Source organism: Schistocerca americana, chromosome X (assembly GCF_021461395.2).
Source record: "Schistocerca americana isolate TAMUIC-IGC-003095 chromosome X, iqSchAmer2.1, whole genome shotgun sequence".
Classification (NCBI taxonomy): Eukaryota; Metazoa; Arthropoda; class Insecta; order Orthoptera; family Acrididae; genus Schistocerca; species Schistocerca americana.
In genome coordinates, this window is record NC_060130.1 from 237,838,516 (window position 1) to 237,982,694 (window position 144,179).

Genomic DNA, 144,179 nt, shown 5'->3' on the forward strand with positions numbered 1-144,179 from the left:
AATATCACGGACAAAGAAGCAGATCGAGGCAGCAGCAAAACTGTTTGCCACAGGGCAGTGTGCTGGCACCCACTCTATTTAATATTACACTAACGACCAGCAGTTACCAGAACGTACACAAAGCTTCACATATGCAGATGACCTTGTAATCACAGCTCAGGGATATAGCTTTGAGAGTGTGGAGCAGAAGCTCACTGATGCTTTGAAAAAAATTGTGTGTCTATTGCAGAGACAATCAGCTGAAACCGAATCCATGTGAAACCCAGACCTGCGTTTTCCACCTTAGAAACAAACAGGCCAGCAGAACCTTACAGATAGAATGGGAAGGAACACCTCTATAACACTGCAAGACACCAAAATACCTCGGGGTCACTCTGGACTGTGCTCTTACATAGAAGGAGCACTGCTTAAAAACAAAGCAAAAAGGGCTGCCAGGCACAATGTTGTTAGGAAGCTGACAGGAACAACATGGGGAGCACAGCCAAATACTGTGCGGACATCCGCATTAGCCCTATGCTACTCTGCAGCCGAGTACGCTTGCCCAGTATGGTGCAGATCCACACATACCAGGAAAGTTGATGTTGTTCTGAATAAGACATGTCGTATCATCACGGGTTGTCTGAGAGCAACATCCGTGAAAAAACTGCACTGCTTATCCGGGATAGCCCCTGCGGACATCCGACGGGATACAGCAGCACAAAATGAAATGAAAAATGCATTAACTTCTAAACCCCACCCTACACAGCAAAGATTTCTGTCTAGAAAGAGCTTTCTTTGCAGCACATAAGCACTCCTCACCAACAACGGGAGAAGAGATGGCGGGCCATATACCAGCATCTGGAGGAGTGGCTCATTCCACAGGAATCTCTCCCCCCAGGCCACACAGAGATGATCCACATATAAATCACTTAATCGCCTGCGTTCCTGTGTCACGAGATCGAAGAGCAGAGGTGGGGCTTCCAGGTGGAGTCTCTCAAATGTGACTGTGGAGCTGCTGGGCAGACATCATCACATCTGCTACTATGCACATTACCTCCAGCTGTGTGCACTACGGAAGATCTTGTAAATGCTACAAAAAGTGCACTGTATGTATATATAGAGTATGCATATATAGAGTGCTCCATTGATCGTGACCGGGACAAATATCTCACGAAATAAGCGTCAAAGCCCTATGGTTGGCCCGCTAGATGGTGCTGCCGTAGGTCAAACGGACATCAACTGCGATTTTTTAAAAATAGGAACCCCCATTTTTTATTACATATTCGTGTAGTACGTAAAGAAATATGAATGTTTTGGTTGGACCACTTTTTCGCTTTGTGATAGATGGCGCTGTAATAGTCACAAACATATGGCTCACAATTTTAGACGGACAGTTGGTAATAGGTAGGTTTTTAAAATTAAAATACAGTACATAGGTGCGTTTTAACATATTATTTCGGTTGTTCCAATGTGATACATGAATCTTTGTGAACTTATCGTTTCTGAGAACACATGCTGTTACAGCGTGATTACCTGTAAATACCACATTAATGCAATAAATGCTCAAAATGATGTCCGTCAGCCTCAATGCATTTGGCAATACGTGTAACGACATGTCTCACAACAGCGAGTAGTTTGCCTTCCGTAATGTTCGCTCATACATTGACAATGCGCTGACGCATTTTGTCAGGCGTTGTCGGTGGATCACGATAGCAAATATCATTCAACTTTCCCCACAGAAAGAAATCCGGGGACGTCAGATCCGGTGAACGTGCGGGCCATGGTATGGCCAATCCACCTGTCATGAAATGTGCTATTCAATACCGCTTCAACCGCACGCGAGTTAAGTGCCGGACATCCATCATGTTGGAAGTACATCGCCATTGTGTCATGCAGTGAAACATCTTGTAGTAACATCGGTAGAACATTACGTAGGAAATCAGCATACATTGCACCATTTACATTGCCACCGATAAAATGGGGGCCAATTGTCCTTCCTCCCATAATGCCGCACCATACATTAACCCGCCAAGGTCGCTGATGTTCCACTTGTCGCAGCCATCGTGGATTTTCCGTTGCCCAATAGTGAATATTATGCCGGTTTACGTTACCGTTGTTGGTGAATGATGCTTCGTCGCTAAATAGAACGCGTGCAAAAAATCTGTCATCGTCCCGTAATTTCTCTTGTGCCCAGTGGCAGAACTGTACACGACGTTCAAAGTCGTCGCCATGCAATTCCTGGTGCATAGAAACATGGTACGGGTGCAATCGATGTTGATGTAGTATTCTCAACACCGACGTTTCATAGATTTCCGATTGTCGCGCAATTTGTCTGCTACTGATGTGCGGATTAGCCGCGACAGCAGCTAAAACACCTACTTGGGCATCATCATTTGTTGCAGGTCGTGGCTGACGTTTCACATGTGGCGGAACACTTCCTGTTTCCTTAAATAACGTAACTATTCGGCGAACGGTCCGGACACTTGGATGATGCTGTCCAGGATACCGAGCAGCATACATAACACACGCCCGTTGAGCATTTTGATCACAATAGCCATACATCAACACGATATCGACCTTTTCCGCAATTGGTAAACGGTCCATTTTAACACGGGTAATATAACACGAAGCAAACACCGTCCGCACTGGCGGAATGTTACGTGATATCACGTACGTTTGTGACCATTACAGCGCCATCTATCACAAAGCGAAAAAAGTGGTCCAACTAAAACATTCATATTTCTTTACGTACTACACGAATATGTAATAAAAATGGGGGTTTCTGTTTAAAAAAAAACGCAGTTGATATCCGTTTGATCCGTTTGACCTATGGAAGCGCCATCTAGCGGGCCAACCATAGCGCCTTCTGGTTTCCCCCTTGAAGCTAGAAGAGTTTCGTTCTTTGAAGTTTTTTCGTTTGATGCTTATGTCGTGAGATATTTGGCCCGGTCACTATCAATGGACCACCCTATATATATATATATATATATATATATATATATATATATGTGTGTATATTCTTTGACTGGTTTAATTTATAAACCATAATGTATGTAGTAATGTAATGCAGTAATGCATGCAACAGTGTTTTAGTTTGCTTCTGACACGAAATAATAATAATATTACATACTGTTTCCCATGGCTCTAAGTTTGAATCTCTCCACTTGAATCTTGATGTAAACAAATACCTTGCCAGGGAGAGCTTCCTATTACGTGGTCAAAATGTTCACGACTACCAGACTGGTAGAGAAATCCGCCACCACCCTGTCCACGATACCCTTGCTAAGAGCTAAGTCGCCCTAGAGTCGCAGCACTATGCATCAGTGACAGCTCCGTTCCGAAAGAAATTACACACATACTACCGATTTGATAACCTAATGTGAAATGCATTATAGAAGTTCCGATTCCCAATGCAAATATGCTATTGTGGCAGCACTGCAGCCACAGCTTGCATGCCTAGAGTTAAAATGATGGAAAACATGAAAGATGCAGGAGCCACACTTGTACTTTAATCTTTATGAGAGGGAGTAAAAATGCACGTAACATGAAAATAATCTATTATCCATACATACAGAGGGGTCCAAAAAAATGTATCCACTGTTTAAAAGTCCATAACTGGCAAACTAATTGACGGAGTTGTCTCGTCTTTGGTAGTGTAATACTTTGTAGTTCCGACAATCGCCAGACAAGCGTTGTATTGCGTTGTTTTGTTTTGTCAGATGACAGTCGCCAGATAGTCAGTGTTTTGTTCTTAGTTGCTCCTAGTTACTCGAGTAAACATGGCTGGCGCAAGGCTTACATTCGATGAAAGGAAGTCGGTTTTGAAGTGGTATTTTAAGTACGAAAACATTAATGAGGTTCAAAGGCCATGGCGAAATGAGTATCAAACAGAGCCACCGACACGTTTAACGATTCGTCGCATTCCAGACAAATTTGAAGCCGAAGGCTGTGTTAAAGATGTACACAAACAACGATCTGGACGACCTGTAACAGTAACAAGTCCTGCTAACTCCCGTTGTGTGTTACAATTCATTCGCTCACCACAGAAGTTCAAATGGTTCAAATGGCTCTGAGCACTATGGGACTTAACATCTGTGGTCATCAGTCCCCTAGAACTTAGAACTACTTAAACCTAACTAACCTAAGGACATCACACACATCCATGCCCGAGGCAGGATTCGAACCTGCGACCGTAGCGGTCACGCGGTTCCAAAGTGAAACGCCTAGAACCACAGAAGTCTGTGAGACAGTGTGCCCGTGAAACTTGAGTGAGTCGTTCAAGTGTTCGGCGAATTTTGAAGACAGCAAAGTGGAAGTGCTTCATCCGACGATTGCTACACGCAATGAACGAGGACGACCCAGATCGTAGAATGGAGTACTGCGAGTAGTTTACTAACATGGTGCGCAACGATGAAGAGTTTGCAGAGATGATTGTGTGGTCTAATGAGGCACAGTTCAAACTAAATGGTACAGTAAATCGCCACAATTGCATCTACTGGGCCGCCGAAAATCCGACCGTCCACGTAGACAAAGCCGTGAATTTGCCAGGAGTAAATGTGTGGTGTGGGTTTTCTTACCGGGGCTTGATTGGGCCATTCTTCTTTGACGGCACAGTTACCGGTGAGGTGTACCTTCAGAAGCTTTGGCATCAATTTTACCTGCCATCTAAGAGTTGTATGGAGACGGAAGAGTTTACTTTCAACAAGATGGTACCCCAGCCCACTACCAAAATCGTGTTAGGGCGTATTTCAACGAAAATCTACCAGGAAGATGGATAGGCCGTAGAGGTGCTGCGGAGTATCCACCACGTTCCCCAGACCTAACTCCTCTGGACTTTTACCTTTGGGGAACACTAAAGGACGTCGTTTAGCGACAAAAGCCACGCACATTGGATGATCTTCGAGAATCCATCCTACATTCAAGTACAAATATCCAACTGAACACGTTGCAGTCAGTAGTTCGTGCTGCAGTTCGGCGTCGTCGTTTGTGTGTGGATGTTAATGGTGACCATTTCGAACGCCTACAGTGATATCTTTAAGTTGGACTTTAAGCTATACTTTCACCAAAAATGAGACAACTCCGTCAATTAGTTTGCAAGTTATGGACTTTTAAATAGTGAATACATTTTTTTGGACCCCTCTATATTCTGCATGGAAACTGGAAAATCTAGAGATGCAAATTCGTCCTCTTGGCGCTGGACCACTGGCAGCAACTCTGAAACCAAAATATAGCTTAGCATACTATGTTTGTAAAATGAGCCACAAAAGAATATAAAAATAGAAAGTGTATGGGGAATGGTTATTTATCAACAGTCAAACAACGAACAGTCGAAGAGCTGTAAAACACGCGAACATATGTATGCTATGCATGCAGTGGCAACATTTGAGAATGGAACACGCTTATACTTATTTACAAGTCGAATCATAGCCGTCAAAACGTGCCAAAAACACATGACAGGTAAGTATGGTACATTCTACGAGAACAGTTGTCAGTACTATACTTGTACATCACATTTCAAGGCCAAAAACTGAACTTCCATCTCCGTCAGACTGCAACACCTGCTAACGGCAGATTACTGTAGCATCGCGGGTGAAGGGAATATGAAAGCAATGCCTTGAGAGTCAGAGGCCTAGCAGGAAATCACAGGAGAAAGCGGAACCTCTTCATAAATATACATTGACGAGCGTGGCCCTGCCTGGGACGCGATATTCACGCTGCACAACAGTCACCGCTGTTGCAGTGTGGAACAGCACCCGAATTCACATAAGTCTACAGAACAGTGCCTCAGTTAACATAATTAGGGATACTTCCAATCAGTTTTTGAAAGTATCGAATATTGTACCTAAATCAATGGATCTTCCGTTGAATATGCTACAAAATAATCAATTTTCCATGTAAAACGGGTAATGTCCACATTAGACGCGGCCATAGGATTTCTGAACGGCAGCCACGGGCGTTCATACAGCAGGTCATTGAATTTTTTACGTCAGTTTTATGGTGAAATCAGCGAAGACTGAACATTTCTAGGAAATCTAAGACATCCATCAACCTATAGGTTACGAAGCTAAAGAACGTCTGAATTCTGGTTGTGAAAGACTATATTTCATGTTATTTCACATGTTTTGCGATACGACACCTCTCAAGTACATGATGTTTGCATATTTAGCTGTTGATACACGCTTCAATTCGTTGGAAATCTCGGCGATTTACGTTCCGACTTAAACAGCACGCTGCACTAACGCCGCTGGATAGATCACTAGATCACCACACTCTCTTTCCCTCTCTCACACCCAGTAGCCGTCAAGAAAGTGATTGGAGAAACGTATGCATAGAGCCGACAGAACCTTACCAAAACTATTTTAAAGCAAAATCAATACAGCAGAACAGCACTGGCGTATCTACCGCCTTCTGGGTCTCATGAATGAACGAAATGAGCTCAGGTCCCCACAATCAATGTTTATGGAATACATGTTGTTACTCTGCCCACAGAGAGAACATAAGACATTCTCCAAAACTGAACACCCGACCAGCGATGTAGAGCTTTGGTTGTTTGAATCAACTAGATGATACTTCGCAGAACACATTTTACATTCCTACTATAACTTCGAACTCGCAGAAAATGGATAGTTCTGACCTTTGATGGTACCATCCATTGAATTATCACGTTAAGGTATTCGCATTTCTACCACAGGCTTGAAATCACCGCATCTTGGAAGCTGAACTTCCATAGACATTCATGACGAGCAGAGCATTTTTTAACCAGTATGCCATTTTTCGTCTTTCTTGAGAATCAATCGTATGCAAAAAATGGTTCTGAGCACTATGGGACTCAACTGCTGAGGTCATTAGTACCCTAGAACTTAGAACTAGTTAAACCTAACTAACCTAAGGACATCACAAACATCCATGCCCGAGGCAGGATTCGAACCTGCGACCGTAGCGGTCTTGCGGTTCCAGACTGCAGCGCCTTTAACCGCACGGCCAATTCGGCCGGCAAATCGTATGCACACTAGGTGGGAATTCAGAACACAAAATGGTTCAAATGGCTCTGAGCACTATGAGACTTAACATCTATGGTCATCAGTCCCCTAGAACTTAGAACTACTTAAACCAAACTAACCTAAGGACATCACACAACACCCAGTCATCATGAGGCAGAGAAAATCCCTGACCCCGCCGGGAATCGAACCCGGGAACCCGGGCGCGGGAAGCGAGAACGCTACCGCACGACTACTTCTTTTTTTCCCCTACACCCCTTTTTTTAATTGTTTTTCCTAACAAAAGAAATAAAACAAAATCATAGCCATCCCTACGGGGCACCGTCACTTGTGTCCCTGCCAAACAAAAATGAACTCTTACCTCTTCAGGCGTTGCCTTCCTAACTATATGTAACCACCCCCATCGAAAATGTGAAGAAACTACACTATACGGAACTAACGTGTATGCATCAACCCACAAAAACACGGTGAAAGGAATGGGGGAAGGGTATTTCTAGTAGGGTGCGGAAGGTATTTTTTAAAATTATTTTTTATTGTTTTTTTATTTTTTTATTTATATAGATATCAATGTGCGAACAGTCATAGTTAATCAAGCCTGGAAAACTAAAACAGAATGAAGACACTATCGAAGATAGTAAACATAAATAACATGAAAATAAAGCCACCACTTCGGAGTTATGCTTCCCAGCGACTGCGTCCACTGATAAGGATTGTTCAATATATGATCGTTTGCAGTTCGTTCTGACCTCATCTACCACTGCCTAGAACATTCCAGCTATACGGCGGGCTGTGAAAGGCACTCCAGAGGTAGTTTGCGAAGCATTGTCGATATCTGGTATGCCCGGAAATAGCATGATGTCTTTCTTGCAAATAGAGACAGAAGTCAAGTAAGTTATTGTGTCCGTCACGACAGAGGTAATGGACCGCATGTCCACGTATCCAAGTGACGGCGTTGGTTCGAGTCGTAGGGTAAAATGTCTCATCCGGAAACAATAACGTGCGTGCAGATATATGCTTCGGCCTAACTCGCAAGAGATAAGCCAGCATCTGCCGCACAAGGTGCCAAACCGGTTGGGCCTCCCCACAGCTGAGGCGGTGCTCGTCAGAATCTACTGTATTGCAACCCACACAATTGGGAGGTTATGCCATGTGGATATTGTAGAGACCTTCTTGCGTCACCAGCTTCCCATTAACGACTACGTACCATTGGGAAACAATATCGGAATCAAGCATGGCATCGTGTACAGTCTTCCACACCACGCGCCACTGTACGTCAGGATATTTTAGTTCGACCACATTTTGGGGGCAGCGTTGCAGCATGTCGTGATATAGGCGTCGAGTTGTGGCCATTCGCGGTGTCGTAAGCGCTACACTGAAATAGCTTTGTTCTAAATAGAAACGTCCTATACAAAAGAGGGGCGCTGGAATGTCCTGTAATGGCACTGGCGCTCTTAGTGAAGCAGGTCGTAGCGCCGTCAGAAGCAGACTCGTGAGGCTCGTAGGACAACGGCGCAGCAGACATAAATGTGAGCTAACATAGAGGGCAATGGCCCTATCATGGACGTTAACTAGGCCGAGACCACCTTTTTCCTTGGGGAGGGTAAGAGATACGTATCTGATCTTCAGTAACATACCAGCGGTAACGAAGTATCCCAGCGCTGCCATAATGCTACGAGCCAAGGGTTTCGGAATGGGTAGCGTTTGGGCGACATGCGGTATGCGGGACGCAAGGTATACATTGGCATAATACGTCCGCTGTACGGTGTTGAGGGATCGCAAGCGCTGATTTGCAATTCCGGCCCTAATTTGGTTAAGAAGGCGTCGATAATTGAGCGTCGTCGCGCGTCGCATGTGGTTCATGAAATCTAAGCCCAAGCAGCGTACAGTATCACTGAAGCGTAAGGGGGCAATGTGTTCCTGCGGTAGCCCAATCCCGATGCTCAAGGCGACGGACTTGTCAACGTTGATTTGGCTACGAGAAGCTGTACTGTAGGTTGCAATCCAGTCCAAAGCCGCGGCCATGTCGTCAGCTCCACGTATGACGATCATCAAATCATCCGCATATGCGGTGCAACGATAGATGGAGCCGCCGAACTGTATCCCAGTGAGCCTGTCTCGGAGACCACACAACAAAGGTTCTAAGGCCAATGCAAATAACAATGTTGATAATGGACAGCCCTGTCGTACAAAATTTTCACTCGAAGGTAGTCTTGAACCAAGGACCTCTCGTTCCGCAGCTGCTCAGGCTAACCACGGGACCACGGCGCTCCTGTGTTAAGGTATTCGCATTTCTACCACAGGCTTGAAATCACCGCATCTTGGAAGCTGAACTTCCATAGACATTCCTGACGAGCAGAGCATTTTTAAACCAGTATGCCATTTTTCGTCTTTCTTGAGAATCAATCGTATGCACACTAGGTGGGAGTTCAGAACACAAAATGGTTCAAACGGCTCTGAGCACTAACATCTATGGTCATCAGTCCCCTAGAACTTAGAACTACTTAAACCCAACTAACCTAAGGACATCACACACATTCATGCCCGAGGCAGGGTTCGAACCTGCGACCGTAGCAGTCGTGCGGTTCCGGACTGAAGCACCTAGAACCGCACGGCCACCACGACTGGCTTGTGTGTGTGTGATTTGTAGGATAGAATAGGGTAGGAACGTTTATTTGTCCTAACAAACACTGTGTGTGGAGAAAAGCGGGAGATGAACATTCATTCTGTTGATGGTGGACCATTCCCTTCTTATCCACAACATTTCAACACGAAAAATAGCCAGCCACCAGTGCCAGATGATAAACCATAATGCACCCTATATTTAACACCAAGTAGAAGTCAGGCACACTTACTTTGTAGGCACACATTCGTTCACCCTTTACTCTATATGGACGTGGAATAGCATAGCAAAAGGTACCAACAACCAGTGGTATAAGACATTCACTGCAGTGTGTTGTAGGCTGGCTTACTATTTATCAAGTATATATTGTAGCGAGGCAAAATCGAAGTATTTAACACCAAACACAGTATGCACCAGAAACAACACAAACATATACGTGACAACATAGTCGAAGAGGAGTTTAAGCTATGTCTACTACATACACTCCTGGAAATGGAAAAAAGAACACATTGACACCGGTGTGTCAGACCCACCATAATTGCTCCGGACACTGCGAGAGGGCTGTACAAGCAATGATCACACGCACGGCACAGCGGACACACCAGGAACCGCGGTGTTGGCCGTCGAATGGCGCTAGCTGCGCAGCATTTGTGCACCGCCGCCGTCAGTGTCAGCCAGTTTGCCGTGGCATACGGAGCTCCATCGCAGTCTTTAACACTGGTAGCATGCCGCGACAGCGTGGACGTGAACCGTATGTGCAGTTGACGGACTTTGAGCGAGGGCGTATAGTGGGCATGCGGGAGGCCGGGTGGACGTACCGCCGAATTGCTCAACACGTGGGGCGTGAGGTCTCCACAGTACATCGATGTTGTCGCCAGTGGTCGGCGGAAGGTGCACGTGCCCGTCGACCTGGGACCGGACCGCAGCGATGCACGGATGCACGCCAAGACCGTAGGATCCTACGCAGTGCCGTAGGGGACCGCACCGCCACTTCCCAGCAAATTAGGGACACTGTTGCTCCTGGGGTATCGGCGAGGACCATTCGCAACCGTCTCCATGAAGCTGGGCTACGGTCCCGCACACCGTTAGGCCGTCTTCCGCTCACGCCCCAACATCGTGCAGCCCGCCTCCAGTGGTGTCGCGACAGGCGTGAATGGAGGGACGAATGGAGACGTGTCGTCTTCAGCGATGAGAGTCGCTTCTGCCTTGGTGCCAATGATGGTCGTATGCGTGTTTGGCGCCGTGCAGGTGAGCGCCACAATCAGGACTGCATACGACCGAGGCACACAGGGCCAACACTCGGCATCATGGTGTGGGGAGCGATCTCCTACACTGGCCGTACACCACTGGTGATCGTCGAGGGGACACTGAATAGTGCACGGTACATCCAAACCGTCATCGAACCCATCGTTCTACCATTCCTAGACCAGCAAGGGAACTTGCTGTTCCAACAGGACAATGCACGTCCGCATGGATCCCGTGCCACCCAACGTGCTCTAGAAGGTGTAAGTCAACTACTCTGGCCAGCAAGATCTCCGGATCCGTCCCCCATTGAGCATGTTTGGGACTGGATGAAGCGTCGTCTCACGCGGTCTGCACGTCCAGCACGAACGCTGGTCCAACTGAGGCGCCAGGTGGAAATGGCATGGCAAGCCGTTCCACAGGACTACATCCAGCATCTCTACGATTGTCTCCATGGGAGAATAGCAGCCTGCATTGCTGCGAAAGGTGGATATACACTGTACTAGTGCCGACATTGTGCATGCTCTGTTGCCTGTGTCTATGGGCCTGTGGTTCTGTCAGTGTGATCATGTGATGTATCTGACCCCAGGAATGTGTCAATAAAGTTTCCCCTTCCTGGGACAATGAATTCACGGTGTTCTTATTTCAATTTCCAGGAGTGTATATGCGATCTGTATTGCAAAGTACAAGTCGCACAGGTTCTCCACACTTGCAGTTACTTTACAGAGGTACATATTCGTTCTCCCACTGCTCCGTGTGCACGTAGAATAGCGGAAGGTGTCGAGTAGCAGTGATGTAAGAAATTCTCCTCAACGTGCTGTCTGCGGGCTTGCGGAGTATACATAGTAATCATTCTAAGGTTTGAGGCTTAGCAGGAGCAGCTTCAAAGTCTTTAGCACCACACAGAACACATCCCAGAAACCCCCAGTCGGCCGGTGTGACCGAGCGGTTCTAGGCGCTTCAGTCTGGAACCGCGCGACCGCTACGGTCGCAGGTTCGAATCCTGCCTCGGGCATGGATGTGTGTGATGTCCTTAGGTTAGTTAGGTTTAAGTAGTTCTAAGTTCTAGGGGACTGATGACCTCAGAAGTTAAGTCCCATAGTGCTCAGAGCCATTTGAACCAAACTCCACATCACTCCTCCCACTTCTGATGAATTGTAAGGTTGCTGATACCTGAAAATGTGCTATAATGGTATATATATATATATATATATATATATATATATATATATATATATATATATATATATATATAGTGGTGTAAAATGCTTGGGCATTTATAATTCGGGACAAATGCCCAGTATAAATGCCTGGGCAAATGCGCAAAATTCCTTATTTTCCAGGCTACCTGAGAGTTAGGGGAGAGTTATTAGAGGAAATAAATTGGACTGTAAACCAAACTTTTTACATCTTTAACGAGGTCAATTCTTGGGGTAATAGATGATTTTTAAAAAACTACACTCAAGTATAAAATCAGTTTTTGAAATAAAGTATAGTTTATATCAAGCAGCTAGCCTGTAGGTAGTATTTTTACTTATACTATGCTACTCCAAAAAAATTAAAAGTTTGTTCTCAATCACTGTACCTAACTCAAGCGCTTTTTCCAAATTGTCAGGGCACTTGAAACACTTTTTGATATGCTTTGCCATTTTGTTGGAGTGTGACTGTTAGTATTCCTCACAACAATATTTGCAAGATGCTCCCTTTCCCGTTTAAAGGTCCTTTTTTCTTAACCTTCTTGCAACTGTGCAATAGCCTCCTGTCTATAAAACTGTAAATAACGCAAAGACGAGGTTATTTTGCTGCTCACTAAACCACATAGACATGAATGACTGTCAGACGATCAGATCAGTGTTGCCAATTCCAATTAACTAAGTTACCCACAGAATTGCATGAATTACCTGAAATTACCAGGCAATCACTCACAATTTTATCTACTATATATTTGCAATAATAGCAAAAATGGTTCAAATGGCTCTGAGCACTATGGGACTCAACTGCTGTGGTCATAAGTCCCCTAGAACTTAGAACTACTTAAACCTAACTAACCTAAGGACAGCACACAACACCCAGCCATCACGAGGCAGAGAAAATCCCTGACCCCGCCGGGAATCGAACCCGGGAACCCGGGCGTGGGGAGCGAGAACGCTACTGCACGACCACGAGATGCGGGCAAGCAATAATAGCAACAGCACTTATATTCACTTAAAATAACTGGAATTAGAGTAAAAAAAAGTTATTCATATTGATTTAAGTTAGGAATGTGTCAGTGGCCGATTCCGATTCCACAATTCCAAGAGTACTGAATTCACTAGGAATCGACTAGTATCAGAAACAAAAGATAGCAGCGTTTTCTGAATCGATTCTTTGCTATTAAATCTTTTTTTTTATGTTAGTGTTCTCCTTTTATCTTCACAACAGTGCAACCATACGAAAGTAGATAAAGAAAGGAGCAGAACAGAAAACTATAGTCTGTCTCAAATGTCACCACATCTGAGAAGAAATCTTTGTTTCTTTTTTTTTCGCTGAAAACAGTTTAACGTTTAAGAATAAATTTATCATCAAGAAATATATGACAGCTGTTTAATACACTGGGTAATAATTTTTTTATCAATAATCATTCTTCAATAATATTCAGAGGTTTGGCACAAATGATAAGGTGTGTTACATTACAAACATATGACCTAAGGACAATGTTCTTTATACTAGCTTATCACTACACAGCTGTTCAACGCGGTGTGTGTGTGTGTGTGTGTGTGTGTGTGTGTGTGAGAGAGAGAGAGAGAGAGAGAGAGAGAGAGAGAGAGAGTGAAAAGTTGGGAAGTTTGTGGCAAGGTCTTATGGGACCAAACTGCTAAGGTCATCGGTCCCTAAGCTCACACACTACGTAATCTAACATAAACTAACTTACGCTAAGAACGCGACACACACCCATGCCCGAGGGAGGACTCGAACCTCGGACAGGGGAACCCGCGCGGACCGTGTCAAGACGGTTAAGACCGCGCGCCTACCTCGCGTGGCTAGAGAGAGTGAGTGCAAGAGCGAGAGACTGCGAGAGACTGAGAGTGAAGACTAAAACTGGTAAAAAAATTGACATTATAAATGATTAGCAGCTGTCAGGAACACATGCTCTTCCTTGGTACAGTAGGATGGTATGCTAGTAAACATGCTTCTCTCTTCCTTCTTTTTGCCCTTAGTAATTCAGACAAGTGTAAACATCATTTACTAATTTTTAATATCGGGAATATCATCCAATTCCCTTATTTTAATTGGTAAATTATACATTCTAGCACTAAAAACTTTAAAAAGTACATGCTCTTCCTTGGTACAGTAGGATGGTATGCTAGTAAACATGCTTCTCTCTTCCTTCTTTTTGCCCTTAGTAATTCAGACAAGTGTAAACATCATTTACTAATTTTTAATATCGGGAATATCATCCAATTCCCTCATTTTAATTGGTAAATTATACATTCTAGCACTAAAAACTTTAAAAAGTACATTTTTTATAAATGCCCGGAGTTTGGGCATTTAAAACTGGTTTGTGCTAATTCCTGGGCATATGACCGTTTTTAAAGGTCCTGTCCACTAGGAATTTGCCTGGCCCACGTCATTACGTAGATATGTGGGACACTTTGAATCGGTTGGTGTAGCACATTACTAGCATTTGTAGTAGTAGTAGTAGTAGTAGTAGTAACAGCAGTAGATTCAATAGATTCAAACTGTACGTCCCATGAATATTTAAGATTGAAGTAGGTTCCCAGCTAATTTTAGGAGTCTCAACCATCTGTACCATAGTGATCCACACCTTATTTTCATGGGCAGCAGTGTAAGTTTATAGCTAACATCGATTTACATTGTAGGCATGCCTTGGTGTGGTGGAAATTTAATATAATTGTAGATGGTTAATCTCCAACCATCCCTCCTATAAACAGAATGTGACCTAATTTCCTGACTGTAACTGAATTTTTAAGTGATTCCGCATATGAATTACAAGTGTTTGACGTTGTACATAGCACTTCTAATTTTTTCAGCATATTTATATCTGCTACTCGCCTGTGTCGTCCAGGTTCACTACCCAACTGTGTAATGATAAGCCAGTATAAAGAACATTGTCCTTAGGTCATATGTTTGTAATGTAACACACCTTATCATCTGTGGCAAACCTCTGAATATTATTGAAGAATGCTTATTGATAAAAAATTATTACCCAATGTATTAAACAGCTGGCCAACTATTGCTGAACTTGACCACCATGACAAAAGACATCATTGCTCACACATTGTGAGCTAGTATTCCCAAGTTTGGAATGCACACATGGTGAGAGTGCTGATGATTATGCTGGGAACAGTAGTATGGGAAGCTGGACGTTTTAGCACAGTTTGGAGATATTTTGATAGAATGTTTTTTTGCTGTAACATGTATTGAGTGATATTTTATGTACTCTCCACCGATAACTTTCCTACTTCATACAAATTTCTGAATGCCCAAACTTCATTTGAAATATTTCAGGATTATCGAAACACTTCATAAGAAGAAGAAGAAGTCTCTCCTACGAATTACTAGCAAGTTGTTCTCATGTGACATTTCAACACAGTAAACCACTCAGCAGGGTAGCTGTATTTCTGAGACATCGCCCTATGGGTGTATGATTCCAATTTTAGAATCCATGACATCCTCGTTGACATCAGAGTCCAAGATGGCTGACATGGGAGAATGGGTGCAGTGCTGAATACAGCAGAGTGCAGCTAATCCGAACCGCGATAATCCGAAAGTTCGGTTAATCCGAACATGAAAAATGTTAGTCTAAGTATGGATAACTGTGCGGTAAACTGCAATACATACACACTATTTTAATTTACACAGTACAGTAATCACGTATTAGAAAAATTGGCGAGAAAACATTAGGTTTAAACAACGCATAACAATGAAAGAAAAGCTGTCAAACTTACTAAAATACAGCGGACGTTTTATCCCTAGTTGTTAGGTGACATAAACCCAGTCATTGTTTTTCGGTGTAGTGAAGACAGTCTGTTATATGGCTCATAGTTGCGCCATCGTCTCAGAAACATCACATCAGCAGGTGTAGCAGCTGGCTGTTGCTCCAAATAACGTAGCGCGGGGTCAAGGGCTTCTGCTGCGTCGCTGTGTGGCACCAGCTCTCCTTTGTCGCTTTCAGGCTAATTGTCACTTCCGTCGCAGCAGTCCAGTTCTTCCTGGTCTCGAGTCACAGCAGCGACTAAATCAGCGTCAGTAAGGTTCTCCACACGTGCCCCATCCGCTGCCATACACTCATCTACGTCTCCTTCACTAGCTTCTTCTCATCCAGAAATTGTCTGTATCGTTTGTAGAAGATTTTCCTCTTCATTTTCAACTACATTGTCCTGAAATTCAAGAGATGTCCACAGTTTTCTCCACAATTTTCTCAGAGTATATTCTGAAATATTCCGCATGCCTCAGAGGCCCAATAAACAACATCCTTCACATTGGCCTTTTTTATTTTTTCCACTAAAGAAATGCTATCATCTCGGATCAGCATTCTTAAAAATTGTTTTCTGTAAATCAGTGATAAAGTCTGTAGCGCGCCCTGGTCCAACGGCTGTAGAAGTGGTGTAACATTCGGCGGCAAAAACTTCGCCATAATTTCTCCATCACATAATTTCTCAGTGCTGGGGTGAGAGGGCGCGTTATTTATCAAAAGTATTGCACGAGGAGACAAATGATTTTCCTTAGAAAACCGTCGAACAGAGGGAACAAACCGGCTGTGAAACCATTCTCTGAACAGCTTACCATCCATCCAGGCTTTTTTCTGGTTGCGATAATATACGGGCAGGGACTTCATGCTGCTGTTTTTAAAAGCTCTGGGGCTAGCAGATTCGCTCATCAGTATTAAAGGCAGCTTGTGATTACCAGCATCGTTGCTGCACGCTAATAAAGTCTTACGATCTTTGCACATTTTAAAACCAGGAGCATGGTCTTCTGCTTTTGATGCCAGGCTTTTTGTTGGCAATGCCCTAAAATTAAGGCCAGTCTTGTCAGCGTTATAAATTTGTTGGGGACAATACTTTCCCTCTTATCATTCTTTCAAACTCACCCAAGTATTCCTTCGCTGCATCACGGTCAGCAGAAAGCGTCTCTCCAGTAATTGTTAGCTGAAGGATTCCATGACGTGTTTTGAATCTGCCCAACCAACCCGTACTCGCACTAAAAGACTCATCACCATTCATTAACTTCTTCAGATAAACAGCCTTCTCCTAAACCAGTGCTACACTCAGATGAGTTCCCCTTTCTCTTTCCTGCGTAAACCAAAGGAAAAGAGTTTAATCCACTTTATCGTACTGCGTTTCAAAGTCTGCCGAATTTCGAGTGTTTTCCCATAGCCGTCGCACAGGACTGTTCAAGCTTCACTCGGTTCTTCTTCCAATCACAAATTGTTGCTTTACCAGTACTCAGTTCCGTTGCCAGTTTAGATACATTTTCGCCATTGCCTATCCGTTTCAAAGCATTCAGTTTTTCTTTGAGAGTTAACGTTGTATGTTTCCGTTATTCATGCCGAAAATACGTACCCCACTAACGAATACAATACAACTGTTCCGCGTGCCAGGGATCGATAACTAACATAACCATGCACTCTGCGAGACAACTGACAGTGCACGGACCTCAGACACTACAAAGGTCTCAATAATGCACAACAGCAAGGGCAGGGAGTGGGAGTGAGCCATTATACCCACACTTGTTCCCATTTGTTACCATGGTGTACCTATTTATCTGCTTGGTATACTACATTCTAGAAACTCGTCACCGTAATTCGAGCTAATCCGAACAAATCGGTAATCCGAACAAAGTTCGGTCCCGATTAGTTCGGATTAATGGGACTCTACTGTAGTTTCTCCAATTCCTGAAGAGCTTCAGTCGTCTACCCCAGCACTCATTCTCAACGTCTAGGCAAACTAACCATCAAGTGGGCCCACCACTTGTGCTCTGTACTCCATAGTGGTAAGCCGATCATCATCGTGATGTGTCAGCAGAGATTTACCACCTCCAGGGAGAAAAAAACTGACTCATATACTCTACTTACATACAAAACTGTACCTCTCTCTCAGCGTTTATCATTCGTTACATGTATACAGTATGTGAATGTATTCATTTTTCGTGGTTTTCTTTTATATCTTCCCTAGTTCAACAGCTCCCTGACCTATCTGATGTAGTGTCTAATACATTTGAGCAGTAGCAAAAGATATCATGCACAAGTGTACAGACACTCTCCCTGATGCAGCCCCCAACACACTGGAGTGGAAATTAAGTCAGCACGCAGAACTATATACATCACCTGCACCAGTACACAGACCAACTCCATGATGCAGTGCCTGATATATCAGAGCAAGGCACAGAATTGTTTCCATACTTCGAGTTGCCAATACATCCATCATATACACCGATCGTCGAAGTACCAGCATGGCATAATACACCTGATACGGCATAGCTGCGAGTTCATGAGCTACTGTAGGTAAAATTGAACGACGCCAAGATGTGAAATTGAGCCTATAGAGCAAGATACTGCAAGCCGTACTGTGGATAGTGCACCCGACATAATTGTTCGCCACACTCAAGCCTACAGCCACCGGATAAGATTTCTTTTTGGTATTTTACTTTGTACAGCGTGAACCATTAATTTAAACTGTGTTTTATTAGTGAATAATCATTCTTGAACTTTGAAGAAACTGGTTCACCCTGTTATTTCATCCTAGTCGTACACCTGTATAGGGTTCCTTCCTGGTTTGATTAATCCGAGTGTCCTGTTCGACAGACTTACGAAGTGCCAAGTTAATATAGAGAGGCACCATTTAAATTGTTTTTGTGTAAATGATGAGATATATGCGTGAGGGACTAAATCCTGTAGTAATGAAAATATGTCTCAGCAGTGGAAGAGTGTAAATTGAATAGGGTGAATTTAAATGTAATTTTGCATAATAAAGTTAAAGTGTTCATAAATATTTTCATCTTGAGCAACAGTTAAAGAAACGTTATCTTAGTTGTTTCACAGAAAGACGTAATGAAAACTTTAACTAGAGTAATAACACGTTACAGAGAAATAAAGTCAAACTACTCTTGTTTTAGAAGTTTCATTAACTATTGCAAAGTGTTATAGTAAAAGTTTGCTTGCATAAAATTCAGTCAGAGCGAAGCAAAGTTACTAGAATCTGTTAAATGACTACACAGAGTTAGTTCAAAGAGTAATAGCTTTTGAAAGTAAATTCCAGTAAGAAAGAGGTTTTCTTGAAGTGAAATGTTCAGTATAAAAAGTGCGTGGTTTAATATCTAAGTGTTTTAGTATTTAAGTTTGTTGGTTATGGAAAGTGCTTTTCTGATTTCGCCCTGGCCATATTTTTTTTAGCTTCCTTGAAGTTATCTACTGGACTTTTTCATCTTTTTAAAACATAATGTATAGGGGTATAGCAGTCAAATAATTCCAGTGTCTGCACTAACATTGTTTACGTGGAGTAATATTTATTTGAAGAAGCAACTTAAACAGTAGCAAGAAAGTAGGAAAAATTCATACTTCTGCTTTTCCAACACTTCACTGTTTCATTGCCTGGATAGTACACATTTTAAACCACTAAATGAACTTGGAACTGAGTTGCTCTACCTTAAATACAATACTATTCATATTGCGTTTCTTTCTAGCTGCTAGGTAAGATCTTAGGAAAAGAATTGAATAATCTGATTTACTTATCCATTAGACACAACACACGATCAAGTTCTGTAAAAATGGTAACTCTGTTAATTAGCTTTTCCTGTTAACAGGACTATCCTCCCATAGTGTACTTCATTTGAAAACTAAATTAAATTTTGCAAGAGGGCTATACATGGCAACATAGATAGAGGGTTTCCTGTTATTTTGATAAAAGCATACTAAATTACAATAGTAGTGGTAGGGTTATACGCGGGCGCTGGTGATAGGACCTTTTAAAGCAGTTAAGTGTCCATAAGTAGTTAAGCACAGTTATAGGTTTTACAGATAGGTAGGATTCTTTTGGAAGAAGTATAAAGGTCTCAGGGGCACAAATTTGGTAAAGCAGTTAGGAGAAAGGTACAGTAGTATAAATTATTATATATGTTGTTTAAGCAATTATTAAAAATGGATAAAGATAAGTATATGTAGCATACAGAAGTAAAGCAGGAGGATAAGAGTGATGACACTTCTGTAAACAGTGATCAGCAATAGGACAGAGGAAACGATTTTATTTATGGAAAAGCGGGTAGAGGTGAATAATTTGGAGGATGAGACTTCTATGCTGTTAAGCCCATCTCAGATTAAGGAAGAAGTAGATTCAATGGAGGAAGACAATAATCAACAAAATCAACGACAACTGATTGATTTGAATGCATTACTACACATTATGCATACACAGTTGAAAGCACAAAACAGGAACCTTTTTAATTTTAAGCGAAACAAATGCAGGCTCAAAATGAAAAACTTGAAAGTCAGAATGAAATTAGTCAGGAACAGTCTAAGGTTACTAAAAGTCTATCTGAAAAAATGGAAACACAGTGTAAAAACAGTGCCAGTATAAAGGAAAAACTTAAGAAACAGAGTGAACAAATGGAAAGGAATAACCAAAAGTTAGGAAAAGTTAATAATAAAATATGTTTTCTGAATAAGGAACTCAATAACGTGAAGAAAGTTGTGAAAGATTTAGGCGAAACTCTTAGTAATATACAGGTAGAAATTGTGGACATTAATGACAGGCTTGAAATCGAAGCAGAGAAAATACAGGAACAGGTCGAATCTATGGTAGAGTCAAAGGTTGAGGAAAAGTTTTCTCATGTTAAGAAAGCAATAATGAAAGCGAACGAAGAACAGATTTCCCAACTGAGAATGACTGTTCAAGAGACTGAGAAAAACCTAGAAATGAAAGTAGAGCATTGTGAAGAGAAGTGTTGCAGTAACACTTCCAGTATACAAGAAAAAGTTAGTTACCTAGAAAGAAAGATTACGTGTAATGGCCCTTATGTGGTAGACAGAACACCAATTTACAAGGTACTAGAGGGCGAAGCAAAATTCGACCCTTACCAAAAACACAGTGGATTATCCCCTGTGGATTTTAATAAGAACTGCGAAACGCTGTTTACTGAAAATATCACAGATCAGGAAAAAGTAAATATTGTAATTAGTGGTTTCAAAAATGGTTGCAATGGCTCTGAGCACTATGGGACTTAACTGCTAAGGTCATCAGTCCCCTAGAACTTAGAACTGCTTAAACCTAACTAACCTAAAGACATCACACATATCCATGCCCAAGGCAGGATTCGAACCTGCGACCGTAGCGGTCGCACGGTTCCAGACTGTAGCGATTAGAACTGGTCGGCCGCCCCGGCCGGCAATTAGTGGTTTAGCAGGAGATGCTGAACAATGGGGAATTAACTTAAGCACTGAAGCAATGACCTCCAGTGAATTTAGACAGAAGTTCCTGGACGAGTATTGGTCCGAGCATGTACAAAATAGCCTCTGGCATGAGGTTATAATGGTGAGAATGTTCGAAGGTAGAGAGCGAATGAACATGAAAGAGTTTTGTGAGTCATGGTATAGGAGATGGCCTCACTTAAGGAATCTAAGGAGTGATTCCGAGATCATATGGGAACAATGGAAGAAATTATCAGAAGATTCCAGAAGATATGTAGGCAGTAACTTTCTGCGTTTTTAGAAAAGGTGATTCACGAAGACCATTGGCGAGAAAACAGCTTAGTCAGAATAATAACCACCGGAACGAAAGGAACTATCAGAATAACTGGAATGATGAGCAGAATGAAAACCAGTATCAAGTTAATACTGCTCAAAGAGGAAGAGACCGAGGAAGATTTTCCTCTAACCATCATGGGAGAGGACATAGGCCGCGAAATAACTCCCATAGAGAGGAGTTAAACTAAATAACGCGAACTTTGAGGGTCGGACGGATGCAGGAAAAGATACAGGAGGCCCAAACGCAGGAAATATTCTCGACGTAGACAGAGATGGCTCGATACACTGAAGTACGGTGCTGATGAGTTGCCAGGCACTAGGCCTGCCGCAACACATGGTACTGCAGGTGAATCACAGTCAGCTAGCAATGGACGCATTTCGTGCGCTAACAAGCCGCTGCAGCGGACCGCTGTAGCGAGAATTAATTCTATAGCAGCGCAGGCCGCCAGGCCCACGAGAAAGACAGGCTGCGGCGCGTACGTCATGAAGGTACAGTCTTAGACAAAAAAACTGACCGCCGGCCGGCCACCACAGAGACTAAGTCCGAGTCGTTCACTTAAAGTGGCCAATAAAACTGACCGCCCCTGACAGCTCTAATAAGTCCGGCCATCTGCACAATCTGGCAACACTGTAAGATGCGGAAGTGTTGTCTACTTCCGAGATAATATGGTTGGCGTGAGCCTGTGGTCTTGCGGTAATCGTCGTGCATTCTAAACTTAGAGCCGCGTGTTCGCGTCCAGCTGATTTTTTTTTTATTTTTTTTTTAACCACATTTCGGTCTAAACTTATGAATCTGATTGAACACCGAAGACAATTCGCTTAACATTCTACCCAACCGCAATAACAAGTATTCCAGAAACAATTCCGCAGGACAGCTCGTGGCTGCGTCGCGATCATAACAGCTTACGCTCAGGGGTTTCCTCGCGCTGCAGCGGCTACCGGCCACCGGCCAGACGCCACCCGCCGCCTGAAATCCGGCGCCGCCCATGTGAAAACGGCGCCACGCTGTCAGTGTATGTATCAATGCCATTTTCGAATTTGAAGTTCTAGTTAGTATCTTGCAGTTAAGCATTGGATTTTGCATACCTGAAAATCATGAACTACGGTTAAGCATTGTGAAATTGAGTCGCAAGTAGAAAAATGTGTAACATCTGCAACACAATATTTACTTTGGTATAACAGAGGGGTGAATGTAGAGGAGGCAGCTAGAAAGATTTGAACTGTGGTTGGAGCGAGTGCTTTTGGGAAAAATACGCCAGAAAAAGATATTCTTGTTTCAACAAAGATCGTTCTGGCATGAATGATTTTCCACATTAAGGAAGTCTCGACTACTGATATATGTGACAGATTACCATTTTACCATCATGCGACATTTGCATTCAGAAGTCTGGTGTAGGAGAACATTGCTGAATACAGACATTTGCAAATATCCCCACTGCTTTAGGGGAAATCGTCATTGTTGCATTTTTTTCCATACCGTAATTAGCACAATAACATAAGGCTTGTTCTGGTGAAGAACTTGATGCCCACAAGTCCTTAAATAAGAATCTCCTAGTGGGAGTAATGCATGAAGGGAGACAGACTGTTGGACAAAAGAATGGACAGCTCCCTGCTTTTTGCGTTTCCGATAGCGCCTACGATAATGGCCCTGAGCACTATGCGACTTAACTTCTGAGGTCATCAGTCGCCTAGAACTTAGAACTAATTAAACCTAACTAACCTAAGGACAGCACACACATCCATGCCCGAGGCAGGATTCGAACCTGCGACCGTAGCAGTCCTGCGGTTCCGGACTGAGCGCACTAGAACCGCTAGACCACCGCGGCCGGCCCTACGATAAGAATCTGGTGTCATATTATGCTTCACAACCTTAAACTGTTTATTTTTTTTACTTCATACTAAAATAGAAGTTATTATATAAGAAGAGGAAATGACTGATATGCTTCTCAGGAACTTTAGTTTTTCGTGTTTATTTTCTCACTTCATACTAAAACAAGGGCGTTAATATGAGAAGAGGAAATGAAATATACGCTTCCAAGACATAATATTTCCTTGTGTGCTACTACTGCATACATGAAAGCCCTGCAGTTAATTTTTGTATGTTGGATAAATTTTGATAACACCTCACATTCCTTTGTGAGAAGGTTCCTATTTTCTTGGGATTCAAATAGAGTGGACATTTCATCACTGGTTAATATTCTGATGACTAATGACGTGATACCCGTTGCAAGTGCTCCATGGCACCTGTGAGTAGAGTCTTACGTTGGTTACTATAAGAACACGCAGGCAGTGATATCCGCTCACTGCAGTCAGAGCCAAGGTGATTTCTTTCTGTTTATGGCGAAGCGTCTGCTGCAGTGTCCACGCTCAGCTAACATAAACAAATCGCGGCGGCATTGGGCACTACTAATCGCTGCACTTGCCGCGAGCCTCGAAACACGAGCGCACTGTCTCTGCTAACTATACTATGGCGTTTATACATCTTACTTAACGTAATATGCAGGTCGTGGGTAGGGTAAAAATTCAGTTTGTCACTTCCCATCGCATTACAATACTTTACAGTCATATTTGATGCAATATTTATTGTTGGTTGTCTCTCTAATGTTAATAGTATTGATTCAGATTGTGCGTGAACACGAAAACACACACACACACACACACACACACACACACACACACACACAAACAGTCATTGATTCCAGTGAGGGTGACAACTACTATGTGTTGAACAACACATGCACCAGTCAATTCCTCAGTTGGCGTCGAGTGGGTGAGATTTTTCAATTACCTTGCATTGCAAGAATTGTAAGGAGGAGACTGAAAGCAAATAGACTTGTATCTAAAGAACTGCGACAAAGCAAAGCTTGACCGACTATCAGATAATTGTCCACATGGGTTTTGTGGACGAGTATACTTTTAGTAACCAACCCACCCACGATCATTACGTAAGATTTCTCGAAGGCGTAGGGGCATTGATTTCATCAAGACGTCGACAGTGTAGCGTGATGGTTTTCCTTCCCACCATACGTTTTCTATATTCGTCCAAAGGTCGCTTGCATTTGTAGGTCCACATGGCAATGACCTTGTTACCTCTGCCCACATATTCTCTATCTGGTTGATGTTCGGTGATCGTGGAACAAACGACAACAGCTTTATCATCTCTTGGCCCTGAAACCAATCTCGCACTGCTTTGCTATGATGGATGAGGCTCTGCTCCCGTAAATAAACTGTTACCTCGTTCGTTCATATATTCATATCTAAATACCATATTAGTAATAAGCACATTGTATTATTATTTTCCACAGTGTTTAAGAATTCAGGCCCTGTCATAAATAAGTGATCTAGATTCAACTGTCCCATTAAGAATGTGGTTTACCCAGTCTATCAAATGATGAGAGTCGTATTCGGATATCCACATTAAGCCTGACTGTCTGCATCCGATTAGAACGATCTGGTATCGAAATGAAATTACAGAAATCGGATAATTTGAACGTCTGTATTGCAACAATGCTGCGCACATAAATTCCTATGATGGAGTAACAGGTAGGAACTGCCTAAGAAAAAGTGAGAAATATGTCTACTAGCAGCAATGTCACGTAATTATAACCCATATTTATGTGACGGAAATACTGAATCGAACAATGCACATCTATTTCAGTGGTGGGAAGATGCACCATATCGGATTTGATGATGACATAATGACAATAATAATAATAATAATAATAATAAAAATCCCATGGGGCCGATAGAGGAAACCCTCCCCCATATGGGTGGTACCGAGGAAATAAAATACTTGGGGTGAACCAAATACTAACACAATCCTGAACGGCCACTCAATCCGTTGAACTCAAAATCCAGACACGTCTGAGTGAAAACCACCGCTACTCTGGTCACCGTCTGTTAGCTCAATGAGCTCGGCTGAAAATATTTGCTTCCAAAGGCTTCAACACCCTCTGGTCCCGTACGGTCCTGGAACCACCCAGGCCAAACCAATGAAACACAACCAAACATGAACTGTGCAAGCAAAGTCAACTATACCCCAGGTGGTACACAACCCGGCTGTCGACAGGCGGCAGTTGGAATTTCGGATTCTGGGGAGTCCTGGTTAGCACGGCAGAGAATATTGAAGATCTCCTGTAAATTTCCCTACAAGCAGAAAACATGCATTTGAAAACTACACGCCGCGCGGGATTAGCCGAGCGGTCTGGGGCGCAGCAGTCATGGACTGTTCGGCTGGTCCCGGTGGAGGTACGAGTCCTCCCTCGGGCATGGGTGTGTGTGTGTTTGTCCTTAGGATAATTTAGGTTAAGTAGTGTGTAAGCTTAGGGACTGATGACCTTCGCAGTTAAGTCCCATAAGATTTCACACACATAAGAACTTTTTTTTTTTATAACTAAACATCGATACATTGATCCAAATACGATAACTAAATAATCTCACATAATAAATCGACCGACAAAAAATTCTCATCATTGCTCTTCAAGAACCACAACTAACTGACAATGAAACCTTGCATTACGGAAACCATTTCATCTTCAAGAGCAAAATACAACAAAAGGTAGCGAAAGGCGTACCAATCTTCAGCATCGCTTTTCTCGAACACAGATCTATCATCAGCTCTGTCAAAGAAATCACAGCCATCAACAATCGACTTAGGACTATGCTCATTCAGAGCTCCAGTAAAAAATATAAACTCATCAATGCACATGCCCCCACCAACATCGAAAATAAGAAAAACACCAAAAATGTCGAAAAATTCTGGAACACACTCGAAAATACTATGAGCAAAATTCACCAAGATGACGTGAAAATACTAATGGGAGACTTCAACTCTCTATTTGGGACAGAAAAAACCTGTAGAAAGATCATTGGTACAAATTCAACACACTGAAACGCTTAGACCAACGGCACACGTCTGACTGATATTTGCCAGGAATTCAACCACAAAAGAATGTCTTCCCACTTTAGGAAAATACCATTTCTCAGGTAACATGCTTGGCTACCAGGTGCAAGCTGCTGTCGTTCGCCTTTCTAGACTCGCTGAAAGCCAGATTTTTAATTCTTTTGTAGTAGAGCTACAAGCAGGCAGATACAAACTCAATAAGGGAATCGTAAGATAACGCTCGAGCAAAATTCGTCCTGCTACTTACAGTAACCCTTAATGTCAGAGCGAAAACCTTACGGTACTGCCAATTTCATAATGCCACTTTTGTTTTCTGCCGACATATTTTTTGTTGTTGTTAATACATAATTTTATCTATGAAATGCCACATTTTCATAAGACTAGCTGTGGGCCATTTTTGAACTTAATGCTTTATTAAGATAGACTGCTGTCGTGATGTTTCTGTAGTAAGCTGAATTTAATTTGTATTAGTAAAATGAATATTTTATTTGCATTCTCCATTACTTTTCTAAACGCAACAGTAATCATCAAAGAGAAATTAATCAGCAGCTGAATTTTCTTTCACGATATCTAAAACAATCTGACAATGCAACAGTTGTTTACAAATTCTACGCCCGTAGAAACCTACTTGTTTTAACGAGGTCGTTAAAACATAGTAGTTTTAAGAGTATTTTCGTCTATAAATGAATTGCCTTGACGGTTGATGGATCAAGAGCGGGAAAGGTAATATTTTACGAATACATGACGAGAGGGACAAGTGCTTGAGAGAGGTCTTCCCTAACAATACAAGTGTCTGAGAGTCGACTTTCCTATCAATCTCCTGGATAGTTTTGTTTCTCAAATCAACAGAGTGAGTTATCGTGCAGTAGCAAAGGTGATGTGGTTTTGTTGCTCGACTTTCTTACACTGCGACCGAAAGGTGTCTCAATTGTTGACAACAAATTCCAGCCGTGTTGCACACACCCTTGGGGCAGAATTTGTAGTCCAAAACACACTTTTGGAGCTATCAAATGTAAAACATTATGTTCAGACTACTCTTTGCTCTAGTGTACGTCTTTTGGTGGGGCTCAGCCTTTATTTCTTCTTAGGAAGTTAACGATAAAGGCATCATAACACGTCACCAGTAACAGTACTGCAAAGGAATGCTCAATGAGCGACCTGATGACGTTCAATAATAGTCACTCCGTTGATTTTTGTTGTTTCGAATTATAGCATGCAGTTCTCCTACACCAGACTTCTGAATGCAAATGTCGCATGATGGTAAAATGGTAATCTGTCACATATATCAGTAGTCGAGACTTCCTTAATGTGGAAAATCATTCATGCCAGAACGATCTTTGTTGAAACAAGAATATCTTTTTCTGGCGTATTTTTCCCAAAAGCACTCGCTCCAACCACAGTTCAAATCTTTCTAGCTGCCTCCTCTACATTCACCCCTCTGTTATACCAAAGTAAATATTGTGTTGCAGATGTTACACCTTTTTCTACTTGCGACTCAATTTTACAATGCTTAACCGTAGTTCATGATTTTCAGGTATGCAAAATCCAATGCTTAACTGCAAGATACTAACTAGAACTTCAAATTCGAAAATGGCATTGATACATACACTGACAGCGTGGCGCCGTTTTCACATGGGCGGCGCCGGATTTCAGGCGGCGGGTGGCGTCTGGCCGGTGGCCGGTAGCCGCTGCAGCGCGAGGAAACGCCTTAGCGTAAGCTGTTATGATTGCGACGCAGCCACGAGCTGTCCTGCGGAATTGTTTCTGGAATACTTGTTATTGCGGGTGGGTAGAATGTTAAGCGAATTGTCTTCGGTGTTCAATCAGATTCATAAGTTTAGACCGAAATGTGGTTAAAAAAAAATAAAAAAAAAATCAGCTGGACGCGAACACGCGGCTCTAAGTTTAGAATGCACGACGATTACCGCAAGACCACAGGCTCACGCCAACCATATTATCTCGGAAGTAGACAACACTTCCGCATCTTACAGTGTTGCCAGATTGTGCAGATGGCCGGACTTATTAGAGCTGTCAGGGGCGGTCAGTTTTATTGGCCACCTTAAGTGAACGACTCGGACTTAGTCTCTGTGGCGGCCGGCCGGCGGTCAGTTTTTTTTTTTTGTCTAAGACTGTACGTCTGAGCTCGCTCGCTCGCTCGGCTCAACAGACAAAATGCGTTGCTAAGCCTGTTACAAGATATAGATGGTCTATACAAGGGCGTCGTACTTGAGGGCAATATTATGGAAATGGGAGTTATGATACTGCATGGAGAGATTGACACAGCACTGTAAGACCTAAGCCGAAACAAGGCCCTGGGAGTAGACAACATTCCATTAGAACTACTGACAGCCTTGGGAGAGCCAGTCCTGACAAAACTCTACCATCTGGTGAGCAAAATGTATGAGACAGGCGAAATACCCTCAGACTTCAAGAAGAATATAATAATTCCAATCCCAAAGAAAGCAGGTGTTGACAGATGTGAAAATTACCGAACTATCAGTTTAATAAGTCACGGCTGCAAAATACTAAAGCGAATTCTTTACAGACGAATGGAAAAACTGGTAGAAGCCGACCTCGGGGAAGACCAGTTTGGATTCTGTAGAAATGTTGGAACACATGAGGCAATACTGACCTTACGACTTATCTTAGAAGAAAGATTAAGGAAATGCAAACCTACGTTTCTAGCATTTGTAGACTTAGAGAAAGCTTTTGACAATGTTGACTGGAATACTCTCTTTCAAATTCTGAAGGTGGCACGGGTAAAATACAGGGAGCGAAGGGCTATTTACAATTTGTACAGAAACCAGATGGCAGTTATAAGAGTCGAGAGACATGATAGGGAAGCAGTGGTTGGGAAGGGAGTGAGACAGGGTTGCAGCCTCTCCCAGATGTTATTCAATCTGTATATTGAGCATGCAGTAAAGGAAACAAAAGAAAAATTCGGAGTAGGTATTAAAATCCATGGAGAAGAAATAAAAACTTTAAGGTTCGCCGATGACATTGTAATTCTGTCAGAGACAGCAAAGGACTTGGAAGAGTAGTTGAACGGAATGGACAGTGTCTTGAAAGGAGGATATAAGATGAACATCAGCAAAAGCAAAACGAGGATAATGGAATGTAGTCGAGTTAACTCGGGTGATGCTGAGGTAATTAGATTAGGAAATGAGACACTTAAAGTAGTAAAGGAGTTTTGCTATTTGGGGAGCAAAATAACTGACGATGGTCGAAGTAGAGATGATATAAAATGTAGACTGGAAATGGCAAGGAAAGCGTTTCTGAAGAAGAGAAATTTGTTAACATCGAGTATAGATTTAAGTGTCAGGAAGTCGTTTCTGAAAGTATTTGTATGGAGTGTAACCATGTATGGAAGGGAAACGTGGACGATAAATAGTTTGGACAAGAAGAGAATAGAAACTTTCGAAATGTGGTGCTACAGAAGAATGCTGAAGATTAGATGGGTGTATCACATAAGTAATGAGGAGGTATTCAATAGAATTGGGGAGAAGAGGAGTTTGTGGCAGAACTTGACTAGAAGAAGGGATCGGTTGGTAGGACATGTTCTGAAACATAAAGGGATCACCAGTTTAGTATTGGAGGACAGCGTGGAGGTTAAAAATCGTAGAGGGAGTCCAAGAGATGAATACACTAAGCAGATTCAGAAGGATGTAGGTTGCAGTAGGTACTGGGAGATGAAGCGGGTTGCACAGGATAGAGTAGCATGGAGAGCTGCATGAAACTAGTCTCAGGACTGAAGACCACAACAACAACAAGAAGCCTGTTACCTCGCAGCTGGGCTAACCAGAATTGCATCTTCTACTGGAACCTGCTATTATGAAAGCGTACCGATTAACGGTACTACAACAAAATGTAGTTTAAGGTCATTACTGATATAAATGATATAACGGCTTCTTTATAGCATTTAGTCTCTTCTGCTTAACTGCCCTCATTTCATGCAAGAAGTGGTACCTTATTGCAACTGATAATAATTTTGGCATGATTTTAGTTTTGTTGTACCCCAGTGCATCCATAACAAATTATAAGTATGCTTATGGACTTCCGATCACTGTACGACTAATAACAGTAAGACTCCATAACAGCGGATTCCAGTAGAAGATGCAATTTTCGTTTGTACCTACATACCCAGTTACGAGGTAACAGGTGTAGAAACGTACAGTAGTTTGCCTGCTGAAGTGTGCGAGCGAGCGAGCAAGCTCAGGCTTACCTTCGTGACATAGACGCCGCGGCCTGTCTTTCTCGTAAGCCACGTACAGACAAAAAGTGATGTCACAGGTCAATCAGCTGAGGCTGTGAGTAACCCAGTAGGCGGCGCATCGTCCACTGTAACCAATTCAGAGGCTACAGACAGACAACGTGCTGTAACTGAGTAACTGAGATGGAGGAGAGTTTGTACGGAATTGATAATTGGCGTATACAGATGAGTAATCTGTATGACGGTATAAAGCAGTGTAACGAAAAGGAAGATAGCGTTACTACCACCGGAAAGAAGATAAAGGAGAAAGGTTTATTGTCTGGATCCGCGCAGAGTACGCGAGCTGTCAATATAATTGAATAAAAAAGCACTGCGCAGAGGACGCACGTCGCTAAAGTTAGGGAAAATGAAGAGGTCGTAACTAGACGTGAAGTAGGAGATGTAGATTTACACTTTGCTGAAGAATCATTCCGTGACAACGAATCTGCGGAAAATGTTTCTGTCATTTATAAGCCTAATTTGAAGGAAAACGGATTTGTGCGATTGATAGAAATCCACAAAGATTGTAATGTTTATGAAGTGCAAGCTGATGACGTCAGGGAAGATAAGGAAGACAGATGTGATGAAGATTAACTAACAACAGAGGTAAACAATCTGCCTGTTACAAAAGATAAACAAGAGGAACTCGTTACTATAGAACAAGTCGAAAAATGCATGAATTTCGAGACTAGCGACGATCTAGAGTTCTCAAAAAATTAAGAAGGGCTTTCACGTTAGAAGCCGACAGTGATAGTGAAGATGCCGAATTAAATGAAAATGAAGAAATCAGTTAATACAGTGATTCAGAATCGGAGGAAATGAAGTTTATTGAAAAGCTCTGCTGATAGAAATGAGAATATCAGAGAATAAGAATATTTCATGTGAAAAGTTGCCGAAACTGGACAGTAAACAGGAAAAAGAAGTTAGTCAAGAGGAAAGAAAATCTGTAAATGATGATACCTGTGAAGAAGCAGTAACGTTAATACAGGACCCGGAAGACATAACGGACCCTAAGGAAAAGGAACCACTGGACGAAATGATTAGTAAACAGCAACAACTAAAGATCGTGAAGGATTTTTCGATCGGAAAGAAGAAGGAATCACCCGACTTAGAATGTATAGAGATTAATGCCATTTCATGGGAAGATGTAATGGTAGACCAAGAATTATTGTGGGAGGAACAAGAGGACAAGGAAGTGAAAGTGATGAAACAAACCATAATCCCGATTGAGGTTTATGGTTACAAAATGAGAGCATTATTGGACACTGGTTCCCAGATTAGTGCGATGACTCGATCTTTCTATGAATACATTAAAGACAAGCTAGGAATAGTCGTAATATCATTACAGGGAATCAAAATAGTGGGTGCGACTGGATGAAAAGGCAAACCAATTTAGAAAACAATGAGGATGGAAATTTTAAAATGTTATACTTAAAAGCGGTAGCTGGTAGTAAAAGAATAGCCAATATATGTAAAAATATTGGGAGATTTCGAAACGAATACGAAGTGTGGAAATCAGTGAAGGTCGAATTTGACAGTAATGATTGTCCACATATAGCAAAATTTTTCAAAATATTTAGAGGGCACTGTTTATTAGATAAGGGAAAAACAGTGAAGAATGGCAAGTCTGGTGGCCATCGCAGTTTGAAATAAAATTAATTCCCTACTTTCATTTGGCATATGGACACTGTGGGGTGAAAACGTGCCATGAGAATATTGCAAGTGTTGTCAAAATTGGGAGTAACAATTTGAAAAAAAATTACAGAACGTTTAAAGCCATGCGATGTTTGTTACAGTGCAAAAGTGCCCAACCAATATCAACAGAGGTGCTATTCAGAGTATCAGACTATTCTCAAACTATTAGATACACTATGTGATCAAAAGTATCCGGGCACCCCCAAAAACATACGTTTTTAAAATTAGGTGCCGCCTATTGCCAGGTACTCCATATCAGCGACCTCAGTAGTCATTAGACATCGTGAGAGGGCAGAATGGGGCGCACCGCGGAATTCATGGATTTCGAACGTGTTCGAGTGATTGGGTGTCACTTGTGTCATACGCCTGTACGCGAGATTGCCGCACTACTAAACACCCCTAGGTAGGTTCACTGTTTCCGATGTGATAGTGAAGTAGAAACGTGAAGGGACACATACAGCACAAAAGCATACAGGCCGGCCTCGTCTGACTAACAGAGACCGCCGACAGTTGAATAGGATCGTAATATGTAATAGGCAGACATCTATCCATACCATCACACAGGAATTCCAAATTGCGACAGGATACAATGCAAGTACTATGACAGTTAGGCGGGAGGTGAGAAAACTAGGATTTCATGGTCGAGCGGCTGCTCATAAGCCACTCACGCCGGTAAATGCCATACGACGCCTCGCTTGGTATAAGGAGAGTAAACATTGGACGATTGAACAGTGGAAAAACGTTGTGTGGAGTGATGAATCGCGGTACACAATGTGGCTATCCGATGGCAGGTCGTGGGTATGGCGAATGCACGGTGAACGTCATCCGCCAGCATGTGTAATGCCAACAGTAAAATTCGGAGGCGGTGGTGTTATGGTGTGGTCGTGTTTTTCATGTAGGGGGCTTGCACCCCTTGTTGTTTCGCGTGGCACTATCACAGCATAGGTATACGAGTACATTGATGTTTAAGCACCTTCTTGCTTCCCAATGTTGAAGAGCAATTCGGGGATGGCGATTGCATCTTTCAACACGATCGAGCACCTGTTCATAATGCACGGCCTGTGGCGGAGTGGTTACACGACAATAACATCCCTACAACGGGCTAGTCTGCACAGAGTCCTGACCTGAATCCTACAGAACACCTTTGGGATGTTTTGGAACACCGACTTAGTGCCAGGCCTCACCGACCGACATCGATACCTCTCCTCAGTGCAGTACTCATTGAATAATGGGCTGCAATTCCCCAAGAAACCTTCCAGCACCTGACTGAACGTATACCTGCGAGAGTGGAAGCTGTTATCAAGGCTAAGGGTGGGCCAACACCATACTGAATTCCAGCATTACCGATGGAGGGCGCCACGAACTTGTAAGTCATTGTCAGCCAGGTGCCCGGATCACATAGTGTAACTTATAGCTACTGTCCGTGGACCTATATGGGCCCCTACCTACAACCGCTGGAAGTTTCACCTACAGTCTAATTATCTTAGATGTATTTTCCATGAAATATTGAAATACTTTAATGAGACATGAATACCAAGGAGAGTACTATCTGACAATATACCGCAATTTATTGCAATATTATGGTTAGAAGGAATGTAGCAAAAAGGAATACGAGTAACACACATTTCAGCCTACCATCTACCTAGTAATCCCTTGGCACGCTATGCCAGAATTACGAAGACTATGCAGGACATGCTGTCACCAAAACCATAGAACTTGGAGCAAATTTATTCCAAAATTTGAAGTAATCATGAACTCATTACAACATGAAACCACTGACATCGTACCTGAAGAAACTATGTTAGGCCATGAAACTAAAAGTTTGATAGAAGAAGTGTTAGAATACCCACCCAGCAAAGAAATGGATTTGGTAAAGAAAAAGGAAATGGTGGGAGAACTAAATGGACGGAAAGCAGAAGCAAGAGCCAAGAGGCATGATGAAAAGGTAAAAATTTCAAAGTTTAACATTGGTAAAATGATACTTGTTAAAGTCCAAGAAAAATATAGTGAGGTAAATCACGAGATTTCAAAATGTAAATACGTTTACTATGGTCCTTTTGAAATTCAAGCAACACCACACCCTAATGCATACTTTTTTGTTTATCCTAAGTCTGCATCAACATTGTTTACGTGGAGTAATACTTATTTGAAGAAGCAACTTAAACAGTAGCAAGAATGTAGGAAAAATTCATACTTCTGCTTTTCCAATACTTCATTGTTTCATTGCCTCGATAGCACATATTTTAAACCACTAAATGAACTTGAACTGAGATGTCCTAGCTTCAATATAATACTATTCGTATTGCGTTTCTTTCTAACTGCTGGGTAAGATCTTAGGAAAAGAATTGGATAGTTTGATTTACATGGCAACATAGAGGCAGGGTTTTCTATTATTTAGGTAAAAGCATAGTAAATTACAATAGTGGTGGTAGGATTATAGGATGACTCACATTTCTTGGAAAGATTATGAAGCCGCTACATCGCAAGCATCAGTATTCATCAGGAACGTGTGTGGGACTCTCAGTTTCCTGGTTATTGGTACTGTATTCACTATTTCCTATGTGAAATTCTGTGTTTTCCGTACAATATTTATTTTCGGTGCATAAGACTGCTCCAGGAAAGGGGTTAACACTTATGTAGGTGAAAACTCCGTTTAGTTCGAGACGTTATTCACTGATTTATCCATAAAATTGAAGTGAAAATTCAATGACCTGCTGTACATATGCCACTGGCCGCCATTTTGAAATCCTATCAGGAGCACCGATGTGAAAATCAACTATTTCATGTGGAAAATTCATTATTTTTTAGTATATTCACCGATTTTAATGCAAGATCCACTTATGACAGTATATTATTCGGTGCTTTAAAAATTGCTTCGGTTTCTTCCTAACTGATGTTAAGTGCAGGGCTGTTCTTTGTTCTGTGCTATACTAGTGGAACGAGACTCGCTGAAGTGAGACATTTACTTTGCAATAACAACTCTTTATTAAAAAAAACTAAGCCAAGTGCAACTTATGGCAATAATTTCTACGGTACTTGAGATCAGTAATGTATTGAGGAGCAGGGAAGATTAAGAAAGACACAGTCCCACAGGACAGGTAACTCGTAGGCAGTCTCGTGATGAGCAGCAGGTGGTGTGACGATAGGGTCCTATGACTCTGAGAGCTCGTAGGCAGTCTGCTGGTAACGACATGGTCCCGCAACACGATGGGCACGTGGGCAGTCACCACAAATACTGCCCCCACAGAGTGGCTGTTGGAAGTGCAGGATGAGGGCGGCATATCACCTTGGTGGGCAGCGATGTGGCAGCTGCAGGCGGTGTCCATAGCGGAGGCATGAAGCGGCTTGCAGTTCAGTCTTGAAATGTGATGTACAAGTATAGTATTGACCACTGTTCTCGTAGAAAGTAACATACTTTCCTATCATATATTGTTTGCTCATTCTGGTGGGTACGACTCGACTTGTAAATAAGCATAAGTGTGTTGCGTTCATAAAATCGTGTGTATGAGGCTCTGTTGTGGTTGAGTATGTTACTGTCGGCAAATAGCCACAGACACGTTTCACACTTTTATACTTTTGTTTTTATTTTTTTTTGTTTCTCTCTCTCTCTCTCTCTCTCTCTCTCTCTCTCTCTCTCTCTCTCTCTCTCTCTCTACCTCTCTCGCTTCTGCTCATCGTCCACTATTTGGAGGACAAATGTGTATCTATAGCTTTTTGAGTTTCCATGGAGAATGAATTTTGACTCTCTGTTGTTCAGATTAGCACATTTTTACATGTACTCCATTTCATGTTAGGTTACAGACTCGGTAGTATGTGTGTAGTTTCTCTGCGAATAGAGCTGTCACCGGGGCATGGTGGTGCAACTCCAGGGCAACTTATTTCAGACGCGGTACTGCAGACTGGGTTGCTAGTGGACTGCTCGACCGCTCTGGTGAACATGAACTCCATGACTGCGCACAGGGAGCTCTCCCTGACAAGGTATTTCGTTAAGTACGTGAGTGTTCCTGCTACAAAGCATACATTTTGGACTTTAACTCTGGGGGCATGAGTCGGGGTGGCAGCATAGGGGTGTTTCCTTTCCCCTGGCGTTTGTTTAATTCAAGATGAAAGTGGAGAGATTGAAATTTAGAATTAGTAGAAACGGTATTCAGTGACCATACATGCCTGAGTAACTTAGGAAAACATATCAAGTAGGACATTCTTTGCACAGCAGACAAAACTGAACTTCCACAAAAATTCTTTCTCATAAGTCACAGAGCCAGGGCCAGTATTGCCGGAATTCATACTCTGGCATAACGGCTTGTCCTAGTATGCCTTGGTCGGAATGTTTGATTGACATCTTGTATTGCAGGTCACCCATCCCGGATTCTGACACCATAGTAGAGCTACACCAGTATGTGTGGGTCTGTATGTTGGAACTCCACACTGTTATAAATAGGTCAAAAATGGTTCAAATGGCTCTGAGCACTATGGGACTTAACATCTGTGGTCATCAGTCCCCTAGATCTTAGAACTACTTAAACCTAACTAACCTAAGGACATCACACACATCCATGTCCGAGGCAGGATTCGAACCTGCGACCGTAGCGGTCACGCGGCTCCAGACTGAAGCGCCTAGAACCGCACGGCCACACCAGCCGGCTATAAATAGCTCAGCAGATCTTAGCAAGATTGTGATGCCATAGATCCAGGGCTAGTATTCCAGCTCTGGGACATATACCAGAATTCTACACTATTAAAAATAGTCCAGCAGGTCTGAACTGGATTTTGGTGTCAGAAAGCCTATCCCAGTATTCCAGGTGAGCCAGCATGACGATGCACCATTCTGAATTTCCCACCAATTTATATTTAGCACAACAACCCTCCTTCCATAGGTAACAAACTAATACAGTTGAGCTATTTTTTTAGTTTCCCTCCATTTTTGAATTTCCTACCAAAAACTGAATTTAGCACCATTTTACACATAGGGCGATTGCCTTGTCAGTGGGCTAGGAGTGGGGTGGGGAAATACAATGGTGATGTCATCAGTGACAGACCTTGGGTCAGAATTTACCTAGTTATCTTTCTTACATTGTATATAGAAATGATAAAAACAATATGAAAAGTGATGATGACAAAAATGTATGTATTGATAAAAAATATTATCAGCTGGCTATAGAATGAGAAAAAACAATCACAAAATAGAAATTCATTGGGAGCTTAGTACTTAAGTTCTCTCTACAAGGATTTAGTGTACAAATGTACTTGTTACTATTAATTTCACAAATGTGTCACTGTGTATAAGTCATCAAAAAGCATTTTGTATGATTTTTTGTTAGTGAAAACGTAATTGGAGAAGCTTGAAAAATGTTAATAGACTAATGTCAGTTATTGCTAAAAATAAGAAAACTTTAACTATCAGACCATAAGTTACTTTTTAATATTATTATCATTACTTACAAAAAGAACCTGCCCCCCTCCCCTTTCACTACAGGGTACAACTGAACTATATGGAGATAAACCCATAGTCAATAGTAATTAAAAACTTAATTTTATTATAACAGACCTGATTTTGTCACTATGGAGCACAGAACTTAACTGACGATACTGACGTATTTTTTCTGTTAATAAAAGTGGGAGGGGAAGGGGGAGCTTGAATCCAATTGGCCCATAGAGAAAGGTGAACGGATGACCTTGAATGTACCACATACAAGTGAGTGAGCTGTGATCCTGGAAATCTTATTAGTGGTACTGAATCAGTAATGAACGATTTGACACCAGAACTGGCATTGCCTGACATGCGTGGGCAGACCTCATGGGGATGGGGGGGGGGGGAGGGGGGTGACCTTTCCTGTACCAGATTCAAGTGCATGGGCAGGCCTAGAGGGGAGGGGAGAATGGGTAGGTGACACTGAATATGACTATAACTATCCCAGTTGACACTTCTGTAACATGGTAACCCTTCACACGGTGAAGTGTTACCTGGCGCCAGAAAGACTTACCAGTGAGCTAGAAACGGAGCTGCAAAACGTCTACTTATCAGTTACAGCATTATTTTATCACGGGTCATGATGCTGCACTGGATGTTTGACTGATTCGGAACTCTCACTGCTACACTACTCATGTCGTCCCATATTAATGCGGTTCCGGACTGAAGTGCCTAGAACCGCACGGCCACCACGGCCGGCCCATATTAAGAGGATTGCACAACAAGAGTGGTGCATTGTCAGTAAAGAGTACTTGTTCAGGGTTTCGTGCAGACACAGTTCTGCTGCTGTATCTCTAATAAATGTGTCTCTGTGTGCGAGTGAAATGGGAAGGCAATTGGAAATGTGCTCCGAAGTTGAAATACGTAAGACAATATGATTCTAATAGCAAAACTTCTGGATTACACACAGTTTCGGGCATGGATGTGTGTGATGTCCTTAGGTTAGTTAGGTTTAAGTAGTTCTAAGTTTAGGGGATTGATGACCTCAGATATAAAGTCCCATAGTGCTCAGAGCCATTTGAACCATTTTACACACCGTTTCACTGTGCAATTCTGGCAGTGTATAAAGAAAATTCAATGTCATATCCAACCCTAGTGAAATAATGGTGACAACAACATGACAGAGGCTGCACAGATGTCTGTAATGCTGACCAGGCCAGTAAGGCCATTGACATGGACAATAGACGACAATATCCAGGCAATAAAGGAACCTACTCGCAAATGGTTCAAATGGCTCTGAGCACTATGGGACTCAACTGCTGAGGTCATAAGTCCTCTACTCGCAAATATTTCAGATTTTTAGTTATGCTTCAGACAAAGTAGTGTGCGATCATGTTGGGTTCTCTGGTCCACTAAAGTTTTCGTCAAGTTTTGTGCCACCTGCATTTGGTTCAAATGGTTCAAATGCCGCTAAGCACTATGGGACTTAACATCTGAGGTCATCAGTCCCCTAAGACTTACAACTACTTAAACCTAACCAACCTAAGGACAGCACACACATCCATGACGGAGGAAGGATTCGAACCTGCGACCGTAGCAGCAGCGCGGTTCCGTACTGAAGCGCCTAGAACCGCTCGGCCACAGCAGACAGATCTGCATTTGCTGCCGAAAAAATAGTGCACCTGGAAAAGCGACAACGATTTTCATCCGATGACCGCATATGCCACCCAAGGGTTGTTAGATGAACTAAAAACAGTTTCAACATCGAGTAGTAGCATAGCTACTAGAGTGCAATCTGTATCTACACGTTAATAGGGAATGCTCACAGCCAGATGGCTCATGGTGGTGCAAACGTGTGAAACAAGCTGGCAACCATACCATGGAAACGTTGTTCTGACAGCCAACTGAGCGAGTCTGAAAGGGGTCAAATTGTCCTTTCGGAGAATTGCCACACAAGTTGGAAGTGCTGCGTCAGTTGTACAACAATACTGGTATCAGTGGTCACGTGAACATTCTCATAGTAAAAGACAAGGTTCTGGACACCCACGCAGCACAAATGCCCCCCAGGATTGTCATATTGTAAGGGCAGCAGTGGCAGACCGTACAGCTGTCACAGCACAGATAAGAGGGCTTATGAGCCCAGACGTATCAACAAGAACTGTTGCGAACTATTTATTAGCAGTGCGACTACAGGTGCACACACTTCTAGCCTGCCTTCCGCCCGCCCCGCAGCAAGACGTGCAGGCTCGAATGGTGCCGTTAGAGGATCATTTGAAAGATGGAATGGCCCACCGTGGTCTTCAGTGATGTAAGCATATTCTGCCTGCACTTAAGTGCTGCATATGACATAGACCTGATAATCACTGTCTAGTAGAGTGTATTCATGCAAGACACACTGGCCCCACCCCACGCCTTATTGAGCTGGGGTGCGATAAGCTACAACTCTCGTTCACCTTCTAGTCCTTAGGAACACATTGAGGAACAAATCTCCAAGGTCATGAAACGTGTCAGTACACGAAATTACAACATAAAAGTTGTGAGGTCCTGCGCACTAGTCCCTTATAGGGTGCCTACAGGATGCTGCGTTCTCAGAATGCCGTACAACAATTTAAGCAGACCCATTAATAGTTTTTATTACAAATAAGAAGATTGACAATACTTAACTTTAATTAATTACAGTGCCACAAGTGACGGGCGACAAAAAAATAGTTCAAATGGCTCGGAGCACTATGGGACTTAACTGCTGTGGTCATCAGTCCCCTAGAATTTAGAACTACTTAAACCTAACGAACCTAAGGACATCGAACATATCCATGCCCGACGCAGGATTCGAACCTGCGACCGTAGCGGTCGCGCGGTTCCAGACTGTAGCGCCTAGAACCGCTCGGCCACCCTGGCCGGCGATGGGCGACATGCAAACAGTCAAAGTACTTTGCTGTATACAATGTCCATGTAAGCGGTTGATATGGAGCACACGTCATTGCTATCGTAGTGCTATCCTCGTACTGTGCGAATACTGTGCCAATACTGTGCCTCTAATCTCGGATCGAGGCTGGCAGAAGCCAGCGAGCACGCTGAAGTGCCGCAACACGGCGTGTCAAGTAGTCCTGGAGGGAACAGACACCATGAATCATGCAGGACTGTCCATAAATCCGTAAGAGTACGAGGGGGTGGAAATCTCTTCTGAACAGCACGTTGCAAGGCATCCCAGATATGCTCAATAATATTCATGTCCAGGGAGTCTGGTGGCCAGCGGAAGTGTATAACTCAGAAGAGTGTTCCCGGAGCCAGTCAGTAGCAATTCTGGGCGGGCGGGGTGTCGCATTTTCCTGATGAAATCGCCCAAGTCCGTCGGAATGCACAATGGACATGAATGGATGCAGGTGATCAGACAGGATGCTTACACAGTCGTATCTAGAGGTATCAGGGGTCCCATATCACTCCAACTGCACACGCCCCACACCATTACAGAACCTCCACCAGCTTGAACATTCCCTTCTGATATGGAGGGTCCATGGATTCATGAGGTTGTCTCCATACCCGTACACGTTCATCCGCTCGATACAATTTGAAATGAGACTCGTCCGACCAGGCAACGTGTTTCCAGTCATCAACAGTCCAATGTCATTGTTGACGGGCCCAGGCGAGGCGTTAAGCTTTGTGTCGTGCAGTCATCAAGGATACACGATTGAGCCTTTGGCTCCGAAAGCCCATATCCATAATGTTTCGTTGAATGGTTCACACGCTGACACTTTTTGATGGCCCAGCATTGAAATCTGCATAGCGGAAGGGTTACACTTCTGTCACTTTGAACGATCCTCTTCAGTTGTCGTTGGTCCAGTTCTTGCAGGATCTTTTTCCGGCCACAGCGATGTCGGATATTTGATGTTCTACCGGATTCCTGATCAAATAACTGCGCTAGATACTTGTTGTCTCACATAGGCGTTGCCGACCGCAGCGCCGCATTCTGCCTGTTTGCGTATCACTGTATTTGAATACGCATACGTATACCAGCTTCTTCGGCGCTTCAGTATATATAGTCAGTTTACAACCGACAGTTACACTACTAGTAAGTTATGGTCGTGTGTGTGTGTATAAATATGTAGGTCCTATAAAATTACTGTAACTTTTGGTTATAAACTGATGATATACAATACAGGGTATTACCAAACGATAGCGACAACCTTTGAAACCGTTGTACAGGATGCCTTGAGGAACGTGTTGAGGACGAGGACCTGAGAAGAGGGGATTTAATGTTCATTCTGGTGCAGTCTGCATTGTTCCCAAATTTCTGAAAGTGATCTTCTGCTAAGTAAAATCAGTCTCATGTAGGAAAAAATTGAAATATTACTTCCCACGTAAATGAGATCTTTATGCTAGTCATCTCATTGTGCGTCGATCCCCCACTCTGCCCCCGACTGGTTGGAAGCAGTACCCTGCAATGGATAGTCTCCGCTTTGTGTGTGTGCGTGTTTGTGTTCTTGTATACTGTGGAAGAAAAATGGTTCAAATGGCTCTGAGCACTATGGGACTTAACAGCTGAGGTGATCAGGCCCCTAGAACTTAGAACTACTTAAACCTGGCTAACCTAACGACATCACACACATCAATGTCCGAGGCAGGATTCGAACCTGCGACCGTTAGCGGTCGCGCGGTTCCAGACTGACGCGCCTAGAACCGCTCGGCCACTGCGGCCGGCCATACTGTGAAAGGATGAGACACCTGCTGCACATATGGCAGAGCAGTAGACGGTGGAGGAATTTTGCACGAATCACTTGCTCCTCGTGGAGTAACACACTAAATGTCTGCTGGAGCTGCTGCCATTCTTAGCAGCTCGACTGCTGTAATATCAGCTGATTTATTTTAAAAAAATGACTGAATAAACAAGAACACTCTTTTGTTGCATGAAGCATTACTAATGTGTATCCTCCAGGTGTGATTCTTATGCTTGCTACAACGAGTATTGTGCCGTCAAATCTCACTTCACGTCGTGTCAAGGGTGTAGTCTTATGCTTAAAAAAAAAAAGAATACTGTGACGATGCAAATAGTGGTTATAGTACTTAAATCAATGAAATCTCCAGCTAAATAAGTGTAAACTCACTGTCTAGGTGTGGTTCTTATGCTTGCTACAACGTATATTGTACCGACAGACCTCACCTCACATCATGCAAGGTGTGTAGTCTTACACTTTGAAAACGAATACTAACCTGTTTCCGGGGTCTCCTGCACCGCCACAAGCCCGCAACGTAGCGCCGCTCTGTGGGTCATCGCTCCAGCTCCGCAGGCGCACCAGCCAAAGGTAGCCAAACTTCACCTGGCCTGCAGGAAGCAGGCTAGTTTCAAGGGCGCGCACAAGAGCAGTAGAGGCTGCCATATCTACAGACCTTTTGGTGCTTCCGCCTTGTCATTTTCCTCAGCCAATCCGACCCCACATCGCTAGACGAATAGTTATCTGGTAGTCATCCGCACGTGTGCATAATTGCGCTTTTCTGGCGAGCAACAGGCAGTTCTGTCTCCACCAGCAGAAGCAGAAGACCGCCAGCACAACGCCGCCGACCGGACTCGACGTCTCCCTTGCCTCCTGAAAGTTACATTCAGCTACCAAGTTCCACACAGTATAGCGAGTAGAAGACTACCAGTAATACAGTGCTGATAGAGACTAAACAACAAACCGATAACCAATACTGAGAAAACAATCTGGAATGGATAGACGTGATTTTCATGTGACTGGTACCAGTGTGCCTTAGGGGGAGAGAGACACAATCCACTTATAATCGAACAATTGTTAAAAAGAAAATTGACTATGTTACAGTACGAGTAAATCCTGGCCTTGGTTGTACAGGACGACAAAACACGTTAATAAAATCACACAACTATCGAGAAAAAAATCTTCTATTAGAGCAGTACATGCTACCTCACCTCTGTGTGTGGATACAGACTAAGCAGCTTAGAACCAGTCTTACCTCCGTTCCTACCTCCCCTTCTCCCTCCCTCTGTAGGTAGGGATACTGGTTTTCAAGGCCGGTTCTACCCTGTCGCTAATGGTACACAAGGAGCTCCATCAACTGTAGGTGCTCTGTAATGGTCGGTGTTAGATCGACAATGATATGTTTCCGGTCTGCAGCTGGACCCTCTCATAGGTAGTGGTTCTACTTTCCCAGGCCAGCCCTAACCTTGCGCTGACGGTACACAAAGAGATCCATCTGTCGTCGATGCTCTGCTTTGGTCGGTGTTGGGGTTGACAATGATTCACTGTTTCAGGCTGAAAAAGCAAACGTAATTCTAGGAAATGCTGATTCCCGGAGCAATAGTGAAACATTTGACTGTTCGTCACGTAATGGCCACCAGCATGCTATGGCCCTCGGCTACATCTCACGGTGTGAAGAGGCAGCATAATGGGTTGCACTCACTAAAGGGTCAGGTGTCTTCACTGGGCAGCGGTTCTAGGCGCTTCAGTCTGGAACCGCGTGACTGCTACGGTCGCAGGTTCGAATCCTGCCTCGGGCATGGATGTGTGTGATGTCCTTAGGTTAGTTAGGTTTAAGTAGTTCTAAGTTCTAGGGGACTGATGACCACAGATGTTAAGTCCCATAGTGCTAAGAGCCATTTGAACCATTTGAACCATCTTCACTGGGCACACGCTGTAACCAGGGGCTGTTTAGCTCGCTGTGGGCAATCGCTGTTTAATAAGCAGTTTCTTGTAGCCCGTGGGCTCAAAATTGGTGTCTGTGGAAGTCTTAGAAATAAACTGTCATGAATATGGATATTAAATACATTTCAGATACAAAAATGCAATACAGAAGAGCGCCTTTCACGCATTCTATTCACGTGCTAGAAAATAAACATTGTCATTTTTTCACCCAACAGTGAGCTACAATTCGCATCCCTCCTTCCTCGTTATTTCGTAACATTCAACTGAGTAAAATTACCAACTCGGTCTACGATACTGTTGTCGCTGACCGATGATCAAACTGTCAGGGTGTTATATTTTCCTCAGTTTTACGTATTTTCCATCAGTTATCGCAATTTTACCACTTTTTTCCGTAATTTCAACGCAGAAAACATCTCATCGGAAATATGTAGAAAGCCCTCTGCCGGTCGTGATAGTGGGAGGTTTGCTGTTAACTATCGAAGATAGATAACGCTCAAAGTCACACCCGGAAAACACGGTTGTCTACTAGTCGAACGCAGGTAATACCACACAACTGATCCAGTCCCAGAGGAAAACGAAAAAAAATAGTTAAGTGTGCGATAAATGACCAGCCACAACATTCTCCCCTCTCTAGAATGCATCATCAGTCTATCACGTTACAGCCACTCTTAACCAATTACTCCATCTACTTTATTTCATCCTTTAACACAGATCCATGTCAACTTAGAGGCAGATGGTTCTCTTTTCTAGGAAAGCATCCGAGACAGCAGTCAAGTTTCATGTACTCCTTACCTGAGTAGATATACTTCAGGATGTTGTGAAAATCATGCAGCAACTGTTCTGTAAGGTATTTGTTAGCTGACACCGCATGTTTGTGATTGGTAGAGAGTACTGAGAAGCACATTGTAATTAGTGTTTGTTAGAGTTTAAAGCTCTTAAACAGTCTTGCACATGGTCAAACACGGGTTCCATTCTGTAGGTTTATATTGCAGTCCTCTCACTAGTATGCTCTTCAGCAAAGAAGGAAGTAAATTTTATCAAATTCATATGTCCAGACACTTTACAAAAGGCTATAAGGTGGTTGCCGAGTGCTTTGAGGTGCCACCTGGGGTTGTAGTTCGAGGTATGTAAGTTTGTTACTCAGCTTTCGAACAGTCTATTCCGGCCGTCTTATCGCTGTCCACGATGAGTTATTGTTTCCCCTGTTCCCAGTACTTGCATGTAGACATTTTCTCATGTTCCTCTTGATGTCACACACTCGTTCCCATGAACAACAATTTTCTTGCAACAAGCAGACATGTAACTGCTCTCTATTCTATCTCAATTTTCTTGCATTTTGTTGTGATTTCGCTCAATTTCTACGTATTTTCAGTCAATTTTCGTACCTTTACCGATTTTATGTAATTTTTACGCATTTTTCGATATGTATACAGGGTGTTTCCATAAGGGCTTGCAAAAATTCAGCAGGCCATAGATTATGCTCCACTAATCAATTTGAGGTGGGGAACCTGGGGTCGGAGAAGCCAGCTTAACGCAGCAATAGGTATAAAATCACATTACTTTGTACTTTTTTACGTTAAGTACAGTTAACTGCAAATATCATTATTGATAGATATAATGAACGTACCATTTGTACTGTATCTTACAAAACGTGATGAAAGTGACGGCCATCAGCTTCAATGCATCCATGACATCGGCGAACAAGATTCTGACGTACCCTGGTAAACATCTCTGATGCGTTTCGAATCACATCACAGACAGCTACAATTCTGGCAACTAATTCCATCTCCGTACCCTCTGGGGTCTCATAGAAAGATGACTTTAGATACCGCCATGGGAAATAATCAAGGGGGTTCAGGTCAGGTGACATTGCAGGCCATGGAATAGGACCTCCACTCCCAATCCAGCGACCAGGAAATACAGCATTACTGACATCCACAATGAAGTGAGACTGTGCACCGTCATGTTGTGTCCAAATCCTCTCAAGAACAAAAAATGGTCAAGTGTGTGTGAATTCCTAAGGGACCAAACTGCTTAGGTCATCGGTCCCTAGACTTACACACTACTTGAACTAACTTAAACTAAGTTATGTTAAGAACAACACACACACACACACCCATGCCCGAGGGAGGACTCGAACCTCCGGTGGGAGGGGCCACGCAGTCCGTGACATGACGCCTCAAACCGCGGGGCCACTCCGCGCGGCTCTCACGAGCAGCTAAGGGTACGTTCTCCAATAGCTCAGGTAGAACTCTTTGCACGAACCTCAAGTAAACAAAATCTGCATCATGACTTCATAGTGATCAAGCTCATCCACCTTGTCTCCTTGCAGGAAGTAAAGAATGTATATATAAACAAACAGCACAGTACGTGTAAACCTGTAAGCATGTTAGGTGTAAATAAGCTGAAAAACAGTAATGCTAAACAAAGCGGCAGACAAGTTTACTTCCACATCTCCATAAGCTGGCTTTTTCGACCCCAGGTTCCCTACCTCAAATTGTTCAGTGGAGCATTCTCTATGTCCCGCAACACTTCTGCATGCTCTTAAGAAAACGCCTTGTATACTCATGTTGCTAACATAACCAGATGTGGGTTGATTTTATACCGTTAATATTCGTCAACTTACTAAAAATTCCTGATAAGTTTCCTATTTCCAAAGATCTGCCTGTCTGCATTTCGGATAGGACAAGAGCGAAAGTAAATAAATAGTTGAAAGTATAATAACCCTCGTTTCACAGCTATATGAGACTCGACGAGTGTTGCATGAGAAGGATATAGCGGAAACTCGAAGTCTGGAAACAATTCATTATCCTTCATCGATGCATCAGAGAACGTTTCTGCACACTCATGTAGTGATTCAGTTGAAAGAAACAGTATACCATTTTCCTGTCATAACTTGGACATAAATAGACTCTTCAGCTTCATAACTGCAATGATTGTTAGTCAGTGATACGAGTTTTTTGAGATACTGCAATCCCTGTGTATACATTCGCTTGCCAGTTGTCGTGTGTAGAAGAGACTGTGCTCTGTTCACTAGGTTAGTACAGAATGGCGTATAATGTCACATAACACCGCTGCTACGCATTTGTCTATTTCCTCATAAGATGTTGTTTCATGCATATTTCGTTGCTGATGATCATTTTATGATACTGATATAAGCGTAGCATAATATTCAAACCGTAATCGGACGCGAACAGTGGATGCTATTACACCTATGGAAACCTATATATAGCGTGTATCACAATAAATCTATGTTTTTTTTCCTCGGTGTAGAAAGTAGTAGTTTTATCGCTTTAAAGTTTGTCACCGTAATGAGGGGAATAGAAAACTTGCAGGGTGAATGTACGTCAGGTGTTGCAAGCATATTTCCTTCATTGGAGTATTAACAGCGTTGTTTTCCACGAATAATGTATCGGAAACCACACTGATTTAACCTTTCTCTCTCTCCAAGACCTTATTGGTATGGACTCCAAGCACTAGAACAATACTCTGGAATTGATAGCACAAATGAGTTACGTAAAATGTTTCAGACTCCTTTCTTCTATAGCTCCATCATTCATAAACCATAGTTTCTTTTTCTTGATCGTCTGTTATATGATCACAACACTCTCCATTGTATCAGGTTCGTATCTACAGTCTTCGCAGAACAACAATTACTTTATTGGAATGGGAATACTGGCGTATATCACTAGCATCGTTGGGTTGTGCAAGTTTGGAACACGGGCTTTGCTCTTTCCGAAAGCAAATTGCATTCTACTTCTCGTCAGTCCCAAATTAAATCAAAGACAATGTTGGAGGGAGGGTTGGTCAGAGACAGAGGAAGAGTTACAAGATCATCCATCTTGTAACCATCTAGAATTTTGCTCATGATCCTTAGACGATATCTTCAACAAAGGGGCAGCTCTTTTCGAAATAGGAGACGTAGTGCTGTTACGGAAATGATTCGTTTGTTTTGGTGGTAATCATCAAAGTTGTTATTGAGATCTTTCAATCTCTGACCTTATGCTACGAATGCGAGAACACTCTCTTCAAATGCAGCATCCCGACGTGCTCGAGGTCTTCCAGCATCGCGATGATATCCCGCCAACGAGCCTGTTTCGCCAAGTCGCCGGTGAATATCTGTAAACGTTTGTGGGTGTGGGTGGCGTCTTGCTAGGTACCGTTCCTCATACAAGAGAGGACTTCCATCCACGTAAGGAGAGATGGCAAATCGTAATAAAATCACACTGAATTTATAAACTGTTTCGACTAAGGAACGTAGTTTTGTCACCTTCTCCCTGCTGCTGCCTATTTCCAACTCTACAAGATAATATTTGTGTCATGCCATGTAAGTAGTGTAACAGGGTTCACGAGATGTCAACATGTATACAAGGTGGACAAAATTGTGTCACGACATTTTAACCCCGGGCAGCTGACGCCAATAGGAACCAAAATTACTAATGTTGTGTAGATCGACAACGCACTATTTTTTAAGTTCGGAAACTTGGCGCCACACGTTCCAATTAGCCGTGGGATTGCCCTGTTGCCCTTCGTCGGTTGACGGGCAGCGCTATGGTAGTCGATTCACACATACAAACGTCCCTCACCCCGTCACTGCCACTTCGTGAGACGCATACGTTCGAGTACGTCTTGCTATTTGTCTCCATCTCACGTCAGAAGAATTCACACATAAGCTTCGCTTCGGAGCACACTCACGTCACCTGCGATTTAGTCAGACAGTAAGCATAGCGGCACAGTATTCGTCTGAAGAACGATGAGATACGGTTTTCGTTTATGGACTAGCCGACGGTAATCCGCATGAATCTCGACGGCTGTACGAGGAACGGTACCCAGCAAGACGCCACCCACACCCGCAAACGTTTACAGAAAGTCACCGGCGACTTGGCGAAACAGGCTCGTTAGCGGGATATCATCGTGATGCTGGAAGACCTCGAACACGTCGGGATGCTGCATTTGAAGAGACTGTTCTCGAGAGCTTCGAGGAAGCACCCACGACAAATACTCGAGCGGTTGGACACGACATGGGGGTCACTCATCTGAAACTTCCTGGCAGATTAAAACTGTGTGCCGGACCGAGGCTCGAACTCGGGACCTTTGCCTTTCGCGGGCATGTGCTCTACCAACTGAGTTACCCAAGCACGACTCACGCCCCGTCCTCACAGCTTTACTTCCGCCAGTACCAATCTCATTCTGGGGTCAATCATCGGTTAGTCGAGGGATGACGGCCAAAATTCCATTTAGTTTCCACCTTGTCCAAGACCTAAATCCTGTAGCGGACTATGAACACAGGCTAGGGTTTTGCTGGTGGTTTCTGCGACGTGTTGCACAGATCCCGACTTCCCCGCCATTGTGTTGTTTACCGACGAGTGCACCTTCCATCGGGCAAGAGGAAATCTTCACGTCACGTACGTCGACAGACACCAGGAACGATTTTCTCTCAACATTTGGGCAGGCATTGTGGGTGACCATCTGATTGGGCCGGTCCGTCTACCTTCTCGACTTACCGGGGCAAATTACCTTCACTTTTTGGAAGAAACTCTATCCAGCCTGCTGGAAGATGTTCGCTGAATATACGGCTACGCATGTGGTTGCAGCATGATGAGGCGCCCGCACATAACAGTTGTGCTGTGCGCGGATATTTAAATGAACTCTTCGACGGCCGGGTAATTGGCAGAGGTGCTCGTATGATATGGCCCCAGAGATCACCGAGCCTCACGCCACCGGACTTTTTCCTGTGGGGATTCTTCAAGGTTCTAGTTCATCCACCCGGACGCGAACCACCTAGAAACGAAGAGGAATTAATGTATAGCATTCAACATGCGCCAATCACATCAGGGCAATGCCAGGAATCTTTCCAAGAGTTCGGCAAAACACGGCGTCAAAGGGTCGCCAGTTCAAGCACCTGCTTTAAGTAAACGATGTCCTTGCTGCAGAAAAGGCCCTTCTCAGGGACGACACAATTTCTAAAAGACTTTCTGTACGCGAAGTAACAGCTGTTGACTGGTTTGTTCCCGGTACGTCTTATCGTGAATCTACAATGGATGTGTTGGGACCCCGGTGGATTCGCCGCCAGAGTGGAAGGCTGGCGCGCTATCAACGAGCGACGGGCCGCCTTGGATACATCGCCATCTCCGGCAGGCAAAGCATTCGCAGTCATGCGTTGTCCAGAAAATCCAGCAACAGGGCAATTCCGAGGTCAATCGTAGCGCGTGGTGCCAAGTTTCCGTAGTTTAAAAACTGTGCGTTGTCGACCTACACAACATTGGTAATTTTGGTTCCTACTGGCATCAGCTATCCAGGGTTAAAATTTCGTGACACAATTTTTCTCCACCCTGTATAGCACTCGCAACGTATTGGACGGGGTAGTTCAGCAACGATATAGATGTTGAGAACCATGCTGCAGTGTCACTGATTAATAGCATCATGAGATCGACGTGATGAGACGTTTTGTTGACGAGAGAAATCCTCGAAAACAGAGGCTTGGAGCTCAAGTAATCGGGTAAAATACGTTGAAATTACGGAGAAAAGTGGTAAAAATGCGATAATTGATGGAAAATCCGTAAAATTCAGGAAAATTCAACACCTCGGCAGTTTGCTCATCTGCCATTGACAACAGTATCATAGACAGAGTTCGTAGTTTTACTTGTTTGGATGTTATAAAATAACGAGGAGGGAGGAATGCGAATTGTAGCTTGCTGCCGGGTGTAAAAATAAATGTGTTTATTTTCCGCCAAGTGAGTAGATAGTGTGAAAGACGCTCTTCTGTATTGATATTCGTGTATCTGAAATGTAGGTAATATCCACACTCATGACAATTTATTTACATTTCCACAGACAGTAAATTACTTTGAGTGTACGATTTACGGGAAGCTGCTGCAGGCAGCGGTCGTCGGCAGATGGGGCAGTGGGTGGCCGGTGGAGGGGTTGGGGGGGGGGGGGGGAGGGGAGGGGGTGGCCGGACCCAGCGTCTTGAATAGCGATCGCGCACAGCGAGCTCAACGTCCTCTGGTCACAGCGCCCACCCCTCTGGCAGGTACAACGCATAGAGCTGTCCCTTCTCACCGCGAGACGTAGCCGAGGGCCACAGCATGCTGTTGGTCGTTCCATGACGAATAGTCACTTGTTTTGCTATTGTTCCATGGGTTGGAATTTCCTAGACATACGTTTTGTAAGTACGCTGTTTAGGTTTTTATGTTGGTAACGTCACGTAGCGATCTGTATGAAAATCACTAGCTGTGCTGTGTGCAGCCTGTGGCTGGTTGGCATTGTTGGAATATTCGCTATTGTAGTGGTGGGCAGTTGGATGTGAACAGCGCGTAGCGTTGCGCAGTTGAAGGTGAGCGGCCAGCAGTGGTGGATGTGGGGAGAGAGATGGCAGAATTTTGAGAGTGGTCGATCTGGACATGTGTCCATCAGAAAGAGTAAATTTGTAATATTGGATATCATGAACATGTATATATGATGACTTTTGAACATTATTAAGGTAAATACATTGTTTGTTCTCTATCAAAATCTTTCATTTGCTAACTATGCCTATCAGTAGTTAGTGCCTTCAGTAGTTAGAATCCTTTATTTAGCTGGCAGTATTGGCGCTCGCTGTATTGCAGTAGTTCGAGTAACGAAGATTTTTGTGAGGTAAGTGATTCATGAAAGGCATAGACTATTGTTAGTCAGGGCCATTCTTTTGTAGGGATTTTTGAAAGTCAGATTGCGTTGCGCTAAAAATATTGTTTTTCAGTTTAGTGTTGATCAGAATAAGTAAAGAGAGAAATGTCTGAGTACGTTCAGTTCTGCTCAGCTGTTTGAAAAACAAATAACGTAAGGGGTATACCAGAACAGTAATTCATAAATTTTTCTAAGGGGACGTTTCAGTTTGATTTGTGAAGACCTGAAACAGTATACCGTTGTCAACACAACACCGACCAAAGCAAAGCATCGCCATAGATAGATCTCAAGATTGTCAACACAACACTGAGCAAAGCAGAGGACCTGCAGTGAATGGAGCTCTTTGTGTACCATCAGCGAGAGAATAGAACACGCCTGGGAAACCAGTATCCTATCTATGAGAGGAGGAAAGGGAGGAAGGAGGGGAGATAGAAGCGGAGGTAAGACTGCTTCTAAGCTGCTTAGCCTATATCCACACATTGAGGTGAGGACACATGCACTTTTCTCATTGATGGCTGTTTCTTCGATGGTTGCGTGATGTTGTTGCAGTATTTTATCTTCCTGTAGAACCAAGGCTAGGATGTGCTTGTAACTTAATATATACGTCGCTGTTGTATTGCTCGTTTATAAGAGGATTACGTCTCTCGCCTCTTAAGACACACTGGTACCACTCAAAAGAAAATCAGGTGTATCCATCTCGGAATGTTCACTCAGTATTGATTATCGTGCTGCTGATTGGTCCTACCAGCATAATGTTATTGGTGAAGTCTCTTACTCACCATAGCATATGGAACTTGCTAACTAATTGTAGCCGGCCGGTGTGGCCGTGCGGTTAAAGGCGCTTCAGTCTGGACCCGCGTGACCGCTACGGTCGCAGGTTCGAATCCTGCCTCGGGCATGGATGTGTGTGATGTCCTTAGGTTAGTTAGGTTTAATTAGTTCTAAGTTCTAGGCGACTAATGACCTCAGAAGTTAAGTCGCATAGCGCTCAGAGCCATTTGAACCATTTTGAACTAATTGTATGTTTGTATGATGGATGACTGTTGGATGGCTTAAGTGCTTATTTTGTGGCATATTCAATGCAAGATTCAATTTTCTCGGTTCAATGTTCATTGTAGCAAGCATAAGTAAATATCGCTACTGCGAGTTTGCACTGATTTAGCTGGAGATTTCATTGATTGAAGTACTGTATCCACATTTGCACCGTCACAGTATTCGTTTTCTTTTAAAGCATAAGGCTGCACCATTTACACGCTGTGAGGTGATGTCTGTCGGAACAATATTCGTTCGGAACAATATTCGTTGTAGGAAGCATAAGAATCTCACCTGGAGAATACACAATGGTAATACTCCATGCAGCAAAAGAGTGTTCATGTTTATTCAGTCACTTCTTTATAAATAAATGAGTTGATATTACAGAATTTTAGCTGTTAAGAATGGCAGCAGTTCCGGCAAATACGCAATGTGTTAGTCCACCACGGGCAAGTGACTTATTTAAAATTCCTCCACTGTCTTTCCCGTCGCCGTTTGTACAGCAAGTCTCTCATCGCTCCACAGTGCACAACTCACACCCACCCACCCACCCACCCGCCCGCACACACACACACACACACACACACACACACACACACACACACAAAGTCGTTGTGGACCGTTGAAACCTCTACCACACATCTTTCGGACAGATTACCTGAAGAAGTAAAATAGACGCAAGTGAAGACGGGTTAATGCAACAGCGGAGGTTATCAAGTGCGAGGCACTGTTGACCGCCTGTCAGGACACAGCAAGGAGGTCAGGTCACAATAAGATGACTAGTATAAAGATCTGTGTGTATCTCATTTATGTGGACCATATTTCGACGTGTTTCCTGCAGGAAACTGATTTTACTTAGCTGAAGACAACTTTCAGACAGTGTCGGCACATTCAGAATGTTTGAAAGTACACTATTGTTGACCGTTCACTTGTTCATGCATGACGAATAGTCAGACATTTCGCTATTGTTGGAAAGGGGGGGGGGGCTTTCGGAGAAATTTTTCCAGATGGGCCCTTCATTCCAAGGAATACGTGTAACGTCTTTCTGGAACCGGCCTGTTCTTCTAACTTTTGTCCATCTGTGACTTATTTATGCAGACTGCAGACAGTATATCATTGCCAGTAGATGGATCTCTTTGTGTACCATTCAGCAACAGGTTAGAACAGCCCTGGAAAACCAGTATCGCTACCTACAGGAAAAGAAGAGGGAGGGTAGAGAGGAGGTAGGAGGGGAGGTAAGACTGATTCCAAGCTGCTTAGTCTGTATCCACACATTCAGGGTAAGTACACATGCAGCTGTCGTCATTTGCTCCTGGGGAGATCATTTTGCAGTAGTTGTTTTATTGCAATGATTTTTCTCAATACTCAGCGCAAGTGTTGCAGTATGAAATGTTCAAATGTGTGTGAATTCCCAAAGGATCAAACTGCTGAGGTCATCGGTCCCTAGACTTACACACTACTTAAACTAACTTATGCTAAGAACAACACACACATCCATGCCCGAGCGAGGACTCAAAACTCCGGCGGGAGGGGTGGAGCAATCCGTGACATGGTTCTCTAAACCGAGCCTGCCGGAGTGGCCGTGCGGTTCTGGGCGCTATAGTCTGCAGCCGAGCGACCACTACGGTCGCAGGTTCGAATCCTGCCTCGGGCATGGATGTGTGTGGTGTCCTTAGGTTAGTTAGGTTTAATTATTTCTAAGTTCTAGGCGACTGATGACCACAGAAGCTAAGTCGCATAGTGCTCAGAGCCATTTCCCTAAACCGAGCGGTCACTCCGCGCAGCTTGCATTATGATCTGTTGTTTATGAGTGGTCGTATTTTCACAACAATTTTGATATGTAATTAGAGCAGTGAAGCATTTTCCATCAGTTATGGTAGTGTGTACTGGCCTTCCTACTCTTGAGTTATAGTTTGCTGCCCTATCCAAATGGTTCAAATTGCTCTAAGCACTATGGGACATAACATCTGAGTTCATCAGTCCCACAGACGTAGAACTACTTAAACCTAACTAACCTAAAGATATCACACATACACAGCGACCGTAGCAGCCGCTTGCTTCCGGACTGAAGCGCCTAGAACCTAGAACCGCTCGACCGCAGCGGCTGGTCTGCCCTATCCCTTCTTACCATGTATGTGTGTGTGTGTGTGTGTGTGTGTGTGTGTGTGTGTGTGTGTGTGTAAGTTCCTCAACAGCAATACACTTATGTACCGGTAGGAGGCAACTTCTCCCACACTTCAGTTATAATTTGCTGGCCTGTCCTGTCTTACTATCTATGTACTTGTGTGCACAACTTTCTCAGCAGCTACACTCCTGGAAATGGAAAAAAGAACACATTGACACCGGTGTGTCAGACCCACCATACTTGCTCCGGACACTGCGAGAGGGCTGTACAAGCAATGATCACACGCACGGCACAGCGGACACACCAGGAACCGCGGTGTTGGCCGTCGAATGGCGCTAGCTGCGCAGCATTTGTGCACCGCCGCCGTCAGTGTCAGCCAGTTTGCCGTGGCATACGGAGCTCCATCGCAGTCTTTAACACTGGTAGCATGCCGCGACAGCGTGGACGTGAACCGTATGTGCAGTTGACGGACTTTGAGCGAGGGCGTATAGTGGGCATGCGGGAGGCCGGGTGGACGTACCGCCGAATTGCTCAACACGTGGGGCGTGAGGTCTCCACAGTACATCGATGTTGTCGCCAGTGGTCGGCGGAAGGTGCACGTGCCCGTCGACCTGGGACCGGACCGCAGCGACGCACGGATGCACGCCAAGACCGTAGGATCCTACGCAGTGCCGTAGGGGACCGCACCGCCACTTCCCAGCAAATTAGGGACACTGTTGCTCCTGGGGTATCGGCGAGGACCATTCGCAACCGTCTCCATGAAGCTGGGCTACGGTCCCGCACACCGTTAGGCCGTCTTCCGCTCACGCCCCAACATCGTGCAGCCCGCCTCCAGTGGTGTCGCGACAGGCGTGAATGGAGGGACGAATGGAGACGTGTCGTCTTCAGCGATGAGAGTCGCTTCTGCCTTGGTGCCAATGATGGTCGTATGCGTGTTTGGCGCCGTGCAGGTGAGCGCCACAATCAGGACTGCATACGACCGAGGCACACAGGGCCAACACCCGGCATCATGGTGTGGGGAGCGATCTCCTACACTGGCCGTACACCACTGGTGATCGTCGAGGGGACACTGAATAAATGGTTCAAATGGCTCTGAGCACTATGGGACTTAACAGCTATGGTCATCAGTCCCCCAGAACTTAGAACTACTTAAACCTAACTAACCTAAGGACATCACACAACACCCAGTCATCACGAGGCAGAAGACACTGAATAGTGCACGGTACATCCAAACCGTCATCGAACCCACCGTTCTACCATTCCTAGACCGGCAAGGGAACTTGCTGTTCCAACAGGACACTGCACGTCCGCATGTATCCCGTGCCACCCAACGTTCTCTAGAAGGTGTAAGTCAACTACCCTGGCCAGCAAGATCTCCGGATCTGTCCCCCATTGAGCATGTTTGGGACTGGATGAAGCGTCGTCTCACGCGGTCTGCACGTCCAGCACGAACGCTGGTCCAACTGAGGCGCCAGGTGGAAATGGCATGGCAAGCCGTTCCACAGGACTACATCCAGCATCTCTACGATCGTCTCCATGGGAGAATAGCAGCCTGCATTGCTGCGAAAGGTGGATATACACTGTACTAGTGCCGACATTGTGCATGCTCTGTTGCCTGTGTCTATGTGCCTGTGGTTCTGTCAGTGTGATCATGTGATGTATCTGACCCCAGGAATGTGTCAATAAAGTTTCCCCTTCCTGGGACAATGAATTCACGGTGCTCTTATTTCAATTTCCAGGAGTGTATTTCACTTGCAGGTCATTAGGAGGAAATTCTTGTGGCAGTGGCTATAGGGCAGTTCCCCGCCAATTTCGAGTGTTACTGTAGACTAGAGCACACATACACAAACATGATCGGAGAAAGGAACAAAACCTGTTTCCTGTGTCCTTAGTTGATCCTCATAGACCAAGGCGAGCACTTATTTTTCATTCCTATGCTGTGGGTTGACTGGCCATTTCAAAAAAACGTGACGAGCTCCAGTACAAGCAGTAGTCTCTTTGAGTCGCAAAATGCATCCTCAGTATATCGAGCAACATCACTATTATTTGATGAAATGTATTCCCCCTACACTCATCCATGATCACTTCCTTCCATTCTTTGTGTAGGAGGCTACAGACGCGATCCTCAGCTGTATGCTTACAGGTAGTACAGTCATTAAACTCCTCTCTGTCCAACGCCAACTTCTCATAAACTGAGCACATTTCCCGCCAATTTAATTAATATTTAAATTAATAAACAACAGATTGCTTGAATTTGCTTCTCATTTCGTGTCATGATATCTGTTTTTTCACGAGAACGATTTGCTATCATCCCACCAATTTTGTTTGAATTTTATGCAGCAAGGCTGAAAGGTAATTGTCAGTTCGGTTTCCCCACCAAAATTTAGAGTCTTCCATCTGGATAATACACATATAAATAAAAAACACAATTCCCAAGACAGTACCCTATGTCCTTCCTCTCCAACAGCTCAACACAGATTGAGTGTTTTTTCCTGCCAGTTCACAAGTGGCGGAGGGGAGGGGAAGGGGGGATGGGGAAGAGTGGGGGTGGTGAGGTCAACAGTGTGACGTTGCTACGTCCACCCTCAGGGAGAGGATTTGTGGGACCATCCAAGAAGAGTTGCCATCTCGAATAAATTTGGGAACAGTGCAAAATGCACCAGAACGAACATTAGTTCCCTACTCCTGTGCCTGGAAACGTCGTCCAGCGACACTACAGAGTGTGGAGGTTACAGGTGCTAGCGCGTACTGCTAGGTCGCTCCTTCCGCAGGAAATGTCGCTTTATTCACTGATGGATCATAGGTGGAACGTCCTATAACAGACCTGTCTTGTGTGACATTCGGTGGTTATGATTATTTGCCTCGATCGCCAGTAGAGAAGATGGAGCAAGCTGTTGCGTAAGCAAGCCTTGTCTCCCATGATGCAATGCTCTGTTGCCTTGGTGGCTGACGTCTTCCGACACGGGGCTGCGTTCGAAGTTTATTATCCTGGACCCTCTAAAATCACCAACATTTTTCAATGTACAGTAGAAAAATAAACTGTGGATGGAAATTTGTGTCCGGAAATGTCTTCCACTGAGGCAACAGACCACTGCATTCATAAGAGACAACAACATTGGTGACGTTCCGACTATGCTCCCACAGTGCACAAAGTCACGCTTGCTGCGCCAGCTCCTATAACTTAGACGTTCTGTAGCGTCATTGGATGATATTCTGGTCAAAGGTTCCTATCTTGAATTTGTTGCTCAAGACGCCCTCTATAATCTTTCGAAGTTTAATGGCATCGTTTTGTAACACCTGTCTGTGTGCTTCACCTCTGTCTTGTTCCACTACCACTGCCATCTTCGAACATGTAATGATGACTCTAAGTAATTTGTTATACGTAGTTCTCGTGGTGTATTACCAAAATGTGCAGCTGATGTGATGTGTCACAATAAAAACATCCCATCTAAACATCTTCCTAAAAAATGTTTCGCAATTGCGTTCCTACTGTTGCTGTGTTGTGTGTCCAAATGTTCAAATATGTGTGAATTGCTAAGGGACCAAACTGCTGAGGTCATCGGTCCCTAGTCTTACACACTACTTAAACTAACTTAGACTAACTTCCGCTAAGGACAACACAACACCCATGCCCAAGGGAGGCCTCGAACCTCCGACGGGAGCAGCCGCACGAACCGTGGCAAGACGCCCTAGTCCGCGCGGCTACCCCGCGCGGCTGTGTTGTGTGTCTTCTTTTTCTTACATTGCGTATTCTGATTACATTTTGATGTTATTTAGTAGTTGGTTGTAGGAAATACAGTCCGTAACCGTCCTAGAAAGCCTTGGACCCTAGTTGTGATTGCAGTCTTGCAGAATCCCTCCAAAGTTCTTTCGCTACTTAACCTCTAGTACACCTTGTTTAAATGCAAGTAACGAACAATAGTAGATTGTTTTTCTGGTATAGTACTATACGCATTATCTATCACCCCCCTCCCAACCCCCCCCCCCTGCCCCCCATGGAACTTGCTATGGTGAAACATTGCTAAAAGGTTTGTAAAAATAGCACCAATAAGGATCCCTTACATTCTAGACATGGAAATTTTACTGCAACACTTGACAAGCTTCATGGGATAATTTATGTATGGAAATATTTAATTTGACGGTGCATTGTGTCTTACACCAAGTGGTGGCTTAAGTAATGGAATGAATTACATGTTTCCTGTACCTGACAGTAATTCAGACTGCCTATTTGTTTGTGTGGTTGCCTGATTAGCGTAGTAATTTCAGTATAAATTCAGTCAGGTTAATTTTGCTATGTCGGTGATTTAGGCCTTTCTCGAAATGTCAAATGACTGTTTCGCATGAAATTTTTTAGCCGCGTGTGTTTATGCCTGAAAATAGCATTGAGGCTCTTACTGTGAGGGGTCTTCGTTATGTTTTAGACATCAGTATGATGAACATGTGTGTGTGTGTGTGTGTGTGTGTGTGTGTGTGTGTGTGTGTGTGTGTGTGTGTTGCTGCATGGTATAGATTCTCGATAGAAATTTTTGAATGTTGTACAAACATTCAGATTATCCAGATTCCTTAGACCAAAGCCAAGGTGATGGGCTTCTGATTTCGTTTTGATTCTCACTAAAATAGGTCGCTGTGACACTGCTTCGCTTTAATACTACACTAATATCGACTGGAGAGGGACGGGCGAGAGGGTAGTGGACGGGGAAATATGGCTTGTCAGGTGATCGATAAGGGGCCCTGCCTTGTCGCACGATAGATAAGGGCGGCGTGGCGGCCGCCATTCGACTTTTTTAATTCCTGCAACTCCAGCCCTGCAATAGAAGAGACTCATAGAGGAAGAACTTGAACTACCGCATGGTTGAGGTAGTACGTTGATATCCGACACCTGTCAGGCACAGACTTGTTCCTGTGGCCGTCTGTAGCTGTCAGAGCGTCTGTAGTGCGTTTACATCTAGCTGCGACTTTTGACAGTTCAGTACGGAGTGAGTTGAGGAAAGCTTAGTTGTCAGCGTGAGCTGAGCGCATCAGCAGGTGACAATAATGCCAGGTCTACTTGGCGCGGAACCTTCCGGGCTCAATTGCCTGCGTGAACTGCAAGATGCGTGAACCGGCCGATCTGCCATCTTTCTCAAACGATTTTAAGGAAACTATTTGGTAGTAAACTCTGATTCTCGCACTTCTTATAGTTTTTGTCAGCTTCATGATGAACTACCTATCATATGGCTAATGGTGCTAGTTACTGTGATACTTCGATATTAGGTAAACTACTGCAAGAAATTCTTATAGTTTTCAGTGGAAAATAACGTCGCTATGAATTTCCGTTTGGTGCACGTTATGTCATACGTTGCTGCGTATGAAATGTAGATAGCATATCGAATTATTCTTTACACTTGGAAGAATATCGCTATCTGTCTCCAGTCTTGAGAAAATGGAGTGTATGTAACGAGCGCTCTGTCACGAACACATGTGCCAGTGAAAAAGCCAGAATGAAATATTCACACATCCTTTGTATCTCATAAACGGCGTGAGATATCGAAACAAGATTTTGCCAATGATAGCAAGCAAAGATGTGAATATTTTACCATACTATTAGTATGTGAAACTTCCATATCTACCGCGATTCAAGCAACTACAAGTTTTTTCAGTGAAATAATGCAATTTTTAAAGACCATCGATATCTGGTGAAACGAGATTTACTGTGATTTTTGCAACAATATAACTGATGAAGTTACACTTTGATTTTTATACTGAGAATGGCCTTTTCTCTGAACTTTTGACCTGTCGTGCCCTCGGTAGCTAGTTTAATATTATACTGTTTCAGGATTCTGTCGCAGTTTCCTTTTCAACTGCGTTAGTATGTCAGTGACAATCTGTTGTGTTTTGGCAAAAGGAGTAGATTTTAACAAGGCAACAAGAGAAGTTATGTATTACTCAAAACTCGCCGCAGACCATGAATCCCTCTCTTCAACTACCTTCTTGGTATGGGTGACCACTCGAGACCAGTCATTGCAGTGGCTTCTTTTGCCAGCATTTCAACCTCAGTGAGCCTAAATTTCTTGTTGTTTATTGCCACATTACTTTTCACTTAGGCCCATATATCCTCAGTCAGGTTTAATTGAGCATGATAATGGAGAAAGCCGGATTAAACTATGCCCTTTAGCGTTAGCTAATTCGTCGACTTCGCAGCGTGGAGTGTTTGGCTTGTAGAAGGCTACAAGTTCCATGACTCTGTCTTATACGTGCTGCGTTCTACTTTATTCAGTGTAACATTTCTTTCAACCCAGAGAAAAATATCTGGTTTCCTCCATTGCATTGTTGGAGCTTCATCCATCACAACAGAGTGGTATGCACATTGACCATCACTATTGTCGAATTCGAAGGAATATTTTACAGCAGAATATTGTCTTCACAGCCAGTGAACGTGTTCTTCGGCGACAACTGTTAATGCGAACCTCGTGTTCAGACGTATTGCGTTGCTATTATTAATACAACGTCAACACAAAACAATTGTTCACAATACCTGATGACTGCAGAACACTTCAACGAAAGAAAATACCACTTTACAACGAAAGCCGACGAACGCAGATATGCATCTAACACGCGACTCTACATGGTACTGCTTATCCACAGAGTGGCCAAAGGGGCGCTGTACCAATCGAAACGCTGGCGGCGTGGTGGGGAAAGCGGGCGCGCCATTTGTATTGCCTGGGCAATGGTGTCACATCCCCTCCAGTGAGCCAAACGTCAAAAGTCGCAACTAATTATAAACGTACTATAGCATCGTTATGGTGGTGTTAGTGGGCAATAATATACGTCCTAAGAGACTTTATCTGAGGGAAATTCGTCAGCAAACTGCAGACAATCGACGCAAAATTAGTAGACCCATATATGGATTCTGTATGTAGTATTACAGCAACATATGTGGTTCATAGGAAAACTTTGCCTGCTAAATGTAGTAGAGGAAGAAGAATTAAATTTAGTTCCCCGTGTAGGACTGCGTTAAAATAGTGTTCTGTCTATGACTCGATTTGACGGCTTGGCTTAAGCTGCATCGAGTGAACTGTGGGACAGGAACTGTAGAGAGTGCCGCGCGGGATTAGCCGAGCGGTCAGTCTGCCTTCGGCAGTGACACAGTGCGGACCGTGTTGCCTGCCGGCCGCGCTGTGGTGCGAGCGCCTGTTTGTTTACGCCGGAGCGGCTTCGCGCGTGCGGTGTTGTGAGTCTAGAACGAGATGGCACACTCGTACAGAAAAACGACTTTGAAGTTCAGTTTTGCGAACGACTACACACGACCAAAGGCACACGAGATTAAACGTTTCTTAAAAGAAGAGGTAAAAATCGATCCACAGGAAATCGTGGGAATCAATTTATCGATTGTTTCAAGCGTCGTCTATGTCAAGCTTGTTGACGAGGCTGCTTGCGAAAGACTTCTACAACGATCACCGAACGGGTATCGTTTCTGTCACGCCGACGGCAATGTTGGTGCAGTTACAGTCGATCACGCGGGAATGGGGATCCGCACTATACGAGTCTTCGAACTTCCGTTTGAGGTCCCGTCTGAACTTGTTACCGACGCCTTTCGACCATACGGTACAGTTCTATCCCATGTGGCCAAGAAATGGACGAGTTTTACCACGTACCCCGTTTTATATGGGGTGGGACAAATACGGATAGAACTGCGAAAGCACGTCCCCTCTTATTTGTACATAGGAGGTTGTCGAGCGATTATAATCTATGATGGGCAACCTCGCACTTGCTCGGGGTGCGGGAAAGAAGGTCACGTCCGCTCGGAATGCCTCCAGCGACGTTTAGTGCAAACTCCACGGGATGACGTTCAGGCGCCACAACAGATGACTGTCTTACCGTTGACCTTTGTGGAAGCCCTGAGAGGCGATGTGAGGGAGATTTCCGATGGGCACCAGTAGCTGCCCCCTATAGAGAACATGGACCCAATGGACTGGACCTCCGACCACCGGTTCCACCACAGCAGCCACAGGACACCACACAAGAGATACAGCGGACCGCCGATCCAGGCTCATCCGTGGTGGCTGCCAGTGCTTCCACCGAGAGCGTGATAGGCCAGGACCAAGACGGAGGATACGCAACCCAAACAGCCGATGCGGAAGCAAGGCAACGGAAACAGCGTTCGCCGAAGAAAAGAAAGAAGCGTCGGCTGACTTCTGCTGACGATAGCCATAGTCCCGAGGGGACAGTGGACGACAACGACTGTATCGACCTGAGACCAGTGGATTCAACAGATACCGAGATGACGATGCAGGAGTTCCACAGCGACGATAACTTGAACTCTCCTTCTGGTGACCGGAAGGCAGAAGTGGAGATGACAACTGTCCAACATCAGAGCAGTGACGACGTTGCCTCCCACCCTTCGACCAGTTCCGGAAATATGCTGGGGGACTGGGCGCAAGAAATGGACCAGCAGGAACAGAATGAAACTACGAACGCGACGATTGAGGATAGTCCTGGCCAGAGGCCGGGAGGGATCGGGAAATGTTGAACAACTTAGTGTGGTGAGGAGCGCCGGGGGTGCAGATAGACGCCTAATGGCACCGCCCTACAACTGATGAACACACGCCAGGCGTACCGCATTGCCACGATAAACATTAATGGCATTCGGACACCACTTAAAATTCAAATGCTGAAAGATATGTTACGCGCTGCGGACGTGGATACTGTATTCCCACAAGAAGTGCGTTTCACATCGCCGCCAGAGTTCTACGGCTACGAGGCACATTATTCAGTGCACGATGAAAGTGGATGCGGTGTGGCGATTCTCACCAGGGAAGGAATAGGACTGGAGGACCTCATGTATCTCCCTTCGGCACATGGCATAGCGATCACTGTCGACGGAGTTCGTTTCATCAATTTATACGCGCCATCTGGCTCCACAAAACGAAGAGAAAGGGCGACCTTTTACACCGAAGAGATAGCACCGTTGTTCGCTGGACGCTATGATAACTATATAGTGGGCGGCGACTTCAATTGTGTCGTCGACAAAAACGACCAAGTACCTCATTATGTGCCATGCATGGAACTGCGTGCGTTGATTACCGAAATGGCGCTTCTGGATACCTGGGAACTGCAGCATGGCGACAGACCGGGTTATACGTTTGTAACGGGACACTCGGCGAGTAGACTTGATAGAGTGTATGTGACACGAGCTCTACGGGCGGCGATACTGGATGCCGAAATCTGGCCAGCGGCTTTTACGGATCATATGGCGTACGTCTGTACGATTTCACTAACGCGTCAGAAGATATGGCGGAGTAAGGGTCACTGGAAAATGAATTGTGCACTTTTACGTGACACTGAATGTCACCGGACGACAGAGGCGGCCTGGGAGACCTGCGTTCGCCGCCAACGAGCATACACCTCGGTTCTCCAGTGGTGGATTAAATGCGCAAAACCAACGTTACGGAGAACGTTGATACGATACGGGCGGGACAAATCGCAGTGGAACCGCACGACGGCTGATTTTTATTTTACAGCCCTGAAGGAGCTGATGACCCAACAACCATCGCCGGAAAGGCACACGGCCATGCGCAGGATAAAAGCCAAGTTATTACAGCTGACGAGACTAAGAATGGAAGGTATAATGGTCCGGGCGAGATTGGCGGACACAGTTGCTGCGGAAACCCCCTCCATGCACCACGTAGTACGTGAACGCCAACGACGACGCAGGACATTGATCAGGGAACTAATCTCTGAAACTGGCCAGCAAGTTGTGCACCAGCGTGATATTGCGCATGTGTTTACTGACTATTTCCGCCAGTTATATGGACCAGTACAAGTGAACCAAGAGACACTACATGATGTCATCTCGGAAATGCCAGATAGAGGACCACCACTGGATGCAGAGACTTTCATCACAGCGATAACAGAGGACGAGCTGACAGATGCAATTACCAGGGGGGCTCCGAACAAGTCCCCAGGACAGGACGGCTTCCCAATTGAATTTTACCGCGCCTTTGCATACCTCATGGGACGGACCTCGATTCAGATGTACACCGAACTCCTGTTACCGCAGACTGAGATACCTGCCGAATTCACGGAGGGTATCATCATCCCAATACCCAAACCACGCGGTGGCAGAAGGCCAGGAGATTGTAGACCACTCACTCTCTTGAACTGCGATTATAAGATTTTCGCGCGCATCCTTGGGGCTCGCCTGCGGTCTTCAATTTCTGATAGACTCCTCATTGATCAAACTTGCCTCGGCGGTAAGAGTAACGTACATACGGCGCTCGGCGACTACCGAGATATCATCGCATTAGCAGCGGCATGCCGAGTGCGTGGGGCACTCGTCGCTATTGACTTCGATCATGCGTTCGACAGAGTGGATCATAACTTTTTGCATGCGGTGATGGGCAGATTGGGAATCCCACAGGCCTTCATTCTAGTGATCATGCGACTGATACACGGCGTGCGATCAAAGGTCTCGGTGAATGGGCGGGGCACTGACTACATTATTATTTCAAGGTCAGTTCGTCAAGGTTGCCCCCTTTCGATATTTTTGTATGCAATGGCTTTGGAACCCTGTCTATATGGTCTCCGAAGACGGTTGGAGGGAGTGCCGTTGCCACAACTGACATTTCATTGCCGCGCTTATGCTGACGATGTGATGCTGGTGGCACGGACAGGCGAAGAAGTACGTACGGCATTGGCATGGATACAGCGATACGGGATGACGGCAGGAAGCGTGCTCAATCTACAAAAATCACGCTGCATGAATGTCGGTCGAGGAATACAACCGGGGGAGGAAGGCCCGCTCATGTTAGTTAAGACCATAAAATGCCTAGGTATTACGTTCCACACGGATGTGCAGCGGACGGCAGCGGATAACTACCGACGCATATTAAAGCTGATGCGGACAATGGTGCTGTTACAGAAATTAAGAGCGTTGGATATGATTCAGAGAGTGACCTATGTTAACGTATACCTAGCACCGAGACTCACTCACGTAGCGCATGTCCTGCCTTTAACGCGCACAATGGCATCACGGATACAAGCAACTTTCGGAACCTACGTGAGTGTGGGACACCTGTTTAAGATCCAATACACAACGCTTACGCTACCACCTGTAGAGGGTGGACTTGGTCTAGTGAACGTATATGCAAAGGCACGGGCGTTATTCGTCAGTACGATTTTCCGACGGTGGCGCGGTCAATTTCGCAATATCTCGGGTGCGCTGGCCGATGTACTAGCGCCCACTTCAATGCTGCCCCCAGTCAATGTGGGCCATATTTCAGCGAAGCTGTCACATTTCAAGTCTTTTTTTTTTTTTTGGAGCTTAGTTATGTCAGAGATTCCTTCCCAACAACACGACTACCGACGACGCGAGATGTATACCAACTCTTACTGCGCCGGTGTCCCAGGAATACCCTGGAAAAGAAGTACCCAGACAAGAACTGGCGACAGATATGGTGCATTATACGGAACGTTTACCTCCCAACGTCGGTACGCTCAACATGGTATGTGGTGGTAAATAGGAAGTTCGCAACGAATCAACGGCGGCACGCGATTCATTTGGCAGACACTCCACTATGTTTAGGCTGCGCAACAGTGGACACTGATGAACATCGGTTAGCATGTAGCGGGACGGCTCCAGTGTGGAACTTGGCACAACAGATATTGGCGTTCCTATTACGCTCCGCCCCTCACACAATTTCATCAGACACACTTTTTTTCACCCAAGAATCTTATTTTCCGGTCCAAAAAACCAATGCAGTGACATGGGTACGGGGAATGGTGGTGGGCTACGTGTATAACGAATCGGAAAAGGACAAAATTGATTTCTGGCATTTTCTCCTGGATGGACACACGAAGCTGCAACAGCATAAGAAATATGGGCAAGACTTCGCTAATTACTTGCGACTTACATTTACCGACCCGCCGGCCAGATGGGGTGTGACGGGTGAGAGATGAGATAGACGACGAAGCCGAAATAGACATCGATCACACTTACGGACCCTTAGTTAATTTCGAGAAGACGACCCAGTCTTACACCAACGTCTGGAGAACGAGTCGATAGATGGCTCTCTTGCTCTATCGAATGTCGGGTCGTGAGCAGGTGTCGCCCCCGACACGAATCTCATTTCGTTGCTACAGGAGCATGTTTCTTTTTGCATTTGTACTATCCGCAATGTCCTCATGTCTTTCATTTGGGCATTTTCAGTTTTATTCATTTCCTTAATTCATTAATTTTCTAATTAGGCACTACTTGTCAACATATGGACATTGTAGACACTATTTATGCGGTAGTACAACACAATGTATGTCAGTAAAGGTGGTAAGCCTGACATTGAAGAAAAAAAAAAACAAAAAAGATGGATGGAGCGTAAAAAAAGGGTAGCGTCTAAAAAAAAAAGAAAAAAGCGGTCTAGGCGCTACCTTCATGGACAGTGCGGCTGGTCCCGGCGGAGGTTCGAGTCCTCCCTCGGGCATGGGTATGTGTGTTTGTCCTTAGGATAATTTAGGTTAAGTAGTGTGTAAGCTTAGGGACTGATGACCTTAGCAGTTAAGTCCCATAAGATTTCACACACATTTGAACTTTTTTTTTTTATTTTTTTTTTTTTAACTGTAGAGAGTATACATTCATGGTAGCACAGCATTTGCCAGATCTCTCAGTCCACACTGCTCGTGCTCGCCAGACTAGTGCTCGTCAGATTTGTGTAACTTGCCTGAGTCGCGCTCGTGTTGCTTCTGTCTTCGTCCACACCACCCCAGTTGCTTGCCAGGCTTTGACTCATGAGGATCAACTCCGTACTCCCAGTCGTGACCAGTGCCTACTTCCTAATTTAAAAATGGAGGAAATGGTTATAGCAAGTGTCACCTTCTTTGTAATGTGCGTGTGATGTCCTTAGGTTAGTTAGGTTTAAGTAGTTCTAAGTTCTAGGGGACTTATGACCTAAGATGTTGAGTCCCATAGTGCTCAGAGCCATTTGTAATGTGCCTGTTAGCTCACGAACGATATAGAAGAAGAAGCTACAAAGACCTGGGAAAACGTGAATAGCGGGTGATCGAAGTTTTCAGAAGCAAAGAAAGATATAGTGGGAGTGATTTGAGGTATGATTTGGATGCTGAAAACATACACTTCAAGATATTTTGCCGTATGTCCGCATCTGATTTCGAATATTTGATAAATTTGGTTTGACCGAAGGCAGTAAAGGGTGACAGCAAATTTCGGAAAGCTATACCAGTTACTGAGCGGTTGGCACTTAAGCTCTGATATCTAGCAACTGGTTATTCCTACTCAAGCTTCAGTTAAGTCTCCGAGCAAGTAGCATCAACCATTGTGCCCGAAGTATGGGCAATATGGGAGTTCTTGGCGTCCCAGAACACAGGACATTGTTCATAAATATTTACGAATTTAATAGTAAAATTGTCGGTCCACTCCATTTTGAAAGGAAACCGGACGTCCACAACAAAGAGAAAAGAAAAATGGCGAGACGGATGTGAACGAGTGCAGCTAGCCAACCGATCGCGGCTTTCTGCCGTTGACACCAGTCGCGCAGTTCGCCGCGCGTCCCTTTGATGTACTGACAACAGGCGGAGCCAGACGAGCCGTAGGCTCGGGCGGCTCGAGAGCCCGCCTAGTGGAGTCGTCGAAGCCTATCTCTGTCCACATTACCCTTAAGGCTCGTGAGTCTCATGAGCACACGCGTCACTCGAGTAGTGTGGACGCAGCTTTACACATAAGGTGAACACAGATGGATTGTTTCAGCAACGCTAGATCCACAAATCGTAGAGTACCGACAAATAAAAACATCCAGTGTTGCCCAGAGATTGTTTCTTAGCACAGTATGCAATTAGATACCGATTTGGGCGACAGTTCATTCAGTGCTACAAGATTTATCGCAGCAAGAGCATTAAATATTCCAAAATAATTCCCTAATCACTCGGCTGAAAATGTTTGAGACTGGTTTCACAATCATGAGGCTGTATAACACGTCTTCTCTGGTTGCAGAATGTCCGCATTTGAATGTCAACGAGTCTATAGTGTACAGAGTAATAGTAATGATTGGCCTATTACTCGTCCCAGACATCTCTTATGTAAATGAGGCTTAGCACACTGGACTCGCATTCGGGAGGACGACGGTTCAATCCCGTCTCCGGCCATCCTGATTTAGGTTTTACGTGATTTCCGTAAATCGCTTCAGGCAAATGCCGGGATGGTTCCTTTGAAAGGGCACGGCCGATTTCCTTTCCCATCCTTCACTCACCCGAGCTTGCGCTCCGTCTCTAATGACCTCGTTGTCGACGGGACGTTAAACACTAATATCCTCCTCCTCTAGGGGACTGATGACCTGAAATTTAAGTCCCATAGTGCTCATAGCCATTTGAACCATTTGTAAATGAGGCAGTTCTTTTGCGAGCAATGGTAGAAAGAAATCACATTTAAGATTTACATGAATAAATCTCCAGTACAATGCATGCTATTCCGTTTCCCAACTGAGGTTCTGCAGAATATTATATGGGCATTAACATTGTCTTTTCCAACCCCTGTATATGCGCTATGCTATCTTCATAATGTAGGCCTGCTGTCTGTAATTTACAATAAAATTCTTTCATTACTTGCACACAGAACAAATATTAAGTTTCGCCCCTAGATCACTACATCAGGTAGCAGACTGTCCTTTTCTAATCTTACTTGCCAGTTGAGACGAGTCAGCTTGTAGCCCCCTCGCATTTCATTCTGATTACTGCAGGTTCATTGAATCAGTAACATGATATGCAGACGTAGTTTCCGAGAGTGTAAAGTACACGTATGTAGGACTTAATTCTCAAGTGGCATGTGTGATGATTGCTGAGATTACCCATTTCTAATTTTAGTACGTCTTGCTGTTCCGAATCTCCGTGTAGTTAGAAGGCAGAACAGCAGGGCGGTGGCCAGGGGATGACACTAGAACAGGGCGGTAGGCCAGGTAAGCGTCGGAGGTACCGGTCGCACGCAAGCCACTGTAAAGAGAAATGGCTGCAGGACATTTTGCCACAGTCCTTCAGATGGGCCGGCACTTTCTCTCTCTGAGGGGGTTAACTTTTCCTCGAAATGGCTGCTCCTGGGCTGGCGAGACCTCATGACATTAGTCAGTCATGCTCTCTTCTTGACCTTTTGGCCACGGGTTTGTTGTCGCGTTATCGGTGCAGTCATCCCACTGAAAACATCCCTGCATATAAATTCAATCAGGTTCAGCAACAAGCTTTCTTACTAGAGTAGTTTCAATTCTTTTAAGAGCCGTACCGCTCACCCTAACGCTCAACGTTATTATTTCGTGAACTCAGGTTCGGCACACATTTCCTCACAGGAACAGAATCTGATCATCTATTTTTGTCCAGTGATAATTTACATGCGACTATATTGTCAGTGGATCATATTTCTGAATTCCTGTTTCATTCCCCTGGCCACCTGTCCCCAGTGCTGCTCCCATATTCATTAATTTTATAAAAATCCCACAGCTATGGTTCATACATCAGGGCCATACTTCCCGTCCGTTGCGCCTACAGCATTACTCCACATTTTAGCCTAGTAGATAGATTTACATATCGATAGCGGGTACTCGGTGCATATCAGAGGCTCATTTTAGTGAAGAATAACAAAACCCCAGTGGCGTCTTGAGTAGAAGAGGCGACCTTTGGCAAGATCTTTCTCTTAAGTAACCTTCTGATTGAGATAGATCAATGTGATGATAGCGTGGAGAGTAATGGTGACTGAGGAAATATTTTAAATTCGTATGGAGAACTTAAAATTAAGTAACGGCACGCATTTCTTAATTTGAAGTTTGTCTTTTAGCTCCGATGTATCTGTTTTTTTGTTGTTACCATTGTGGTTATTCTCTATTGCTTAAATCGGAATTTTGGAGAGGATTTTTTTTTTGGTGTCTTGTGTATCGGCGTTTGTTGAAGCAGGAAGTGAGAGGGGTTAATCGTGTAAAGGGATTTTTTTGGCGGATTTTTATAGTTGTCATAGCCAGACGAGAGTTGAGGGATCTCTTACGCTGAGTAAACGATTTAATATGGTGTCAAACTGGGTAGTGAGGATGACGATTTAGACGCAGTAGTGCCTCATATGAATGATGCCGTGGTTATAATCAGGGACCGTGGTGAGGAGGATTGTGTAGAAACGACTAGCACATGCCCGTGCAATGCTCATTTCAGTTCGCCGACCTCATAATTACCCGAACTGGTGGTACAAGGCGAGCTGCTACGAGAGAATAGCAAGGTGAAGAAGGATGCGAATTCGAAAGGTTAGCCTAGAATTCCGCTATTGTGCGTAAGTTAAACAGAGATAATTCTAAAATTATAGACTGAAGTAGTACTCCATAGGCCTATCAAGAGGAGGTTAAGAATACTATGGGGGGATTTTCGAACTTGTTTCGCTGTGAAGTATTGGCACTGACGAAGCAAATAGGGTGTGCGGTGCCACGCGCAGCTCCAGAGGGAAGTGAGAGGAAATACATAACTATGAATCGTGACGAAAATTATCAAATGTTCGTTTCACTTGGTATTGTAATCACTGAAGTAGTATCAAATAACCTCCCAACACGATAGGTTATATTTCGTTCCTTATTTTTTTTCCTTTTTTGCGAGTCAGCTTTTCTCTTTCAACCAACGATAAGCGACAAAATGCGGCCAGTAATCGACTCCTAAACCACTGTTTAGTAATGTTAAAAAGATTTATTTCAGTTTCTTCTAAAACGTCTTAAGTAACAACGTCCACAAATTTCTCTAATAAGAAAAGCTCATTGTCCAGGAAGTAAGGGGTTTAAAAGCACCTCACAGTCTGGGCCAGGTCGGATGTTTCGTCTGATAGCGCTACAAAACTATTTAGTCTAAGAGGTATCACTAGGTGTGATGGTGTAACTGGGAAATCATTAATTCAAACCGTGTGTAACACCTAAGGCTACGATACTGCTAAAACTAGAATGCGATTATCAGCCAAATGCTGGGTTCATCCTCAAATTGAGGAGTATTTACACTGAAGCGCCACAGAAACTGGTATAAGTATGCGTATTAAAATACAGAAATATGTAAACAGGCAGAATACGGCGCTGCGATCGGCAACGCCTATATAAGACAAGTGTCACTGCCGCTACAATGGCATGTTATTAAGATTTAAATGCGTTTGAACGAGGTGTTATAGTCGGCGCACGAACGATAGGACACAGCAACTCCGCGGAAGCGATGTAGTGAGGACTTCCCATTACGACCATATCACGACTGTACCGGGAATATCAGGGATCCGGTAAAACATCAAATCTCCGATCGCTGCGGCCGGAAAAAGATCCTGCAAGAACGGGACCAACGACGACTGAAGAGAATCGTTCAACATGACTGAAGTGCAACCCTTCCGCAAATTGCTGCAGACTTCAGTACTGGGCCTTCAACAAATGTCAGCGTGCGACCCAATCAATGAAACATCATAGATGTGGGCTTTCGGAGCCGAAGGCCCAATCGTGTAACATTGATGACTGCACGACACAAAGCTTCACGCTTCGCCTGGGTCCATCAACACCGACATTGGACTGTTGATGACTGGAAACACGTTGCCTGGGCTGACCAGTCTCGTTTCAAATTGTATCGAGTGGAAGTAGACAACATTAAGAGTCCACGAACCCTGCATGTCAGCAGGGGACTGTTCAAGCTGGAGGAGGCTCTGTAACGGTGTGGGTCGTGTGCAGTTGGAGTGATAGGGGACCCCTGATATGTCTAGATACGACTCTGACTGGTGACGCGTACGTAAGCATCCTGTCTGATCACCTGCATCCATTCACTTACATTGTGCATTGCGACGGACTTCGGCCATTCCAGCAGAACGTGCGACGCCCCACACGTATAGAATTACTACAGAGTGGCTCCAGGAACACTGAGCTTAAACACTTCCGCTGGCCACCAGACTCCCCAGACATGGACATTACTGAGCATATCTGGGATGATGCCGGCCGGTGTGGCCGAGCGGTTCTAGGCCCTTCAGTCCGGAACTGCGCGAATGCTACGGTCGCAGGTTCGAATCCTGCCTCGGGAATGGATGTGTGTGATGTCCTTAGGTTAGTTAGGTTTAATTAGTTCTAAGTTCTAGGGGACTGATGTCCTCAGATGTTAAGTCCCATAGTGCTCAGAGCCATTTGAACCAATATCTGCGATGCCTTGCAACGTGCTATTCAGAAGAGATCTTCAGCTCGTCGTACACTTACTGATTTGTGGACAGTCCTGCAGGATTCATGGTGTCAGATCCCTTTAGCACTACTTCAGATATTAGTCGAGTCCTTGCCACGTCGTGTTGCGGCACTTCCGCGTGCTCACTGAGGTGCTACACGATATTAGGCAGGTGTACCAGTTTCTTTGGGTCTTCAGTGTGTAATATGGAAGCTAGTGGATACTTTTCGTCGTTGCCTTCCTCTAGCAAGCATTGGAAGCCATATACTCAAATGAGTACAACCTTATGACTAGTTTGAACGCTACAATTACGTTCACATCCTACACTAACAATTCTTAGCTTATAACGAATAAAAGTTTGTAGGTCTGACAGAATTCGAACGCGACAGTTATAGATTACAAACTTACCGCTTAAATCGCTACGCCATTCTACCACTTGTGTGCAGTTTTGTTACCGTCTTGTAGTCCGCCCCCGATAGCTGAGTGACGCCGGCACGGTAGCTCAGCGTGTTCAGTCAGAGGGCCGGTTGTCCTCTGTAATTAAAAAAAGAAAACGGAGTTAAGTAATCAACAATCACCTTGAACGGATGTCATATGACGTCCGCCCAGACCAAAAGAAACGAACAACACCGAACAAAAAAGAAGAAGAAGAAAAAAGTGGTCAGTGCGACAGAATGTCAATCCTAAGGGCCCGGGTTTGATTCCCAGCTGAGTCGGAGATTTTCTCCGCTCAGGGAGTGGGTTTTGTTTTGTCCTAATCATCATCATTTCATCCACATCGACTCGCAAGTCTCCGAAGTGGCGTCAAATCGAAAGGCATGTACCCGGCGAACGGTCTACCCGACGGGAGGCCCTAGTCATACGACATTTTTATTTACCGTCTTGTATGGTGTAACACGTGGAGTAACAAAATTGGCTTAAAACATATGATAGCTGTAGCAGCATCACCTGTATCTCTAAATTTAACTTTTAATCTCTGAAAACTCTGTCTTTTACGTTTCTGTGACACTTGAAGCAATAATTACGAGTAACTTATTTACAAAATCTTTTTCAAAGCATGTAGTTGGCACTGAATGTGAACCCTGCGGCGAAGGAAGTACTCTCCACCTCGTATGGCACTTCGTTTCTTCTTGCTTTGTCACTAGATTCTCACTTGCGTCAAAGCAATATGTCGCAGCTGAAATAATTTGTTGAATGACGCGTTCTTGCTCTTTATGTAGGTGGGTACTGTAAGAGCGTCATTTACTGTGCCCTAGGATACAGAAAATCTACGATTCATTTCTGGCTGAAGTGGATGACGGGTGAAGCCCATGTCTATGTTCCTCGCCGTGGACGTCCAGACTACCACTGCCGGTCAAGACATTATTGTGCTCCATTGCAGTAATGAAGACCGTTTCATCACCAGCACACAGATATTAGGAACATCCTTCAACTAAGTGTGAACAAGTCGCTTTACGTTCTCGTCTCAACGAGAAATGAATGTATGAAGGAAAATCGGCTGTTACGGAAGTGTCGAACGAGCAATATACCAGACTAAACGCCGCAACGGAGTAAAGAAGGAAGTCGCCCTCATAACGGGACCAAGTTTTATTTACGGACGAGAACGTATTTTATACTCCACCAAATGGTTCGGTCCATGTATATCGTCTAAGTCCATAGAGTTTCGACAGAAACTATGTCGAGGAGAGACAGAAAGAAAGGTGTTGGAAAACTTCTGTCACAGTTTGGGATTGATAGTGTCAAATGGTTGCAGCGTCTTGTGGGAACTCTATCGCCCGCTTTTTAGCGATAACTACTGCAAAAATTCTGGAAAACATAATACTTCCTTCTATTCGTCACATATTTTCTGGAGGCAGAATAATGTTCCAATGTAACAGTTCCCCAGTCCACACAGCTTATTATGTAAAACACTGATTTGAAATTATCGGAGACGTTAACATCAGGGTCTCCGACTAAGCACGTCTTTACATACTAGCCTACTAACTACACCACGAGTATTTCCAAATGAACACTCTGACAGATTCACGTTAACGACGACTTTTAGGCATAAAAAGTGAGGATAATTACATCCAAAGTCAAAAGGCGGTTGTTGGATGATGATGTTAATTTGCAGTACGCTTAATCCAGAAAAAAATGTAACAACAGCTGTATAGGAGACCTACCTAAAAAACTTTAATGTTCTTAATTTGCGGATGTAGTAGAGTTTCGTCAATTTAACCTCTTAGCCTAGTTACAGAAAAGGAAATAAATCTCAGTGGGATACTCGTGTAGCTACTTTGTACTCTCTCGATGTGTGAACATCCACCGGATTAACCTAGGGTTGTCATGCGCTTACTCTCTAGTACGCTCGGTTCTCGGAGCCACTCGAGAACTTTAGATACGGAATCTAGTGTAGGTGGGAATTGCCAACATTGCAGGAAAAGTTTGACAACGGTGTGGTCTTCCACTTAAGGCCAGATGTACACTTCACTATCCTACATTCACTTTATACTTCATGGTTTTCCATGAAATCTTCCGAATGATTTTCATTTAAGATGTGACAACGAGTATGTAAAACTCATTGTTTGAGCGCAGGACAAATGTTCGGCGCTGACCTAAGAATGCTCTCTTCTTTCTAGCGACCTTCTTTGGCCACCATGGTAGTAACGACAAAAGGTTTGCTGCAGCAGTGTCCTGTTGGTAATGATGCACTGGCCGCTTTAGATTGAGGTTCGAATCTCGCTAGAGAAATTTTGCGGTTCATAATATTGTTTTCGTTCTCCTTATGCGATCTGCAAACAGTCAGGACGAAATACAGCCAAGAAATCTTAAGATAATCTCTGCATTTTCAGCCATCTCAAAGACTCGAATCTGTATCTTATAGAAGTGAGCAGAAGTGTCTGGTTTGGAAACAATGAGTTCAACAAAAATGGCTCTAAGCACTATGGGACTTAACATCTCAAGTCATCAGTCCCTTGACTTAGAACTACTTAAACCTAACTAGCCTAAGGACATCACACACATCCATGTCCTAGGCAGGATTCGAACCTGCGACCGTCGCAGCAGCGCGGTTCCTGACTGAAGCGCCTAGAACCGCTCGTTCACAGCGACCCGCTGAGTTCAACACGAGACTAACTCTGCAAAGGCTTGATGGGATCATTAGTGACAGTGAATTGGGTTTTGTTCGTTATTCAGGGAATCAAAGCTCTAGACAAATGTTATGGGAGGAACGAACACGCTGAGTAACATTTGAATGTGGAAAGTCTGGAGATGAAAAACCTGTGGAATAGCAGAATCACACCCTTGTTCATACCTTTAGCTTTATGTCTGCATCAGAAAACACAAATTTTGCTTGTGAATACCATATGATTACTGTATTATATCAATAAATATGTCTATAGATTTTGCTTGTGCTTCTACTTATACCACCATGTTTTTACGCAACGGCGACTGTCTTGAACTGTTATCACTATATGACGACTTTTAGCACCTACAAAAATTGTGCAATATAATATTGCTTTCTGAAATTCGGTTTAGCTGTTACTTTGTCTCCACACGGGTAGATGTTTTTCCCATTCCGATCTTCATGTTTTGATAACCATCTCGGTGACGAATTTGATTGATTGGATGTGTGCATGGGCTCTAGCAGCCGAAAGCGGTCTTGACGATATGAAGCATTTCACAATTGTGACTGAAACAGATTGCCTTTCTCTGTCATTACAACTGAGAGGCACCCACATGCCTTGCTCATACTGTGGCATCAAGCACTCAGGCTTGCAAGATGAGTGGTCTGCCAAGCGAGTGGATTCATTCTTATTTATCGAGTAGCATGAACTCTAGTACTCACACTTAAGTTACAAGTTATCCTCCTATATGATTAATACGCAACGGAAACACGCATCTGACTATCAGTAATTTACAGAACTCTGACTGTACACTACGCATTGGCAATACCACATTTTCTTTCTTTTTTTTTTATTTAACGGCTTTTGTCAACACGTGGCCACCGCACTGAATATGAATGGCGCACACATTATAAATTCGGGACATTATGACAACATACAATTCGAAGGAAAAGTCTACCAATCTTTTTCTTTTCACTATCTTATTTATTCCGATAAATTCTCTAACCTAAACACACAAATTCTATAACTTACAACAACAACACATGAGAGATTGACGTGAAAAGAAGTATTTCATGTTGGTCTTGGTCTTCTTGACCCATGGTCGTAAATCAATTTACAATACATAGTCGAGTGAACGACTGAAGGAAAGTGAAATGGAGTGATAGTGACTTATATGTATATTCTGCTTCTCTTATTTCATATAAATATCTTAACCATTGTTGCACACACGTTTGTGATTTATTTACATTGCACCTTAATGTTACAGAAAGATTAGGATACAATAACTTTACTTTTGTTTTAGTAACGTAAATATTCCAGAAAAGTAATCGAAGTGAACAAGCATTCATTTGTCTTAAACACAGTTTCTTCCATAATAAAACAATAGATTCGGTACCGTGTCTGTTTCCATCCTTCTCTACAACAGTATGCAGCCGCCGGGAAAGAGTGGCAACACGATTCCGGATTAATCTTTTATTGTGTGACATCTCTTCCCACGCATTTTGAACTGCTTCAGACAGTGCTGCCTTGATTGTTGGTGCAGGTCTTCTACTGCTAATAATTTTCTCCGTATCTGGCCATGCTTTTGCTGTACACAGATGAGGTCAGCACCTTTAGGAGACCAGTCCGGCAGATAAACGTCTTCAATAATTTCAAACCAGTGTTTTACACAATTAGCTGTGTGGCACAGGGAAGGATGTTTCTAATATCTGTGCTGGTCCTGGAACGGCCTTCATCAGTATATGGAGTAAACTAATGTATTGATCGTCAATGGTACTCTGTGGACGTCCACAGCCAGGACAACGGTAGACGAGGGCTTCATCCGCCATCCTCTTCAGCCAGAAATGAAAATGAATAGTAGACTTGCTGTATACTAGGGCACAAGAAATGACTTTGATACAGTATCCATCTACATAAAGCGTAAGAATGCGACATTTATCAAATTATTTCACCTGTGATATACCGCTTTGACGCAAGTAAGAATCTAGTGACAAAGCAAAAAGAAACAAAGTGCCATAGGAGGTGGAGAGTAATTCTTTCATCGCACAACACAGATTCATTGCCAACTACATGCTCTGAAAAAGATTTTGTAAGTAAGTAACTCGTAAGTATTGCTTTGAATGTCATGGAAATGCAAAAGACAGAGCTTTCAGAGATTAAAAGTTCAATTTAGTGATTGAAGAGATGTCGCTACAGTTCTCGTATGTTTTAAGCCAATTGTACTTTCCCTTGTGTTACGCCATACAAGACGGTAATAAAACTGCACACAAGTGGAGGATGGCGTAGTGATTTAAGAGGTAAGTTTGTAATCTATAATTGTCGCATTCGAATTCTCTCGGATCTACAAACTTTTATTTTTTGTAAACGAATAATTGTTAGTGTAGGATGGAAATATAATTTTAGAGTTCAAAGTATTCGTAGTGCAGTATACATTTGTGTATATGGCTTCCAGTGGTCGCTGGAGGAAGGCACGGACAAATAATACCCACTATCTTCTACTCAGAGGATGAACTCAGCCTTTGCTTGATAATCAGATTCGAGTTTTTGCAATACCGTAGCCTCAGATGTTAAACACTGCTCCGACTAACGATTTCCGCAGTTACAGACACACATCTCGTGATACCTCTCATTGAAAGTAGTAGTGATGCAGGGCTATCAGACGAAACCGGGCCGAGACTGTGAGGACTTTGTTATTAATCCCCTTACTACCTCGACAATGAGCTTTTCTTATTAGAGAACGTTGTTACTTTAGACGTTTTTAGAGAAAACTAGAGTCCTTCAACTACGATGAAAGTTAGAATCAATCTTCTTAACAGTAGTAAATTGCGGTTTGTGAATAGATTCGTAGTCGCACTTAATCGCATTTCTTTTGTTGCAAGAGGAAAGATGCTGCCCGGCTGAAGAAAAGGTGGAACCGAGTGAAACCTCTCGTGTTGGAAGGTTATTTGGTTTTACTCCATTGATTACAATATCAACTGAAACGAACAATGAAGTTGCCAGTAAGACGGCTCTGCAAGTGTTAATACTATGCTTCAATATCTGCGTCGTGTCCCTAACACAGGATAGAGGGAAGATAGGGGATCACAGGTCAGTCTGCAATTTCGGAGGTGTTAGGACAAAATGCAGAAAGACAGACTTCCAGCGATGGCAGGTTGATTGTTTGCAGTAGCACCAAGCACTGTCACAAGGCACGTATGAGAGGTGGGAATTTTACACTGAAGTGCCAAAGAAATTGGTATAGGCATCCGTATTCAAATACAGAGATATGTAAACAGGCATAATACGGCGTTGCGGTCGACAACACCCATATAAGACAATATAATGTATGGCGCAGGTTTTAGATCGGTTACTGCTGCTACAACGGCAGATAACCAATATTTAAGTGAGTTTGAACTTGGTGTTACAGTCGGCGCAGGAGCGATGGGACGCAGCGTCTCCGAGGTAGCGATGAAGTGATTTTCCCGTACGACCACCCGGTGAAACATCAAATCTCCGACATCACTGCGGCCGTAAAAAGATCCTGCAGGAACGGGGCCAACGACAAGTGAAAAGAATCGTTCAACGTGAAAGAAGTGCAAACATTCCTCAAATTGCTGCAGATTTCAATGGTGGACCATCAAAATGTGTCAGCGTGCGAACCATTCAACGAAACATAATAAATAAGCGCTTTCGGAGCCCAAAGCCAGCTCGTGTACCCTTGATGTCTGCACGACACAAAGCTTTATGCCTCGCCTGTACCCGTCAACACCGATATTGGACTGTTGATGACTGGATACTCGCTGCCTGATAGGAAGAGTCTAGTTTCAAATTGTATCGAGCAGATGAACGTGTACGGGTATGGAGTCAACCTCACGAATCCATGGACCCTGCATGTCAGCAGGGAACTTTTCAAGTTGGTGGAGGCTCTGTAATGGTGTGAGGTGAGTACAGTTGGAGTAATATGGAACCCACGATACGTCTACATATCACTCTGACAGTTGACACGGACGCCTGATCACCTGCATCCATCAATGTGCATTGTACATTCTGACGGACGTGGGCAATTATCGCAGGACAATGTGACACACCACAAGTCCAGAATTGTTACACAGTGGATCCAAGAACACTCTTCTAAGTTTACACACTTCTGCTGGCCACCAAACTCCCCTGACATGATCATTATTGGGCATATATGGGATGCCTTGCAACATGCTGTTCAGAAAAGAGCTCCATCCGCTTGTACTTTTACGCATTTATGGATAGCCCTGCAATTCCCTCCAGCACTGCTTCATACATTAGTCGAGTCCATGCCACGCCGTATTGCGGCACTTCTGCGTGCTCGCGGGGTCTCTACACGATATTAGGCAGGTGAACCAGTTTGGCACTTCAGTGTAAAACTCGATAGCATGCTCGCAGCAGGAGCCTCAGGGATACTCAGGAGTCTCATTAACTATGTTTATTTACAAATCAAACAAACTACTACGCTGAAGGTTAATGCTAGACATCATAAAAAGCAAAGTGTGCAACTGGTTGCACAACAGAAGTCAGTGTCTGAGGCCGAGGAGTGAGCGCTGACAGAAGCAGCGAACACTAGCAGCATTTTAAGTGAAAACTTCCAGAGCAGCACTCCAAGTGAGAGAAACAGATCTGTCGGAGCTTACTGCGGCTGGCAACAAGCGATGCGGAGTTGGCGTTCCAATGATCTGACTGAGAACTGTGAGTACGAAAACAACGGTTTTTAAAGGATTTTGGTGGCGCACTGTTTCTCCTCTCCTATGATCGGTATACCAATCCACAAGGCATTTAACAGGCCTCAGCCAATCTGGAAAGTGGCTCTGCACCTCCAGGGAGCATCTGGCCAATCTGATTCAGTTTCCTCCCATCTCCTGCTTAGTAGGTAGGGATGTATCTAGACTTTACATTAAAAAACTCCAGTTTTTGTAGTAACAGCTTTCAGCTTAAAACAAAACGTCACGGTTCCTCCTCTTATGGGCAGCATCAACATTGTTTTACGTCACTTGGCCCCACCCAGAGGTCTTTCGCCAGTAGACACAGGTGTTGTAGCATTCTAACGAGTGTAAGCCCACAGACATTGCGGTTCTCAGGGGCAAGTATCAAGCTTGCTGCCTCTGCTAAGACGTGACTTTTGTGACCATCCTCTACTGTGACGCGATACAACAGAATCTAGAAGGTGGATCGAATTACCAGTCATTCTCTGAAGTGGAACTTCTACGCTAGGACAACTGTCCAGAGTGTCTGCAATTCGTAGTCCTCTAGCGTTACTGTTGACCTCCGATAACTTAAACGCTACTGCTTTTGACTGCTCTCTGCGTTGTGTCTCTGATTTCCTATCTTGGATTGACCTTGCTGGTTTCCAACAGCCTTACGTTTAACAATATACAAGTCATTACATCGTCAATGTATGATATATCCCCCCATGGGGAAAATTTGTTGGCAATCACTTGGCAACAAATTTTTAATCTGGCTTCTGTTGTGGTAAAAACGTTTTAGTTCTAAATATGACATTACATACATTCTTCGTTAATCACTTTAGTCGTTTTTCCATTTTTCACTTTTTAAAGTTCAGTTGCCAGTCCATTTTTGAACACATGTCAACATCAATATAAAACTTTGCTTAATTTTTCACAGTACTTATACACACACAGATACATACGCATTGAAGCATCAATGTAAATCATTGGTTCATTTTTCACTGTACTTTACAGATACACAGAAACATCAGTTTAAATCTTTGAATACATAACTTTTGATCTTTACATAATAAATTTTTTTCACGCTACATACTCACATCAATATTTATTTACTTATTTTTCTTCGCATTACATGTACATAAACACTTCAGAGCAGAACATTAAATACGATCATTACAACAATTAATGTGCAAAAGAACACACAAAATTTTTGTTTACGTTTTCCTCAGGCGATTCACAATCATAATTTCTTACGTATAAGGAAGTTTTGCAGTATCTTGCACTATCTTTGATCTCTGCGTATAGCTGGCGTAGGTAACGAGGCTCTTTCCTCATTGAGCTCAAGCGTGATTGGGTTTTCATCTCGCTCTTCACTATTTCCTCTGCTTGAATGAAGAGGCCGTGTACTACGAATGTGTGTCATCTCTGACTCTTCACATGTCTTGTAAGTAGGCTGTTTATGTTTTCTCTATGTAAGTAGGCTGTTTATGTTTTCTCTATGTAAGTAGGCTGTTTAGGTTTTTTTATTGGTAACGCCACCTCTGTATGAAAATCACTGGCTGTGCTGTGGGCAGTCTGTGGCTGCTTTGCATTGTTGTAATACTCGCCATTGTAGTGTTAGGCAGCTGGCTGTTAACAGCGCGTAGCGTTGCGCAGTTGAAGGTGAGCCGCCAGCAGTGGTGGATGTGGAGAGAGAGATGGCGGAGTTTTGAAATTTGTCATAAACTGCTATATTTATATATGATGATATCAAGGTAAATACATTGTTTGTTCTCTATTAATATCTTTCATTTGCTAACTATCCCTATCAGTAGTTAGTGCCTTCCATAGTTTGAATCTTTTATTTAGCTGGCAGTAGTGGCGCTCGCTGTATTGCAGTAGCTTGAGCAGCGAAGATTTTTTTGAGGTAAGTGATTTGTGAAAGGTATAGTTTAATGTTAGTCAGGGCCATTCTTTTGTAGGGATTTTTGAAAGTCAGATTGCGTTGCGCTAACAAAATATTGTGTGTCAGTTTAAGCACAGTCATGTATAATTGTTCAAAGGGGACGTTTCAGTCTGTACTATGGTCTTCCTCACACACACTCTGCCACAACAATCATTTCCATGTATACAAAAACATTCTCTAAAACACTTGCAGTATCTATTCAAACAACATACGAACATGGTTAGTATTACAAATCCTAGGTAGGACCAGAATGGATAATAATACCAAAAGAAATCATGCTGCTCTTGGACAACTATTTCCTCTTCTATTTCCGCTATTTAATGACCTGCTACTTTAAGGCCATCTAAATGTTGTATTACGTGTTCCAGCGGCAGGTCTAATCGTAGCTCAGAAATGTTCCTCTTTTCCTGATTAATAATACTCAATAACCAATCACCATGTTTAAAGCTGGCACTGTGTCTTCGCTTATTATTTGCTCAGACTCTAAGAACACCTGTGCTCATAACATGTTAGTTTCCCTGTACCTTTGACCAGTGTGATTGTTGGCTTGTTGTCATTCTTCCTTTGGAGCAACGAATAAACACTGTTTCTGACTCAGTGAAGACCAAATACTATCATTTAGTTTCTCAAACTTCTTAATACAATACTTTGGAATTTCCCTCACTGGCTGGAACATTGTAGCTTCACACGTTTCGTGATCATATGCGGCCGCGCGGGGTAGCCGCGCGGTCTCGGGCGTCTTGTCACGGTTCGTAATGCTGTCCCCGTCAGAGGTTCGAGCCCTCCCTCGGGCATGGGTGTGTGTGTTGTCCATAGCGTAAGTTAGTTTAAGTTAGATTAAGTAGCGCGTAGGATTAGGGACCGATGACCTCAGCAGTGTAGTCCCATAAGACCTTACCACAAATTTAGAAAATTTGACCATACATGACATTAAAACAAACTTTTGTTTACACATATTGCAAACGCGGTCTATCTCCTTACACAACAGGGGGTCGTTACTCAATTTTGCATAGTGCTGCTTGGATTCATCAGTTACCAAATAATCTTTCTCTGGTTGCATGTACATAAACAAACGTTGATTTCCATCAGCTTCGGAAGGTAGGGGTAGTTTCGTAATCTTCTTAATACAATCGTTGAGAATTTCCACCACTGGTTGCAACATCCTAGCTTTACACGTTTTGTGATCGTACGGGGACATTAAAACAAACTTTTGTTTACAAATTTTGCGATCGTGATCTATCTCTTTACACAACTGTTGGTCGTTACTCAGTTTTGGATAGTACTCCATGGATTCATCAATTAAAAGATTATCTTTCTCTGGTTGTATGTACATCATCAGGACGCAAATACAGTGGCTCATGTCCTGGGGGAAAGAATAATTCCAAAATTTGGGATGCCCTCAATAATAATCGGTGATAATTGTAGCATTTTTTTGAGTAACGCATTGAAGAGAGTGTGCAGATAATTCAGAATTGACAGGGTACAGACTTCCTGTTACCATCCACAATCGAGTGGAGCATTGGAAAGACCATACCAATATATAAAAGAAATCCTGAGACGCTATGTAAATAGGACTCAATCAAATTGGGACGAATGGTTTCCATTCGAGGTTTTTGTATAAAGTTCCACACCCCATAGCTCCAAGAGTTATACACTACATTAGCTAAATTCCGGTAGAGCTGATTGTCCTTTTCTTATCCACAACAAAGCATCTGCTACACAGTTGTTCTTATCCCTTCTGTATTCAGTTTCATAACAATACTCCTCTAATTTCAATCTGAACTGCGTTAAACGTGAAGTCGGATCGCTAACCGACCCACTGCAATGGTTTATTATCTGTACAGATGGTAAACTTATAGCGAAACAAATATGGTGTGCAATGTTTGAAGCACATACTACAACCAATAGCTCTGTCAGTGGTGCTATATTTTCGCTTTGTCTTTTTCAGAGTTCTCACAACACATGCAATTGAAACGTCATTACCTACCTTCCCTTGGCCAATAGCTTCCTTGCTTGCATCAGTCGTAGCTATAAACTCTTCTGAAAAATTTAGATACTATAATATGAGAGGAGTGAGTAGCGTCTCTTGTAGGACTTGGAAGTCATCTTCTTGCTTGGCGTCCCATTCATACTTAACATTTTTCTTCAGCAACTCATGTACTGGTTTTGCCACTTTACTAAAGGCACTTAGGAACCATATATAGCACCCGACTAACCCGATTAATGTTTTTTATGCTTTTGTTGTATTGAGCTTCGGCTACCCCGCCACTGCTTTTTATTTGGGTCTGGCTTTGATCCATCCTTGGCTGAGACATGTCCCAGATATCTGACCTCTTTCCTTAAAAATTCACGTTCATCCACCAGTAACTTCAAATGAATTGTGTTGGTTGAAATGGCTCTGAGCACTATGGGACTTAACATCTGAGGTCATCAGTCCCCTAGAACTTAGAGCTACTTAAACCTAACTAACCTAAGGACATCACACACATCCATGCCCAAGGCAGGATTCGAACTTGCGACCGTAGCGGTCGCGCGGTTCTAGACTGAAGCGCCTAGAACCGCTCGGCCACAACGGCCGGGTGAATTGTGTTACCTTAGCCCCTGGAAACCACGCCCAAGCGGGCACTGTTCTTCCAGAGATGCACCAAAAATTACTACATCGTCTAAATAAATAGACATTTCTTTACCCTGTTGGGTAGACCGTTCGCCGGGTGCAAGTTTTTCGATTTGATGCCACTTCGGCGACTTGCGCGTCGATGGGGATGAAATGATGATGATCATGAGGACAACACAACACCCAGTCCCTGAGCAGAGAAAATCTCCTACCCAGCCGGGAATCGAACCTTTTTTTTTTTAACAATATCATAAAACTTTATTTCTTGTAACGATGTACAAAGATAACAGTGAGGTATAAAATTTATGACTTTCGTACGATTCAATTTATTCCATGTAGTAAATTTTCCTTTTACATTCCTTTGTTGTTTGTCTTCATGTCAAGAGTTCATTGCATAGTTCATCTGTGTTATTTGCTTGTATTCAGTTTCAGGCACACAGTTCGCTACAGTCAATGTCAATTTTGTTAATTTTGTGGTGTGGCAGTAAATACAGTAAAAATAGTGGCAAATATACAGTACAGATTATTAAAATGAAGGTTATTATGTTTAACGAGGGTTACAAGCTACTTGGAGCGAAGAGAGATAATACGTATTAATGTCAGATAAAAAAAAAGGGGAGAAGGAAGGAATATAAATACGAGAGCGCTATTTCACACATGAAGTAGTAAAATTCGATATGAAGGACTACAGGGGTAGGTGGGTTTGGCACGATTTTAATTTTTGTCGAATCGAGTTTAATGGCAGATAGTGGCACAGATTTGAGGTTAGCACTTCCGTGGGTAAAAATCACTGTGTATCACTTTTGCATGAACAATCACTGGGGCACTTTGATTATTATTGCGCGCTTCACTAGGGCACTTATACTGTGATGCGGGCGGAGGGCGGTTGACGGGGCGTGGCTGGGGGCGGGGGCGGCGGCCGCTGTCCTCCCTCAGCTGTGTCTCCATCTGCAGCATTCGGGGCGACCACCTCACGCCGGGGGGGGGGGGGGGGGGCTTTTCTGAAGGCCGCCTCCAGGACTATCCGTAGGAAATTCACGAATTCTGTTTGGTAGCTTTTGGACACCATGGCTTTTCTGTTTTCGTCCCATAGGTATGTGAGATATTCAATTTCGTTTTTGTGTTTGAGCCCTTAAGCCCTCGGCACACGGACCGTGCATCCGAACGTTGAGCGTTGAGCGTGCCCAGTTTCTGACGTCATTGCGTGGAACAGCACGTTCGGGAGTCTTTCCGAACGTGCAGAGCAATATCTGGCATGTCAGATACTCTGAGCGTGCGTCTGAGCCTTGACCAATGAGATGGCACAACGCCACCTACGTCACACGCACGCCGTCTCCCTTCCGTAGAGTTGTGAGGCGCCATATTGGCATTCATTTCAAGCCTATGCGTATATATGCCGTTTCTGAGCACCAGCAAGTTGAGAATCACTGGAAAACCCGTTGTTAATTGTGTGATTCGTTCCAATAACATAATGAGAAACATCATATTCGTGGCAAAAGAATTATTGTAACTTGCGTATTATCAGAGTAGGCTATTTGAAGGCAGCGACACACTGAAGATCCACCCAAAACGCAGTGTTCTTGGTACAATTTGTTATAATTAAATTTCAAATAGTAACATATCTACGATTAAGGTTTTCAGAAAGGCGTAACATAATATGATTAGATGCACTGGATGTGGCGTGGGTTTAGCGCCGGCACGGTAGCTCAGCGTGCTCGGTCAGAGGGTTAGCTACCCTCTGTAATAAAAAAACTGAGCGAATGGATCAAGAAAGAACATGAACGGCTGTCATCGGACGTCCGCCACGAACATATTCAACGAATAATATAGAACAAAATGAGATAAAAAAAGCGTGATCGGTCAGAGATCTGGTTGGCCTGTGTAATAAAAAACTGAGTGAATGGATCAACAACGAACTTGAACGTATATCATGTGACGTCCGCAACGACCAAACACAACAATCAACGATGAACAAAAGGGAAAAAAAGCGAAATGAGTACCGTCACTGTCCTGTATAAAGTTGTTTGTTGGTGCGGTGGTTCTCGTCTTGACACTTCCAATTTTTTTTCCTAACATTCGCGTTTTTATTAGGTTCTGATACTTTATTATTAGTTTAATATAAGTATATGATATATCTGAAATTATGTAAAAGATAAGTTCACCTTTTTTTGAGGGGTGACTTTGTTCGATTGGCTTAATCGACAGGACAGCTTGCGCTACTTGTATAACGATATTTTGCTCCTTTTTCTTTTACGTTTCGTAATTCACATGTTGCAAAGATTCTGCTACTGGGTAGGAACAGTGATCAAGTAAGACTGACCTTGAGGCTTTACTAAAATGTGGGAATGATGAAATAATGTTTATCTTATGCAGAGAAGTATTCCAAATTTGTACCGCACTGTTTGCAACGGAACTTTTATAAGTCTGTGTCCTTAACGGTTGGACATGGTACTTTCCTTTTCGTGGACGATGGAGGAAATGTGCGTTTTAATAGAGGTAACGTGGTGTGGTGTGCGTACTTTAAGACCTTCGGTACACACACCATCAGATTATTTGAGTGTCAGCAATATGTCTCGTGGTCTTATCGTGGCGTGTTTATCTTCTGCCGTTAGGTCAGACAATAGAAATGCCACTTGCACGCTTAGAGTAGCAGATTGACGGTGAGCAACTTTAAACAGAACTTGATTAATTTTCACACACATTTATTAAAATAATAACGACATAAAATTACTTAACTTGATTCTGGATGGTATTTACAATTGACAATCTGAAGTTCCTTTGGTATTGGTACATTAATCTCATTTTCACATATCTCTGATATTTGACAAAGTGTCTATACATTTCTCTTCATGTCTATGTACAGGAATATGATAATCTTATTAGGCGCAGATTGAAACTTGACTATAGACTAATGCAGACTGATGCAGACTGACTAATCGGAGGTCTGAACACTCTTTATAATACCTCGAGCGTTCAGGTATCACTGCGCGAGTGTGATCCGCGAGGAGAAAAGGTTCTAATGTTAGCAGCAATCTCATTGGCTGCGTTACATATTAATACGCGGATCGGTGGAAGCAGAATTTGGTCCGTCTCTAAGACAGCGCCATCTCCTAGAGCGGAGACGGACGAGCGCTGCGCCTGTGCTGTTGTGCTTAGCGGGGCGCGCTCTATTGGGAGAGTTGTGTACGCGCTGACTACGCGGAACCATGCACACAGCACGTGGGAAATTTACGCGCGCCCGTTGAGTAAATAGTGTGATTTACGAACTTGAAACATCCGTCAACTGCCGCTGGAGTGCGTTGCGATCGCGTATACCACGTTGGCTCCAACGTACCGTATGCACAAGTCGCATCGTTCCTAAGAGTTCAACAGGACGTTGAATTTGGCACGCTCAACGTTAACGTTCGACAGCACGGTCCGTGTGCCGACGGCTTTAGGATCGACATTCTGTCGCGCTGACCACTCAGCTATTGGGGGTGCAAGCGTTGTTAGGTGAGGACGTGACTTACTTTGGTTACTGATGAGCTGTGTAGAGGCGGGGCAAGGCGAGTCGAGTCGAGTGAGGTGCGGCGCTAAGGTGAGACGGGCAGAACGTTGCTTTCAGCTGTGTTGCCTGCTGCCGGCTACTCGTTGGCCGCCGCCGCTGCTGCTGCCGCTCCGCCACTGGAGCGCGCTGCCGTCACTTCTTTTTGCCCTGGTAGTCCTGTTACGACGGAGACCACCGCTCCGTCTCGTTGTCGCCCGGCTGTTCCCACGACCCCCGCGTTGTCGTGAACTCGTGTCCACAGGGCGGCCCCAGCCGCTTCTTCCGTAGCCCAGAGTCTCATCGAGAGACGGTCAGAAGGCACCTTTCATCGCACACACTTGTAGTGTGGACAGCAGAGGGCAGAAGCTGATGCATCGTGTACTTGGCAAACCATCACCGGCTGCACTTCATCTCACCGTGGCTCCGTTACCTGGTGTAAATTTACGCGGCAATGTGGCAAGCAATTAACAAAAAAATGGCTCTGAGCACTATGGGACTTAACTTCTGAGGTCATCAGTCCCCTAGAACTTAGAACTACTAAAACCTAACTAACCTAAGGACATCACACACATCCATGCCCGAGGCAGGATTCGAACCTGTGACCGTAGCAGTCGCGCGGTTCCGGATTGAGCGCCTCAACCGCGAGACCAAGCAATTAACATTTCAGGGAAAATAGGAGCATTTGACCTGATGTTATTTATCGGTCACACTGTGTTCTTGATCTTTTGACAATGAAATTATTGTCGGGTATTCTAACACGTTGAACATCAGTCCACTAAGTGACGAAATTTAGCCACCATAATATTATCATAAAAATAGTTCTATAATGCAGTGTTTCACACATGAAGTAGTAAAATTCGATATGAAGGACTACAGGGGTAGATGGGTTTGCACGATTTTGATTTTCGTCGAATCGAGTTTAATGGCAGAGAGTGGCACAGATTTGAGATTAGCACTTCCGTGGGTAGAAATCACTGTAATGTATTGCGAATACATAGAAAGAAGGATCCTTTATTGTATGATTATATGATAGCGGAACAAACACTGGTAGCAGTTACTTCTGTAAAATATCTGAGAGTATGCGTACGGAACGATTTGAAGTGGAACGATCATACAAAATTAATTATTGGTAAGGCGGCTGCCAGGTTGAGATTCATTGGGAGAGTCCTCAGAAAATAGAGTCCATCAACAAAGGAGGTGGCTTACAAAACACTCGTTCGACCTGTACTTGAGTATTGCTCATCAGTGTGGGATCCGTACCAGGTCGGGTTGACGGAGGAGACAGAGAAGATCCAAAGAAGAGCGGCGCGTTTCGTCACAGGGTTATTTGGTAAGCGTGATAGCGTTACGGAGATGTTTAGCAAACTCAAGTGGCAGACTCTGCAAGAGAGGCGCTCTGCATCGCGGTGTAGCTTGCTGTCCAGGTTTCGAGAGGGTGCGTTTCTGGATGAGGTATCGAATATATTGCTTCCCCCTACTTATACCTCCCGAGGAGATCACCAATGTAAAATTAGAGTGATTCGAGCGGGCATGGAGGCTTTCCTGCAGTCGTTCTTCCCGCGAACCATACGCGACTGGAACAGGAAAGGGAGGTAATGGCAGTGGCACATAAAGTTCCCTCCGCCACACACTGTTGGGTGGCTTGCGGAGTATAAATGTAAATGTAGATGTGGAATGTGTGTAAACGCATTTAAATACTTCTTATTTGAGAGAGTCTGATTTTCGATGTAGTGGGTATTGATAATATAGTAACAAGACAGTTCATCTTTTCCAGTAACTCACCCCCATATTCCAGCAGAATTTGTGAGTAGAGCTTTATTACTACTTAAGCAAATAAATGGTTGTTAAATGTGGCTTTTCTGTTGTAGATGCACAATGTCGAGATAATCACATTTAGATACAACGTAATCACCCTCTCTAAAGCAGATCCAAATGGGAATGGGGTTTTATAAACAGATTTTTCACAAAGGAGTAAACGTCTTCGGATTATTTTCTTTTTCCATGTGTAGTCCAACGTATCGCTACTCCCATTGGCGTTTTACAGTCCAAGGTGGTATTTTGTATCCTGGACTCATGTCCAAATTTTTATTGTTTAATACGTTTACTCACCTTTGATATAACACTTATGTATTATATCTGAGACTGACTTAACCATTCCCACGTAGTTTTCGGGTAAATAATTAGAACTATAGACAGACAGAACATATTTTATAATCTTCTCTCTGTCTGGAAGGTCATTTGCTGATTTTGGGGTGTTCTTACTACTTCTGCAGGCAAATTGTAACAACACTATTAAACACAACACAGCAACTGTTCTGCAGTTTGCACCAAACAGAAGCGATTAGGACATTGTATTAAATACATTATAAATACTTTCTTCCACAGAGTCAAATAGACCATCCATTCTGTTGTTGTATGTAATACCCTTCAGTCTGATGATCCCATGTTCTTTATCTGAGGATGTAAAAAGTTTCTCACAGTCACATGCATTGACAATTATAAAATATATAACACAATTACCAATAACATCGTCCACTCCTAGGCTTGTGATTTGACGTATAAATGTGCTTTGTATCTTTGTTCACCAGTCTCAGTTTTCATAATAATATTACTGTTTCCCTTGGTGGTCCTCTCCCTTCCCATCCCCAGACCCACTTTCAAAGGTTTTGCCCACACTCTGTGACATTACAGCCCAATAAAGTCCACCTACGCCAAGTTCAAATGATTGGAACTTCAAGATAACTGAATTATGCCAAGTTTAAAATGTGCAAGGTGTCAGTCGTGAGCTTTGACGTATGTTGTCAGTTCAATATCTGGACCGGTCCAGACTCCCAGAATTAAAAATACTTCCCATATGTTCAGATACAATATGTACAAAAACCTGCACACTGAATAACGCGCAAATGTGTTCAGGACAGTCAGGAGCGGTTAGGCGAAGTCGGAGCGTCCCTTCGTTTTGAAGCAAAATGTCAGGTTAAACTATAATGAAAATTTATTCAGATTCAGTATACAGCGTCACAAAGAGGACGCCGCCAGTTCAGAGGTGTTGAAATAGGGGGCTGAGAGGAAGCCATCAGGAAGACAAGGGTAGGTGCGTCTGTTCGGTTCGAGAGCCAGCGTAGGAGAGAGCGTCGCCTTCGTGGCTACGTATCTTCGCTGATCGCTCGAGAGCCTAACGTCATACATCCCTGGCACACTATTGCTTACCGCAGCAGTACACTACTGGCCATTAAAATTGCTATACCACGAAGATGACGTGCTACAGACGCGAAATTTAACCGAAAGGAAGAAGATGCTGTTATATGCAAATGATTAGCTTTTCAGAGCATTCACACAAGGTTGGCGCCGGTGGCGACACCTACAACGTGCTGACATGAGGAAAGTTTCCAACCGATTTCTCATACACAAGCAGCGGTTGACCAGCGTTGCCTGGTGAAACGTTGTTGTCATGCCTCGTGTAAGGAGGAGAAATGCGTACCTTCACATTTCCGACTTTGATAAAGGTCGGATTGTATCCTATCGCGATTGCGGTTTATCGTATCGCAACATTGCTGCTCGCGTTGGTCGAGATCCAATGACTGTTAGCAGAATATGGAACCGGTGGGTTCAGGAGGGTAATACGGAACGCCGTGCTGGATCCCAGCGGCCTCGTATCTCTAGCAGCCGAGATGACGGGCATCTTATCTGCATGGCTGTAACGGATCGTGCAGCCACGTCTCGATCCCTGAGTCAACAGATGGGGACGCTTGCAAGACAATAACCATCTGCACGAACAGTTCGACGACGTTTGCAGCCGCATGGACTATCAGCTCGGAGACCATGGCTATGGTTACCCTTCACGCTGCATCACAGACAGGAGCGCCTGCGATGGTGTACTCAACGACGAACCTGGGTGCCCGAATGGCAAAACGTCATTTTTTCGGATGACTCCAGGTTCTGTTTACAGCATCATGATGGTCACATCCGTGTTTGGCGACATCGCCGTGAACGCACGTCGGAAGCGTGTATTCGTAATCGCCATACTGGCGTATCACCAGGCGTGATGGTATGGGTTGCCATTGGTTACACGTCTCGGTCACCTCTTGTTCGCATTGACGGCACTTTGAACAGTGGACGTTACATTCCAGATGTGTTACGACCTGTGGCTCTATCCTTCATTCGATCCCTGCGAAACCTTAAATTTCAGCAGGATAATGCACGACCTCATGTTGCAGGTCCTGTACGGGCCTTTCTGGATACAGAAAATGTTCGACTGCTACCCTGGCCAGCACATTCTCCAGATCTCTCACCAATTGAAACCGTCTGGTCAATGGTGGCCGAACAACTGGCTCATCACAATACGCCAATCACTACTCTTGATGAACTGTGGTATCGTGTTGAATCAGCATGGGCAGCTGTACCTGTGCACGCCATCCAAGCTCTGTTTGACCCAATGCCCGGGCGTATCAAGGCCGTTATTACGGCCAGAGGTGGTTGTTCTGGGTACTGATTTCTCAGGATCTATGCACCCAAATTGCGTGAAAATGTAATCACATGTCAGTTCTAGTATAATATGTTTGTCCAATCAGTACCCGTTTATCATCTGCATTTCTTCTTGGTGTAGCAGTTTTAATGGCCAGTAGTGTAGTTGCGCCATGCACTCTGCATTTTTTCCCGTGGATAACTCAATGATATTCACGTGGAAACCTCGTGGCGTGATTGTGTCGGGTAGCCAGGCCAAGCCAGCTCCGAGCATGGCTTTTACTTTACCTGAATTTGAAAGGCAGATGATAAAAATTTTTAAAATTGGTTTTTTCCGTATAATAATTCCTTTAGCGGTCCTGCACACTCCTCCACCTTCTACAGGAGCAATAATTACAATTCAAAATTATTTAAAGAAGTGTGAAGTTGTTTTTCTTTTAGACAGGGTGGTGTTGGGCATAGGGGCCTTACAGACTAAAAGGACGGAAAGGTTCTACTTTTAATTTTCGGTTAATTTCTTTGCAAGGGCATTCTGTAATCCTACGTTTACAATAAACTGGTAATTGCTGCTGCACGATGGATGGCCGACTGGCCTTACAAAAACTCGGCTGTAGCAGGGCGGCGTGGCGGATCCATTGGTATGGCCGCAGCTCCGTAGTGGCTAGCCACTGGTTGTCGGCTCAGAGGTAACAGAGTAGCGCCTGGACACCCCCACGAGTACAGGCCGTGTGAGAGTGCTTACGAAGACAACAGGAGTACATGATAAAGGGGCACATAGTATTGAGGTAGCAAAATAAAGTGTACATAATTATCTAGAGGACTAGCCTACTCGGTAGAGTTTTATTTAGATAGGTCAAACATTTGTTTAGTCTTTCCTTACGATAGCATAAGCTTACGTGTATGCATTTTCCATCTTAAGCTATTGGGTGTATAAATGAACCTCAAACTACAGTTCTTGCTTAACTCTACGGACGTTCATTGGACTCAAAGACCGTAGTAATGATAGGAAGTGTTTGACACGAGATTTGATATCATCTCCTTGCAAACTAGTTCTATACTGTGTGTGGGTGTCCATGCCTCAGGAGTACTTACTCGAAGTGTTACAATTCAAAATAGGGAGGTGGAAACAGAATATGGTAGTGTGACAGTCATAGTAGGGTTACGACACGGAATATAAATGAGTGCTACCCACGAGGGTAACAACTAGCTGACTAGGTATTGACACAAGTTGGGTGCAAAAGGCTTGGAGGTTTCCGATAGTATACGTACTGTTTCGCACTGGCTGTACTCAAAAGGATTTCAAGGTGTAAACTGAAGTAATCCTCAGTATACATGCAACTGCTAAGTCTGTACGCTTATAGCTAAAAAGGGGCTAGCTGGCTAAGTCACGCGACAAGATAAGGTTGGAAAATTCAGGTTGACATGTTGGACAGTAACTACAGCGTCGTCCATTGATAGAGACTGGGCCAAATATCTCACGAAATAAGCATCAAACGAAAAAACTACAAAGAACGAAACTTGTCTAGCTTGAAGGGGGAGACCAGATGGCGCTATGGTTGGCCCGCTAGATGGTGCTGCCATATGTCGAACGGATATCAACTACGTCTTTTTAAACAGGAACCCCCATTTTTATTACATATTCGTGTAGTACGTAAAGAAATATGAATGTTTTAGTTGGACCACTTTCTTCGCTTTGTGACAGATGGCGCTGCAATAGTCACGAACGTGTAAGTACGTGGTATCACGTAGCATTACGCCAGTGCAGACGGTGTTTGCTTCGTGATACATTATCCGTGTTAAAATGGACCGTTTACCGATTGCGGAAAAGGTCGATATCGTGGCTATTGTGATCAAAATGCCCAACGGGCGTGTGCTATGAAAGCTGCAAGGTATCCTGGACGACGTCATCCAAGTGCCCGGACCGTTCGCCGGATAGTTACGTTATTTTAGGAAACAGGAAGTGTTCAGCCACATGTGGAACGTCAACCACGACCTGCAACAAATGATGATGCCCAAGTAGGTGTTTTAGCTGCTGTCGCGGCTAATCCGCACATCAGTAGCAGACAAATTGGGCGAGAATCGAGAATCTCAGAAACGTCGGTGTTGAGAATGCTACATCAACATCGATTGCACCCGTGCCATATTTCTATGCACCAGGAATTGCATGGTGACGACTCTGAACGTCGTGTACAGTTCTGCCACTGGGCACAAGAGAAATTGCGGGACGATGACAGATTTTTTGCACGCGTGCTATTTAATGACGAAGCGTCATTCACCAACAGCGGTAACGTAAACCGGCATAATATGCACTATTGGGCAACGGAAAATCCACGATGGCTACGACAGATGGAACATCAGCGACCTTGGCGGGTTAATGTATGGTGCGGCGTTATGGGAGGAAGGATAATTGGCCCCCATTTTATCGATGGCAATCCAAATGTTGCAATGTATGCTGATTTCCTACATAATGTTCTACCGATGTTTCACTGCATTACAGAATGGGGATGTACTTCCAACATGATGGATGTCCGGCACATAGCTCGCATGCGGTTGAAGCGGTATTGAATAGCATGTTTCATGAAAGGTGGATTGGTCGTCGAAGCACCATATCATGGCCCGCACGTTCACTGGATCTGACGTCCCCGTATTTCTTTCTGTGGGAAAGTTGAAGGATAATTGCTATCGTGATCCACCGACAACGCCTGACAACATGCGTCAGCGCATTGTCAATGCATGTGCAAACATTAAGGAAGGTTGGTTCAAATGGCTCTAAGTGCTATGGGACTTAACATCTGAGGTCATCAGTCCCCTAGAACTTAGAACTACTTAAACCTAACTAACCTAAGGACATCACACCTGCCGGAGGCAGGATTCGAACCTGCGACCGTAGCGGCCGCTCGGTTCCAGACTAGAACCGCTCAACCACACCGGCCGGCATTGAACATCAATGGCTAGTGTTAAGTCGCCATGGATAGCAGTATCACATACTCCAGTGGGTGTACTTAAACACGGTAACAATGCAATGCAAAACACTATCGGGATGTTACGCTGGCTGGCACAGTGCTAAAGTTCGTTATCACATCATGATGTCAAGGTATCGTTTCCAGGTATTGTTAACGGATGCTCGGCAGGCTGTTTTGATGACAGGGAGGTTGATAGAAGACATTCAGTACTCTTTTGTTAGCTTCCGACTGCTTAAGATTTGACGCTGATGCATCAGCATGGAATCCCTTGTTTCGAAAAAAAAAAAAAAAAAAAAAAAACTTATTACGATAGGAATAAGGAGCAAAGTTTATACGAAATATTCAACTGTCTCGCTCAGCCCTCAAAGTAGTCATGTAGTTCTTCAACAGTAGCGGGTACAATTATAATGGCGCGGACCCTTGTTGCAGGATAAGTGCGTGAATTGTTAGCATATTCAGTCAGCTCCACAAGAAAGAGTACGCCGTTATATGTACGAAATATTAGACTCTATTATAAATATATGTTTACATGAAAGCACATGTTATTAATAATTGCACAGTTACCTAATAGTTTATCCAATCGCTGCCATTATCGATTATAGCTTGGCACCTTAGCCCTCTCTCCGGTAAATTATCGACGTTTCCAACCTCTAAACGTCGTTTGACGCACTTCGCAAGGAACGTCTTTGACTTCCTAAGAATTTTAGCAGCAGCTTCATATGAAAGCTTTGGTCCCTTTGCATGTTTTACAAGGAACACTGCCTCGTGACGCTTCACATATTTTGCACTCATTTTAAACTGCAACCGACAAAACAAAACATTCAACTCCCACACAGTTTATCTATACACTGTGCAAAAGCTCTTTGATTACAAATTTGAGGCCACTACCAGAGATGTCCCTGCGAACGTTACATTTAAAATTATGGCATTCACTTTCTTGTGGAACTTGATGAAAATGGTTTCTCCTAGACGTCTGGAAAATACTCTCGCTTCGTTAAAGGATGGCGATAGGAATAACCGAAGGTGCAGGTTAGTAACGTTTGGGTGCTTTAGGGATGGGTGCTTTAGACAGATGATAAGCACGTAATCTCAACTTCAATCGACGCTTTCCAGAGGAGTCTTACATTGCGCACTGCGGAGGTTGTCTGTTCAGACCGAAGTTAAATGATGAAACTTACAGCGGTTGCGGGATTAGCAGCCTTCAAGCATTTCTTTGGACACAGGAAGGGATAAATGGAGCGTATGTAAATGGGTTGGTGACAGACGGGATAACGAAATCAGAATTTACGGAATTCGAAGTACTTATGCTATTTTGTTCTCCAAAAGGGGTCACTGGATGTGGTATTATCAATATTAGATTTCTACAAACCAGTAGGGTGCTCGGTGGAGGTCAAGACACAGGTGTATCGGTTAATTATCTGGGGCTACCTAGTATCCACGTATAAAAAGACTTATGATGACTTCAAAAGTCATTGCGACAAATGAATTCAAAGCGGCGGTTGACAATGTCCATATGGACACAAAAATCATTCATAACTTCATGTTACGTCATCTGTAGGATGCGAGTCATATTCTGAGTTAAACACTTTTCAACTCTCCTCTCTACTGTCCGAGTAAGTCTCAGCACTAAACTACGGCGGTCTGTGATGACAGTAGGTTTGACAGTGGCAAAGTAATTACAAGAACTGCACACTAATAAAATACACTCCTGGAAATTGAAATAAGAACACCGTGAATTCATTGTCCCAGGAAGGGGAAACTTTATTGACACATTCCTGGGGTCAGATACATCACATGATCACACTGACAGAACCACAGGCACATAGACACAGGCAACAGAGCATGCACAATGTCGGCACTAGTACAGTGTATATCCACCTTTCGCAGCAATGCAGGCTGCTATTCTCCCATGGAGACGATCGTAGAGATGCTGGATGTAGTCCTGTGGAACGGCTTGCCATGCCATTTCCACCTGGCGCCTCAGTTGGACCAGCGTTCGTGCTGGACGTGCAGACCGCGTGAGACGACACTTCATCCAGTCCCAAACATGCTCAATGGGGGACAGATCCGGAGATATGCTGGCCAGGGTAGTTGACTTACACCTTCTAGAGCACGATGGGTGGCACGGGATACATGCGGACGTGCATTGTCCTGTTGGAACAGCAAGTTCCCTTGCCGGTCTAGGAATGGTAGAACGATGGGTTCGATGACGGTTTGGATGTACCGTGCACTATTCAGTGTCCCCTCGACGATCACCAGTGGTGTACGGCCAGTGTAGGAGATCGCTCCCCACACCATGATGCCGGGTGTTGGCCCTGTGTGCCTCGGTCGTATGCAGTCCTGATTGTGGCGCTCACCTGCACGGCGCCAAACACGCATACGACCATCATTGGCACCAAGGCAGAAGCGACTCTCATCGCTGAAGACGACACGTCTCCATTCGTCCCTCCATTCACGCCTGTCGCGACACCACTGGAGGCGGGCTGCACGATGTTGGGGCGTGAGCGGAAGACGGCCTAACGGTGTGCGGGACCGTAGCCCAGCTTCATGGAGACGGTTGCGAATGGTCCTCGCCGATACCCCAGGAGCAACAGTGTCCCTAATTTGTTGGGAAGTGGCGGTGCGGTCCCCTACGGCACTGCGTAGGATCCTACGGTCTTGGCGTGCATCCGTGCGTCGCTGCGGTCCGGTCCCAGGTCGACGGGCACGTGCACCTTCCGCCGACCACTGGCGACAACATCGATGTACTGTGACACAATAAACGGGGGAGGGTGGCGGGATAGGCAAGGTCGGGGGTAAGCTAACTAGTAATATCGCAGTATTATCGTTGCATGTTTTATTAGTACACAAACGTCTTTTTATGGCAAAGATAATTGGTTGACTGAACAGTGTGTAACGTTGATGAGAGCGGTAAAAACATTGCTGATTGCTGGTCCTAGGGAGGTTATAATGAATTTCAGAGTTAAATATAATTTATCAGTTCTGGAAGTATGTTTATTAATGATTGATCTTCTTTTAAATTTAGGGGCGAGCATTTGAATACTAATGGTGGTGTAGTAACGGAAAAATCACAATGAATTTGTACTATATGATAAAAGAATTCTCAATTACAAGGATAGCATTAGGTGAACTAATTATTTATAAAATGTACTCTATAACAGTAAACGAATTCACCAGATAAATTTTACAACGTAATGTAATGAATGAACGAAAAATTCTCGTTGCTGTTTTAAAGTAGCAGAGATCCGCTTCTGAGCGTACCCGAGGACGTTGGCGGCGAGGACTCAAGTGCAACGAAAGCGCGTCGTGTTTCCAGACAGCGGCGGAGCGGTAACATGACTACAATGAAAGTGTGAAAAATTCTGGAACGTGTCCGTCAGTTGTATCTTGTCTCCTTTGTTCCTCTAAACTCGACAACTCAACGAGTGATGCAATAAGTAACCAGTACTGTGTGAAGATAATTACGATTTTCCTAAGGACGTCTGTGTAGACATGTTGGACTGCAAAAGCGTGTAAATATAACAGTTATTTCCTAACTTCTTAATCTTCCTAACGGCTGTATTCTAGCTACTAGCTAAATCGCTGTTTCCCTCGGTGTAATGGTGACAGTTGAGTGAAACGGTTCAAATGGCTCTGAGCACTATGGGACTTAACATCTATGGTCATCAGTCCCCGAGAACTTAGAACTACTTAAACCTAACTAACCTAAAGACATCACACAACACCCAGCCATCACGAGGCAGAGAAAATCCCCGACCCCGCCGGGAATCGAACCCGGGAACCCGGGCGTGGGAAGCGAGAAGGCCACCGCACGACCACGAGATGCGGGCGTGACAGTTGATGGTAGCGATGACCTTGGACGCAGGTTCAAATGGTTCAAATGGCTCTAAGCACTATGGGACTTAACATCTGAGATCATCAGTCCCCTAGACTTAAAACAACTTAAACCTAAGTAAGCTAAGGACATCACACACATCCATGCCCGAGGCAGGATTCGAACCTGCGACCGTAGCAACAGCGCAGTTCCGTACTAAAGTGCCTAGGACCTCTCGGTCACAGCGGCCGGCTGGAGGCTGGTCGTAGACACGTAGCAGAGGTGTTGATTCCTTGCCGTATTAAACTTACCTTAGTTTGTATTTACCTGGAAATTGTGTGAAACGGAAATACTAAACATTACAGGGGCTATGATTTGAAGAGTTACCTCAATATTAGATCAGGTGTAATGCTAGATGTTGTTAGAGTAAGTCGAGGCTGTTTTTTACGTAAGTAACGGCGCATTGTTCGTATCAGTGTTCTGTGGCTACCTGTGTAAATATAAATATAGTACTAAGGGATTAGCCGAGCGGTCTAAGGCACTGCAGTCATGTACTGTGCGGCTGGTCCCGGCGGAGGTTCGAGTCCTCCCTCGGGCATGGATGTGTGTGTTTGTCCTTAGGATAATTTAGGTTAAGTAGTGTGTAAGCTTAGGGACTGATGACCTTAGCAGTTAAGTCCCATAAGATTTCACACGCATTTGAACATATAGGGTAAACATCATTCGTCTGAAGCTAACGTGGTATTATAGGTACATGGTGACGGAAAACAAGGGGAAAGAGTGTTTACTGTGTGCAGAGGAACGGGGATAACTGCGCTACTGCGAAAGCTGGGCTCGGCGTGCTTTGCCGAAAATAGTTATGGTGCGTAAAGCATCTGTTTCGTCTGAGAGTTACCATTCACGGCAGAAAGCTTGCTAACAGCTGTTAAGTAGTGTGTCCGTTTATTCACATGTAAACACGGTTGCTTGGAATAACATTTCCCTTGGCACTGCGGTGGGGGTACAAATACACGCCGTCTTGCAATGTGCGTGGCAAATCCATACGTCATATTGCGTCGGTGTGCGCACGTGTTACGTAACGGAACGGTGCCCGGACCACGACGCGCGGCGCGGCCTTCGCGCCGGAAGTATCAATGCGGAAGAATACGAATGACTCAGGAGGGAGGGAAAACGGAAGGAAAGGTTGCGCGAAGTAGTGGCCGTAACGTCAAAACAACTCGCAACTCACTCCTGCGGGTCCGCAGCTCTTGGTCGTGCGGTAGCGTTGTCGCTTCCCTCGCCCGGGTTCCCGGGTTCGATTCCCGGCGGGGTCAGGGATTTTCTCTGCCTCGTGATGACAGGGTGTTGTGTGCTGTCCTTAGGTTAGTTAGGTTTAAGTAGTTCTAAGTTCTAGGGGACTGATGACCATAGATGTTAAGTCCCATAGTGCTCAGAGCCATTTGAACCATTTGAATCATTCCTGCGGTATGGCTGTCCATAATTTAGTACCCACAGACGGAAATCTGTCGGTTTATAGCTTGTATCCTTACTAATGACGGGCGCATAGACTAATCAGGGCGTGGTGACTAGCCCACCAGTTCATGATCGACCACTCTACCTCTCGTAGTGGCAGCTCTGGATTTCAACGAACCCCAGCGCGAACACAATTTTACGGCGCCCATACTGTTTCGTATGCAGGGACCTGACATCACGGTGGCGCCACTGCTGGGACGGATCGGAGATGGAAGAGAGACAGGAGAGGTATACGTCGCTCCACATGGTGGCCCAGCAGTGTGTTACTGTGGAGGGGGGAGAGAGGAAAAGAGGGAGGCACAGGCGGGAAACGTGTGGTAGTACGTGAGGCTGTTGGGAAAGCAGAGGGCGGGGATAGGCATACAGGCCTTAGCAGTACGGCAGAGAAGCACGTGTCTGCCGGGAGATTTAAACATTTGATAGCTGTCACACTCACATCTCACTCGGCAGTACCAATATCAGTTGTAACATTAATTAAATTTACGTACAGAACATCATAGGCTCCTCTAATCATCCTCACAGCAAGGGTCTCTCCTTTAATTGATAGTATAGACGTAAATAAACATGTCAGTAGTAGTTGAATGGAACGAAACACAAAATATGTTTCTCATTACATAGTTACAAAGATAGTTTTAGGAATGTCATTATATGCAAGGAAGTGGCAGTAAAATATCAGGTTGTATTTAGAACACCGGTAGAAAAAAAAATGGTTGAAATGGCTCTGAGCACTATGGGACTTAACTTCTGAGGTCATCAGTCCACTAGAACTTAGAACTACTTAAACCTAACTAACCTAAGGACATCACACACATCCATGCCGGAGGCAGGATTCGAACCTGCGGCCGTAGCGGTTGCGCAGTTCCAGACTGCAGCGCCTAGAACTGCTCGGCCACCCCACCGGTAGCCAACATATTAGAATTCGTCGCTAGTATTGTACTTACCTTGGTTTCCTTGTTTTAGTATTTAGGTTGAAATAAATGCACTGGTAATGTTATTCAGGAGTTTTCTTGTAATTGTTTGTAGGGCGACGAAACGAGGTGCATCCACCTGGCCAGTGTAGTAAGTCTACAGCACTTGGAATATAGACGTAGGAGTAAATTTATGTCGTCTGTTGGTCTCTGCTTACAGTTAAATATGGAATGTCTGCAGTTCATAGAACATGATATGACCTACACAACAGGATGAGATCTGATTCTTAGGTGTTTCTCAACAATGTCACTGTGTGTACGTACGCCCACCTGGTACTAGTGTTATCAGTAGACTACAGGAAAAAAAGGATAAGACAAACTGTCCACTTTGATTGACTGTACTTCTGCACTCAGGCAAATCTTAAACTAAAACACTATAGAAATGACATAGACATGACAGAACAACGAAACGCTATGAATATATGCAGTAACCGGACCCTAGGTTCCATGCAGCAATGTTCGGTGTTCACAGCAAAACACATAGGCAATACCCAAATGGTTACCGTTCCCTACATGTTACAAACCCACAACTCATTAACGGAAGCGAGCTAACGTCAGCTTTGACTTTATACCGTGTATAGTCTTCATTCGTTTCTAACACTTACATTCGGTCTTGATAAAACATTTCCTCATTGATACTTACCATCTCGTCTTCCTCTTTCATCTGCATAACTGTTCGCCTTGGTGGCTGGCAGTAACGGGGTGGGCTACCTCTTCTACCATTTCATTACCCAGCTGGCACAACAGGCGGTGAGGAAACATTATCCTTTCCACTTTGCCTCGAAATGATGCCTTTGGGAAAATTATACGTTTAAAACAGGCGACAGGCATAAAGCGTCATCCGAAATTGTACTAAATGCTTTTTCAGAAAATTATTTTGAACAATTAGTTCATGAGTCCACTCGAAGCGTAAAAGGTTGCGGAAGCATACTTGACCTCTTAGCAGCAAATAATCCTGGTCTAATAGGGAGTATCATCACGACTACATGGATTAGTGACCACAAGACAGTTGCTGCTAGGCTGAATACCGTAACAGCCACAACCATCAAAAAGAAACGCAAAATACATCTATTTAAGAAAGCTGAAAAAAAATGCTCTTAACGGATTTTTAAGAGACAGTCTCCACTCATTCCGATCTTATCACGTATGAGTAGAAAAGATGTGGAATGATTTCAAAGAGATAGTATCGACGTCTATTGAGAGATATATACCAAAAAAATAATAAGTGATGGTACTGTTCCCCCATGGTACACAAAAAGGGGTCAGATCGCTGTTGCAGAAGCAACGAAAAAACCATGCCAAATTTAAAAGAACACAAAATCCCCAAGATTTGCAGAGTTTTGCAGAATTTCGAAATACAGCGCGTACTTCAATGCGAGATGCTTTTAATAATTTCCACAAGGAAACTCTGTCTCGTAATCTGCCAGAAAACCCAAAAAGATTCTGGTCATACATAAAGTACGCCAATGGCAAGACGCAGTCAATACCTTCAGTGCGCGATAACAACGGTGAAGTCACTGATGACAGTGCCACTAAAGCAGAGTTATTAAACACGGTTTTCTGAAACTCCTACACCAAAGAAGACGAAGTAAATATTCCTGAATTTCAATCAAGAACAATTTCCAAGATGAGGAACATAAAAGTAGATATTCTCGGTGTAGCAAAGTAGCTTAAATCACTTAATAAAGGCAAGGTCTCCGGTCCAGATTGTATACCAGTCAAGTTCCTTTCAGAGTAAGCTGATACTATAGCTCCGGATTTAGCTATTATATTCAACCGCTCGCTCACAGAAAGTTCCGCACCTAAAGACTGGAAAGTTGCTCAGGTCACAGCAATACCCAAAAAGAGAAATAGGAGTAATCCGCTGAATTACTTGCCCATATCACTAACGTCGATTTGCAGAAGGGTTTTGGAACATATACTGTGTTCGAACATTATGCATTACCTCGAAGAAATCGATTTATTGACACACAGTTACCACGGATTCAGAAAACATCGTTCTTCTGAAACACTACTAGCTCTTTATACTCATGAAGTAATGAGTACTATCGACAGGGTATGTCTAATTGATTCCATACTTTTAGATTTCCAGAAGGCTTTCGACACCGTTCCTCACAAGCGTCTTCTAACCAAACTGCGTGCCTATGGAATATCGCCTCAGTTGTGCGACTGGATTTGTGATTTCCTGTCAGAAAGGTCACAGTTCGTAGTAATAGACGTAAGGTCATCGAGTAAAACAGAAGTAATATCCGGCGTTCCCCAAGGAAGTGTTATACGCCCTCTATTGTTCCTGATCTATATTAACGACATAGGAGACAATCTGAGTAGCCCTATTAAATTGTTTGCAGATGTTGCTGTCATTTAACCTTTTTGTAAAGTCTTCACATGACCAAAACCAACTGCAAAATGATTTACATAAGATATCTGTGTAGTGCGAAAAGTGGCAATTGACAGTGAATAAGGGAAAGTGTGAAGTTATTCACGTGAGTACTAAAAGAAATCCGCTAAATTTCCATTGCTCAGAGGCATTTGAACCATTTTTTAGTTACGTCCCATAAGATTTCACACACATTTGAACATCAGCTAAACCCAGTGTCGCCTTGCGCGTCGATCAAGCAGGTCCTAGTTAACTTCCGCCTGTGCCGCAGCGCCGCTTGTGTCGAAGCTACTCAGTCTTGTTGGTTTATCGGCCGGAGTCAAAAAAATGGTTCAAATGGCTCTGAGCACTATGGGACTCAACTGCTGAGGTCATAAGTCCCCTAGAACTTAGAACTACTTAAACCTAACTAACCTAAGGACATCACACACATCCATGCCCGAAGTAGGATTCGAACCTGCGACCGTAGCGGTCGTGCGGTTCCAGACTGTAGCGCCTAGAACCGATCGGGCACTTCGGCCGACGGGACTTAACTGCTAAGGTCCTCAGTCCCTAAGCTTACACACTACTTAACCTAAATTGTCCTAAGGTCAAACACACACACCCATGCCCGAGGGAGGACTCGAACCTCCGCCGGGACCAGCCGTTTAGCCAATGAATCGCAGTCTTTGGTTTGCTCTATCCACAACATTATCTGTGTGATCGCTCCAATTTAGGATACTTGTCATTAGAATCCCTAAGTGATTAGTTGAATTTACAGCCTTGAGATTTGTGTAACTTACCGCGCAATGGAAATTTAGCGGACTTCTTTTAGTACTCACGTGAATAACTTCACACTTCACAGCCTAAGGACATCACACATATCCATGCCCGAGGCAAGATTCGAACCTGCGACCGTAGCGGTTACGCGGTTCCAGACTGAAGCGCCTAGAGCCGCTCGGCCACTCCGGCCGGCTGTCTCCTAAGTCTGATCCTCGTCGAACTACTGTTCAAAAATGTCTCTGAGCACTATGGGACTTAACTTCTAAGGTCATCAGTCCCCTAGAACTTAGAACTGCTTAAACCTAACTAACCTAAGGACATCACACACATCCATGCCCGAGGCAGGATTCGAATCTGCTACCGTAGCGGTCGCGCGGTTCCAGATTGTAGAGCCTAGAACCGCTCGGCCACCTTTGCCAGCAACTACTGTTCGTTTCAGTTTTGACAAGAGTACACGTCGTGTTCAACCTGGCTCTTAAGAAATTCGCGATTGGTTGGCTGATGTTATCCGTGTTACACCTGATCAGGTAGATACTGATTACTCTGATTTGGATTTGTATGCATTGTTTGTGAAGTTTTATGATACCGTTCAACTAGAGCGGCTTCTCTCTCGGTTTGGTTGTAAAGTGTTGTTTACACATCGAGATGGTTCCGTTAGTAAAGTCCTCCTTGAAAATGCGGCACTAGAGCATACTCCGGTTAGAATTTATAACCTTCCTCCTGAAGTGGACGATTAATTTCTTAAAACAGCGTTGCTGCCGTTTAGAGTCATACGGCATATCCGATGGGAATGCTGGTCAGCACAACATCGCATCCAGTGTTATAATGGTATCTGGACTGTGGACACGTGCGTTAAAAAGAATATTCCTTCCCACTTAACTGTTTGTGGTTACCGAATTCACGTTACATATGCAGGGCAAGAAGGAACATGTTTTCCCTGTAACGAAAGCGGTCATATCTGATCTGATTGTCCGCGCCGTACTACTGTTCTGATGTCTTATCAAAAAGTCTTCCTTTAACGTTAGCAAACATAGGGTCATCGCAGTCAGCTGTCAGTCAGTCTCCATCTCGAAGCAATATAGGGGCAACATTACCCCCTACTCCTCGTGAATTTCCACTGTTACCGGCGCGTCCCAGTGCGGCCTCAGTCAATGAGGGGACGACAGCTCCTGCTGCGCAAGTCAAACGTCGGCGGACTGAGGACGGTACAAATTTCGAGGACGCCCCACTCCAGTCTCATTCTTCTGATTCGGCTTTCTCAGAGGATGCACCTTCTGGCGGTAAGGAGTTGTCTACTGACGTTAATTGTGATTCCAGTATTCCCAGAGATGCTGATGTTGATGTTGAAATGTGTGTTGAATCTGCGTCCCCAACTTCACCCGTAGACGTGACGGTGCCCGTGAGTTCAGATGTTCCCGCAGAGACGTTGCCTGCTGGCCAGTCTTTGCAGTGTTCCAGTGAAACACCACCCCTCCTCCACGCTGATACAGTGGAGCAACAGGATTTTACAGGTTCACTTCCTGATGCCATCAGACCCTGGCACTGCATTCCCTGTCTCTTCTGTACCTGATGTTGCTGTTGAACGCTCTGAGTTGTGCTCCCCGATTTCCGATGAGTGCAGTGGCGATGGCTCCCTTATCAAATCGGAGCTTGACGTGCCCCCAACACTTCCACATCAAGACTGTACGTTTTCACGGAGTGGTTTGAAACAGCGTTTTCAACCTGCACTTGCAGCGGAGCCTCGTAAAAAGAAAAACAAGGATTCCTCGGCTTCCGATCGGGAGGATTTGAATTATACCTTCTTTCCGCCGTCTCCGGACGTTGAGAAGGAAGTAATGAGTGCTTTTCCCTTAGTGTTGTTTCATTGACCTTACATGTGCTAACGGATGCAGGCATATACATTTCTAACCCTCAGTGTTAATAGGATATGTTCCTAATTACGGCTTGCTGCGTTACGCTAGTTTACTTACGATTCCAAAGCTGATATCCTTTGTTTACAATAGGTTCAAAAAATGGCTCTGAGCCCTATGGGACTTAACATCTCAGGTCATCAGTCCCCTAGAACTTAGAACTACTTAAACCTAACTAACCTACGGACATCACACACATCCATGCCCGAGGCAGGATTCGAACCTGCGACCGTAGCGGTCGCGCGGTTCCAGACTGAAGCGCCTAGAACAGCTCGACCACACCGGCCGGCTTACAATAGGTATTGGTTCAAATGGCTCTGAGCACTATGGGACTCAACTGCTGTGGTCATCAGTCCTCTAGAACTTAGAACTACTTAAACCTAACTAACCTAAGGACATCACACACATCCATGCCTGAGGCAGAATTCGAACCTGCGACCGCAGCAGTCGCACGGTTCCGAACCGCGAGACCACCGCGACCGGCTACAATAGGTCTTATTTGATGTGTTTTGTCTTCCTGGATACTCTGTTTTTCAATGTCGCGCCTGAAAATTCTTTGCTTTATCGAGATGGAATCCCGCTGACGAGATGATGGTCGCGGTATAGGGTGTAGGTTTTATGACTTCACCTTAATTTTTCTTTACGCTCCGTCTGGATCCGGTCGTTCATCCGATAGCGCACGGTTTTATAAGTTAAGATGGTTCAAATGGCTCTGAGCACTATGGAACTTAATTTCTGCGGTCATCAGTCCCCTAGAACTTAGAACTACTTAAACCTAACTAACCTAAGGACATCACACACATCCATGTCCGAGGCAGGCTTCGAACCTGCGACCGTAGCGGTCGCGCAGTTCCAGACTGTAGCACCTAGAACCGCTCGGCCATCCCGGCCGGCGTTTTATAAGTAAGAAGTTGTTTATTTAGGGGGGGGGCGATTTTAACTGTGTCTTACGTCGTGTAGATCAGACTCCCATTTTGTCGTGAACGTAATGGTATAGTGAGGTCGTTGCATCACCTAGGTGCTTGGGTTTGCAGATATCCTACATTGGTGCGGTTTACGTTTTTTACAGCTACTTCAAGTAGCCGACTGGACCGCTTTTATTTATCTGCCCCCATATGTAGTCAGCTTCAGTCGATTGATATAATTCCTGACAGTTTCACTGATCACTGTGCTGTTTCAATGACTTTTAACCACGTCCCGCAGCGGGTCCATCTTTCGCGCTCTTTATGGAAGCTGAACACTCTACATCTCACAGACCCCTCTCTGGAAGGCGTCATCGCAGGCGTATGGCGGCGGACAACCCAGTCCCAGGCGCCTTATTACCCACTTCTAGAATGGTGGGTTACCTTTGCTAAACCCCCTATTCGAAATACACTCAAGCATTTTAGCGCAGAAAAAGCGGCTGAAATAAGGCGAGCTAGGGAATTTTATTATGCTGTGCTTCGCGATCTTTACGATAATGCTCGTGATGCCCCCTTGAGTCGTCGACGTCCATCGTGTGAAGGCAAAACTTCTACAACTCAAACGTAGGCAAATGGATGGTGTCCGATTGCGTTCCCAGCCTCGTTCAGTCGTACAGGATGAGTTGACCTCTCTCTGTCATCTTCTTCGGCTTGACTAGCGATCTCAAAGGACGTCTCTTTCTACAATTGGTTCTGTAGATGGGCGTGAGTGCTCCTTCCAATCTGATAACATACGTGAACTTTACCAGTACTTTTCCGAACTTTATACTGAAGTGGATTCAGACGGTCCACTGTCTGTTGATTTTACCTCCCTCCTCGATAGTGTTGTTACGCCAGCTCTCCAGGAAGAGTTTTTCTCTGTATTCCATCGCGGTGATGTACTTGATATTGTGGCTCGTTCTCCCTCCCACAAATTTCCTGGCCCCGATGGCCTTCCCAAATAACTTTATATTCGATTTTGGCCCCTGATAGGAGATACGATAACTTCCATGGTGAATGAAGTATTCCACGGAGGCCTTCTCCTGCCCAGCTTTAAGACTGCTGAAATTGTACTGATCCCCAAAAAGCCGGAACATTTGCTTGTAGATCAGGTCCGCCCGATAACCCTCTTCGACTATGATCATAAAATAGTGGCACGAGCGGTAAATAGCCGACTATCGGTGTTGTTGGCTACCATCATCGCGAGCCATCAAAGTTGTCTTCGTGGCCGTGCGGTTCTAGGCGCTTCAGTCTGGAACCGCGTGACCGCTACGGTCGCAGGTTCGAATCCTGCCTCGGGCATGGATGTGTGTGATGTCCTTAGGTTAGTTAGGTTTAAGTAGTTCTAAGTTCTAGGGGACTGATGACCACAGATGTTAAGTCCCATACTGCTCAGAGCCATTTGAACCATTTTTGAAAGTTGTCTTCCGGGCCGTACTGTCCTGACTCCTGTTGCCGAATGTCGAAATTTAATTTCGATTGCTTCCACCATTCCCGTGCCAAGCGCTTTGCTTTTCATTGATTTTCACCAAGCGTTCGACCTCGTTAATCATGGATTCCTTATGCGAGCATTATCAACTGTTGGTTTTAAAGATCCTGCACGACGGCTGTTTAGCTCTCTGATTACTGGTATTCGGGTGTCCATTGACGTGAATGGCCATCTTACTTCCTGCTTCGCGGTGTGTCAGGGCGTCCTTCAGGGGAGTCCATTATCTATGTCGCTCTGCGTGCTGTTTCTGGAACCCTTATTGCGATATATAGCTGCTCGTTTGGGTGGCTGGTCGCTGTTGGGAGAAAAGTTTACCGTTCGTGCGTATGCTTATGACGTTATGGTTCTTCTCCGTACCCATGATGGTATACCGCTGCTGAAGGAAGTTTTGGATGCCTTTCGTCGTCTTACAGGAGCGCGGGTTAATGACCACAAATGTGGCTTACTCAGTTTGCGAGGATTTGACGCTGTTGAAGTTCCATGGGCTTTGGAGGTCACACGATATCGATCGTTAGGTGTTATAATTGACAGCTGTCCGCTAAAGAAGGCTACGATAAACTGTAAGTCTGTCACGGTAAGATTCAGGGAGCAATCATTGAACACGACCGTCGCTCCCTCTCACTTCTTCATACTGTCCAGGCCATGGAAACGTATGTGTTATGTAAGGCTTATTTTATTGCAAAAATCTTTCCACTTTCTGCGATGAAGAACCGCAAGTTGCAAAGTTTAAGTGGCAGGTTTATCTGGCGGAGAGGTATATTTCGCGTGCGTTATGGGGATATGGCGCGCCCCCATCCGCAGGGAGGTTTGGGCCTCCCTGACATTCGGGTTAAGGCGTCTGCCTTATTTATCCGTCGCACCGTTTAAACATGCCAACGCGCCCTCCAGTCACTTACAGCTCGCCTTTATGACTGTATCCGACCGGCGAGTTTAACACCTCAAGTAGATATTGATAGGATTAGTTGTAAACTACGGCACGTTAAGGAATTTTTTCTTGAAGTCAGTTATTTAGGAGTAAATATCCTTTCCCAAGCGAATCTCTCCCTAAAAATGCTGTTAAATGGTTCAAATGGCTCTGAGCACTATGGGACTTAACTGCTGAGGTCATCAGTCCCCTAGAACTTAGAACTAATTAAACCTAACTAACCTAAGGACATCACACACATCCATGCCCGAGGCAGGAATCTAACCTGCGACCGTAGCTGTCGCGCGGTTCCATACTGTAGCGCCTAGAACCGCTCGGCCACTCCGGCCGGCAAAATGCTGTTAAGCCGCTGGCCAATTCCTCATAGTATTTCTTCTGTGGAAGCCCTGTCGCCAGAAACGAACTGGAAGATTGTTTGGTCTAACGTCAGCCTCCCGATTTTCCCGATGGAAGTAGCTTCCTCGTGGTACCAAGTTGTTCATGACATTGTATCTACCAACGTGCAACTTTTTCGTATTGGTCTGAATGTGACGGATCGTTGCAATCGTTGCCATGAAACTAATACATTATATAATCGGTTGATCTCCTGCAGTCATGGCCATTTGAGATGGCTTCGCCGACAATTAGCTTTTCTCCTCAGGACGTCGGAGGTGGCTATCTCGGGGGAGATTCTCTTGCGTCCCGATTCAGCCTTATTTCCCCGATAGAAGAACAATGCCATCATGTGGCTTGTTAGACATTATGTCCACTACGTAATTCTGAGTGGATATGACGCAGATCCGTGTGCCTTTTCTCAATATATGGCCACAGAGCATTGGACGTGGCTCGGGATGCCCCGTTATCGTGAGCTTTTTTCTCATATACTGTATCTTGTTTCTCATCGACAAGGAGTTGGATGAGTTGTCATCCGCCCCCTTTTTTTTGTGGACAAAACTTACAGGAAACATTCCTCACACACAAAGAAAGAAAAGATGTTATGTGGACATGTGTCCGGAAAGGCTTAATGTCCATGTTAGAGCTCATTTTAGCTTCGTCAGTTTGTACTGTACTTCCTCGATTCACCGCCAGTTGGCCCAATTGAAGGAAGGTAATGTTGACTTCGGTGTTTGTGTTGACATGCGACTCATTGTTCTACAGTACTAGCATCAAGCACATCAGTATGTAGCATCAACAGGTTAGTATTCATCACAAACGTGCTTTTGCAGTCAGTGCAATGTTTACAAATGCGGAGTTGGCAGATGCCCATTTGATGTATGGATTAGCACGGGGCAATAGCCGTGGCGCGGTACGTTTGTATCGAGACAGATTTCCAGAACGAAGGTGTCCCGACAGGAAGACGTTCGAAGCAATTGATCGCCGTCTTAGGGAGCACGGAACATTCCAGCCTATGACTTGCGACTGGGGAAGACCTAGAACGACGAGGACACCTGCAATGGACGAGGCAATTCTTCGTGCAGTTGACGATGACATTTGCTGCTGTACAAGGTAACGTTGACCACGTCACTGTATGGAGAGTGCTACGGGAGAACCAGTTGTTTCCGTACCATGTACAGCGAGTGCAGGCACTATCGGCAGCTGATTGGCCTCCACGGGTACACTTCTGCGAATGGTTCATCCAACAATGTGTCAATCCTCATTTCAGTGCAAATGTTCTCTTAACGGATGAGGCTTCATTCCATCGTGATCAAATTGTAAATTTTCACAATCAACATGTGTGGGCTGACGATAATTTGCACGCAATTTCGCAATCACGTCATCAACACAGATTTTCTGTGAACGTATGGGCAGGCATTGTTCGTGATGTCTTGATTGGGCCCCATGTTCTTCCACCTACGCTCAATGGAGCACGTTATCATGATTTCATACGGGATACTCTACCTGTGCTGCTAGAACATGTGCCTTTACAAGTACGACACAACATGTGGTTCATGCACGATGGAGCTCCTGCAGATTTCAGTCGAAGTGTTCGTGCGCTTCTCAACAACAGATTCGGTGACCGATGGATTGGTAGAGGCGGACCAATTCCATGACCTCCACGCTCTGCTGACCTCAACCCTCTTGACTTTCATTTATGGTGGCATTTGAAAGCTCTTGTCTACGCAACCTCGGTACCAAATGTAGAGACTCACAGTGCTCATATTGTGGACGGCTGTGATACAATACTCCATTCTCCAGGGCTGCATCAGCGCATCAGGGATTCCATGCGACGGAGGGTGGATGCATGTATCCTCGCTAACGGAGGACATTTTGAACATTTCCTGTAACGAAGTGTTTGAAGTCACGCTGGTACGTTCTGTTGCTGTGTGTTTCCTTTCCATGATTAATGTGATTTGAAGAGAAGTAATAAAATGAGCTTTAACATGGAAAGTAAGCGTTTCCGGACACATGTCCACATAACATATTTTCTTTCTTTGTGTGTGAGGAATGTTTCCTGAAAGTTTGGCCTTACCTTTTTGTAACACCCTGTATAATTAAGTCTGCGCAGAACGCTCCAAGCGCGGGGACTCCTCATAGTTGTCCAGTTTGGTATTATTTCCCCGTCTCAAGTATGCGGGATACGCAAAATGATTCGTAGTTTGAAAGATTCCAGGAAAGATACTGAATTTTCGAAAGTGTACGAAAGAACAGACCCCACGTATCTACTAAATTATCAGCTGAGTATCAGAAAATATTTATGTGGTAACCTCACTGAAACGCCACATGGTAAACGAGCGACGGCTTCATTTGGAGCACAGTTAGCACGGACACAAAAAAAAGGTTCGAGTCTCGGTGCGGCAAAAAAAAAAAAATAAATAAATAAATAAAATAAAAGAAATAAAAAAATTAAAAAATTTGGCTGAACACTTAAAACACTTAGAAGGTGCAACAGATCTACTAAGGAGACTGCTTACACCACGCTTGTCCGGCATATTCTGGAGTATTGCTGTACGGTGTGGGATCCGCATCAGGTGGAGCTGACGGATGACATCGAAAAGGTTCAAAGAAGGGCGGCTCGTTTTGTATTGTCGTGAAATAGGGGAGATAGTGCCACAAACATGATATGTGAATTGGAGTGGCAATCATTTAAAAATAGGTGTTGTTCCTTGCGACGAGATCTTCTCACGAAATTTCAATCACCAGTTTTCTCCTCCGATTGCGAAAACATTCTGTTGGCACCCACCTACATAGGGAGAAATGATCATCACGATCAAGTAAGAGAAATCAGGGGTCGCACAGAAAAATGTAAGTGCTCGTTTTTGCGCGATCCGTTCGAAAGTGGAATGGTGGAGAGACGGGTTGAAGATGGTTCATTGAGCCCTCTTCCAGGCACTTTATTATGAGTAGCAGAGTAATCACGTAGATGTAGATGCAGATGATCTCACTTCTCCGTGGTAGCGGCGCGACGAATCTATAAGCCTCGTTCCATAGGAAGGCAACTCTGACCGCTTCATCTAGGAAAGGGAGGGAGGCAACCTTAACCTGAACCCCTACGTGTGGGATTATAACTCTGATAAAGACATCTATTTCTCGATACTCTGCTTCCTCTCCGAGCGCATCATTTCACGCACCATCTGGCCCTAATACATAGGTGCGGCATGAAAGAGGCCGAATTCTGTCAGCAAAAGCCCCAAACTCCTCATTCTGCATTTGCAACATTGTAGACAACTGATCCCGGTAATAACTCATTCCACTTTTGTGAGAGTAGCGCTCTACTAACCCACGTGCCAGGGCATCAAACTTTCCTGCGTTTTTTAATGCTTCTACGGACTCCACATAAAACCTTGCATAGCCCGTGAGCTTCATGCAGGTGATGTAAAGCATAAATTCGTCGGGCTACTCGCAAAGTTTACCAGTATCCCGAACTTTATGAATAACTGTTTACGTTTTCATTTGGTTTTCCAGAAAAAGCGGGTATAAAATTCACAGCTGGAAGGGTGAGGTAATGATGAGGATGTAGTTGTGGTTGTGGTTGCCGACGTTGCTATGACTCGGCTGGAGGAACTCCAATGTGATCCAGTGGTCCGCCTAGGCTAGTCTCATTGTCGGCCTCGCAGGCGGTATCAACAGCGGGAAAGCCAATTCTACTTCTTCAGATCCTCTAATGGCTCCCCCTTCGGGGGAGGCGAGCAGGGATTATCTGTTGTACCTCCTCAAGCTGTTTCGCCGATTCTACACTCTGAATTAAAAACTGTTTCTCGTCAAGAACGCTCTGAAGCGCGATTTCTATCCTTCCACCATCATTTGAGTTAATGGTGACTGTCTGTGCACGAAGTCTCTCATTTTCACACGTTAATTCTTTGTTTGACTCTAACATTCTAGTAAAATTTTCTTCTAGCCCTTGATTCTTTCGGATTAACCGCTCTACTTGTTTTTGAAATGCTTCTACCGAATTGTGGCAGGGGGGGTTGGAGGCGTGGTTACAAAAATAAGGACACCTAGCCAGGTAAATAAACTCATGCAATGGCCACTATGTACATAAGCACTCGCTAAAAGACAAACTGCAGGCGGCACTTAGGGTTTGTAGAGACGGTGGCGCAGACATCGTCAGCGTGCAGGCGTCGGTGGCGGTAGATGCGGCATCGGAGGCGGTGGAGACGGCGTCGGAGGGGGAGGTGACACATGGGGACTTGGCAACAACGGTGGTGGAGCGTGGAAGACTCTGGCGTCGATCCTGGACCCTCAGAGCGTCGACCGCGGATTGTGATGGTGCCGGAAGTGATTTCTGCAGCCCGTTATCAAACGGCAGCTTCTTCTTCGCGGCGACGAGGGAAGGTTTCTCTATGACGCGGCGAAGAGCGGCACTGACGTAGATCACACGCGCGGACAGTCAGCCGGAACTTCACTGCTGGTGCGGCGTAAGGCGTGGGCGTACGCAAGCGTGGCCTGCGTGCGTGGGCACGACGGCGGCTGACATCGGACGTTCTGTTCTGGCCCTGGCGCTAACTTGTAACAGCGGCAGGTGCCGTACACGGCCTGGACTACAGCTTCCTGCTAGTACAGGTCGCATTTCATGGCACCCGGAGACAATTTGTTGAATACACTACTGGCCTTTAAGTGGCTACACCACGAAGATGATGTGCTACAGACGCGAAATTTAACCTACAGCAAGAAGATGCTGTGATATGCAAATGATTAGCTTTTCAGAGTATTCACACAAGGTTGGCGCCGGTGGCTACACCACGAAGATGACGTGCTACAGACGCGAAATTTAACCGACAGGAAGAAGATGCTGTGATATGCAAATGATTAGCTTTTCAAAGCATTCACACAAGGTTGGCGCCGGTGGCGACACCTACAACGTGCTGACATGAAGAAAGTTTCCAACCTACTTCTCATACACAAACAGCGGTTGACCAGCGTAGCCTGGTGAAACGTTGTTGTGATGCCTCGTGTAAGAAGGAGAAATGCGTACCATCACGTTTCCGAATTTGATAAAGGTCGGATTGTAGCCTATCGGGATTGCGGTTTATCGTATCGCGACATTGCTGCTCGCGTTGGTCGAGATCCAATGACTGTTAGCAGAATATGGAATCAGTGGGTTCAGGAGGGTAATACGGAACGCCGTGCTCGATCCCAACGGCCTCGTATCACTAGCATTCGAGATGATAGGCATTTTATCCGCATGGCTGTAACGGATCGTGCAGCCACGTCTCGATTCCTGAGTCAACAGATGGGGACGTTTGAAAGACAACAACCATCTGCACGAACAGTTCGACGACGTTTGAAGCAGCATGGACTATCAGCTCGGAGACCATGGCTGCAGTTACTCTTGACGCTGCATCACAGGCAGGAGCGCCTGCGATGGTGTACTTAACGACGAACCTGGGTGCACGAATAAAAGAACGTCATTTTTTCGGATGAATCCAGGTTCTGTTTACAGCATCATGATGGTCGCATCCGTGTTTGGCGACATCGCGGTTAACGCACATTGGAAGCGTGTATTCGTCATCGCCATACTGGCGTATCACCCGGCTTGATGGTATGGGGTACCATTGGTTACACGTCTCGGTCACCTCTTGTTCGCAGTGACAGCACCCTGAACAGTGGTCGTTACATTTCAGATGTGTTACGACCCGTGGTTCTACGTCTCATTCGATCCCTGCGAAACCCTACATTTAACAGGATAATGCACGACCGCATGTTGCAGGTCCTGTACGGGCCTTTCTAGATACAGAAAATGTTCGACTGCTGCCCTGGCCAGCACATTCTCCAGATCTCTCACCAACTGGAAACATCTGGTCAATGGTGGCCGAGCAACTGGCTCGTCACAATACGTCAGTCACTACTCTTGGTGAACTGTGGTATCGTGTTGAAGCTGCGTGGCAGCTGTACCTGTACACGCCATCCAAGCTCTGTTTGACTCAATGCCCAGGCGTATCAAGGCCGTTATTACGGCCAGAGGTGGTTGTTCTGGGTACTGATTTCTCAGGATCTATGCACCCAAATTGCGTGAAAATTTAATCACATGTCAGTTCTAGTATAATATATTTGTCTAATGAATATTCGTTTATCTGCATTTCTTCTTGGTGTAGCAATTTTAATGGCCAGTAGTGTATTTTACTTTGGAACGGACCGAACGGTGGGAAGGCATCACACGCGGCTGACACCAAATTGTTCTTGCCGGTCAGGAGCGGATATGCGAGGTTTGGGCGTCCCGTCATTTTGAAGCAAAATGTCTGGTTAAACCATAATGAAAACTTATTCAGATTCGGTATACAGCGTCACAAGGAGGACGCCGCCAGTTCAGAGCTGCTGAAACAGGGGGGTTGAGAGGAAGCCGTCAGGGAGATAAGGGTAGGTGCGTCCGTTCGATATGGGAGCCAGCAGAGAAGAGAGCATCGCCTTGTGGTTACGTATCTTCGCTGATCGCCCGAGAGCCTCGCCTCATACATCCCTGCACACTATTGCTTACCTCTGAGCGGACCGCGGGTGTGGCGATGCCATGCACTCAATATTTTTACCCGTGGGTAGCTGAATGGTATTCACGTGGACAGCTCGTGGCGTGACTGTGTAGGGTAGCCAGGCCAAGCCAGCTCCGAGCAGGGCTTTTGCGTTAACTGTAGTTGACAGACAGACAATAAAAGTATTAAAAATTTTGTTTTTTCTCTACCATAATTCCTTCTGAACTAGCGGCCCTGCACAAATCAGCCACGGGTCTTGCACAAATTATTAAACGTCAAGGGAAGGGTTTGTCTAACTACAGAACAGATAAATGGTCTGGTTTTCTCTGTTTATTTGCTCCTATGAACACGCAAATGATAAAGGAAATATGAAGGGTATTTACACATGAGAAAGACAGAGAATAGTAAACATAGGGAAATATGACTGGATTATGCCTTAACCACTTTTGATCAGGCCACAGGGAAATGGTAAAACAGAGTGATAATCATTATCCCTAAGGGTCCCGCTAAAATTTGCGTTCAGTGATGGAACAGCAACAACTGCATTGATTATGTTATATGGGGTATAAATCAATCATGCAACGAGTTACCGTGCGACCGCTACGGTCGCAGGTTCGAATCCTGCCTCGGGCATGGATGTGTGTTATGTTCTTAGGTTAGTTAGGTTTAAGTAGTTCTAAGTTCTAGGGGACTGGTGACCTCAGAAGTTAAGTCCCATAGTGCTCAGAGCCATTTGAACCATTTTTTTTTTTTTTTTTTTTTTTTTTTTTTTTTTTTTTTGCAAGGAGTTAATGGTACAGACTTACAGAATGACAGTTATTGAACTATAGAAAAACAAAATTAGTTACAAACTACGGCGTGCACACACTTTATTCTACATGTAAACATCACTACAGATTTTCTGATTTAGGTTATGACATGTTCGATATGCCTGCCATCATTGGCGATGATGTGATCCAGACGAATAGCGAAATTCTGCATAACACATTGAAGTGTCGCAACATTGATGCTGTCGATGACCTCCTGAATGGCTGTTTTTAGCTCAGCAGTGGTTAAGGAGTTATTGGTGTACACCTTATCTTTAATGTAGCTCAACAGAAAGGAGTCACACGTGCTCTGATCCTGAGAATATGGCGACCAAATCGAGGCCCATGCCGGTGATCTTACGAAATGCGGTCCCCAAAGTGCTCCTCCAGGACATCAAACACTCTGATGCTTCGATGGGGGTGAGCTCCGTCTTGCGTCAAACACAGCTTGTTGAAATCAGGGTCACTTTGGATAATGCGAATGAAATCTTTCAAAACCTTCGCGTACAGTTCGATAGTCACCGTGCCGTCAAGGAATATGGCACCGATTATTCTGTTACTGGACATTGCACACTACACACTCTCCCGTTGAGGATGAAGAGACTTCTCGATCGCGAAATGCTGATTCACAGTACCCCAAATGAGCCAATTTTGCTTTTTGACGAACAGATTAAATGAAAGTCCGCTCCGTCGCTAAGTCAAACCATCCATGTGCATACTAATTCCGATCATTTCCTGCGGCCAACCGTGTAGTTTGACCGTCCTAATGCAAACCGTTCAGAGGTTATGATGATTTCATTTCATATATTTGTTTTGTAAATAAAACTGCCTTTTCCTGCTGCTAGTTACTGTATTTATCCCATACACGTTTCGCCTTTTCCTTTTCTAAGGCATCATCAGTGGGATCTACAACGACACAGTTTTGTTAGTTTTAGATTATTAAACACTTCACGTCGCGTTTTTTTTGTAAAAAAGCAATTACTTACGATTTGTTGATCTGCGTTTTCTTACATCTGGTGTGGAGGTCGCACTATCGCTGTTATTACTGCCATATAATCACAACTTTGTGTTCTCGCCTTCCTCACACTGTTCACTACGTTTCTCACTCATTTTGTGGAGTAATATTGTTCTTTTGTCACTTGACACAACAATTTCGCCGGACACTGCTTTTCACAACGTAAATATTGCGACTCCATTACGTGTTTCCTCCTCTTTGGTATGTTTACCTATTTTGTTCAAATGGTTCAAATGGCTCTGAGCACTATGGGACTTAACTGCTGTGGTCATCAGTCCACTAGAACTTAGAACTACTTAAACCTAACTAACCTTAGGACATCACACACATCCATGCCCGAGGCAGGATTCGAACCTGCGACCGTAGCGGTCACGCGGCTCCAGACTGTAGCGCCCAGGACCTATTTGTTGCCAACCTAACGAAGTATATGTTCGAGACTAACTTCTATTCATGATGTTTATACCGGGAGGGAGAGAGGGACTTTGGTGACAGCTGATTTGACTTTTCGTTTCAATATTCTGTGGAGGGGTTCATGGATGAGTTATTGTAAGGATGTTGGGTGCTATTGTTATAATATTGGACAGTTTTATCATATTAATCTTCTTTGGGAGCGTTATTCTATTATTTTATCTATCAGTGTAAACAATGAATTGCTTGGCATGTGTACTTGGTCTTTCAACGGGATTTTCCCTTTCGCTTTGGTTTTCTGTATGCGGTAATTTTCTTGCATGGTTATGAGGCGTTTTTTATTGTTGATTCTAATTATTTTCATGTCACATTCTCTAGTGGTTGGTTTGTTGTCATTTTCTCTTAGTTGTTCTGCAAATGTGGAGTGGTTTGTCCCATATTTCCAGGCTCTCATGTGTTCTTTGTATCTGACATCAAATGTTCTACCTGTTTGTCCTATGTATCTGCCTTCACAGGTGTTACACTGTAGTTGATATATACCTGCTTTCTGGTATATGTCTCTGTTTTTTGTCAGTTTTGGGGTGTGTTTTTTTTATAGAATCATCTTTTATGTGTGGTATGTTTATTATCTGTCTTTTGAAAGTTTTGATGATGTTATGGGTGAGTTTGTGGTTGTACGTCATTGTGTACCATCTTGTGCTTTCTTTCATCTTTTTCTGATTATCCTGTGTAGTCGTTATGGGACTGCAAGTTTGTGTTTGGTTCTGTTGCGTTGTTGTCTGTGGTTTGGAGCTTTCTGATTTTATTTTAGTTTTAATTTTGTTGTTTAGCTTTGTGACTGAGTTATTATTGTAACCATTATTTTGTGCTATCTGCATTGTTATGTCTATTTCTTTTTGGTAGCTTTCTTTGGTGAGTGGTACTGTGTTGAGTCTATGGAGCATGTGTCGAAGTGCTGCTTGCTTTTGTGCGTGTGGGTGTTTCGAGGATTGGGAAATGATAATGTCCGTTACTGTGGGTTTACGGTAAATTTCAAACCTATGCTTATTGTTTTGTTTTTTGATTGTTATATCCAGAAACCTAACAGCAAGCCCCTCAGAGCAAAAGATGTGTCTGTCCTTTGAAGAATCCCATCCCCACAGAATTTGTAAGTGCAACGAATGAGCTGCCTTTTGTGGAAGGACAAAAGGGAGACCACACATAAAGTTGTGGCTGGTTTAAGAATCCCGTGAATTCATGTTTATCATACCGTGCGGAACCACTCCCACTCTTGTGTCGCTGTTGTGAAACACATTTAAGCACCAAGCGAGAACTCATTATTTTCTGTAGTAACCATTAAAAGCTAGCTTGTATTTCACCTCCATTGGGAGTGCATCTACATAGTAATATGACGGTATTTTCAGTGGAGAGATCTTCAAAATAACCCACATGCTCTGTAGTACTACAACCTACACTTGTGTGTGTGTGTGTGTGTGTGTTTTAATATCACCACCACCACTACTCCAAAACTCTAGGGGATGGGGCTGCTATATAAAATACTCAACAGTCCATCCATCTAGCTAGCTCGTTTCTGAATGCTGTTGTTCAGTACTACTTACGTTTGACCGCCAACAGATCGAAAAATGGTAATGTTGGTACAGCACCTATCATAAAGTTCAAAACTGTAGCAGAATTTGACAGTGCCCACTGGGGTAAAATGGGGCACTCCGCTGAGATGGAATGGGATCAACTGTTGATTAGATGGAATACATTGAGGGCTGGATGACGATAGCCTGCGACCCATTCCCTCCTTGAGTCACTGAAGTCTTCAGAAACAGTAGCAGCAGCACCAGCAGCAGCAGCAGTAGCAGTGCATCTGTCATCACACCGTGTATGATGATACTACATTGAAGTTAACATCTCAAGACCTTGAACAGTGTATATGCTTAAAACACCTGTGTTTCGTGAACATGCACTGTTTACACAATGTAATGTGAATCACTATGGACAGAACCAATCTATGGCGAGCACATGTTAAAGCGCTCTTTGATAATTTTGTGGAGTATGTGTTGGAACATAAAGTTCATAAAGAAGAGGAGTTGACCAAGTGCATAAGTGTATGTATGTGCGTTATAGCAGTACTGGAATTCCATATAAGTAATGCTTACAGACGGAATCCCTGCATCTATTAGTGCTCCATTTTGTTTGAATACAATACATGGCGAATTTAAAGCATGTAAAAGTAGTTGTTCTACAAACTATTGCAAGGTGATGGTTGGTGTTGATTTACGAAAAAGAGAGAAATGACATTTTTTGACAATAGTGATCTATTTTTGCACAGTTAATGAGGTTCAGAAATATGTATTAAGAATCTTTAAAAGTGTAGTAAGAATATACACTGTGATTCAGCTGCCCCTACCACTGTCATTTTACGCAACCCTCAGCATAAATTTCCTACAAAAAGGTCCAGCTCATTTTTTCTGTAGGACTAGTAGTTTGCGCGTAGCGAGCGACAGAATATGAAAATCTCACTCGTGGTTTATGAAGGCCAGTTATAACGTTGCGGAATGTATAAGAGAACAGCGGTAGGGGCAGCTTAATCACCCTGTTTGTAATAATCCATGGATATTATAAAAATGTAAGTATGCATGTATTTATGTATGTTCCACATCTCCTAAACCACTTTACAGAAATCAATCGCACTTTGTACACATATCAATTACTGTCTGCGAAGATTTGCTGTGGAGGTAAGAACCTTATACCTCTGAAACATTTTCGCTGTTCATGCAGTAAATCTGCCACATGAAGCATGATGTTTTGATTTATTATTTCGTTACTACTAAGTGTATTCGCAACGCATTTCGCCTACAGTAGCCACCTTTACCACTGGATACACTTGCAAAACTATATTGTTGTACAGGACATAGTTCAGGTGAGACAACGTCATAAGCACTGCGGGCCGAAATGCACTAGGGATACAGATGAAATGTTTGTAGAAATACGTGTGAAATATTTTAAATGTCTATGCAGTACATTTGAAATGTGCATACGCGAGCAAATTGAAAAGAAATGATGGTGTGGCATTGTTGGCCGGGAAGCCCCGGTCGGGGAGGTTCGGTCGCCGCATGCAAGTCTTATGTGAGAAGATACCACATTGGGCGACTTGCGCGTCGGTGATAATGGGGACAACACAATACCCCGTCCACAGGTGCAGAAAATATCCATGCTGGCCGGAAAACGATCCCGGGCCCGCTGCGTCGTAGACAGGCACACTACCACTGTCTATGATACCTATGGAGCCTAATCTCGGACACAATGGATGAACACTGGTGATAAAGTGGCGAGAGAAAGGGGGAGGAGAAAGTGGACAGAGAGCAAGAGGTAAGGAGGATGTACAGAGATAGGGGAGGGGGAAATAGACAGGCAGAATGGAGAGGATGAGATGGACAGAGGAAGGTAACAGGAGGAAATGTAGAGGGACAGGGGAAGGAATAGACAGGAAAAGGGAGGGAAAGGAGGAAATGGACAGAGAAAGGGAAGAGGAGGAGTTAGACAGAGAGAGGGGATAGGAGGACAAGAACTGCAATGAGGGGAGGAAGAAATGGACAGAGAGAGGTCTGAGGAGATGGCCAGAGAATGGGGTTGGAGGTGATCGACAGAGAGGGGTGGTTGAGTAGTTGGACAGAGAGGGGGAGAAGATTGGTTAGTTGATTTGGGGGAGGGGACCAAACAGCTAGGTCACCGGTCTCATTGGATTTGGGAGGATGTGGATAAAAGTTGGCCGTGGTCTTTCACAGGAAGCATTCCCAGCATTTGCCTGAGGCGACTGAGGGAAATCACGGAAAACCTAAATCAGGGTGGCCGGATGCGGGTCTGAACCGTCGTCCTTCCGAATATGAGTCTTGTAAGGGGAGAAGGAGGAGATGGATGGAGATAGAGGGGGGAGGAGGAAAGCGACTAATAGAAGATTGGAGCCGACCGGTGTGGCCGTGCGGTTCTAGGTGCTTCAGTCTGGAATCGCGTGACCGCTACGCTCGCAGGTTCGAATCCTGCCTCGGGCATGGATGTGTGCGATATCCTTAGGTTAGCTAGGATTAAGTAGTTCTAAGTTCTAGGGACTGATGACCACAGATGTTAAGTCCCATAGTGCTCAGAGCCAATAGAAGATTGGGATAAATAGATGCCCAGGCAACACTGTGTACTCAGCTAGTAAATATTATATTTACCAGTTGTAATAGGTTTTATTCCATCATACATATTTACTATGAGACTAAACACCTCAGTTGGTGGAGAGGTTGTCTCAGCAGTTCATACATTTGCAGGGGCAGAGGGAGAAAGATAGATAGATAGATAGAGAGAGAGAGAGAGAGAGAGAGAGAGAGTTAGAGAGAGAGAGACAGACTTAACAGTCCAGTTGTGGAAGCGTGGAAGAGACTTAGTTTCTACTACCTGAGATAAAACTCAATACTTCAGCTGTTTCATTGTCAGGGAAAGTGATTTAAAACTTCATGCATTTTCTGTTGTTGTAGATATCTTACAGATACTTAGCAGTTGGTGCATTTTCACTTGTTGCTGGTCTTGACAGTTCGTTATTAGAAGAGACAAAATGTATTGTCATTACAGACTAGCCCGCTAGGGAAATCGTAGCCTACTTTTTGTATGAATCAATGTGAATCAATATCTGTCTGTAGGGGTGACTGTAACGGAGGGAACCTACGAGTAATTTACTGTTCACTTAATCGCTTTAGTATTTTCATCTAGTAGGTTTAATAAGCGTTGATTCACAGAACTGATTTGCCCAGCTGTACATAAAATTGTGAAATAATACAGAGGAAAATGGTTAATAAAGTTTTTATATTGCAGGGAGAAGTCTTGCTCAGAAATTAAAATATGTGCAGGTGAACCATACAGGAAATCTGTGGAAGGATGTCCCCTCGAGAGTCAATTTGCACAAAAGGGATAGTTACGCTGTCCACGGTTTTCATTATTTACCTGTAGACTATGTGCAAATTGTTAACCGAAATTCCAACGAAAGTCACAAATTCTGCTACCATATGGGAGAAAATTGCCATAAAAGACTCGTTTATTTGTAAAAGTAGGTGGATATTATTTGAATAATTCCATAGCACTCTGCCAAATTTGTGCATTACATGCCCATGAGTGAGTACGCGCGGCCACGTGCGCGCATGTGTGTGTAGAATGAGTTGAAGCCCAATACAGGATGATTCTGTGATGATATTACACACTTTGAGGGATGATGGAGAAGGGTAAAAGCATCAATTGGAGGTAAGGGACTCTGGTCCGAAAACGAAAGATATAAACGGTACTCGTCCTCATTCCTTGTCACTCCACTCCTTTCCTCGTTTGTCAGACATCACCAAAGACACCCTGTGTGTGTGTTAGCGTAATTGGAATAAATGACTGGGGTTAAGAGTGGACCCTTATTCTATGACAGAGCACCTCGGTGTTTAGCTGTGCACAATTTGTTTGGTTTCAGAATTATTGTCAAAGAAGTAGACGAATTTATATAGACTGTGACATAACAAAGTCAGGACAGTTGTCAAGATAACGCATCACGTGCCGTTTAGCAAAAATAAAACTGGACACAACAATATCAAATTTAAGTAGAAGGTTCTCTACAAGATTTTTCTAACTTATACCTTGTACACCATGAAGTTGGCCAATATTACTACAAATTATCTGATTCTGATTCTACGTTCAGTACTATTTTGGATGACAAACAAGTATACAGAGGATAGCTAGTTTTTGTGACAAGATGAGCAAAAGATTACCCAACGTTGCTCGAGTTCACAGTAGACAGAAGCTGGTGAACCAACAAGTTTATGCCTCTGCCAGCAGCATTTACCTTTTAGCTGCGATGTGCTGTCGGCTGCATGGCTGCTCTCGCCCTCTGAAATCCTATAAAAAAGTTAATCAAAATCTTTACTGATTTTATCAGCTGAAACTGTCCTATGTTTCTCGTTAGGTGAGAAAACAGGCACTCACCCCTTGTATGGAAAATATGGCAATATACACGTGCATAGATGGTGCAGCGTGTATACTTCAATGTGCTCTCAGTTATCACAAGAACAATTAACTATGTGGCTGTTTCGTATCTCTGCTATCGAAGATCAGTGACTCTTCAGCTAATTTCTAGCTGAATGTCAGCAAAAGTGGACGCAGTGTTCACACAGAATTCCTGTTTTGGCATCATACAGAGGTTGTACAGAGTTTCATGGAGAGCATACGGGAACAATTAACAGTAATGGGGGAAAGAAATACAGTAGAAGAAGAATGGGTAGCTCTGAGGGATGAAGTAGTGAAGGCAGCAGAGGATCAAGAAGGTAAAAATACGAGGGCTAGTAGAAATCCTTGGGTAACAGAAGAAATATTGAATTTAATTGATGAAAGGAGAAAATATAAAAATGCAGTAAATGAAGCAGGCAAAAGGAATACAAACGTCTCAAAAATGAGATCGACAGGAAGTGCAAAATGGCTAAGCAGGGATGGCTAGAGGACAAATGTAAGGATGTAGAAGCTTATCTCACTAGGGGTAAGATAGATACTGCCTACAGGAAAATTAAAGAGACCTTTGGGGAAAAGAGAACCACTTGTATGAATATCAAGAGCTCAGATGGAAACGCAGTTCTAAGCAAAGAAGGGAAAGCAGAAAGGCGGAAGGAGTATATAGAGGGTCTATACAAGGGCAATGTACTTGAGGACAATATTATGGAAATGGAAGAGAGCCGGCCGAAGTGGCCGTGCGGTTAAAGGCGCTGCAGTCTGGAACCGCAAGACCGCTACGGTCGCAGGTTCGAATCCTGCCTCGGGCATGGATGTTTGTGATGTCCTTAGGTTAGTTAGGTTTAACTAGTTCTAAGTTCTAGGGGACTAATAACCTCAGCAGTTGAGTCCCATAGTGCTCAGAGCCATTTGAACCAAATGGAAGAGGATGTAGATGAAGATGAAATGGGAGATACGATACTGCGTGAAGAGTTTGACAGAGCACTGAAAGACCTGAGTCGAAACAAGGCCCTGGGAGTAGACAACATTCCATTAGAACTACTGACGGCCTTGGGAGAGCCAGTCCTGACAAAACTCTACCATCTGGTGAGCAAGATGTATGAGACAGGCAAAATACCCTCAGACTTCAAGAAGAATATAATAATTCCAATCACAAAGAAAGCAGGTGCTGACAGATGTGAAAATTATCGAACAATCAGTTTAATAAGTCACGGATGCAAAATACTAACGCGAATTCTTTACATACGAATGGAAAAACTGGTAGAAACCGACCTCGGGGAAGATCAGTTTGGATTCCGTAGAAATATTGGAACACGTGAGACAATACTGACCCTACGACTTATCTTAGAAGAAAGATTAAGAAAAGGCAAACCAACATTTCTAACATTTGTAGACTTAGAGAAAGCTTTTGAAAATGTTGACTGGAATACTCTCTTTCAAATTCTGAAGGTGGCAGGGGTAAAACACAGGGAGCGAAAGGCTATTTACAATTTGTACAGAAACCAGATGGCAGTTATAAGAGTCTAGGGACATGAAAGGGAAGCAGTGGTTGGGAAGGGAGTGAGACAGGGTTGTAACCTCTCCCCGATGTTATTCAATCTGTATATTGAGCAATCAGTGAAGGAAACAAAAGAAAAATTCGGAGTAGGTATTAAAATCCATGGAGAAGAAGTAAAAACCTTGAGGTTCGCCGATGTCATTGTAATTCTGTCAGAGACAGCAAAGGACTTGGAAGAGCAGTTGAACGGAATGGACAGTGTCTTGAAAGGAGGGTATAAGATGAACATCAACAAAAGCAAAACAAGGATAATGGAGTGTAGTCGAATTAAGTCGAGTGATGCTGAGGGAATTAGATTAGGAAATGAGACACTTAAAGTAGTAAAGGAGTTTTGCTATTTGGGGGGCAAAATAACTGATGATGGTCGAAGTAGAGAGGATATAAAATGTAGAGTGGCAATGGCAAGGAAAGTGTTTCTGAAGAAGAGAAATTTGTTAACATCGAGTATAGATTTAAGTGTCAGGAAGTCGTTTCCGAAAGTATTTGTATGGAGCGTAGCCATGTATGGAAGTGAAACATGGACGATAACAAGTTTGGACAAGAAGAGAATAGAAGCTTTTGAAATGTGGTGCTACAGAAGAATGCTGAAGATTAGATGGGTAGATCATATAACTAATGAGGAGGTATTAAATAGGATTGGGGAAAAGAGAAGTTTGTGGCACAACTTGACTAGAAGAAGGGATCGGTTGGTAGGACATGTTCTGAGGCATCAAGGGATCACCAGTTTAGTACTGGAGGGCAGCTTGGAGGGTAAAAATCGTAGAGGGAGACCAAGAGATGAATACACTAAACAGATTCAGAAGGATGTAGGTTGCAGTAGGTACTGGGAGATGAAGAAGCTTGCACAGAATAGAGTAGCATGGAGAGCTGCATCAAACCAGTCTCAGGACTGAAGACCACAACAACAACAACAACAACAACAACAGAATGTGATGCGCCCTGTTCTACACTTGACACTGGTTCAGAGTACAGTCCTTGAAGTTTTCGTTCTTGTGTCTTTCGTAGCAAACTGTCCCCCACCTGTGTCCTTTCATGCTTCACGTCACGGCTTTTTCAAACAAATAGGAGTGTTCCTTTCATCTTGTGGAAACTACCTCTGCCAATCACAAAGGGCCTACCTTTAAACTGCATCGAAATATCTCCCCTTTATGCTCCTTCTGAGTTTACTTCAGCCACTCGGACATTTTGTGCCCGCTACTGACGCCTAAAAGCTACAAACGTACATCATGAACGTACCATGAGCATTTCTACATCTACATCTACATCTACGTCTACATTTATACTCCACAAGCCACCCAACGGTGCGTGGCGGAGGGCACTTTACGTGCCACGGTCATTACCTCCCTTTCCTGTTCCAGACGCGTATGGTTCGCGGGAAGAACGACTGTCTGAAAGCCTCCGTACGCTCTCGATTCTCTCTAATTTTGCATTCGTGATCTCCTCGGGAGGTATAAGTCGGGGGAAGCAATATATTCGATACCTCATTCAGAAACGCACCCTCTCGAAACCTGGACAGCAAGCTACACCGCAATGCAGAGCGCCTCTCTTGCAGAGTCTGCCACTTGAGTTTGCTAAACATCTCCGTAACGCTATCACGGTTACCAAATAACCCTGTGACGAAACGCGCCGCTCTTCTTTGGATCTTCTCTATCTCCTCCGTCAACCCGATCTGGTACGGATCCCACACTGATGAGCAATACTCAAGTATAGGTGGAACGAGTGTTTTGTAAGCCACCTCCTTTGTTGATGGACTACATGTTCTAAGGACTCTCCCAATGAATCTCAACCTGGCACCCGCCTTACCAACAATTAATTTTATATGATCATTCCACTTCAAATCGTTCCGCACGCATACTCCCAGATATTTTACAGAAGTAACTGCTACCAGTGTTTGTTCCGCTATCATATAATCATACAATAAAGGATCCTTCTTTCTGTGTATTCGCAATACATTACATTTGTCTATGTTAAGGGTCAGTTGCCACTCCCTGCACCAAGTGCCTATCCGCTGCAGATCTTCCTGCATTTCGCTACAATTTTCTAATGCTGCAACTTCTCTGTATACTACAGCATCATCCGCGAAAAGCCGCATGGAACTTCCAACACTATCTACTAGGTCATTTATATATATTGTGAAAAGCAATGGTCCCATAACACTCCCCTGTGGCACGCCAGAAGTTACTTTAACGTCTGTAGACGTCTCCCCATTGATAACAACATGCTGTGTTCTGTTTGCTAAAAATTCTTCAATCCAGCCACACAGCTGGTCTGATATTCCGTAGGCTCTTACTTTGTTTATCAGGCGACAGTGCGGAACTGTATCGAACGCCTTCCGGAAGTCAAGGAAAATAGCATCTACCTGGGAGCCTGTATCTAATATTTTCTGGGTCTCATGAACAAATAAAGCGAGTTGGGTGTCACACGATCGCTGTTTCCGGAATCCATATTGATTCCTACAGAGTAGATTCTGGGTTTCCAAAAACGACATGATACTCGAGCAAAAAACATGTTCTAAAATTCTACAACAGATCGACGTCAGAGATATAGGTCTATAGTTTTGCGCATTTGCTCGACGACCCTTCTTGAAGACTGGGACTATCTGTGCTCTTTTCCAATCATTTGGAACCCTCCGTTCCTCTAGAGACTTGCGGTACACGGCTGTTAGAAGGGGGGCAAGTTCTTTCGCGTACTCTGTGTAGAATCGAATTGGTATCCCGTCAGGTCCAGTGGACTTTCCTCTATTGAGTGATTCCAGTTGCTTTTCTATTCCTTGGATACTTATTTCGATGTCAGCCATTTTTTCGTTTGTGCGAGGATTTAGAGAAGGAACTGCAGTGCGGTCTTCCTCTGTGAAACAGCTTTGGAAAAAGGTGTTTAGTATTTCAGCTTTACGCGAGTCATCCTCTGTTTCAATGCCATCATCATCCCGTAGTGTCTGGATATGCTGTTTCGAGCCACTTACTGATTTAACGTAAGACCAGAACTTTCTAGGATTTTCTGTCAAGCCGGTACATAGAATTTTACTTTCGAATTCACTGAACGCTTCACGAATAGCCCTCCTTACGCTAACTTTGTAATCGTTTAGCTTCTGTTTGTCTGAGAGGTTTTGGCTGCGTTTAAACTTGGAGTGGAGCTCTCTTTGCTTTCGCAGTAGTTTCCTAACTTTGTTGTTGTACCACGGTGGGTTTTTCCCGTCCCTCACAGTTTTACTCGGCACGTACCTGTCTAAAACGTCCTGTCAGGATCGCCATTATCTGTCACTCCACTCCTTTTCACGTTTGTCAGACATCAGCAAAAACACCCTGTGAGTGCGTTAGTGTCACTAGAATAAATGACTGGGGTTAAGAGTGGGCTCTTATTCTATGACAGAGCACATCGGTGTTTAGCTGTACACAATTTGTTTAATTTCAGAATTATTGTCAAAGAAGTACACGAATTTACATAGATTGTGACATGACAATGTCAGGACAGTTGTCAAGTTAACGCATTGCGCCCTGTTTAGCAAAAATAACACTGGACACAACAATATCAAATTTAAGTAGAAAGTTCTCTACAAGATTTTTCTTACTTATACCTTGTACACCATGAAGTTGGCCAATATTACTACAAATTATCTGATTCTGGTTCTACGTTCAGTACTATTTTGGATGACAATCAAGTATACAGAGGATAGCTAGTTTTTGTGACAAGATGAGCAAAAGATTACCCAACGTTGCTCGAGTTCACAGTAGACGGAAGCTGGTGAACCAACAAGTTTATGCCTCTGCCAGCAGCATTTACCTTTTAGCTGTGATGTGCTGTCAGCTGCATGGCTGCTCTCGCCCTCTGAAAATCCTATGAAATTCTAATCAAAATCTTTGCTAATTTTCACGTTACGTGAGAAAACATGCACTCATCCGTAGTCTGGAAAACATGGCGATATACACGTGCATAGATGGTACAGCGTGTATACTTCAATGCCCTCCCAGTTCTTGCAAGAGCAATTAACTATATGGCTGTTTCGTATTTCTGCTTTTGGAGATCAATGACTCTTAAGCTAATTCCTAGCTGAATGTCAGCAAAAGTGAAAGCAGTGTCCTCACAAAATTCCACTTTTGGCATCGTACAGAGAGTGATGCACCCTGTTCTACACTTGAAAATGGTTCTGAGTACAGTCCTCAAAGTTTTCGTTCTTTTGTCTTTCGTAGCAAACTGCCCCACACCTGTGTCCTTTCGTGCTTCACGTCATGGCTTTCTCAGACCAATGGGAGCGTTCCTTTCATCTTGTGGAAACTACCTCTGCCAATCGCAAAGGGCCGACCTTTAAACTGTATCGAAATATCTCCCCTTTCTGCTCCTCCCGAGTTTATTTCAGCCAATCGGACATTATGTCCCCGTTACTGACACCTAAAAGCTACACTTGTACATCACGAGCATACCACGAGCATTTCAACTGCATAGCTGGTCTGTTTGTATTCATCTGGAAATTTCCCAATGCAGTTTTCTAAAGAGTTTCTCTGTAGCAAGCAGCGCTGCGCCGCTACCTGCTCCCTCAATGTATCACCCGGCGCGTTCGTTGTCCCTCTCGGCGCGGGTCTCCAACCCCTTTTAGAAGCGCTCCGTTGTACTCGGCCATTACGGCGCAACTCGCATCTGCCCCCAAACTAAAACGTTTCCTCCGGCAATTTTTTTCACGTTTTGCTCATTGACATGCAGGATTTGGATCCGGGGTGTTAATACCATCGAAATGAGTGTCATCCCTTTGCATTACATTCTGTACATTTTGATAGGCAAATCTGCTCATTATCGCCGAAGTATCTCAGGTGACATTTTCATGTTTGATTGATAGACTGGATAAGCCAAGAAGAATACTTACAGATTTTTATATGTCGGGTTTTTCCAACTTTTCTCTCTCTCAACTTGCAACTGATCTTCCACAATGTTGTCAACTATTCCCCTAACGGTTCAGTGTCAACTGGATTTGAGATGAGGATTCGCATGGCAACCGCAAAGTATAGCATTTTTTCTTCACCTTGTATATTTGATCCATGTATAAACGTAATACATGGACGAAATTCCAATGTAATTGAGACACAACCCGTTGGGCAGTGGCGGCGGGTGGAGATGAAAACAGGGATATGATCTGCACATTATGAAATTTCAATTACATCACTTGGAAAACATATATCTTACACGTGCCATCCTCCAAGAATCATGGACCTTGCCGATGGTGGGGTGGCTTGCTTGCCTCAGGGATGCAGATAGCCATACCGCAGGTGTAACAACAACAGAGACGTATCTGTTGGGAGGCCAGCCAAACGTGTGGTCCCTGAAGAGCGGCAGCAGCCTTTTCAGTAGTTGCAGGGGCAACAGTCTGGATGTTTGATTGATCTGCCCTTGTAATGTCAACCAAAACAGCCTTGCTGTAATGGTATATGAAAGACTGAAAGCAAGGGGAAGCTACAGCAGTAATTTTTCGGAGGGCATGTAGCTCTACTGAATGGCTAGATGATAAAGGCATCCTCTTAAGTAAATTATTGCGGAGGTAATATTGCCCCCACTCGGATCTCCAGGCGGGGACTAGCCAGGAGGATGTCGTCATCAGGAGAAACAAAACTCGCGTTGTACGGATCAGAGCGTAGATTGTTGGATCTCTTAATCCGAAGATAGGTCAGAATATTTTAATAGCGAAACGGATAGGAAATTGGTGAAGTTTGGTAGTAATAGGAACAAGACTTCTAGTAGGTGAATACATGGTTATAAATACAATATCAAATAGGGGTAATGCAGGAGCAAGTTTAACAATGAATCAGAAAATAGGAATGCGGATAAGCTTCCCTGAACAGCATAGTCAATGCATGATCGTAGCCGAGATAGACACATAGCCAACACCCACCACAGTAGTACAAGTCTATATGCCAACTAAGTCCGCACATGATGTTGAGATTGAACAAATGTACCATAAGATAAAAGAAATCATCCAGTTAGTTAAGGCGAAAATGTAGTTGCGGTGGGGGCTGGAATTCGACAGTAGGACTCAAGGAAGAGACGGAAAAAATATAATTACGATGTATAAAATCTCAAGTCAGGTGCTAATTTGATATTCATTCAAGCTGCCACCTTACAACCTCTGACAGTGTAATACATGTATCGGTACTGTTGTTAAGATTGCCGGGTAGGCAGTTCCGATGTGCACTTAGGTGTAGAGATTGGAATAATAACTCAACTAATGCAATGTAGATGGTTTACATGGTACTGACATAAGCAGCCTTTTAGTACAACATCTGTACTGTAGTACACTGCAGCATCTGTTTACAAGTTGCAGTACTGCTGACAATCAGCTCTAACCAAATGGACTTCAAATAGGTGAAGGAGCTTGAAAGCATGGTTTTAGTGTATGGGCAGGCATTGGGAAACAGCAGAGAAGGGGAAATATTGTAAAGGAAATAACTGCGTAAAAGTATTCCTGCTCACACCATGTAGTAAAGAATGTTCCAGCGATTAAGTGAAATAGGACAACTGGCACCACAGTACAAAAACTAAGGAGGACGACAAACTACACTGACTCCCGGCTTAGAAGATGCAGATCTTGCTCCAATGGATGAGGCGCCTACAATCAGACTTTATCAGTTGCACATGAAACGAATCGTTTGCAGGGTACTGTGTGGCGAGTGTTACGAAGTCTGCATTTACACCCCACGTTCCAGACAAATTGAATGATTTCATTCCTGCTGAAGTTGGACCTCGTGTCGCATTCAACCAATGGTTCTTGCAGCGCCTTGCAGTCGATCTTCACTTTCCAGCATATGTACTTTCCACGGATGAAGCCTGTTTCACGAGAGAAGCAATGCTAAATAATCGCAGTAGTCGTGTATAGGCCAAAGAGCATTCTTACACCACAGAAAGAAAGCCAACATTACAGATTACCAATCAACGTGTGAGCAGGCGTAGTCAATGATTATGTACTAGGCCCATTTCTTCTTCCTCCCAACGTGTGAGCACAGTTTTTATCAGAGACATACTACTCGTACCCTGCTTCTTGGAACCTATATCACCTGTTATTCATCAATACATGTGGTTCAACTTGATGGAGTCCCACCTCACCTTGGACTGACGGTTTTTCAACACCTGGGTCAGACATTCACTTGAAAATGGATAGGTGGAGGGTGTCCTGTTTTATGGCTAGCACGCTCATCTTATCTCACTACACCTGATGTCTCCTTGTAGGACCATGTGTTAAGTCTTGTGTATGAGACCCCTGTTGAGAATGAAGAGGATCTAGCAAGAATTCTCGGTGCCTCCAACACTGTTCAAACGACAGTGGAGAAATTAGAATGGGAATGACAGATTTTTGTGTGAAGATGCCATGCCTATATTAACGCTGGGGATGCCATTTTCAATAACAGTTGAAAATATAGATGCTTGTGAAACTTGTGCAGGTAAATGGAATTCATTGTTACTGTCTGACATTAAGTTTCGTACGCGATACTAGTCTAGCAACAAGAGAAATAATCAGAGGGTATCGGGGAGTATTTTGCGGGAATTCTGACCAGGGTTTGGTAGTTGGGGTCCTTAGTTTGAGCGTCGCCTGTGGCTAATGTGGAAGTTGAACAGATTTTCGCTTGTACCTATCTACTCGGTGGCTTCCGGAAGAGGGTCTCTCACCTCGAATTCATAGGTGTAGTCCGAAGAGCAAGGTGCCAAAGCGGTGGAGGTACATTGCATCGCAACTACAAGAAATTATAGGCCCTGCAAGCCGCATCGACGTGTGAGATACACTGGCTTAGCTACTTCAAGAAATGTTTCGCTACATAGTGGCAACGAATCGACTAAGACGATAGAACCATCTCCTAGCAGGCTATCTGTATGATCAATGTATTAGGTAGAACTCAACATTAGGCTATAATTAAATGTATTCTGAATGAGACACTTACAATTTGTCTGTATCAAGTAATACAGTCAAGTTCAGAGACAGTTGTAAATACTCATCACATTTCAGTGGAAACGGATTGTACAAAGGTAAGTAATTTTTCTTATCTATGTTGTAATAAAGTGAACTAGTAAACTGCAGGAAAAAATTAGTACGCCCTTTCAGAGGTTTCCAATTCACGCAAGATTTATGGTTGCAACAGGGCATACGGAATACATGAAATGATTACAGATCAACAGCACAAGAGGTTCTGAAGAACCAGGTATCTAATTACACTAGAATACCCATATCGGTACGTGGCGTAGCCTTCACAGGCACCAATGCGGGTGCTGACTCTGGCATCCAGTGCTTCGTGTAGATAGCGAATACCGTCCTGGGATACGTTATGCCACGTCTGCTCGACCTGTTCACGTAATTCTGTGAGAGTTGTTGCTTGATGAGACGCACGAGTCACTTCTCGTCCCATCATATCCCACAAGCGCCCTATTGGTGACAAGTCTGGAGATCTTGCTGGCCAAGGATGTTGCTGCACGCTGTATTTCACGGGCAGTGTGTGGGCGAGCATTATCCTGTACGACCAACACATCACCTTTTTGTTGCAAGAATGGATAAAGAATGGGTCTAACAACGCTCTGCAAATACCGAGCGCTGGTTAGCGTCTCCTCTAGCAGTACCAAAGGTGAACGAGAGTTGTAGCTTATAGAAGCACAGACCATACGCCATTCCATCTTCCAAGTTACCCACTGACGGCACCATTCGAGACGTGCACGTCGACGCTGTGGAGTGAGTGGAACATGGGTTTGATTGTCACATTCTCGTGGTATCACCCTGTATGTATACCGGATATCTCTAATGTGTCCTGGTTTCGGTTTTGTGCTGTCCATTGCTAGAAAGTGGAATAGCAGTCTCCAGAAACTTTGTATCTTGCTAACATTAGCATGGCTTTAGTGCTTTTCTCTGTCGTCACATTCCTGGAGATGGAAAATAGTCATGACTAATAGTTAAAGAAATGTGGGCCAGGTTGGCTCTATGAATTACTAGAAATAGCTCCCACAAACATTGCAGAGTTATCATCGTATTCCTTAATGTGTGCATTTTTATTTGTGCATAAAAATAGCTTCATAAAGTGCTATCAATATGGGAGTAGCGTTACTCACACATCACTGCAGAGTTTGATTCATGGCCATACGATCCAGTGCAGCTCTCGCCTGCTGCAGTGGGAACTATGCAGAACCTTAAAGTGGTGCGCCATGTTCAAATGGTTCAAATGGCTCTGAGCACTATGGGACTCAACTGCTGAGGTCATTAGTCCCCTAGAACTTAGAACTAGTTAAACCTAACTAACCTAAGGACATCACAAACATCCATGCCCGAGGCAGGATTCGAACCTGCGACCGTAGCGGTCTTGCGGTTCCAGACTGCAGCGCCTTTAACCGCACGGCCACTTTGGCGGTGCGCCATGTACTGTGAGCTTAGCGCATGTGCGTTGTTTGAATTTCCAGCGACTTTGAACTTAGGACAATTGGACTATTAGAATTTACCGTCATTTTACACTTAGGACAGTTGGACTATTTGAATTTTCCGCCATTTTAAACTTAGGGTAAATGGTATAATTCCACCATCCTATACTGTGACATCAGGCAGGGAGGGGAAATGTGGGGCTGAAAATATGGCAATGCTGTGTCACGTCACAGCGTAATATCTAGCATCAGTGCTAGCTGTGCTTTGTCGCCTCTGTACATTGCTCCTGACACATTAAATAACCGATATGGCAAGAGCTCTGTCTGACTGGGACCCGGTTTCTTCTGCCATTTAGACATATCCCCGTGGCAGATGCAGTCCGTCTTGAGATAATATGAACCTACCGTTTAGGCGTATTGAGACAGTTTTAATGAACCGGACAGGCACCAGAAGCATCGATAAAAGTTTCTGCATTAGACAGAGAAACAGTTAAAATGAGTCGGTTGTTTTTGCCGACTGAGGCTCTGCCCAAAGTCACAAACAGCCTGATTACCCATGCTCATAACAGGTATCATGCGACACAGCAGCTCAAAAGTGCTAAATTGTCGCAGGTCAAATGATGTTAAACTATTTCACAACATCACTTAGGTGTGGTACGTGGCAACAAGACCTAAGGCATGTGTAATGTTCTTAATTTTCAGCCGAATGAATTGTAATTTCACAACAATGCACAGCATGTCGTAACAATGTCTAAGACATTGTCCATAAGCTCTGAGTCCGATGGTCCCAGGTCTGAGTCGTAGAATGTGCGAAGTTCTTATTTTTCAGAGAATTTAACTGTAATATCAGAACAGCGCTTATTGTGTTGCAACGGCACCTAAGCTCTGCCGTCCCAAGGTTCTGACTTGGGCTCAGGGCATGTGTTGCTGTTGCTGTTGTTGTTGTTGTTGTTGTGACCTTCAATCGAAGGCTTGTTTGATGCAGCTCTCCATACTACTCTATCCTGTGCAAGCCTCTTCATATCGGAATAACTGCTGCTACTTATTCTTCTAAATCTATTAACTGTATTCATCTCTTGGTCTCCCTCTACAAATTTTAACCCCACGCTTACCTCTAATATTAAACTGATGATCCATTGATGTCTCAGAATGAGTCCTCTAAATCGACCCCTTCTTCTAGTCACGTTGTGCCACAAATTTCTTTTCTTCCCAATTCTATTCAGTATCTTCTCATTAGGTACGCGATATACCCACCTCAGCAGTCTCCTATGGCACCACATTTCAAAATCTTCTGTTACTTTTTTGTCTAAACTGTTTATCGTCCACATTTCACTTCCATTCATCTCTCCACTCCATACAGATACTATCAGAAAAGACTTCCTAATACATAAATCTATATTAACGTTAATAAATTGATCTTATTCAGGAACGATTTTCTTGCTATTGCCAGTCTACAATTTATATCCTCTCTTCTTCCGCCAACATCATCTGTTAGTTTACTGCCCAAATAACAAAACCCATCAACTGGTTCCAGTGTCATGTTGCCTAATCGAAATCCCTCAGCATCACCTAATTTAATACGGCTACATACATCATCCTTGTTTTGCTTTTGTTGATATTGGTCTCATATCCTCCTTTCAAAATATTGTTCATACCGCTCAACTGCTCTTCCAAGTTCTTTGCTATCTCTGACAGAATTATAGTGTCATCGGCAAACCTCATAGTTTTCATTTCTTCTCCCTGAACACTAATTCCTACTCTAAATTTATCTTTGGTTTCATTTACTGCCCGCATCTCGTGGTCGTGCGGTAGCGTTCTCGCTTCCCACGCCCGGGTTCCCGGGTTCGATTCCCGGCGGGGTCAGGGATTTTCTCTGCCTCGTGATGGCTGGGTGTTGTGTGCTGTCCTTAGGTTAGTTAGGTTTAATTAGTTCTAAGTTCTAGGCGACTGATGACCTCAGCAGTTGAGTCGCATAGTGCTCAGAGCCATGTGTGTGTGTTTCATTTACTGCTTGTTCAATACAAAGATTGAGTAACAGGTGATAAGCTACAACCCTGTGTCACTCTCTTCTCAACCAATGCTTCCCTTTCATACCTCTCTACTTCTAAAACTGCAGTCTGGTTTCTGAACAACTTGCAAATAGCCTTTCGCTTCCTGTATTTTACCCCTACTACCTTCAGAATTTCAAAGAGACTGTTCCAGTCAACATTGTCAAAAGCTTTCTCTAAGTCTACAAATGCTATAAACGTAGGTATGCTTTTCCTTAACCTGTATTCCAAGATACATCGTAGAGTCAGTATTGCCTCACGAGTCACTACATTTCTCCAGAATTAAAACTTATCTTCCCCAAGGTTAGCTTCCATCAGTTTTTTCATCTTTTGTAAAGAATTTGTGTTAGTATTTTGCAACCATGACTTATTAAGCTGACTTCTTTAACTCATATTCTAAGATAAATCGTATTGCCTCTTGTGTCCCTACATTTCTCCGGAATCCAAACTTATTTTCCCCGAGGTCGTCTTCTATCGGTTTTTCTGTTTTTCTGTAAATGATTGGTTTTATGTAGTATTTTGCGACTATGATTTATTGAACTGCTAGTTAAGTAATGTCCACACCTGTTAACACCTGCCTTCTTAGGAACTGGAATTATTCCATTGTTCTTCAACTCTGAGCATATTTCGTCTGTCTCACACATCTTGCACACCAGATGGAAGAGTTTTGTCATGATTGTCCCTCCCAAGGCTATCAGTAGTTCTAACAAGTGTCGCCTGCTACCGAGGCCTTGTTCCGAGTTAAGTCTTTCAGTGCTCTGGCAAATTCTTCTAGCAGTATCATACCTCCCATCTCATCTTCAACTATTTTCTCTTCCATTTCTATAATATTACCTTCAAGTTCATCTCCCTTGTACAGATTCTCTACATATTACAGCCACCTGTCGGCTTCCCCTTCTTTGCTTAAGACTGGTTTTCCATCTGAGCTCTTAACATTCATACAGCTGCTTCTCTTTACTCCAAAGGCATTCCCAATTTTCCTGCAAGCGGTATCTATCTTTCTCCCAGCGGAATATGGTTATAAATCCTTACATATGTCCTGAAGGAATTCTTGTTTAGTCATTTTTCATTTCCTGACGTTTGTATTCCCTTTCGCCTGTTTCATTTGCTGCATCTTTGTATTTTATTCTTTCATCGACAAAATTCAACATCTCCTGTGATATCCAAGGACTTCTAATAGGCATTCTCTTTTTATCTGTTTGATTCTCTTCTGCCTTCACATCTCTCAAAGCTACCCATTCTCCTTCTACTGTACCTCTTTTCCCTGTTCTAATCAATCGTTGCCTAATACTACCTCTGAAATTCTCAACAACTTCTTGTTCTCGCAACGTACGCAGGTCCCATCTCCTTAATATCTAACCCTTTTGCAATTTCTTTAGTTCTAATCTACATTTCATAACCAATAAATCGTGTTCTGAGTCCACAGTCGGTCCTGAAGAAGGTGTTACAATTTAAAATCTGGCTCCAAATTCTCTCTCTTACCATTATGTAATCAATCTGAAACCTTCTACAGTCTACAGATCTCTCCCAAGTGCACAAACTTCTTTCATGATTCCAGAATGAGATTTTTACTCTTCAGCGGAATGTGCGCTGATATGAAACTTCCTGGCAGATTAAAACTGTGTGCCGGACCGAGACTCGAACTCGGGACCTTTGCCTTTCGCGGGCAAGTGTTCTACCAACTGAGCTACCCAAGCACGACTCACTACCTTCCAAGTAGGAGGTGAGGTACTGGCAGACGTAAAGCTGTGAGGACGGGGCGTGAGTCGTTCTTGGGTAGCTCAGTTGGTAAAGTACTTGCCCGCGAAAGGCAAAGGTCCCGAGTTCGAGTCTCGGTCCGGCACACAGTTTTAATCTGCCAGGAAGTTTCATATCAGCACACACTCCGCTGCAGAGTGAAAATCTCATTCTGGAAACATCCCCCAGGCTGTGGCTATGCCATGTCTCCGCAATATCCTTTCTTTCAGGAGTTCTGCGGGGTTCGCAGGAGAGCTTCTGTAAAGTTTGGAAGGTAGGAGGCGAGGTACTGGCAGAAGTAAAGCTGTGAGGAGGGGGCGTCAGTCGTGCTTGGGTAGCTCAGTTGGTAGAGCACTTGCCTGCGAAAGGCAAAGGTACCGAGTTCGAGTCTCGGTCCGGAACACAGTTTTAATCTGCCAGGAAGTTTCTTTCATGATTTTTAAACTAAGTGTTAGCGATGATTAAATTATGCTCTGTGACTATTCTACCAGGCGGCTTCCTCTTTCAATTTTTTCCCCCCAGTCCATATTCACCTATAATTTTTCCGTCTCTTCGTTGAGCCCTACTGTCGAATTCCAGCCCCCACCGCAGTTGCATTATTGCCTTAACTAACTGGATGATTTCTTTTATCTCATGGTACATTTGTTCAATCTCGACATCATCTGCGGACTCAGTTGCCATATAGACTTGTACTACTGTGATGGGTGTTGGCTATGTGTCTATCTTGGATACGGTCATGCATTGACTATGCTGTTCAGGGAAGCTTATCCGCATTCCTATTTTCTGGTTCATTGTTAAACTTGCTCCTGCATTCCCCCTATTTGATATTGTACTTATAACCACGTATTCACCTACTAGAAGTCCTGTTCCTACTACCACCAAACTTCACTAATTTCCTATTCGTTTCGCTATTAAAATTTTCTGACCTACCTGCGGATTAAGAGATCCAACAATCCACGCTCTGATCCGTACAACGCGAGTTTTGTTTCTCCCGATGACGACATCCTCCTGACTAGTCCCCGCCTGGAGATCCGAATGAGGGCTATATTAACTTCCCAATAATTTACTTAAGAGGATGCCTTCATCATCTAACCATTCAGTAGAGCTACATGCCCTCCGAAAAATTACGGCTGTAGTATCCCCTTGCTTTCAGCCTTTCATATACCACTACAGCAAGGCCGATTTGGTTGACGTTACAAGGGCAGATAAATGAAACCTCCAACTGTTGCCCCTGCAACTACTGAAAAGGCTGCTGCCGCTCTTTAGGGACCACACATTTGTCTGGCCTCCCAACAGATACCTCTCTGTTGTGGTTATACCTGCGGTATGGCTATCTGTATCTCTGAGAACGCAAGCCACCCAACCATTGGCGAGATCCATGATTCTTAGAGGATGGCATGTGTAGGCGTATGTTTTTCAAGTGGCATAGTTGAAATTTCATGGTGTGCAGATCATATCCCTGTTTTCACCTCCCCCGCCGCCACTGCCCAACGAGTTGTGTCTCAATTACATTGGAATAACATCCATGTATTACGCTTATACATGGACCAAATATACAAGATGTAGAAAAAATGTCATACTTGGCGGTTGCCATGCGAATCCTCATCCCAAATCAAGATAAAATTGTAATTAGCAAAACCTAGTCCAGCCAACAGGTTTAATAGAAATGCGATTTAAAAAACGAGGACAGTATGGCCAGGAACAAGTATCATGAACTCAGCGTCGTGCCACAGCTGTCCCATTATCCCAGTGGGACGACGCAATGCCGTGAGGGACAATATTCAGACTCAACAGTGTTCCGAGTCACATTTGTGCCAAACCTTTTTTTCAGTTAAAGCATCAGATTGCATCCAACTTACACCTCCACAATGCCGTATCTCGTGTATTTCTTTCTGTTACTATTACCTTTATTTAAACATTAATACATAACAAGAGCTTCCCAGTACCTCCTCAGATTTGTCCGATGTTTGGAAAAGCGTAGTCTAAGAAGAGAAACATCTCGGAATTATGCAACAATCACCTTTACAATTATGTTTAGTTTACCGAAGAAGATATTTAGTCCGCTATGTCCAATGACCAGAAGAGCTTTGTTGAAAATAATGCACCTTTGGAAATTAGGCTTTGTAATTAACGTAGTTACTCCCCATATCAGTCTTCTCCACGATGTTTTTACAGCTCTGAAACTGAAAGAGAAATGAATTTTTGCGAGATGAAACTTCGTTTCTTATACCTGCAAATTACGGGGCAGAGATTTCGTGTATTCTAATTTTACAAGCATTAGAAATGGTTCAAATGGCTCTGAGCACTATGGGACTCAACTGCTGAGGTCATAAGTCCCCTAGAACTTAGAACTACTTAAACCTAACTAACCTAAGGATAACACACACATCCATGCCCGAGGCAGGATTCGAACCTGCGACCGTAGCGGTCGCGCGGTTTCAGACTGTAGCACCAGAACCGCTCGGCCACCAGCGGCCGGCACAAGCATTAGAGGCGTGTAGGATGTCTTCAGGTATCTTCTAAGACAGGGGTGCATTATCTTATCTTCTCACAAGGACAATGTAGTTTGGTGTCACCACACACAGAGCACACGGACTGAGTGTGACAGTAGTACAAAATCACGTTAAAGAAAGAGTGGTATTAACCCAAGCGATAGGAAGTTTCATCTTCCTTTTCCCTTTTGTCTTTCCTTGGAATTTTTTCTGTGAGGGTCATTAGATTTCATTGTGGCTTGTATATACAAATAAATGCTATAAATGTAACGTAAAACACATCGTCTGAGGTTGTTGGAGATTTTACTACTGTAGGGAGACAAGCTTTAAAAAATGGGGATATGCTTAGGTAGGTAAGCCCAGATTCAGCACTCGAGATAAGAAATCTC